This window comes from Alosa sapidissima, chromosome 15 (genome assembly GCF_018492685.1).
Source record: "Alosa sapidissima isolate fAloSap1 chromosome 15, fAloSap1.pri, whole genome shotgun sequence".
NCBI lineage: Eukaryota > Metazoa > Chordata > Actinopteri > Clupeiformes > Clupeidae > Alosa > Alosa sapidissima.
In genome coordinates, this window is record NC_055971.1 from 6,029,922 (window position 1) to 6,173,292 (window position 143,371).

Genomic DNA, 143,371 nt, shown 5'->3' on the forward strand with positions numbered 1-143,371 from the left:
TACGGATTGCAGGCTGATCAGGATGTAGTCGGTGGAAGTCAGTGATGAGGGTCCGGTCCACTATCCTCCTGGCCGGGATCCAGGTCCTCTCCTCCGGACCATATCCCTCCCAGTCAACGAGGTACTGGAGACCCCTACCCCGTCGCCTAGAGCGGAGCAGCCGCCGGACGGTGAAGACAGGACCGCCATCTAAGAGGCGCGGAGGAGGCGGCGGCGGAGCCGCAGGGACCAGGGGACTTTCATGGACCGGCTTGACCTTGGAGACGTGGAAGGTGGGATGGACCCGCATGGAAGTGGGCAACTGAAGCCGAACCGCCGTTGGACTGATGACTTTCTGCACAGGAAAAGGACCAATGAAGCGAGGGGCCAGCTTTCGTGATTCAACCCGCAGCGGCAGATCCCGGGCAGACAGCCAGACCTTCTGACCAACCCAGTAAGTAGGTGCTGGGGCCCTCCGTCGGTTGGCACCGACGGCGTAGCTGGTTCCTGACTTCAGGAGCATAGTGCGAGCCTGGGCCCAAGTGCGGCGGCAGCGGCGGGCATACGCAAGGGCAGACGGACAGGTGGCATCCGCTTCCTGGCTGGCAAACAGTGGGGGTTGATACCCGTAGACACACTGAAAGGGGGAGAGCCCGGTGGCGGAACTGGTGAGTGAATTATGGGCATATTCCACCCAGAGCAGGTGTTGAGCCCAGGCCCGGGGATTTTGGGAGGCCACGCACCTCAGTGCCTTCTCCAGCTCCTGGTTCATGCGTTCAGTTTGGCCGTTAGACTGCGGGTGGAATCCAGATGATAGGCTGGCGGTGGCCCCAAGGAGATGACAGAACTCCTTCCAAAAGGTTGCTGAGAATTGCGGCCCCCGGTCTGACACTATATCCTGGGGTAGGCCATGGATACGAAACACATGTTCCAGGACCACCTGGGCGGTCTCCTTAGCAGAGGGTAGTTTAGGAAGAGGCACGAAGTGGGTCATCTTACTAAAGCAGTCAACAATGGTAAGGATGACTGTGTCCGTCAGAGGGCGGAAGACCCGTAACAAAGTCCAGTGAAACGTGGGACCAGGGCCGCTTGGGTACGAGTAGGGGTTGCAGCAACCCAGCAGGAGGCTGGTTGGGGGTCTTGTTTCGGTTACAAGTGGGACAAGCTCGGATGAATTCTTGGACATCCCGTCTCATCCGCCGCCGCCAGAACCGCTGGCGGACCAGATGAAGGGTGCGAGTGATGCCGGGATGACAGGCCAGATGGGATTCGTGCCCCCACTGGATCACAGGTGACCTGAGATTTGCTGGAACAAACAGACGGTTGGGGGCGCTGGTGCTTGGGCCGGGCTGGTTCCGAAGAGCCTCCATGACCTGCTTCTCGATCTCCCAGGTGAGGGCCGCTACGACAAAGTGGCTGGGAAGAATGGGAGCTGGCATGGCGGTGATCTCGTCCTTCTGAAACATCCGGGAAAGGGCATCAGGTTTGATGTTGCGAGATCCCGGGCGGTAGGAGAGCGTGAAATTGAAGCGGGTAAAGAACAGAGACCACCGCTGTTGACGGGAGTTCAGCCTCCTGGCTGTTTGGATATACTCCAGGTTTTTGTGGTCTGTCCAGTGCCGCCATTCTTCAAGGGCGAGCTTGACGGCCAGCAGCTCGCGGTTCCCAATGTCGTAGTTGCATTCGGCTGGGGTTAGCCGACGGGAGTAGAAGGCACAGGGGTGCATCTTGCCATCCTCGGCTGCTCTCTGAGAAAGCACTGCACCCACTCCCACGTCCGAAGCATCTACCACAAACTGCCTTGCTGCATCTGGCATCTGGAGGATGGGAGCGGAAGTGAAACGTGTCTTGAGGCTATTGAAGGCCTTATCAGCAGCTGCTGTCCATTGGTACGGCTGTTTAGTGCTGGTTAGCGCCGTGAGTGGTGCAGCCACTGTGCTATAGTTCCGGATGAACCTCCTATAAAAGTTTGCAAAGCCCAGGAACTGTTGCAACTTTTTCCGAGACTCAGGGACTGGCCAGGACGTGACAGCCGACACCTTCATGAGATCCATCTGAATGCTGCCCTCGTTGATCACATACCCCAGGAATGAAACGGTCTTGGCATGGAACTCGCACTTCTCTGCCTTCACGAAAAGAGAGTTCTTTGAGAATATTAAAATATCGTCAAGGTACACAAAAACGAATGTATTTAGCATGTCCCTGAGGATATCATTCACTAGGGCTTGAAAAACTGCTGGGGCATTGGTGAGGCCGATTGGCATGACGAGGTATTCATAGTGGCCGGTTGGTGTGTTGAACGCAGTCTTCCACTCGTCTCCCTCTCTCACCCGCACCAGATGGTAGGCATTGCGAAGGTCCAGCTTTGTGAATACGGTGGCTCCCTGCAGCAGTTCGAAGGCAGACGAAAGTAAGGGCAGTGGGTAGCGATTCTTAACAGTGATGTCGTTCAGACCCCGGTAATCTATGCATGGACGAAGAGAACCGTCCTTCTTACCGACGAAGAAGAATCCCGCTCCGGCGGGGGAAGAAGACGGTCTGATTATCCCGGCGGCAAGAGAGTCATTAATGTAGTCTTCCATGGCCTTTCTTTCCGGGGCTGACAGTGAATACAGACGACCCTTGGGAGGTGCTGTGCCAGGCAGGAGATCAATCGCGCAGTCATAGGGTCTGTGTGGGGGTAGAGATGTCGCCTTGGATTTGTTGAACACCTCTTTCAGGCTGTGGTAACAGGTCGGAACACTGGTGACAACTCCTTCCCCACGAACGGACTGTCCCTGTCTCCCAGTCGATGTGGGGGTTGTGCTGACGGAGCCACGGGTATCCGAGAATGAGTGGTTGGCCAGGTGAGTGTAGAAGGTGAAACTGGATGGACTCTTGGTGGTTTCCTGACAGCAGAATTGTCACAGGGGCTGAGATGTGAGTGACCTTGCCCAGATGATGTCCATCCAGGGCTCGTGCAGGAATGGGTTGTGCCAGTTGATGATGGTTCACGTCCAGTTGCCGTGCAAGCTCAGGGTCCATGATGTTTGCTTCGGCTCCAGAATCCACAAGGGCGGCCAACGTATGAGTCGTGTCGGAAAGCTGAAGGCGGAGATGAAGCAGGGGTTTTCGGATGGAGGGAGACTGAAGACTTGTTGAGCTCACCCGGATCTCCCCTACACCTGGTAAGCTGCGGCCTTTGCCGGACAGGTGGCGACCACGGTGATTTTCACCACCACAGTAGAGGCAAAGGTTGGAGGTTAGACGGCGCCGACGCTCCTCGTCCTGGACAGAGGAGGTATCGACCCGAGTGCGGATGGCAGGTTGACTGAGACGCCCCTTCTCCCTCCTCCGGGTCTGTATACGGCGGTCAATGCGGACGGCAAGGTCAATGGCGGCATCAAGCGTTGAGGGCGGGTCATGAGAAACCAGCTCGTCTTTGATATAGTCCGCCAAGCTGTGGAGGAAGGCTTGCACCAGTGCCTCTGAGTTAAACGAGCTTTGACTGGCCAGGGTACGAAAGTCAATGGAGAAGTCTGCCACTGTCCGATTGCCCTGACGGATGGTGAGCAGAGCTTGTGACGCTTCGGCTGTTGGCGAGCCTAGATCAAAGACCTTTAACATCTCCTCCTCAAAGGCACTGAAGGAGGCACAGGAATCCAGAGAATGCTCATGACAGTGTGATGCTATATGAATAGCCCAGGCTACTTTGGACTGTCTTTAGACTTTGAATAAGCAAACAACAGTTCCAACTGCAAGGTCCTAAATTGAAACGAGCGATAATGGTCCCGAATTAAAGAACGTCTCAGAATGCCACACATGCAAAGCATAACCAGCGACAAGCAACGAGTGGCAGACAGAGTGTGATGTCACTTATAGGCCACCAGAGACTGTTTTTGAGTCACACCGTTGCACATTTCATATGATGCATCATTCCACAAAATGGTTTGTTTTCTCTATCATCAAGTTATTCAATATAGGCTAAGCATATAGCCTTGACTCAAAACAGCTGTTAGGATTATGTAATTTTGATTTGTAAAAAATGTCACATGTAGCCATGCTTAAATTCTGCTCACTTCACATTTATTATATTATTATATTATCTGTAGGCCTATTCATTATTGAATGCTTACCTGGAATTATGTTTTTCCATATTCTATTTTCAAAGCAGGCCTGCAGGCATGTAATTGTGCTACAGGAATAGCATGTTTGAACGGGCACTGCACCAGTTTCTTTTAATAATCAACGAACACCACCACTAACCATTCGGTGAGTTGCACAGTTTTGAAAATGGACAATGGACACCTTAAGACGCAATTTTTCGGGGGAGAGGGGGCTGAATTGAATAGTCTTGTATAGTTTGTATGGTGTTTGTTAAAAGTGTAAAAGTTCAGTGTAAGGGTAGGGCTATTTCTGAGCGTTCAACAGAGTGACTGCTTGGGGGAAGAAGCTGTTGTAGTTTGGGCCTGAGCACGACGGCCGGGACGGCCTTGCACACCAAGAGGTGCGAAGCCCTATTGTTTTTGTAAGGATTATTATTATTATTATTATTTTCTTTTTTTGGGACTTTACTTTGCCTTTTTTCAGGTGGTTCCCATGGTCCCAACTCATGAAATTTGGTACACACAGGGATAAAGGCTTGACTTTGGGCGTCCCTTATGTCACTGTGACTTGTGGTTGATTGAGATTTTGTGCTTTTTGGACATGATAATTTTTTACGCACTTCTCATTAATAGATATTATGATTATGATGATATCCAGACCCCCAATGGGCCTGCAAGGTGCCACCACCTTGCCAAGCAGGAAATGTGCCAGAAATGTTCTATGCTTTGAATGAATGGTCTGAAACTTCACAGGTTAATAGATATTATGATTATGATGATATCCAGACACTCAATGGGCCTGCCTGGCATAGTGCCACCACATGGCCAAGCAGGAAATGTGCCAGAAATTGGTAATGCCTTAAAGTGTAATTCCAACGAAAATTGACCCAAGGGTGTTTTTCTGCATTAAAACACATCAAATAAGCCTTGGAGACAGTAATTTTCGTTGATCAACCACTACAGAGCTTGGCCTGGTATATGCTATAATCGCAAATAGTGGATTAGCTAAGGGCAGGTAACTAAACGCTTCCCAAATAGCATTTTTTACAGAAGACTAAAGAACACTTACTAACTGTCCCCTACCAGCACCGCAGTCACGTTATCCAGAGAAATTCTTTGGTCACCTCTATTAATGATTTACGGCTCCCACTGACTTCCATTCAACACATGTAAACAATTAGGGAGCCATAATTCGTTAAAAGAGATGACCAAAGAATTTCTCCGGATGGCGTGACTGCGGTAAGTGTTCTTAACACTGCGTTCGCTATAGGTTGTTGTTGCTTCGTTTTATGTGTAGAGACCCCAAGCAAGCTACTGACGAGGTTTGGTGCTGTTTGGAACAACATTACTGGTTAAAAAAAATTATATTTGGGAAGCATAGGCGGAGTTTGACATTCGAGCCAGGGGGGGCAGACAAAAAAAAAAAATTGTAGCTGGGCAGTTCCAGCGTTATGGATGTGACAATTGGACTCATATTAACAAAATGCCTTAGAGTGGGGGCAAAATCAGTGAATTAATTTGCATAACTTTTAATGCAACCTCTGTCCTCTGAATACTGAGAAATCCTCAAATTTCATATAATCAATTTCATCCTAAGAATACAAGGCATTTTATCAGCGTTATGGATGTGACATGAAATGGACACTTTTGTGAGAGATTACAGGTTTTCTACAAACTCTGTGAATTTTAAAGGAAACTGCCGAAACTATGATATATGTACCATGAAGGAGACTTGAATGAACACAAAAACTGTGTTTTTGAAACTATGCGTCATTTTCGTAATGCATTATGTAGGAAAAACTGGCGTTATGGATGTGACAGTTTCACGTTATGGATGTGACGTGTCTGAACCAGTCCTCGACAAACTACATAAAACACATAATTAAGTAGTGAATTTTGATATGAAACAATTGAAATGGTAATCATGAAAAACTAGCGATGAAATTAATGCTTCCTCAGTGCCCACTAAGATCCACAGGAAGAATCAGGACAACAAGTCATTTAAAATATAAAAAATAAATTTATTTTTTTCTTTTACCGTCATCAATTTTGGTCAGTGATTCCCGGCAGTGTTGCGCGATTTTAAAAAATATTGTAATGATATTCGGGTCATTTGCGGGCGGGTCAGTTAAAATTAATTAAATATATATTTTCTACAAATAGGCCTACTTAAAATATCACGAGAAGGCTAGCTAGCATCAATACAGTAAAGCATCAATACAGTAAAGTCAACAGTGAAGAAGCTGAAGACGCGAGGTAAAATAATAAAGACACCCCTTCAGGAAAAGCGATATAGGCTATGGGAAATATTTGGGAAAAGTTCTTAAAGAAGATGACAGTAGTACAAGTTTCTTGTACTATGGTATATGGTAGGCCTACTTCTTGCGAAGCCATTTAAGTATGACAGCCAAAACGGGCAGCCTACAGAAATAAATGTTATGGCACAGACTACACAGCCATATCTACCGGTATAGGTTTGCGCATGCATAAAAGTTACCTTAGTTCGTTGTGTTTGTGACTTTAAACAGTGTATGTGCTTTAGTAAAGCTTTGTGCTTCATTATAAACCAGTTCTTACGCTAACGTTTTGACCAGCAATGTATCTCTCTTGCCTACCTTGCCTCACCATTTCTGTTTTCGAAAGAAAGATGTATGTCCATGGCTTCAAATCTTATCCTAGTGTTCTAATCCTTGGTGGTTGCGTGCGTGCTTGCGCTCTTATTCTCATTCTCTGTCCTGCGCAAACATATGTCCTGCATGCCTACTGCGTGTAGTTCTACTGCATAAAGTTTCGCAAATAAATTAGTTTGTTTTACAGAAATGGCCTACTGTCACACTGTATGCAGACTATAACCAAAAGCACACATTTTGTAAATAATAAGTGGGTCGGATCGCGGGTCGGGTATAATTTTGTCCTAATTAATATTCGCGGTCCGAGTTGCGGTCGGGTTGATTAAAATATTGATTGATTGATATAAAACATGCGCACACACACACACACACGCACGCACGCACAGTCGCACACATAGAGACAGGCAAGCTCACACACACATAAACACATACAGACAGGCAAGCCAGCACACACACACACACACATACACACGCACAAACACCCACCCACATGAATGCAGACACATAAACACACACACACAGGCACGCATACGCATGTGGGCATGCAAACACATACGCACACACACACACACACACATACACACACAAACACAGGCACGCATACGCACATGCACACACACAGACACACACACACAGACACACACACACTCTTATAAACAAAAGCAAACTCACATATGCACACACTCATTTACATGCACATGAGTTGCAGGAGTAGGAGATGGAGACAAATTGACAAGCGTGATTTATTTTTGCGAAGAGAATATGCAGGACTGAGAGGCGGTCATATTTTGTACCGCTATGCGGTACATCTAGTTTATTGCTGCCCTTACTCATGTTACTCTGTGGGTATTAGCTACAGAGGACCTGACACTTCAAATGCTGTCATATCGCGTCACATTTAAAATTAAACTGTGTTAAGCAGACGTGACCGGCAGGCTGAACAGATCTGCAACAGAAGGAGGTTGCTATGTTAACTCCAGCTGCAAAGTCAGCCATCTTCACCAGCTAACACGATAATCCAGTTACTGTACAACATCAGTATGACAGTTACAGGAAGATAATCGCTCAGATTTTCGTTATTAGGCCACTTGAAAATAGGCTATGGCTAGGCTAATCACTGGAGGTATTTTAATATTATGTTTGTTTTGCTAATGGTTAGGCAAGGCCTCCCTGTGGTTTTGATCAACCTAATAATCTTTGAAATGTCAGTTGTAAACACTAAGTTGAAATGCGTTGAAACTGACATGCCACCAGAACAGACGTTTTATCGGCTTTGAGGTATAATAAAGTCCCCAGTCTTGTAAATTCACATTATGTAACATCCATAACGTCACATCCATAATGCACCATTAAAGGTTTTAAAAGTAAGAAAGGGGCACAATTTGGTCATCACACTTTACATTGATATAAATAAGCTTTGCACAGACACTATGGACATTCTCGCATCAACACTGTATATGTAGCATAAACTTTTCCTATAAAACGTTATGGATGTGACATGGCCATGAACTTGCTGACTTAAAAACAAAAGCCTTACAAATGTAAGGAGTTGTGCTCTTAAAGGCAATCAGATCAGTTACAAACAATAAAATATAGACCTAAATGAAGATTTTAACAACAGTTCTATTTGCGTATGCACAACTTTTCCATGGTAAGGATGACCTTTGCATGGAATTGCCCAGCTGCTGAGACCTGGCCTACCACTTGAGGAACACAGTATGAGCACATATGGAGAAAACAAACATGCTAAATAAAGATATATATAATTACATTGTAACAATTTAACAATTTGTCCTTATGAAATCCAATGCAGCACGGTTGTCTTCAAAACGCAATAGACAGTGTCGCCTAGCAGTTGAAAACATTCGGGGCTTAGCCCATAGAGTATGCTTGCTGCTCACTTTTGATAAATTAATCCACCGCCTCTAGCCTCATTTGCGCCACATTGATTGAATATTTTGTACAATAATATTTTGTCAATTAAAGAATGTAATGACATTTCTGTTTGCTATTAAAAACGAACTATAGCCTAGTGCTGTGCTTGTGGAACGTTAAACCTCAAGAGTGCTGGCATGCGAGCCACCTAGCAGAGTGGAGTTTTAAACTAGATGTACCGCAGAGCGGTACAAAATATGACCGTCGCCCAGTCCAGCACATTTTTTCCACAAAAAGAAATCACGCTGAAAGGCCTATATGATTCTAACTGTCTCACTAAATTGCATTATCCACACTCAATTCTCACTGGTATCTGCTAGACAACAAGTACCAAAACATGATTAGTTCATAGATTTCACATGTAAAATTGATTTTATACAACCCCACCTCCATCTTGCCTGTTCATAATTCTGAGAAATTCTTGATTGTTTGTGTTATGTTTATGTTATGTGTGTGGGTGTGTGTGTGAGTGTGTGTGTGCGTGCTTGTGTGTGTGCCTGCGTATGTGCCTGTGCATGCAAGCGTACATATGTCTACTGTGTGAGTATGTGTCATACGTATGATTACTGTGAATGTATGTGTGTGTGTGTGTGTATCTGTGTGTGCACATGAAATGGGTTAACATGACCCCTGGAGGCAAACATACGGAAAAAAATGGTCATCCTAGGCCCTACAGTTCTCAAGATATTCACAGAGAACTGTGTCTGCCCTACCCTCCTTTCGGGGGGTCCAGTCCAGCGGGGGGGGGGGCTACAGATCAAAACGAAAAATGACGGTTCCATGCTATCCATGTGGGGGTACATGCCCACTAAGTTTTGTGTACCCCGGTCTTTCAGCGTCCCGGGAATCCTTGTTGGTGTACGTCACTAAATGTACACATAAATTATTTTATTGTAAGGCCCCCCATGAACGAAAGTACACAAAACTTGGCATGCATTCGGAGGGTGTCATAATGATCCTACACTTTTAATTTCGTGCAGTTTTGACCTTGTCAGCCAGAGATATTGTGATGAAAACACCTACATTTTTGCTTTTTAATTTTTAACTAGGTGGCGCTATACATGAAATAAGTGGTAATGGGATGGGTTGACATGCCCCCTTAAGACCAACATACATAAAAAAGGTGGACCTCCTAGGCCCTACGGTTCTCGAGATATTCACAGAAAACTGTCTCCGGCCACCTACAGGCCAGTTGGTGTATAGTAACATAAATTAATTTATTGTGTGGCCCCCCATAAACGGAATTCCACAAAACTTGGCGTGCATACAGAGGGTGTCATAATGATCTGAAATTTCACAAAATATTGGATATCATTATTGTGATGATATAGCCTAGAAATCTAGACGCACCCTAGCTAATCTAGCAACTCTTCGTTGGCTTGTGAGCTGGAAAAATTAAACTTCGATAGGGCCAGTCACATCGTGTATAGAGACGTTAGGCGGGCTTAACATAATGATTGATGGCAGAGTTGCAACGGTTTGGCTTGAATTCCCTGCTAGAACTACTTGAAAACAAAGAAGATGGATGTTGCTGTTGGCAAACAGCGTGACACGAGTTAAGCTTTTTTTAAGTTGGCAAAAGTTTGAACTAGCCAACTAGCTCCGCTGGTGGGAATACGCATGGGACTCATGAGTTGTAGCGCTGTCCTATTGCGTGCAGAGGGAATTTGAAAGACAACCGATTATCCCGCCCCTCGGACTGAACACCAACGGTGAGTGCCCAGACCCTACATTTTAATGTGGGTCTGGCTCGTCAGGCTAGTGATGATATTCACATGTGTAATTCACATGCCTAGCATAGTGCCACCATCTGGCCAAGCAGGAAATGTGCCAAAAATGTTGCTTTGACAATGCTTTGACTGATTCATCTGAAATTTTACCAAATATTAGATATCATAATGATGATATTCATATGTCCTATAAAAATGTCTGGCATACAGCCACCAACTGGCAAGAGAAGGAATATGTTCTTTTCATTTCTTTTGGATATCACAATCAGATTAATCAGATTAGTTGTATGTGACATCCAAACACCCAATATGCCTGTCTGCCGTAGCGCCACCAGCTGGCCAAAGTCAGAATAGTTTTTGGAATGTATTAATACAATATCAGTTGATATAAATCGGATGATCCACATGCCCAAACTGCCAACCTGGTCTAGCGCCACCAGCTGACCAAACAGGAAATGTGCTAGATATTGACTACACATTGGCTAACTGACCTGTGCAAAAACCACTGACATTAATGCTAGATAGCTAGCTAGTGGAAGATTGATACTAAGATATGTTAGGTTACGTCAGTGCTCCCCAAACTACGGCCCGCTGCCTCATTTTGGGTGGCCCCCCAAAACATGTCCGCACGGGAGTACGACATCGTCAAACTATAACCTCCGTAATTTCCCCCATTCATTTTCTATGGCGAGTCTTAACAGTACACATGTAATACTCTTTTTGTCCACTGGTGGTTGTTTTGGCACTGTTTCGCGTTTGCCATCGAAAACGGAATGAAATGTAGGCCTATGTGCAAACAATGTAAGAGGCCTATGCTGACTGCATCAGTGCTCAACGTATTCTAAAAGTTTATCAATTAATTGTTAACTAGATGTACTGCAGAGCGGTACAAAATATGACCGCCGCCCAGTCCAGCACATTTTTTCCACAAAAATAAGTCACGCTGAAAGGCATATATAATTCTGTCTCCCTGAATTGCATTATGCACACTCAATTCTCACTGGTATCTGCTAGACAACAAGTACCAAAACATAATTAGTTCATAGATTTCACATGTAAAATACATTTTATACAACCCCACCCCATCTTGCCTGTTCATAATTCTTGAATTCTTGAATTGTGTGCATGTGTGCGTGTACATGTTTATGTTTATGTGTGTGTGTGTGGGTGGGTGTGTGTGTGTGTGTGTGTGTGCGTGTATGCATGTGCTTGTGTGTGTGCCTGTGTGTGTGCATGTGCATGTATGCGTACATATGTTTACTGTGTGAGTATGTGTCATACGTATGATTACTGTGAATGTATGTGTGTGCGTGTGTATCTGTTTATGCACATGTGTGCATATGGAATGGATTAACATGAACCCTGGAGGCAAATATACGCAAAAATTTGGTCATCCTAGGCCCTACGGTTCTCAAGATATTCATAGAAAACTCTGTTGGTGTACGGTCACTAAATTATTTTATTGTATGGCCCCCCATGAACGAAAGTCCACGAAACTTGGCATGCATTCGGAGGGTGTCATAATGATCCTACACTTTCAATTTTGTGCAGTTTTGACCATGTCAGCCAGAGATATTGTGATTAAAACACCTAATTTTTTGCTTTTTAATTTTTAACTAGGTGGCGCTATACATGAAATAAGTGGTAATGGGATGGGTTGACGTGGCCCCTTAAGACCAACATACAAAAAAAGGTGGTCCTCCTAGGCCCTACGGTTCTCAAGATATTCACAGAAAACTGTGTCCGGCCACCTACAGGCCAGTTGGTGTACAGTTACATAAATTAATTTATTGTGTGGCCCCCCATGAACGGAATTCCACGTAATGTAGGCTACTGTGCCCACGTTGTTGGCTTAGTAGCCTACATTACGTCGAGCTGTTGCAAACGCGAAAGATGTCCTGTAGGCTACTGTTGATGAAAATATACCCCGTTTTCTAGCCTCTCTGGGTACCGGCTATCAGTATTACACGTCCCCCATGCAAAACGTTTGACCATGGTTATCCGTCGGGGTTTTTTGAGTTAATAAACTCCATAAATAAACATTAATTTTTCATTTTATGCCTGCTCCCTGTTGTTTCCTATGGAGTTGTCCGAGCTGATGTCCGAGTCCCGTTGAGGCTGGACTGTCATTGGCTCATCAGCGTTCTAAGGGTGGCGCTTAGCGACAGGTCAATTGGTTGGAAACTTTCAAAAATATTGGATATTATTATTATGATATTCACATGCCTAATTAATGTGTTTGTATAAATACTTTAATATTTGTATTAATGTATTTTGGCAAGTAAATTTAAACTGCTACAACAAAATTCCCTGATATTCCATGACTTTGACCCAAACATGATAAAATTCCCTGACTCTCCATGTCTGGAATAGACTTTCCAAAAATCCATGATATTCCAGAAATTCCATGACCCGTGGGAACCCTGCATAGTCTACTGGTTAGACTGTTCAGTTTCCCCACGTGTGTTTAAGTTTCATATGAATACTTTTTCTCCTTGGGACAGGCCCGTTTGAGATTGAGATGATTAGAATTTAGCAGTCAATTTTAATGCAACAGTTTTGAACAAATTCGTGCAGTGTGCTAATGATGCTAACCGGATTTAATAGCAATTTAACCAGTCTTCTTGCACGATTGTGAATGTTTGGATTACATGTGCATGTTGAGGAGGGAGAGAGTGCACGGGGCAAGGACTCATTGAGAGTCTGTGTGTGTTTTATTGATATTGATTACATGTCTATTGCGATACATATTGCTATCATTTTATCGCCCAGCCCTAACACACACACACACACATCTTTTATTTATATTTCCCCAGTGAAGCTGCAATGACCCAAACAACCACCAGGTGGCACTTGTGAGCAGGGTTAGGAACATCGGCTTTTGCCACTTTGAGTCTATGCGCGCCAGTATGCTACAGTATGGACCATATGAGGCGTGCCTTGACGAAATGAGTCTTGTGACGCAGAAATCCATTTTGAGATATAGCGATTTGAATGCAGCAAGGGGTTGAAAATGACAAAATGCCCTCGAGTCGTTCTGGGATGGTGTTTTTGACTCTCTTTCGGCCATTGCTTCTGCCAACATTCGCCCCTCACCTTTAGTTGCCCTGTTTGGTGTCTTACCAATAGGTCAATCGCTACCGTCTCACTTCTGCGAGCTTGTGGCCTCTCACACTGTTAGCAAGACGCATTATATTGTTACACTGGAAGAACCCCAGCGCTCTCTCACTCCCAGTGGATAAGAGATGCACTCTATTTTATGAAGCTGGAAAAAATCAAATACTCCCTACATGGTTCTATTGCAAAATTTTCCAAAATCTGGGAGCCCTTTCTAGATCACATCAGGTCTCTCCAACTAGATGGTTTTCCTTTAGATTAAGCAGCCGCGCCAATGTCCTGCACCCCTTGCCTAAGTCTACTTTACTCATGTTGGTAGCATGTAGCACAGCAGCTCTTTGATTTGAATTCATTTTTTGTTGTTGTTGTTGTTGTTTTGTTTGTCTTATTTAGTTTTTGTTGTAGGTCTCTTTTTCTTTTTTGTTTTTTTGTCTGTTTGTTTCTTTGAAAGGGGCGGGTGGGGTGGGTACATTTTATATTCTCATCTTTGTTAGCAGTGCCTCACTCAGCAAAATTAATTCCTGTATCTCTTTCTCTTCATATGAGAGGACTGTTTTCATGTTTGTATATTGAAAATGACACAAACAAATCATATTATACAAAATTATGCATTTTCTAGAGACGTACAACGTATTATTTGCTTGAAACTAGGCTATACGCATCCAAAACGACTGCTGTTCGGGTGCGCGTCTGCAATATATTGGGTAGCCTACTCTGTTCACTGAATGCTTAGACAGTGCTGTGCAAAGAATTACACAAATAGGCCTGCATAAATTGGCTTTATTACTGCTTCTTCAGTTATGCTTCTCTGTTCAGGATCTAGACTGAACAGAGTGGCAAATATTAAATAGGCTAAAACTTGGCTGTTTGTAAAATAATGTCCACAAACATCACTCAGTAACACGTACGAAACCAAGGCGAGAGATAGAAGGTAAGAGTTTGAAGAAGGCACCATGCTCATTAGGCTATATTACTTTGTGTGCAACTGACGCTATAGCTAATGCATGGGCATAACGATTTGGGATTAATTAGAAAGCTTGCTGATCACCACAGCTTGCATCTAAATCTGTAGGCATTTTGGTAGGCCTATTGAGTTGGCTTGACAAATTAAGCGCTCAATCTCCCCAAAAAAAACACAGGCAGGAGGACATGAACGGACCAAGATACGGGAGCGAGATAAACAGATGTGCACTACACCTGCTTATCATCCTCACAGCAGAACCGTTGCCTTGAATGGAAAAGATTGACTCTATATCCGGCCTGTTAATCGTTTTTTTCCGCCATGATTTTCTGACCAATCGCACCCTGCTTGCATTTGGATAAAGGATGTGAATGATTCATGACGTTTTTAAATCCTAGCATATTAGAGGTGCCTTTAACTGTGCTCATATGTTTAGCCTGCACTTCAGCCCTGCACTTTGTTCACGTGAGTAGTCTGAGATGGTAAGATTGCTGCTTTTTCCTTCTCACGATTGCGTATTCAACAGGTCATTTTTTTAGATATCCCGGGGGAGAAACCCTCGATTAATAGACCTAGGACTTGATAGCCTGGCTCCGCTGTCTACGTACTTCCGCTCGATTTCTTTTCCCTACAGTACTCAGAGAGTCTGGTATCCAGGCTAATGACTTGACACTTCTGGCCTAAAAAAATGTGTGCGTGTGAGCGGATTGAAATGCGTGTGTCTCACGCATTGGGCGCACTGTTTATCTTCATATAGCCAATCTATACAAAATATCAGAAAATGGTTCTGCATTAGGCTTATAGCCTAGCCGATAATAGACTACCAAATTAATTAAACAAGAAAACTGTATGTCTTTCTTTCCTCCGATTGGAATTAATGAAATTACTGGAAAGGGAAAAAGATGCAAGATTTTGCCAAATTTGGTTTTACTCATTTTGGGTAGGCCTAAACTGTTTGCCAAAGACCATCATCTCTGGCCCCAGCTTGATAAAAAAGTAGGCTCTGATATAGCCTAGTCTACTGTATAACTTCAACGAGGTGATCTTTAGTATCGTTCTTTGGGGTTCCCAACGTTTTTCATTACACGGACCGGACAACAGTTGTCATATTTCTGACAGACCAGTAGCAGGGACGTTGATAGTATTTTGTGAGAGGTGGTGCTGATCATATTACCGGGAGTTCAGGGGTGTCTCCCCCGGGAAATTTTTGAAATTCTGGCTATTCAATACAACATTTTAACACAGTTTGGAAGGGGCAGAAATACTTTAAAGGAGAATTCCGGTGTGATATTGACCTAAAGTGTATTGAAACATGATACCGAGTGTGAACGTATGTCTCATAGCCCATCTCGACTTGTCCCCTGCACTCCAAAATCTGGCGCTAGTTAGCAGATGCTACCAACAACTTTTTCAGTAGTGGTGCTTCGGCATCGGGCTAGCCATGCAAATAAATCACTGTTTTACACCCATTTACGAGGCTCAATGTATCTCCACACTTCATTGGTAGACTTCCTAGGGCCCTGACATTTAAAACGAGACATTGAGAACTTTGAAAAAGCACTGGTAGTTTACTTACAAGACGATTTATACAGACAGTATCTTCACGAAGTTTAACGTTTGCAGCCATCTTGAATTTAGTCACGATAAGTCGAGCAACGAGTAAGAATGAACAGGTATGATAAGGGATCAGATTCCAAAAATAATTCAGTGGAAATGCATGGATTCCAGTTTCTTCCAGTAGCAGCAACTTTATTTTTTATCAACACCATCAGGCCGTTTTTAAAAGTAAATGTTCCAATCAATGATCCAGGCAGAACGTTTTCTTCTCTCTCCTTCATATTACAGTCTAAATTTTACTGACTAGAACGGCTCGGGGTCAAAGGTCATACGGCATCGATTAATCTGCACTAATTTTTTTAATCAGTTATTTTTTCTCAAATTAATTAATCGAAATTAATCAGTTATTTTGACAGCCCAAATTGTTTACAAGCTAGCGAACGGTTAGCATAAGTCTGGCAGAACTATGTGGATGTTACAAGGTAAGAAACACGATTTAAAACGAGTTTTTTGTTTCTTCTTTCCGGGACGGTAGTCTCAATGTTGCAAGGTTGGTTTTCCGCCTGGGTACGCTAGGCACAGCGGGGAAAGTCACCATTTTCACCGGGACAGGTCATTTAACCATCCAAATGATTTCTAAACGGGTTTATTACATTGAAATAGTTGCCAAGTCCCCCTTTAAATATGTCATCGCCATAGGCTATTTGCTACGATATAAGCTACTGTTAGGCCTAAAACAAGTTGTGATTTATTAGGCTATCCAATCGCTATGCTGTTTTCATGAACATTACAGGAATCCACTTCATTCATTGTTTTAAATATCGTTGCTTCCAGCCTACCCACGAGTTTGTCAGTTTCACTTGCGCAGACGCGCATAGGCCTACACATTGAATGAGAACTCACAGCCTACCAGTACCACTACCACCTAATGTTATGCCTCTATATTTTATGAATTAAGAAGTGTGTATTGACCAGGGAAACATTTAGTTTATTTTTCTTTCAGTCCGCGGTTCCATAACACCATTCAGTTGTGCCGCAAAAAGACAGAAGCACAGGGCTTAATAGCCTAAATTCGTGGCTCAGTGGACCAGCAATCTACTCGAGGAGTCTCATAGTTTGAAGATCATAGACCATAGATCATAGACAGAGAGCCTATGCAGTTGCTTTGTATAGCACGTGTTTTTTTTGTTTTGTTTTTTTCGCGGACCAGCTATGTCCAGCCCATGGCCCGGCACCGGTCCCCAGATTATCAATCACACTGCTGTTGCAACGCCTCTGAATGCAGTCCGCTGTCCTGTTTACCGGCAATGCTACAGCGGACTTAAGCTGCCACCTCGTGGTGAAAATACATTTCACGCAGCTGTGTGAATCACAGGAAGCGCGAATGAAGTGGCCACTTCTAAATAGGACCCATTGTACACACACACTTACAGAATCTGACACACAAAAAAGACATTGTTATAAACATGATCAGTCACAAAACTAGTCTCATACACACCACACACACACATGTCGTGGGTGGCTATGGACAATGGTGTATTGGGCTTGAGTACTGGGTACTGATGTTATATGGTGTATATCCTGTTTAATGTTTACTGGCTGATTGTTGATATAATGACCATTTTGTGTATGATGGACTGTATGGTGACTCGCGATGGGACTGTTGCTTTTGTGTTGATGAACTAAACTGCGATTGTGTGGGACACCTGACTAATTGCCAATGATGTACGATTGCTTGATGGGTCTGAAATGAGCTCTGGAAAGGGATAGGTTCTCCCTCTCCATAAAAAGGGCATTTTGAAATGATGGGGCAGAGGGATCGCCGGCTGACTGGGGACGTGCGACGCCGCTGGCTGTGTGGACCTACTGGCAGACGGCCAAAGGAGCAATGCCGTGGTGACTCAATGATTCAACGCGAGCTAAGTATTCTAAAAAGGGATGTGATTGTTGCAATATTGTGCATTTGTAGCTGTGTGAAGAGCCGCGGTGCACAGCGGCTTGTGTCTGATTACAGCTGTTTTGCAGCGGGGAAGTGTTGCTGGAGGAGGCCAACAGCTGACGAGGGGCTACACATTGGGAGAGGTGTGTGGACAGCGACGGGTGATCCGATCAACATCTTGGACCTGCGACGAACAGCACGTGATCTAAAAAGCTTTTTCAGTGCTCTCTATTCCGAGGAAAAGGGAAGTCCTTCTTCTTAATCGCTTGATATTTAGCTCGTAACCTCTGCCTATTGCTCGGTGAAGGCGACGACTAAGCCACTGTTTGTTTGTTCCGCTTTAGCCGTGGGGGCGGAGCCTGAACCACTACGCCTGCAGCCGTCGACAAGGGAGCGTTCGCTGAGGCCGGAACTGCACAACGCGGCCCATTGTCCTCACTGGAGGCTGGACTGTGAACTTGGGTTGGTGGCCTAAATTGTGGGGTTGACTAAACATTGTATTTGGCAGCCCCGAGCTTGGACTGTTTCTTTTATACTGGTCGGTGGGGACAGCCGACCAGTACGGACAATTTTTACTAAGGGACTGTGGGGAGGGGACTTGTGGGCTACTGGGGGTGTTTCAGAACCAGCTGCTGCCTAGGTTGGGGGCTCCCCCCCCCCCCCCCCCTTTGTGTGGATTGTGTCACTAGTGTGCATTGCTATTTGAACTAAGTTGGCTGAATTTGAACTGATTGCGTGATTATTGCTGTGATCTCCTGAAGTGTCTCCTGTGGGTGAATGCACTGTGTGTGGGGGGGTGTTCAACCTGCCTAGCCTAGTGACTGTTAGCCGGGTGTGTGACTGCCCCTAGTGGTGCCATTTTCTGTCAGTCTGCTGACCTCCAGTCCTGTGTGCCTTTGTATAAATAAATAAAATAACAATCTAAATTAAACTTTGTTGCATGTGTCTTGGGTGGATCTGAGGCCTGTGTTCTGGGGAAGTTGTAGCCCCTCGTTCACAACATTATTTTGGCGTAGTCGGGCAGGATCCACCTTTGACACAGACAACATGGATGGAGAGGCACCACCGAGAGAGGCTAGTAATGTGGCTATGATGCCATGGTTCTTGGGTGGGCCCTGGGTGCCTAAATTTGGAGACAAAGATAAACAGACAGGTTTAGCAGATTGGCGCTTCCAAATTGAGACATTCATTCGAGCCCAAAACCTAAGTCAGGCCCAGCAAGTTGACTTTGTGTTGAGTGCTCTACAAGGGGAGGCGAGAAGAGAAATCCTGCTACTCACCCCTGACAACCGTGACAGCCCAACAAAGATCTTTAAAGCCCTGGAAGAGGTGTATGGGGAGCAAGTCACTGTAGTTCAGCTGCGGGCCCGTTTTTTCACCTGCAGGCAACAGGCTGGGGAGGAGGTGGGGGCATTTATCCTACGTCTTCGTGAATGTCTTGCCAGGTGGTGGAGTAAGGAGGAGAGGCCGGTGGGTGACGCGAACGACGATAAGATGATGCGGTCCCAGTTGGTGACGGGTCTTCGCTCCGGTCCACTACAGGCAGAGCTGCAGAAGCTGTTAAGGAGGAACCCCACCATGACGTTCTCAGAGGTGAGCAGAGAAGCCAAGGTCGTGGAGCAGGAGCAGAACCACAGCATTGAAGAGGCCAGCACTAGACGGACCTACATGCCCTCACCAGCCCCCGCGCCAGCCAAGACTACAGAGGATTGGCAGCAGATCCAAGAGACTCTGAAGGCGGAGGTGTTGTCAGAGGTGAAGGAGCAGATCGACACACTCAAGGAGAGCATCTTAGGTGAAATACGGCAACAGTTTCAAGCAAGTCAACCCCCCAAGCACAGTCTGACGCACGTGGTGCTAGGAATCGTGGCCGGTGGGAGACCATGGATCCGCCCCCACGACGACGTCGAGAGAGAGCACTGAGGTGGGACGACCAAGGGCGGCCAATATGCCTGCACTGCGACCGGCCTGGACATGCAGAGGAAGTGCCCACAACGATCAGCCCCGTCCCAGGATTTTTGACCACCTCGGCCACTGTCGGGCAGGTGGCCGAGGAGGGAACCCAGACTGAAACCCCCCTTAAGCCCGCTTTTATTGGACAGTGTCTAGAAGTGGAGATTACAGTGCAGGGGAGAAATATCCCCTGCATTCTTGACACAGGCTCGCAGGTGACATTGTTTAGCCAGTCATTGTTCCAGCATTATGTGCAAGAGCAGGTCCATGATGCTAAAGAGATTCCTTGGTTGACTTTAAAAGCGGCCAATGGACTTAACCTACCCTATATTGGATACGCCATTCTAGATTTCCAGATTGGGGGAGTAGTGGTGCCTGCAAAGGGGGTTGTGATAGTGAAAGATGACTGCCTTCAATCGGACTATGGCATTTTAGGAATGAATGTGATTACTTACTGCTGGGAGGCCCTTCTCAAAGACACTCACCCTGGTCTGACTGCTTTTAAATCCACTCTCCCACGTAGAGCAGGTCAAGCATGGGAGAAGGCCTTTCACTTCTGCCAGCGTGTACAAGCAACCAGCCCGAGTACTGAGTTCCAGGGAACAGCACGGCTGCAGCCAGCAGACGCCATCCTGCTCCCCCCCCAGACAGAAATGGTAGTATGGGCTTTTGTGCCTCAGGCCAAAGGGCTCCCCAATTGCTGTGTAGTGGTAGAAGATCTGGGGGGAGAGGAGAGGGAGTGGAGAATAGGCCGGTCAGTTGTGCAATTAAAGGCAGGCAAACTACCCCTCCGGGTATGCAATCCACACCCCTACCCTGTGGAGCTACCCCCCCGCAAGCCGTTGGCCCAGGTCATGCAGATAGACCCCGCTGATGTTCAAGGCCAGAAACAGCTGGTATTGCGGCCTGTGGGGGGAGTTGAAGTCGAGGTCGACGTACGTCCAGTGAGAGCTGAGGGCGACCATAACCATCCCGCCATGTCCCTCCAGGGAGAGGGGTTGACGGAGGACCAACAAGCGCAACTGACCAACCTGCTGCGGAGATGGACATGTGTGTTCGCCGCCCATGAGGAGGACTATGGGCGGACCAGTGCAGTGCTGCACCCAATCTCCACCGGTGAGGCCCCCCCAGTACGGGAGCGCTACAGGCCAGTTCCACCCAGTCTGTATTCAGAGCTGCGCACCCTGCTGCAGGGGATGTTGGCTAGTGGGATTGTGACCGAGAGTTCCAGCCCCTGGGCCGCTCCAGTGGTACTAGTGAAAAAGAAAGATGGTACCTGGCGGTTCTGCGTTGACTATCGGAAACTTAATGCCGTGACCCACAAAGACGCATTTCCCCTCCCTCGCATTGAGGAATCTTTGACAGGCTTGAAGAAGGCATTGTGGTATTCGACCCTTGACCTTGCCAGCGGCTACTGGCAGGTTGAGGTGGACCCCCGAGATAAAGAAAAGACTGCTTTTGTAACACCGACGGGGCTTTTCCAGTGGGAGCGGATGCCGTTTGGACTTTGTAATGCGCCCGCTACCTTCCAGCGCCTCATGCAGCGGTGTCTGGGGGAGCGGGTCCACGATTACCTGTTGATTTATCTTGATGATGTAATTATTTACTCTTCTGATTTTGACAGTCATTTAACCCACCTCGAGCAAGTGTTTGATCGGCTCCATCATCACGGACTTAAGTTGCAGCCCCAGAAGTGTCGGCTCTTTAGACGGGAGGTGAAGTATCTGGGCCATGTAGTGAGCCAGAAGGGAGTGTCCGTAGACCCAGAGAAGACTGCGGTGGTACGGGAGTGGCCTATCCCCACCACGGTGAAAGAAGTCCGCTCCTTCTTGGGTTTTGCCGGATACTACCGACGTTTCGTCCCAGGGTTCTCGAAGGTGACGCTGCCGCTGAACAAACTGCTCCAGGGAACAGGGGGCAAGAAGACTGCCGCCATAACCTGGACACCAGTCTGCCAAACTGCCTTTGAGACATTGAAAGGGGCCCTCCTCCAGGCTCCGGTTCTGGCCTATGCAGACTTTAAGGCTCCCTTTCGGCTTTACACTGACACTAGCTTCCAGGGCCTAGGGGCAGTGCTAGCTCAGGTGCAAGAGGGGAAAGAGCGGGTAATCGCGTACGCCAGTCGCAGCCTTCACCCAGCCGAGAGGAACGACAAGAATTACAGCTCCTTTAAGCTGGAATTTCTTGCATTAAAGTGGGCAGTAACTGAAAAGTTTAAGGATTACCTCTGGGGGGCGTCCTTCAAGGTCTTCACGGATAATCGGCCCTTGACCCATCTCCAAACAGTAAATCTGGGGGCGACAGAACAGCGTTGGATGGCGCAGTTGGCCAATTACACCTTTGAGCTCTGCTATAGACCTGGGTCTTCACACCAGAATGCAGACGCCTTGTCCCGGGTGCCGGTAGAAGTCAACAGCCACCTAGTTGAGGCCCAAGTCCTTCCCCGACCCCCAGATGGACAAGACACCAGGGGGTCCCCTGAGGTGGACGTTCCTCAGGGGAAGTGGACTGCTCTTCAAGAAGCCGACCGAGACCTTAAGTTGATACGCCAGTGGAAAGCTGAAAGTAAGTCACGTCAAGAGCTGGACCCACAACCCCTCACATCCAGTGGACGGAGGTTGCTAAGAGAATGGGAGCGCCTACAGCTGTGTGACGGGGTGTTAGTCCGGGCCAGTTGGGACCCGATGACAGGACAGCCTCTGACTCCAGCAATTGTGCCAGCCAAAGTTCAGCGGGAGTTGTGGACATCATACCACCAGGCTTTTGGCCATGCCCGGGGTCAGCGAATGGTGCAAGCCCTCCGAAGTCGGGTTTACTGGGATGGCATGGCTCGAGATTCTGGGCAATGGGTGGCTGAGTGCCGGCAGTGTGTGCTTGGACATGCAGGACCAGAGGTGAGGGCTCCCCTCCATCCAGTGGTGAGTCAGTACCCGTTTGAGATCCTGGCCTTGGACTATCTCTCTTTGGGGCGGGCCAATGATGCATATCCTTACATACTTGTAATTACTGACCTGTTTTCCAGGTATGCAGTGGCCATCCCCACAAAAGATCAGACGGCCCAGACAACCGTGAAGGCTCTGTGGAGGTATGTCATCCAAGTGTTTGGTTGCCCTGAACGTATCTTAACAGACAGAGGGGGGGCTTTTGAATCTGAGCTCCTGAAGGAGCTGTGCCATGTGTATGGATGCACAAAGAGCCGCACAACCCCATATCATCCACAGGGCAATGGGGCTTGTGAGCGGTTTAATCAGACCCTCTTGGGGCTATTGAACACGTTAGACCAGGAGGGCCAGACGTGGTGGGTGGAACAGTTGCCATATTTGCTACAGGCTTACAACAACACCCCCCATAGTTCCACAGGCCTTGCTCCCTTTTATGTCTTGTATGGGAGACATGCTCGGCCAGTGGACATGGCCATGGGGATCTCCCCACCTCAGATACGGGGCTCCATCGATGGGTGGGTGGAACGCCACCAGAGACAACTAGTTACGGCCTATAGGCAGGTGCAGGGGCATAGCAAACGCCGGCAAGAGTTGGATCAACAGCGTTACAACCGACGGGCCAAAGCTCATCCCCTGGTGCCAGGGGAAAGGGTCCTGTGTAAGAACTTTAGGAGGAGGGCTAGGGGGAAGTTGGGGCCGTACTGGGTACCGAAGCCTTTTGTTGTTGTCTCTCAGCTCAACCCAGAACAGCCTGTGTACGTGATACGTCCTGAAGGCAAGGAAGGCCCCACACGTACAATCCACCGAAACAATCTGCGCTCTTGTCCTGGGGGTTGGCCATTGAGCAGTGAAGTGGGAAAGCCAGGAAGGGTGGCTTCGCAGGAGGGGGTAGGGTTCTGGCCTGTGAATCTTCAGTATATGAGGCACCCAGTCCCTTCCCAGAACCAACTAGGGGTAAGCAAACCTGGCCCAAGTTCAGTGCAACAGGGTGGGGCGAGGCCATTGCTTACCTCAGTGGGAAGTGCAGAGAGTGGGGATACTGGGAATACTGTGCTCGAACCTAGGCGTTCCAACAGAGGTAACTTTGGGGTGCCCCCTGCACGGTTCGGACATTAGCTTAGTGGTCGGGACGACCACTGGTAAAGGGGGGAGGAAAATGTCGTGGGTGGCTATGGACAATGGTGTATTGGGCTTGAGTACTGGGTACTGATGTTATATGGTGTATATCCTGTTTAATGTTTACTGGCTGATTGTTGATATAATGACCATTTTGTGTATGATGGACTGTATGGTGACTCGCGATGGGACTGTTGCTTTTGTGTTGATGAACTAAACTGCGATCGTGTGGGACACCTGACTAATTGCCAATGATGTACGATTGCTTGATGGGTCTGAAATGAGCTCTGGAAAGGGATAGGTTCTCCCTCTCCATAAAAAGGGCATTTTGAAATGATGGGGCAGAGGGATCGCCGGCTGACTGGGGACGTGCGACGCCGCTGGCTGTGTGGACCTACTGGCAGACGGCCAAAGGAGCAACGCCGTGGTGACTCAATGATTCAACGCGAGCTAAGTATTCTAAAAAGGGATGTGATTGTTGCAATATTGTGCATTTGTAGCTGTGTGAAGAGCCGCGGTGCACAGCGGCTTGTGTCTGATTACAGCTGTTTTGCAGCGGGGAAGTGTTGCTGGAGGAGGCCAACAGCTGACGAGGGGCTACACATTGGGAGAGGTGTGTGGACAGCGACGGGTGATCCGATCAACATCTTGGACCTGCGACGAACAGCACGTGATCTAAAAAGCTTTTTCAGTGCTCTCTATTCCGAGGAAAAGGGAAGTCCTTCTTCTTAATCGCTTGATATTTAGCTCGTAACCTCTGCCTATTGCTCGGTGAAGGCGACAACTAAGCCACTGTTTGTTTGTTCCGCTTTAGCCGTGGGGGCGGAGCCTGAACCACTACGCCTGCAGCCGTCGACAAGGGAGCGTTCGCTGAGGCCGGAACTGCACAACGCGGCCCATTGTCCTCACTGGAGGCTGGACTGTGAACTTGGGTTGGTGGCCTAAATTGTGGGGTTGACTAAACATTGTATTTGGCCGCCCCGAGCTTGGACTGTTTCTTTTATACTGGTCGGTGGGGACAGCCGACCAGTACGGACAATTTTTACTAAGGGACTGTGGGGAGGGGACTTGTGGGCTACTGGGGGTGTTTCAGAACCAGCTGCTGCCTAGGTTGGGGGCTTCCCCATCCCCCCCCCTTTGTGTGGATTGTGTCACTAGTGTGCATTGCTATTTGAACTAAGTTGGCTGAATTTGAACTGATTGCATGATTATTGCTGTGATCTCCTGAAGTGTCTCCTGTGGGTGAATGCACTGTGTGTGGGGGGGTGTTCAACCTGCCTAGCCTAGTGACTGTTAGCCGGGTGTGTGACTGCCCCTAGTGGTGCCATTTTCTATCAGTCTGCTGATCTCCAGTCCTGTGTGCCTTTGTATAAATAAATAAAATAACAATCTAAATTAAACTTTGTTGCATGTGTCTTGGGTGGATCTGAGGCCTGTGTTCTGGGGAAGTTGTAGCCCCTCGTTCACGACACACACTCTCTCTCTCTTTGTCTCACACACACCCACCCACCCACACACACACACAGACAGACACACACACACAATAACACCAGAGCCGGACAGTACATTTCCTTGAGTACAGTACTTGAGTACAATTTTGAGGGATCTGTACTTTACTCGAGTATAATTTTTGGGGAGTACTCATGACTTTACTCAAGTACATTTGAGAGGCAAATATTGTACTCTTTACTCCACTACATTTCTATCCATAAAGTCAACTCCGTGGTCAGATTTAGATAAGAGACGAAACCATGGACGAAACAATGGATGAAGACACAGCAGGTCAATCCCAGGAATGTGCCAACCCGTGGCCCCACCTCGCCAGACTATTTCAATTTTCTGAACAAGTTAATGATAACAAGTTAATGAAGTGAATGATGGGCAGCCGTGGCCCACTGGTTAGCACTCTGGACTTGTAACCGGAGGGTTGCCGGTTCGAGCCCCGACCAGTGGGCCGCGGCTGAAGTGCCCTTGAGCAAGGCACCTAACCCCTCACTACTCCCCGAGCGCCGCCATTGAAGCAGGCAGCTCACTGCGCCGGGATTAGTGTGTGCTTCACCTCACTGTGTGTTCACTGTGTGCTGAGTGTGTTTCACTAATTCACCGATTGGGTTAAATGCTGAGACCAAATTTCCCTCACGGGATCAAAAAAGTATATATACTTATACTGATAGTAATAATAATAATAATAATAAAGCTTTATTTGTATAGCACCTTTCATACACAGAATGCAGCTCAAAGTGCTTTACATTTGAAGCATGTAACACAATAATAGTCAGTCAGTCATTATCAATCACTTTTCTTTGCTGTTTATGTTATACTCAGCAACATATCAAAAATATAGAAAATGACGTCATAAGACTGGCAGCCTTAACCCTCTTACCCCCCACAAGCACGCCATATGGCAACTGTGGCAAGGAAAAACTCCCATATTCCAGGAAGAAACCTTGAGCAGAACCTGACTTAATAGGGGGAGCCCATCTGCTTCTGGCTGGCTGCGCCCTCCAATAGTAGCAGATGTAGAATAATCTGAAAATGTAGTCTACAGGATAAGATGAGTTAACTAAAAGCTTTCCTGTACAGGTATGTTTTCAGATCTTTTTTAAAAATATTTACTGAACTCGCCTGCTTGATGTACAGAGGCAGGGTGTTCCATAGTTTGGGGGCATAATAGATAAACGCAGCTTCTCCACTTTGTTTGTGGAGCACTTTGGGTACGATTAAAAGATTAGAATTGGATGATCTAAGTTTCCTTTGTGGTTGATAAGATATTAAAAGCTCAGAGATATATGAAGGTGCTATGCCATTCAGAGCTTTGTAAGTAATTAACATAACCTTAAAATCAATTCTATAGGAAATAGGGAGCCAGTGCAGTTCAGCCAACACAGGGGTGATGTGTTCTCTCTTCTTAGTCTTAGTTAAAAGTCTAGCCGCAGAGTTCTGTATGAGTGCCAATTTCTTTAGATGTTTTTTGGGAAGACCAGTGAAAAGTGCATTGCAGTAGTCTAACCTGCTAGTGATAAAGGCGTGAATTAGTTTTTCTGCATCTTGTTGAGTTAAAAAGGGCCGCACTTTGGCAATGTTTCTCAAGTGGAAATAGGCTGTCTGAGTAACTTTACTGATATGGGGCTTAAAACTTAACTCTGCATCTAAGATGACACCGAGGCTTGTTACTTTTGGTTTGACCTGGTGTGCCAAGTTCCCCAGATTACTAAGAATAATATCTCGCTTTAGTTTTGGTCCAACCAGAAGTACCTCTGTTTTGTCATCATTTAGTTTCAAAAAGTTTTTGCTCATCCACTGATTAATGGAGGTTAGGCATGCAGTGAGGGAGCAAAGGCCATCTGGGTTAGTTGGCTCCACAGAAAGATACAATTGGGTATCATCTGCGTAGCTGTGGAAGTTTACATTATGCTGACTTATGACGTTTCCCAATGGAAGCATATATAGAGAAAATAGCAGGGGACCAAGGCAGCTCCCCTGGGCCACACCAAAAGGCAAGTCATGTTTTTCAGATACATGATCTCCTAGACTGATATAAAAATCTCTGCCAGTAATGTAGGTTTGAAACCAGTTTAGAGCATTATCAGAGAGACCCACCCACTTCGCAAGGCGGTGAATTAGGATACTATGATCAATGGTGTCAAATGCCGCACTCAAATCCAGAAGAATAAGGATTGAGACTTTGTTTGAGTCGGTAGCTAGTCTGAGATCATTGACTATCTTTACTAGAGCCGTTTCTGTGCTGTGATTTGATCTAAAACCTGATTGGAATTTTTCAAGGATACTGTTTTCGTTGAGGAAGGTATTTAACTGATTACAAACAACTTTTTCAAGTACTTTGCTCAAAAACGATAGATTTGATATAGGCCTGTAGTTGCTCAGATTGGTATGGTCAAGATTTGACTTTTTAAGTAAAGGTTTCACAACAGCGGTTTTAAAAGCAGTTGGAAATATACCTGTTTCTAATGAGGTATTTATTACCTTGAGAAAAAAGGGAGCTAAGCCATCATATACTTTTTTGAGGAATGTAGTAGGGATTGGATCTAAAACACATGTTGAGGAGCCGGTTTGAGTTATAATTTTACCAAGCTCAGATTGAGTAATAGTGCTAAAGGACCTTAATTTTGGGGGGCTGTTTTTGGGTGTACTATCAAACATATTACTTATGTTACCAATAGCCTCCCTTATAGAAATGACTTTGTTTTTGAAGAAGTCTGCAAATTCTTCGCATCTTAGAGAGGATGCCTGACTGAGTGTATCAAAAGGTGTTTGATGCAATAGCCTATCAATGGTAGAGAACAACACCCTAGAGTTTCCACTGTTTTCAGCAATTACCTTAGAGAAGTGGTTCCTCCTCTCATTCCGAATAGCTCTATTATAATTTGCAATTTTTTCTTTTAGAATGGCACGGTGAACCTGTAACTTAGTTTTTCTCCATGTTCTCTCAGCTTTCCTACATGATCTTTTTAGATCATGGATATTTTCGTTCATCCAAGGTGTCAGTTTGCTACAGGGCCTTTTTTTAGTCTTTAAGGGTGCCACTCTGTCAAGCAGAGCGCCTAATTCACGATTAAGAGCCTCTACCATTTGATCAATGGGATGATGTAAAATATCTAAATTTATGGAGTCTATAAGAGCTATGAACTGCTGTTCTGCTCTAATGTCCAAGAGTCGCGATTTGATTGCAATTTCGGGATGAATTTTTGGAGTATGTAGTACAATATTAAAAGATACACAATGATGATCAGACATATTTATATCATTTACTGATAAGTCTGTGACTTCTATCCCTCTGGAAATGACTAGATCGAGGGTGTTGCCAAGGTTGTGGGTGGGTCCTGTAACATGCTGCTTTAGCTCTAAACTGTCCAACACATTAAGGAACTTACTGGCTTTAGCATCAGTTGTCTTATTGACATGAATATTGAAGTCGCCATTTACAATTATCCGATCATAGCTAGTGATGATGAGCGACATAAGTTCAGAAAACTGGTCGAGAAAGCCAGTCCATAGTTTAGGAGGGCGGTATAAGGTTAATAGAAGTACAGCTGGGTCAGCCTTCAGAGTGAGGGCAATATACTCAAAGGAAGCGAATTCGCCAAAGTTGACTCGTGTGCAACTATATTTGTTTGAGAGAATGGAGGCAATTCCACCACCTCGTTTGCCTTGTCTAATTGAGTGGAAGAAATTATAATTTGGGGGACAAGTCTCAACGAGAACAGCTTCGCTGTCTGAAGTCAGCCAGGTTTCAACAAGAAACAGAAAATCCAATTTTTTTTCACTAATAAAATCATTGATTGCAAAGGTTTTGGTAGTAAGTGCACCTATATTTAGTAAACCCATGTTAGCTGAAAATGCCTCTGGCTTTTGAGGAATATGCTGAGGTATGGAAAGAATATTTGTTAGGTTTCTGGTTTTAAATTTGTCTTTTCTTTTTACTATACGTTGGGTAGAAATCAACGTTGGAATAGAACTATAAGCATAAGTCATGCTATTGCATGACACAGCTTGATCTATGGTAGTAGTATTGTATGTTACCCTGCAGAAAACATTCTCAGACTCATCCACATGTATAATGCCATTCGAATCAATACCTGGGGGGCGTGAATCTGTAATATTTTCTACAGAATGTCAATGTCTCAGTGTGGACGCTATGTTGTCAGAGAGTAGCCTGGCTCCATGTTGGTTTGGGTGGAGACCATCACGCTTCAGCATACTGGGCCTCTCCCAGAACAAGCCCCAGTTGTTGACATAGGGGATGCTTAGGGAAGCGCAGTAGCGTTTGAGCCAGGTGTGGAGATCGAACAGTCTGGACCATCTCTCAGCACCTTTTCTGTAGGTAGGGAGAGGCCCAGAGATGACAAAGCGTTTTTCTGTGCCCATCAGAGTGGTGATGAGAGTTTTGTAGTTTTCCTGCAGTGCTACTGACTGCTTATCTCTGATGTCGTTCGTGCCCACGTGTACGATGATGTTGTTGACCTTGGTGTGGCGGGCCAGGATGCTTGGGAGTTTCTGCTGGATGTCAAGGACCTTGGCACCAGGGAAGCAGTAGACCTTGGAGGGACCGCTACATGATGGGGGAATGCAGAGGTCTCTAACCATGGAACTGCCGATGACCAGGGTGGAGGTTGATGAGGTCCGGGGAGGAGGGGGTCGGGGGGGCGCCGACTTTGAGGAGGGACCAGGATGGTTGTCTCGGGGCTGGAGGGGCTCCTCATCCTCGGTCAGAGTGGCATAGCGATTTTCCAGTCGTATAGGTTGGGCTGGGCCTGAGTGCCGTCCGGACCGTCTGCCGTGCTTGTGATGCTTGCTTCTACGCCATGGCTCAGGCTGGTGTGGAGTGGAGCTGGCCAGCAGAGCAGGGTTGGTTCTCAGCAGAGGCCGGGGAGAGGCAACAGGGACAGAAGTTGCATTAGTGCATGGCATGGTTAAAGTATTGGAGGACAGAGTGAAATCAGGGCATCTGGCATTTGTGTGTGTAAGAGAGGTAACGTTACTTACGGAGAGAATGGTGTCGAGGAACTGTTCATCCTTCTCAATCTGATGGAGGGTCGCTATTCTGGCTTCGAGTTCCACTATCTTTTCGCTGAGAAGGACGCATGAGTCGCAGCCTGGTGCACAGCTGAGGGGAGGCATCGTGTCGCGGCGAGGGCTCGCCGGTGTCAACTGTTTTTTAAACGTTTGTTTGCTAGTTGGCTAGCAACAGCGATATCGTGCAGTTCCTTGATAACTCGAACACAGGTAGCGGGTAAGTAATCTGAGAAGATCTCACTTTTATATTGAGTCACTAGTTTTGAGAGACGTTAGAAGGAATTTGATGCTTTCTTCTTCCAGATATCGTTTCCTTGGCCCGGTATTATTTGCAGCCCTTGATACTGGCTTAACGTTTAACGTTAACGTTTGACAGAAAAGTTTGGCGATCAAGGTTATAGAGTCCGATAATCCAAAGCCTCGAGCAACAACAGTTTATGCAAGAGTTTGTTCACGAGATATAATCGGTAGCCAGTAAATCCGTAGAAAGTAGATGGTAACAAGGAGATTTAAGATAGTGATAGATTAAGATAGTGTTCGCTTCAAGTAGAAAATAGTATTTTGTATTTTAAATACATGTATTAGAAATACTGCCCATCCCTGGCAACATGGTAAGAAGATGAAAATGACTTGATTTTACTTTCAATTCCTTTTACATTCTCCAAGGTATTAACATTAACATTTTTCATAACTCCATGTAGGACGTTTCTGTATATAAATGTAAGCACTGTGGCAGTAGTAATGCAATATTTATAAAATGTACTCTTGATACTCAAGTACTTTTAAAAACAAGTACTTCAGTACTTTTACTTAAATAGACATCTGACTGTTGTACTTTTACTTGTACTTGAGTAAAATTTAGCAAAGGGTATCTGTACTTTTACTCAAGCTGTGTACTCTGTCCGCCTCTGAATAACACTGACCAGCCTGTACATTGGAGGCATAGGAAAGATCTGCACATACAATAACACTGACCAGCCTGTATATTGGAGGCATAGGAAAGATCTGCACACACACACATGCACGCGCACGCGCACACACACACACACACACACACAGGCTGACACAAAAAACGTTCTAATTGATTACACTAGTCAAAACACACAGAGACAGAAAGAAGCACATCATTGCAACCTAAGTGTCACCAAGTGAGTATCGTCACAGTGTAAAACCCGAAAGGAAGTGAGTGTTTCCAATTAGAGGGTGACATGGGAATCAATTTTCACTCCCGTCCCATCCCGAGCCCACACAAATACTGCCGTCATATCCCGATCACGTGACTGCCCCCCCAGAAAAATCCTGTTCTGCAAAATCCCGAGAGAAAGGCTCCCGAATCCCGTCCCACTCCCGTTTCGTTCCCTATGTTGTCTAAAGCATTGGTTCCCATAGGGTGGGTCGTAGGAGATTTTATTTGGGTCACCAGCATAGTGACAATTTATGTTGTGTAATAGGCCTAGCTTATACCTTATATAGGTAGGAACTCCTTCTGTGCACATTTAGAACACCGCCAGAGCGTGGATATCACTCGCAAAATGAAACAATATTTCTGTCGGGCGCCTACCATGGACAGTTGCAAAATGCAAGGGACATGAATCAGTTTAGATTTGCACTAACAATAATGGACATCAGCTCTTCAACATGGCCCATTAAAATCTAGAAAGTATCATTTTAAATCGTAAAAAAACCCTGCTGTCGACAATAGGCTAAAGCAGACATCCATAGACGGGACATGAGGCTTATTTGCATCATAGGCTACAGATAGTTTCAATTGTAGATAGGCCTCTTTAAAGTTAATAGCAGTCTCACTCACATTCCTCACATTCCATGTTATTTCGGATTTTAAAAGCACAAAAGTGCATTAGAAAGGCTATAATTTAAATGGACATGTAAACGCTATTTCCTCTTTCCAATCTTGCGAACTTCACTACAGTAAAGCTGCATTGCCATTTATTAGCTAGTTTCCTATAACAACCACCACATAGTCGAGGTGACGAGGGTTATTAAGATCGACTTTGAACACAGTAAGCCATACAACTTGACAATTACACTGTATCATAGTGTTAATGTGTTGAGTAAAGCTACATGTTTAGATTGATTTTGTTACCATGTGTGTTTCTTCCTGCCGTTACAAAAACTAGCATCTCTGATAACGTTAGCGATTAGCTCACGTTGATATGGCAATAGAAAACACCTTCAGTTTTCGGTGTAGTCGCTGACGCTGATTGATTGGCTTGTGAACAGGGCAGCTGCTTTGTATTGCTCTGATAGGCTACTCTGCGGCTAGCAGTAGCCACAAACAACAAACGTATTGTGAGTTGTAAGTGGTTCTCTTTTCTAGAAATGCCTTGCAATCTTTGGGTGCACTCATCGCATGTTTTAATTTAATCTCCGGCTTCGTTCACCTCCCGCCCGCTCCCGTTGATTTCTGCTCGTCCCGTCCCTATCACGTTACCAACAGTGAAATTGACTCCCGTACCGCAGGACTCCCGCAGGAATACCGTGACCCGCGGGAGTCCCGAAAAATTGTCACCCTCTATTTCCAATGTATAAAACTTGCACACACATCATATATGTGCATTAACACTTGCACCACATGTGAGTGCATTGTTGGTTTCCGAAATGGCATGGGTCGCGGAGCCACACATGCTCGGGCCCGTCATGTCGGCTTGCGGCTATATTTGTTGTTGTTGTTAGGGGAAGAAGCTGAAGTAGTTGTAGCAATGTCCCTGATCCTGATTGTCACTTAGCCCTTGGGATTCCTTCTTGATCTAGATTGGACAGAGAAGTGCTTATAACTGAGGGATGAACATCTTAGAGAATTCATATTGTTAGCAGACTGGTGTATTGAACTGTTTCTGCAATGAATGTAATAACACTCATTATTTTTGCTATTCTCAAAAACATTACAGCATACAGCCCTGTATGCAGAATTATATTAAGTACTGACTATACAGAGCTATCTAAGGATGGAGACTTTATCATTGGGGGTCTATTTTCATTAAATAACTCAGGTCTAACTTCTGAGCACGATTTTAGAACACCACCAACTAATACAATCTGTCATGGGTAAGTAGAAATGAGCATGAAATAAAATGACCTGTACATTTAGCTATTTGTATTGCAGCTACATATTCTGAATTAATGTGTTTATTTTATATATATATGACATAAATATTTATATATGAAGATGTCTTAAGTGTTTATATTGCACTGGCTTTTCTGCAGGAAAAATTACAGGGAACTGAAATTTGCACGTACATTAATATACACTCTGGAGAAGATCAATAATGACAAAAAACTTCTTCCTGGAATCCTTCTGGGCTACAAAATTCTTAATGCCTGTGGATCCCTAAACCTTATGAGGGCTGTTCTCAAAGCTGTGAGTCAAGAAGATGTAAAAGAGGGATGTGCCAAAGTCCATGCATTCATAGGGCACTCTTCTTCTGGACCAACACAGAAAATAAACAACTTAATAAGCCCTTTTGGGATACCACAGGTTAATAATATACCAATTTTCTTACATAACAAAGAAATCAATAAGGTTCTCACAATTTTATTGTGCAATCATTTATTTGCCACTGTATGCAAGGATCCTTAGGTCTATTCACACTAATATATTTTCTGTACTGTCTCATTTGAACAGATCAGTCACCTTTCCACCTGTGCATGTTTAAGCAATAGAGATATCTATCCCACATTTTTTAGAACTGTTCCGAGTGATCACTTTCAGGTCATTGCACTTGTCCAGCTTATGAAACAATTTGGCTGGAATTGGATTGGACTGATTTACAGTTATGGATCATATGGAGAAAATGGGGCACATGCATTTATGGAACTGGCCAAAAAGGAAGGAATCTGTGTAGAATATCAAGAAATGTACCTTCAAAAATATTCAGACATGGAATTGAACAGTATTGTCAACGTCATAAAGAATTCCACTTCTAAGGTCATTCTGGCTTTCATGTCCTCGTCTTATATCAGAAGCTTTCTGTCTAGAATTGATTCAATGAATATTACTGGGAAACACTGGATGGGCTCTGAGGCCTGGGTGACAGCACCTGATCTGGCTTCTATCAAGAACATGCACATTTTACAGGGCACTATGGGCTTTGCCATTCCAGAGGCTAAAATACCTGGTCTTACTGAGTTCTTACTGAAGTTGAAACCTTCAGATGCACCAGACAGTGCTTTCATCAGGGATTTCTGGGAAACAACGTTTCAGTGCAGCCTGTCAGCTTCAAATCAGACTCAGCACAAAAGGCTGTGCAATGGGTCAGAGGATCTACGGACAATTGACAATGACTACACAGACACGTCAGAGAGTAGGACTGTAAATAATGTATATAATGCAGTGTATGCAGTAGCACATGCCCTTCACAACCTCTTGCAATGCAACAATGGAACAAATCCAGTAACAGGGTATGGCTGCTACAACAAGACTGATATTCAGCCCTTGCAGGTAATATTGCTAACATGTCCTTATTACACTGTACCTTGATTGTTTCCCTTTTTGTAAGTCACTTTGGCTTTACATCAGCTACATGACTAAATATAAATGTAAATGACCCTCAGAACAATCTCAGGCATTTACAAGTTTTAGAAATGTGTCTGCTACTATATATTGGAACAAAGTAGCCTGATATATTCCAAATTACTTTTTTACTGTAGCTAAACCTCAGGGAGGACAGACTAGATCCCTCCAAATACACAAGACAAATGAGACAAATGGTTATATTATAGAATAGAGTATGGCTTTCAGAAGTGATATAAGCAATGCAAGGCATTGTAATTGTAATGGTTTAGAAATGCTTCTTTGGAAGAACGCCGATTTATATGTCTACATATCTTCAGTTCACTAAATTACTTTTGTAGCTGAACATTTGTGACCTGTCTTATATGCCCAGTTTGTGACTGATCACACTAGATTTATTATTAGATTCATGCATTTTTTGCTATTGTTCAGTTATCCAGTAATATCTTAGGTTTAATCTTTATACATGTGTCAGAATGCATAAAAGCTAAACTTCTTTCAGGTGGTGCATAGCTTGAGAAAAGTCAACTTTTCCCTATTGTCTGGGGGAAGGATGTTTTTTGATGAAAATGGTGACTCAGTAGCACTATATGATTTAGTAAACTGGCAAATGAACAGAGATGGATCTGTTAACATTGTTAACATTGGTCGATATGATGGATCTTTACCGAATGGAAAGAGATTCCAAATGAAGGAAAACATCACAGTCATATGGGGAGGAAATCACTCTCAGGTACCCAGCATCATAATGACAAGGGGAAAATAGTTGGACTAGGAAGTGTAGAAATAAAACTACTCGGAGCAAATAAAACATACTGATGATGCCAGGATTAACTTCATGTTAAGCCAGATATAATAACATTAAATTAAAAGTATTTATTAAGTATTTTTCCTCCTTGATTTTCTCAAACATGGCTATAATATGCACATCATCTAGTTACCTCATTTTCAAGACAAATAGGTAAGCCTATTTCATCTATTTTATGAATGATCAGTACATGCCCCTTTTACTTTCAAAAGGTGCCAAGATCTGTTTGCACAGAAAGTTGCCCGCCTGGTAATCGCAAGGTTATGAACAAAACAAGGCAAATATGCTGTTTTGACTGCTTGCCATGTGCTGATGGGGAAATTGCTAATAAAACAGGTAGCCCAGACTGACATTTCCATCACTTACTTTTCTTTTGATCAGTCAAATACAGATTTTTAAAACATTCACTTACAAAAATACACAACAGAAAACAATTATAGTCTTACATTTCTAATATTTCTCTTCACAGATTCTTCAGACTGCATGAAGTGTCCACCAGCATATTGGTCTAACAAAAGAAAGGATGAATGTGTATTAAAATTAATAGAGTTCCTGTCTTATGGAGAAACAATGGGAATGGTGCTGGTCATATTTTCTTGTTTTGGTTTCTTTTTCACACTCTTTACAACAGTCATCTTCTTTGCTTTTCGTAAAACTGCAATAGTTAGAGCTAATAACGCAGAGCTGAGTTTCCTGCTGCTCTTCTCATTAAAATTGTGTTTCCTTTGTTCTCTTACTTTCATTGGTCGGCCCTCTGAGTGGTCCTGTATGTTGCGTCACACAGCGTTTGGGATCACCTTTGTTCTCTGCATCTCCTGTGTTCTGGGGAAAACAATAGTGGTGTTAATGGCCTTCAGAGCCACTCTTCCAGGCAGTAATGTCATGAAGTGGTTTGGGCCTCTGCAACAGAGACTCAGTGTTTTTGGCTTCACTCTCATACAAGTCCTTATATGTGTCCTTTGGTTAACTATATCCCCTCCCTTTCCTTACAAAAACATGAACCTTTACCAGGAAAAGATTATTCTAGAGTGTGAGCTTGGGTCAGCTGTAGGTTTCTGGGCTGTTTTGGGTTACATAGGAATCCTTGCTGTATTGTGTTTCATACTGGCCTTTCTAGCTCGCAAACTTCCTGATAACTTTAATGAGGCCAAATATATCACATTCAGTATGCTGATATTCTGTGCAGTCTGGATCACTTTTATTCCAGCTTATGTCAGCTCTCCTGGGAAATTTACTGTGGCTGTGGAGATATTTGCCATCTTAGCTTCTAGTTTTGGATTGCTTTCATGTATCTTCTTTCCCAAGTGTTATGTTATTGTTTTTAAACCTCAACTAAATTCAAAGAAACATGTAATAGGTAAAATCACATCTAAATCATTATAAACGATTTTACCTTTAAACCATAATTAGATTTTTTACATTTTATTTGATTTACTATCATGTTTTTAACAGAATTTTGATCTAAAGGTACTGAATGCCTTGCAAACACAACACACCAACAATAGCATCAGTGTTTCCCATACATTGACTAATCTGTGGCGGGGCGCCACGAAATAAAAATCGGCCGCCATAGATGAATATATTATGTGTAAAATTTAATTTAATTTAAATTAAATATAAGGTCAAATCCTTGCATTGCCATTGAGCTGCGCTTTTTACTCACGCAGCCTTTCCTTGCCCCGCCCCGCTCTCTCTACGTAGCCCGCTGCCACTCCTCTGCATGTGCATTTAACAAAATATTCACGATTGTTGAGGGATTGTTGTTGCCACATAGAAGCATTGCATAGAAGACGTCTGGCTAAATTGCTATTAAATCCGCTTAGCATCGTGACCATGCTGCGCAAATTTGTTCAAGACTGCTGCATTGAAGTGAACTCTGCTAAGGTCTTATCACAACATAGTAGGCTACATTGAAGAGACTAAACTAAGTGAAGTTATTAAATAATACAGTATCTCAAAGCTAACGTTAGAATACTGTTTGGATGTCGAATTTAGCATGCTTAGTCTACAGCTGCTTGTCAATTTCGTTGAAGGGCTCATTTTATTGACTCTGACACTTAATGTTTCCCGATGTAAATGGAAAAGTGTTCCAAAATTCAAAAGTTCTTGTCTCAAGGAGACCCCCGTTGTCAAAGTCAGCTACCGCTACAAATTGAATCCAATTCCGTGGGAAACACTGAGCATAGTTGATAAAAACTTGCTTGCACGCTAATGACCAATGTCATGCTGTGAAAGCATTTTTTTACATTTGTCAGAGGGTGGTCTGTGCTGCATCACAGAACTCATTCATAGCCTGGGCTGCAACAGAGGCAGTTGTGTTCATCTGTAGGCCACTGCTCAATGCAAACTACAATGAATATGACGATGACATCAAAACAAGTTGCACATAAAAACACACCTGCTTTAGCTTCCAGCCAACACAAAAAGACAGTCTGCAATACCATCCAAATTTTCATATATCCACCCTAGTAAATTCTAGGAATTGACATGCTTCTCCTACTTTAAAACTCTATTCTAGCCACTAAAAGCACTTTACTGTGGTACTGTATGCGACAGGCTACACAGTAAACGGTGGGAGTGGGAAAGTCCCATCAGGAGATAAACCCAGAGGAGAGCTAGAGTAGAAGATGATATTAGGTTTAAATGTTTTGAAGTGCCCTTGAGCAAGGCACCTAAGCCAGGGCTCGAAATTAACGATGTCCCGACGTCCCGGGACCATAAAAAATGCTTCCGGGACACAATAGAATGATGTCTGGGACAACTCTGCGACAGTAGAAAAAATGGCAAAGCAAATTTCTAAATAGGTACTTTTTTCCTAAACTGTTCACATGGGAATCTAAACGTATCTTTCTCATCTGAATAAAATTATACAAAATTTGACCTGGCGTAACGTGCAGCTGGCAGAATCAGCATTAGCCAGCTGATCTGTAAAGAAGCGGTTTTGTACACGCAGCCTTACAACACTGGCTTTAGGCTACTGCTCTTCAAATCACTGTAGGCTACAATGTTATTTTTGGCACAAATATAGTAAGATACCCAAATGGGCTGGGTGCTTGCGTTTCCTTAGGAATCCACGGTATTGGTTAAATTAATATTAAGTGACTCATAGGCCGACACAAAAATAGGGCACGGGCGGTATAGGCCTAATGGGTCACTTTCCGATATAGAGGTTAAAAAACTCATTATCCATCATGTCAGTTCTGAACAATTTATTAAACACCATTTTTATTAACATTAATCATCTGCTGTTTCACACAACACTCATTTTCAGAGAATGCGCTTTTGGCTCTTTTTTGAGGTTGCACTAGACGTTCTCATTGTCTATCGTTTTGACAGACAGGGTTGTAAATCATTCCGTCAATAATCTATTTTCATGTGTCTTTAATTTCAATGTCAGTTTGGTGTGATGTCATGGCCACAGATCTCAGTGAAAACAATAAGTAGCGTGGAAAATTACCACAAAGCTGTCAGATAGGCTACTCTCCTGCCGCGCTCTCACCCTCTTGAGCACACTCAAATGCGTTCCCAATTAAATGAAGTAGCAAAACGTAGTTAGATCTGCTGCAACTATGTATCTCGATGTAACAAGCTGTTTTGACATTGTAAACGTTCTCTAAGAAGAGTGTAAAGCAGTTTGCAGTAGCCTAAAGTTAACCACAACGTTGTCTATTGCTGGAAAAAATAGCGAGGCCTATGATAACCTAATTAAATGCTCGGCAGTCCGGATTAAAGTGTGTGGCGGGCCAGATCTATGATAAACTAATAAATGCTCGGCAGGGCGGATTAAAGTGGCGGGCCGCAGTTTGGACACCCCTAGCCTTAGAACTGCCACAGCAAAATGTCAAATGCTAACTTATAGGCTACCTTGCAACACTATCGTTTTGTCAATTGACAGTTGCAGTAGGCTATTAGCTCAGCATGATATTGGTGACGTTAGTCTGTCACTGACAGAAAACACGCAGCGTTTAGTCAGAGAGGACTGTCATCTTGTTTTTTTAGAACACCAGTGTAACCTTAGGCCTATACACTATCGGCCATTTACCTGCATGCCTGCTAGTTAGGTAAGTTAATTAAATGATGCAAGTTACTGATAATTATGTTGTTTATTATGTAGAATGGGAGAAAAACAAGAACTTGAATTTGGGAAAACTGGTGTTTAAGTCCGGGACAGTGCCAAGTAGAATTCGGGACAGCTGCGGGACACTGAGAAAAAAAGTTAATTTCGAGCCCTGACCTAAGCCCTCACTGCTCCCCGAGCGCCGCTGTAGCAGGCAGCTCACTGCTCCTGGTTAGTGTGTGCTTCACCTCACTGTGTGTTCGCTGTGTGCTATGTGTATTTCACTAATTGCACAGCTGTATAGAGCCATTTTGACCCAAAACAAAATAGTCTGGTGTCAGGTTCACCAGACACACCCTCTGTAATACTCACATGCCTGTGACCTATCAAATCCTACTTTCAGAGAGTGGTCTCAAAATGAGGACTTTTTTACCTGCTTGGTGACTGCTGTCTGGTTTGGCAGGTGCAACAATCTATCATCATCCAGCTGTGCACACGCAGGCCACACAGGGACCTGGAGTTCATGAGCAGGGCAACCATTGAGAGTATAGTTCCATGTCAAAGGGCAACCATTGAGAGTATAGTTCCATGTCAAATCAGCCTAGAAAATCGCTACATTTGATTTTCCAGTGGTCTTATTACACTTTCTAACTTGAGAGGAGACAAGTTTTAAATAGGAAAATTACCGGAAATCTTAGTAACTTTTAAACGTGATGCTAGCAGGCGAGATGCTAATGGACTAATTCGATTCAATTATCTATGTTAGGCTCAGGGGTGTAGTGGGCGTTGGACGCGGGGGAACGCCGTCCCCCCACTTCTTGGAGCACTGTTTTGAGCATTTTAATAAGCATTTATTAATATAACAAGTGTTGTTACCAGTGGTAACAACGCATCACGCAAACGTCTCCAATTTAGGCCTCTTTGTCCTAAAATTCGTTACAAGAATGATCGTCATGCTGTAGCACTCCACCATGCGAAAAGACATTAAAAACGACACAGCTCGTCGTTCCACGTTACCCGAAAGTAGCTAGAAAGTGGCTAGAAAACCATAGATTATGCAACTGCCTGTATCCGAATCTAGCAATCTTCATGGCCCTTAGTTTGTGTTTTGCAGAAAGCAGGTAGGCTAATCCAGTGGTCAAAATGACAAGATAAGCATGTGTGAGTAATACGAGTGCTTTTTATCGAGGGAGCTCCAATATAAGTGATAAGGCTATTTAACCATGACCCAACAGTGAAGCTGAACAACTTTAGGAAAAACTTACGATTGGTGCGGCTACTTTCATCCAAACAAAATTTTTTCAAATGACTGCTTGCCTGCCCAGTGTTCTTTCTTTTATTTTTTTGTTTTGTTTTATGTGCACCTCTGCATTTTAATCATTTGCAATAACATTCATATGACGCCCCCTCAAACTGAGTTCCACTGCCCACTAGGGGTGTAACGGTACACAGAAGTCACGGTTCGGTTCATACCTCAGTTCGGACATCACGGTTCGGTACGAGTTCGGTACAATGGAGGGAAAAGCAAAACAAAAATGCAGAAAGCATTTTTTTTTGTACATGTCTCAGGCTGTACCACCTAGTGTCATACAGTCTCTTCCCTGAGCTATCTGCAACAGCCTGAAGTGTGTAAGATGTAGGCTAAACAGTACAATAAGTACCCAGACTCCATCTGTAACTTGTAAACAAAATAAGATAATCAGCTATAAAACTGAAAATAGGCCTACAGCATCTCTTATTTCTGAAAGTGCAAATTACATAGAAAAATGATTTTTAAAAATCCACTTAAGCAAGACCTTCAACATCTGCATGTGTTTAGTTGTATATGGAAGGGTCTACAATTTGCCTCAATATTTTTTTTATTGTGTGTAAAGTAATAATCTAGCCTACTAACTGTGAAAATATCACACTATTTTGCCTTTTTTTAAAAAACGAAATTGCTCCTTTCATTTCATAAACAGACTACAACTAGAAGTCACGTGACTTTGCCCTTTGACGTTAACTCACCGTAGCATGGTTTGTTTATTAGCCTGGTTAGCGTTGTCACTTTATTTTACTGTCTATGCACTTAACACTACCAGCTCCTCATGTGAGAAGTTACAAGTTAACCCAACATAAAGGTAATTACCACGCGATTTACATAGCTTTCTGTCATTACGAAATCATTTAATTTAAGCCATAGGTTTTGGCCCTATTTGTATGTGTATCCAAAGGCTGCTGAAGCGCAGGGGAAGTTTTTTCCCCTCGTTTCAGTGATTGGTAGCCTACATCATCTGGGTGATGGCTTCGAATATGTGTAGCATTTTTTCCACTCACATACCTAACCACGCCGACACACAGTTTCATCTTATCCACCACTCTTTCGCCTGTACTAACGTTACTGTAACTGAAGTTCTCAAACTTGCGATATTAAAGAGACCAGCGCATCCTCTAACTCTTGTGGGTCTAACCTTAGTGCTGCTAATGACTGACGGACTCGACCGACGACCTGACAAAAAAAACATAGGCGCCAATCAGAGCTTCAGAGCTAAGGCGAGGCTACAGATTAGCGTTAGGTGTCGCTAAAGAACTCCCGTAACTCTCGCTACTTAACAGTAATTGCGCATGACATTAATTAATGCGCACACGAGTTTTATGTATTTTTATACCGTGTATTCTCTGTGTAAATTCATGCACCGAACCGTGACGCCCGTACCATTTCGGTTCAATACGAATACATGAACCGTTACACCCCTAGTATACTGCAGTGTAAAGTTATACTGGTGAAGTCTCTCATACCAGCGATGGATGCGCAGGGGCCTGTGTCCTGATCTGGATGTAGCGAGCAGAGCTGTGAGCGCTTGGTGGTCTGTACGGAGGGTGAATTAACGGCCATACAAGTATATGGGCCAGCGCTCGCATGCCCTCTCTCCCCCACTGAGTACTTCTGCTCAGCTGAATTAAGGGCCCGTGAGGCAAACACCACCAGCCGCTCTATGCCGTCATGGAGCTGAGACAGCACAGCCCCAGCTGCAAAGTTTGAGGCATCGCAGGTGAGAAGAGTTGGGCTGGACGGGTCAAAGTGGGTGAGCGCAGGTGGTGAGATAAGTTGAGACTTCAGCTGTGTGATGGCGTCTGCACAGGCCGGGGTCCATGTCCATGGGGCGTCCTTCTTGAGGAGTAGACAGAGCGGAGCAGTAGTGGCAGAATACTGGGGTAGGAAGCGCAGATAATATGCCATGGATAGCAGGTGTTGGTCCATGCACCACTATGTCTTTGAGAAAAACGACCACTCTAGGGATGCCAGCAAAGAGAGTAGACATTATCTTTTGAAAACAGCTAGGGGTGGAGAAAAGGTCAAAAGGCATCCTGGTGTAGCGGAAGACACCTGTATGCGTGACAAATGCAGGGTTACAACGATCTGGGTGCAGGGGAACCTGCAGGTAGCCCTGGCGGAGATCAAGCTTGGAAAATGTCTTGGAGCCATAAAACTGTGAGGTCAGTTCTTCTGCAGTGGGCAGCGGGTATTTATCTGGTACCACAGCCTTGTTTGCCGCCCTCAGGTCCACACACACTCGCAAGCCGCCTGTTTTCTTTTTGGCAATCACCAGATTCGAGATCCATGGTGAGGTGTCGACTGGTTCGATGATGCCTGCTTTCAACAACTTTGTCAGCTCTACTTTGACATCGTCGCGCAATAACAGGGGAATGCCTCGAAGGGGCTGTATGACCGGGTGCGTGTCTGTGTGCAGGACAGGTTGATGTGTGAAGGCTGAGAGGCAGCCCAGGCCTGAAAAGAGCTGCGGCCATTGCTGTCCCCATGCTGAGCTGACCTGCAGGATCGGCGCCCCGCCGCTGTCCAGGAATGTGAAACCCAGGCTGGTGATGAGGTCCAGCCCCATGAGGTTAGCACCACCTGGAAGGTGAAGGTCGGGATGCATTTACTCCCATGGCGCACTGCACAGTTCAGGGCACCAACTAAGGAGATCTTTGATAGATAGATAGATAGAAAGATACTTTATTGATCCCCAAGGGGAAATTCAAGAAAATCATTACCGTACCCGTGTAGCACTGCAGATGGCGTCTGTAAAGTTATGTGGGGCAGGAAACACTTGTCTCTGGGCCAGTTGAGAAGTGATATGGCCGCCCCAGTATCCAACAGCAGCGGTACACAGACTCCATCCAACTCCACAGTGCAGGTCTTGAATGGTACACGGGCAGAGCTGACTGAATGTATGGGAGTGGGACTTGTAGTGGTACCTTTCCCGTGTCGTGGACCAGCCTGCGGTCCCGCTGTGGCTGCTGCAGAGTGGCAAACCCTGGCAAAATGGTTGCTTCTCCGACAGTGTTGACACACCTGTCCTCTGGCGGGGCACTCGTGGGCTTTGGTGGAGTGCGAGGAGGAACCACAATCACCACAGCTGCGGCGCCGCTGGCCACGTGTGCAGTCCGTGTAGTGTATCCCTGCGTCTCCCTCAGACGATGCTGGGCTAGGCGGGCGCTCAGGTTCCTCCACCTGTTGAGTTAAGGTGGGCTGCGCGGAAGCGCAGGAAGATAGTTTTGTGGATAACTCAGTGGATGTTTCAATCTGAAGCGCTATCTTTAAAGCCTCGCTTAGTGTCAGATTGTCCGGCGACATAACCAACTTCTCCCGTGTCTTAGGGTGGATTGCATGTTCAGTGAGCTGATCTCTTATCATTTCCTCCTCCATTGTCCTGAATTTACAGAGGGAGGCTAAGCCACGGAGGTCGGCTACATAGTGCTGGATCGACTCACCCGCGGTCTGTTTGCGCTGCCGGAAAACAATTCTGCGAAGTATTACTGTCTGTGGTGCAGCGAAGTGTGCCCTAAGCAATGTAGTAGCGTCCTTGTACTTCTTCGCTTGACCAAATGTCCTGAATATGCGTTGTCCTTCGGCGCCTAGGCAGTGGATGAGGAGCTCTCCGTCGCCCATCGTTAGCTTCCTCTTCTCCAAGAGCTGCGAGGTACGTCTCAAATGACACCAGCCAATGAACCACGGTATCGGAGGCTAGTCTGGTAGTCTGGCAAGGAACTGTGTAGGTGGTGGGATTGAAAGCTCCATCCCCGTCGCCAATGTTATGCGTGTTTTCACAGGATCAGAGAGGCACATGTCCATCATATCCATTAATTTATTTCGCTAACGTAAAATACATACCAAACCGGATGTACGTCATTCGACAGTCCGAAAGCCGGCTGTCGTAAAACTGTTAGACATAACACAAGGCTCAACTAGCTAGCTTAGAAGCTAATGTGTCTAGCACTCTCTAAAACGAGACTAATAAAAACATTCAATGTTTATTGGTTTCAATATACTAAATGTTCTGAATATAAATCCTTAAAAGCAGTGGTGACAGTTTGGTAGGGCACTCAACATAGGCTTCAAGTTTACAAAGAGCCTCCACAAAGGCCAACCAGGACGGGGTCCTGACACACACAGAAAACAAAAGAAAGGGAAATAGTGTGATTTACAGCACAGCAAAAAAGGCCAAAGCCAAGGTAAGGTGCACTACAAGCTGAGCAAGCAAAGATGACCACAGCAAATACTTAATGTAAGTATTCATACCCCTATGTCAAACTCCCATAGAAGCAGACAGATTTTTATTTTTAAAGGCCAGTTATTTCATGGATCCAGAGTACTATACATCCTGATAAAGTTTCCTTGGCCATTGGAATTAAAACCCCACATCATCACATACCCTTTGCCATATCTCACTATTGGCGTGGGGTACTTTCTATAAGATAATCTCTCAATACAAATCAACCAGCTATTAGGCTAACTGAAATAAAACCATCCCAATCTCTAGGTATGTTGAAGGGTATGTGATGATGTGGGGGTTATTTTAATTCCAAAGGCCAAGAATTCCTATAGTTAATCACGATTAATCACATATTTTATCATATGATTAAAATTCTATTATTTTGCATTTCTGAACTTTCCAGGAGTCCATATTAACAATAAAGTAATTATTGTGTATCTTGATTGGGATTCAAATGAAAGCAAAGCAAGTTACTTTATTAACTGAACTTTAAGACGTAGATCTATTTGATTATTTCAAATCAAATTTCAAAAGATGTGCAGCAGACCTGAGGCAACACAATATATTCTTCAGAAATAGCTGATATAAAATGAAATAAATGCTACCGCAGAAGTGCATGCACAAAATGTAGGCCTACACACATTATAAAGGGCATAACAAACAGAAAATATTATATTCATACTATATTCATTATCTTTGAGTTCAGTTGAAAATAAGGAACTGTTCAACATGAGTGCATTGCCATTTTATAGGCGTACAGTCTATGGTGCACTGTCACTTGCCACACGCATCAACGACAAAGTTTTTAACAGGCAAACACTGGATGAACAATGGATTTTATGGAGCAGCGTCGACCAAATATAACTGAACCGTGATTTACACGGCGGCAAAGTGTGATGCTGGTGTGCGGAGTTGTATTGAACAGAATGGAATCTAATGTAAATGAATGTCGAAATAGACTAGGCAGGATTTTGGAAAATGTGCTTATTTAAAGTCCCGAAGGCAAATCATGTTAATTTTTGGCATACAACATTTTTAGGGGTTTTGAAGGGTGCTGAATTCAAATCTTCTGTATGCCAGGCTCCAAAATGTCCCATAATGCCTCAAAATTGAGAAATCCAATATGGCCGCCGCCGCCAGGTCAAAATATAATTAATCACTTATCTTTTGGACTGTACAAGGTAAAAACCTGAATGTAATGTGCTTTTATAGGTTTTCACATATAGGGAATTCAATGCCATGCTCAGATTTAAGATCAAAACTAGAGAAAATGCTTGAAATTAATGTAAATGGTTAAAATTGTTGTCTCGGATAATGAATAATTCATGAAAAAAGAGGACCATGAAACAGGTTGATGGCTTTCTGAAGAATTTACTTGAAACATGTTTAGAAGCCAGGTTGATTACCATATTTTAATTATCTTTATATTATTTATCTGTATTTTAACTATTTATTTAGTATTTGAATAAAATGTTTGAAACTCTTAAGCTAAATGCCGAACTGTTACTTCTAGATTTGCCTACTAATGAAATATTGTACCTGAGGCTATTGTTTTGATGTCCAGTGTGCTGTGATGACATGTTTGCCCATCCCACCCCTACCCTTACCCCTACACACACAAATACCCATATGTAACCTTGAATGAGGCCACATCCTCTACCTATACACTGAGGAGGCGCTTGTGAATTATGTCACTCCCCTCACATGATGCTCAGCAGTAACAGGTAAACTATAACATAATATCATAACAATTTGTTTAGGACCATGTAATACGTCTGTAATAGCATGTGAAGATTGTTATGTGAGGATTATGTATAGGCTAACTGAATAATTAATATATAAGAAACTAAAAACACGTTAGCTAGTTAGCCTTTGTGAATAGGAAGAAGCTAACTAGAGCCTCCACTCTCCAGGATGTGGGCCCCCTCTTGACAAGATGTCGCCCACAGCATTCAAGGCCCCCGGCACATGAACTACTCTGAAAGAGCTGCACTGCAAAAAAAAGAATTCTAACCAAGTGTTATTGATCTTATATTAAGATTAAAAAATCAATTTGTATTGTTTTTAGTATGAAAAGACTTACCTAGCGCCCTCTCAAAAGATCATTTTGACTTAACTTAAGAAGACTTATTTTAAGGAGGCAAGACAAATTTGCTTGTTTTTAGGACAAATTTGCTTAACACACTGGCAGACAAATTTGCTTGTTTTCAAGATGAGATGTCTTAAAATAAGTCATTTTTTTTTTTAAAAATGTAGTCAAATGATTTCACAAGAAAGCGCTAGGTAAGTCTCTTTATACTGAAAACAATACCAACTAGTTTTTTTTATCTTGATATAAGATTAATGACACTTGGTTAGATTTTGCTAGATAAGCAGTTTGATGTAGGCCGCAGTCACCGTGCTGTCGGTCCTCACCATCACATGTTGGCCTCTTAGCCACGGTAGAAAGTGCCGGAGGGTGAGGAGAGCGGCCCTCAGCTCCAGGATATTGATGTGGGATAGCCAAGCAAGTCCAGAGACCATTGATGCCCTGACCATCGAGAACGGTGCCCCAGCCTACTGGGGATTCGTCTGTAAATACGACCCGGCGACGAATTACCGGTCCCATGGCACTCCCCCTCTCGGTGTTGGCGGGATCTCTCCACCAGTGTAGGGCCCTGTGAAGCCTGCGGGACACAGTCACCTTGGCCTGGGAGGGCCTTGGGGCACAGGCCTAGGCTCACCAGGCACCTCTGGACTGGGCACATGTGAAGGAGGGCAAGGGGGACTACCTGCACCATTGCCACCATAAGGCCCAAGAGGCGAAGGCAGAGTTTCCACTCCACCTGGGCGTGCAACGTGAAGCGACTGAGACATGCGGCGAAAGACTGCTGTCTCGCCGGTGAGAGAGTCACGGATGCCCTCCTGGAGTCCAGGACCATGCCCAGGAAGGTGGTGACCTGGGAAGGCTGGAGCCTGCTTTTCTTGGGATTGAGGCGCAAGCCCAAGTCCTGAGTGTGCTTCAACAGCAAGGCCACGTGTAGGCGGCATTGCACTTTTGAGGTTGCACAGAGGAGCCAGTTGTCTAGATAGTTTAATATCCTGAGCCCCCGCTGCCTCATGGGTGCAAGAACTGCATCCATGCACCTGGTGAAGGTTCGGGGGGCCAGAGAGATTCCAAATGGGAGGACTTGGAACTTGAAGACCCGACCCTCAAACGCAAACCTCAGGAACCGCCAATGCCCCGGCCAGATCGGTATCTGAAAATAAGCATCCTGCAGGTCGATGGTAGCAAACCAGTCCCCTGCATTGATGGCCTGCCGCACCCTCGGAACTGTGATGAATCTGCACCTCAGGGACCGGTCTGAGGTCTGAGCGTGCATGGCACTGCTCACCAAGGTAACTGTAGGTGCCCTCGTCACACAGAGTTTGGTCCTGAACTGCAGGGGATGCCCATGGGTCATGGTGGAGAGCACCCATGGATCCGCTCCTAAGGCCAGCCAAGCCTTCCTGCATCGAGCTCAGAGGCGAGGCTGGCTGGCCCGCAGATTGTCAGGAACGATGAGGGCGCCTGGAGGGGCCACGGCCACTAGCACGCTGGCCCCCCCGGGGATGCCTGAAGCCGCTGCCTGAAATCAGTCGGCCCCCAAGACGGATGCCCCAAGGTAGGTGTTGGCTGAGGCGTGAATGCTCTAGGGCGCCTAGCACCCCTGGTACGCCTGCCAAGAGACCCTGACACCTCTTCTGCACAGCGGCGGCTGTCCCGCGCCTGCTGCAACAGGGTGGTTGCCTGTGGGCCGAACATGGACCCAGGCTCCACCGGCACTCTCAAAAGACGCCCTCTGACTGCCTGCTGGAACTGAGATTGAGACAGCCAGAGATGGTGTCTAGCTAGCCAGAACTGAACCAAGGAGCGGCCCGATGCCACTACCTGCTCCTTAGACACTGCAGCGAGGCACACAGAGGCTGACTTGAGCTCTCTCAAAAGAGCGGGATCACTGGCACTGCTTTGCAAGAGACCAGAGAGGTGTCGAACATACAGGGACAGAATGGCCGCTGTGTTAGCCAGGTGGACTTGCATCGCTTTGGGCCTATGCAGCTTACCCAGCAGAGCCTCCATAGTCCTGCCATTGGCACTGAGGCAGGAGGGACCACCAAAGAGGGAGTTGGGGGAGGAGAAGAGGGGTTCCAAAGCTTGATCCACTGGGAAAAGCGAGCCACAACCAATCAGCCCTTCACCGTACATGTTGGAAAGCACCTTAGCCTGGCCAGACCACCTACAAAAAGTAGTTGGGGAGGAAATCGGGCGACAGACCAAGTCACTAAAGTCTGGTAGGAGAGGAATGAGCGCCGCCACTGGGCGCTCAGTCATGTCTGTGTGGAACCTAGACGCAGAGGCAAGGGGCTTCTCTGGAAGGGGAATATCAAAAGCCCTGGATGCCCTGCCAACGACCTCCTCAAATAGACGGGCCAGCTCGCCTCCCACGGCTTGTGTGTATAGGCATAATAAAACAATTCATGCACGACTGGGGGGCGTCCCTTGCCTAGAAAGCATGTTGGTGGCCCAAACACAACACACACTTATCATGGCCATCCAAATGTGGATGATCAGTTAGTGCCACAGCTACTATCTCTCACCAATTCCAAAAGCTTGTAAGGAGATCACCTCCTGTGGTTGCTTCAAGGGATGTCTAAGCCTGCGCTGCAGTTGCAGGAAAAGTGGCATGTTATGCATGGAGTCATGCAGTTGCAGCAGCACATTTCAGAACACTGCTGGAGAGGAGGAGGATGAGGATGATTAGGATAGCCTAAGTGTGTAGCCTACCTCTTCATACCAAGAAGTTTCAAGAATTGAATAGAATAGAATGGATTAATTACTAAATAAATAGGAAAATATGCATTATTAAATAAATAGTTAAAATACAGATAAATAGATAAAAACAGATAAATAATATAAATAGATAGTTAACCCTCTAGGCGCCACAGGCGACTATAGTCGACAAGATGCGGCACTGAGTAAAACGGCCGATTTAGTCAAATAGGGTGTCATATTTCGTTCGACTTCCACTCCACTAGATGGCAGACATGTCATACGTCATCCCCGAGTCGAAAAAAGGACACGCTTTAAACAAAACTTTCTAGCTACAGCTCATTGAATCAGTGCATGAAATACCGGAGCTAGTGTGCGTGTGAGCCACTTTGTCAGAGCGATATTGTCAACGTCAGCGAGTATTTGCATTAGATTATCGTCTAATGGCATCAAAAAAGTTTACCTGAAATGAAGTGTTGGGTCTTCTATTCGCGGACCCTGATTCTGAAGGGGAATATCTGCCTTCAGAAAATGACGGTGATTCGTTTAGTGAGGCTTCAGATGCGTTCCTGCCTTGCAATGATGCAGCTGGACAAAGTGAGAGTTTACTCCATAGTTTAGGTTACACCAAGCACAAACGTTGAATCGTTTGCCCAATGTCACTGGTGGGAATAATGTTTCACGGGTTCGGAGTGTTCATCGGGAAGTTAGCAGGGTGTTAGTGGTGTGGCGAACAAGGCTGGAGGTAGCCTAATATCCATAGCGCTAGCTTCTGTCTTCTGAACGTGTGCCTCTCCACAATCGCGGCGACAGTAACGTGGTGGAGCCTTTGTCTAATGCCACTGGGTATGTTAGACGAGGTCGAAGTGCTCATAGGACAGTTAGGGGGGAACGTAGTGGCAGTGTGGGGAGTCGCAATGAGAATGACAGTAGGCCTAGTCCGAGCTGCGCAAATTCTCTCCACTCGGCGCGCGCGAGGCAGATCTGGCCATGCTGCTCGCATGGTGGAGGTGGTGACACGCTCTCTCCCTCTCCCACACACACACACACACACACACATTAGGTCATGCATAGTCTATCACAAGATGATGGGAATGCCGGCCCTGTATGGATAGGGATAGGGAGTCATTATCTCTACAGCAAAAGGCCTGCTACATAAAAAAAAAAATGTCAGCCATTTAGTAATGATTTACACTGTTGATTTGCTATCTACTTCCCTGATCATTTAGGACATACAGTACACTATGTGTTCCTTTTTGTGTGTTCATGTCCTTGTGATGTGTGTGTCTTTGTCGGCTAAGAAAAAAAAAACAAAAAAACATCAACAAAAAGAAAAAAAATACTAACATTGTCTCTTGTCTTGTCTCGTCATCTCACTCCTGATCTGTGCCTTGCCGTGGCAAATGAGCTTTTGAACTAAACAGGTCTTGTCTACTTGTGTTTGTGTGTCATCTGAATAATATATATGTGGCCCATACATGGAATCAGAGTGCCTACTGTATGTAGTAAATGGAAAATCTCTACAGCAAAAGGCCAGTCTACCGCTACATGCATTTGGTTTGTTTCTGCCATTTATTAGTAATGATTTACACAGTTTGTTCACTACTTCCTATTTACCTGAGCATTCAGTATTGTGCAATATAGCATACAGAAGGTGAGGGACATTTTGGGGGGAAAGAAGTGGTGCATTTTATCATTCAAACATGCGACTTTTCATGAAAATTCTATAATCCAAGATGGCCGCCACCATATGACGTCATAATATGCAAATTAGATATAAACATTTAATCTCTACATAAACTTTGGGTCATCCTTAATATTTCTCTAATTTACAGAAAGTCTCTATCTCTTATCACTTTTAAGATATAGCCTTTTGAAATGAAGATGTCAAAATTGATCGTTTCGGAAAAAAACCTCTGGCGCCTAAAGGGTTAAAATATGGTAATCAACTTTGTTTCTAAACATGTTTCAAGTAAATACTTCAGAAAGCCATCGACCTGTTTTATGGTCCTCTTTTTTCATGAATTATTCATTATCCGAGACAACAATTTTTAACCATGTACATTAATTTCAAGCATTTTCTTTAGTCTTGATCTTAAATCTGAGCATGGCATTGAATTCCCTATATGTGAAAACCTATAAAAGCACATTACATTCAGGTTTTTACCTTGTACAGTCCAAAAGATAAGTGATTAATTATATTTTGACCTGGCGGCGGCGGCCATATTGGATTTCTCCATTTTGAGGCATTATGGGACATTTTTGAGCCTGGCATACAGAAGATTTGAATTCAGCACCCTTCAAAACCCCTAAAAATGTTGTATGCCAAAAATTAACATGATTTGCCTTCAGGGTTAATTTCTTTTAAAAATTGACCTACACTAAAAGCAGAGTGCATCGCAAATAGTAGCAGCCAAAGAGGAATGTTGATAACAGAACAAGTGACGGTGAAAAAATCTTTGGCGGCACACAACTAATGCGTCAGCCTAGGCTACAACTCTTTGGCCAGCTCGTAAGCCCAACCAAGTGTGTGCAGCATGCCTTTAGCCTACTAATGGCACATCATCATAAAGATACATTTAATCTGCATCAAGCCCCATTTCAGCGGAAAACATGTTAACATTATATCATGGGAAAGATAGCTAGTAATCACACGTTGACGTTACATTAATTCATTCAATCATTTTACACGGCAGTTATGAAGAATTATGTTTATGGTACTTACTCATGTCGAAACGATGTACATTACCAACCTAATTCGTTTGCAATACCCCATGTATTGTATAAATTTAGCATGTCGCTACACTTCATAATATGCCATGCAAAACGGTTTAGCTTGCTAGCTAGATAACTGTGGAACTTCAGTATAACCAAAGTCCTTTTAGGCAAGTCCCTCCACTCAGCGGCCATTTGACAGCGCTTTTTGGGCACTCGTCGGGCATCCAATTCGGCAGAAATGCGCGTGCGCAAGGCTTCACAACACCAATCTTGCTCCAGTGGCGAGATCACAACACATAATTGGCACGATGTCTTCACAACACACCATATGATTGGCTCAATGTATTCACATGTCAACGTTTTTCCTTTATATCAGTCATCTTTCACCTAAAAGCGGGCGTGTACGTGCAGCACATACAACGTTCCATTCCATTCGTCAGTGCATATTGTTTAGTTTCCGGTCTAGCTAGATCCGGTGTGGTGTTGTAGTTGTTCTAACGTTACTAGTTGTTGCAACAGCATGTGAAAAAAATACAAAGTTTGTTACACCAAAAAGAACGTTAATCTCGCGATAAAAAAATTGACACCGTTAAAATAGGTTTACGTTAACGCCGTTAATAACGCGTTAAACTGACAGCACTAATATAGGGGTATGAATACTTATGCACCCTGTATTTTAATGAAGAACATTTATTTATTTACGATACATTATTCATTCACAAAGAAAATTGGTGTCCTTAAAGACTGGGTTTTTCCTGATTTTTTTAAAATTCAGGCATTAAGATCCATTTCCAAAAGATGATTTTTTTTATTCCTCTTTTTAGTCAACTTTAGCATGGGGCTGAAGACTTTTTATAGGCACTGTAATTGGTTGACCCACAATGCAAAAGGCAAAAGTTTACGTGCATCATTACTCATTGCCAGAGTCTCTCGTTGTGCAAATGCTTCAGCGAGAACTCTTTATTCCCAGGGTAGTGCGTTCCCATAAATAATGGAAAATATGATGTTGCAAAAACTACTGTAATGACTATGATACTGTATTACACCTGGTGCCTCTAGGGACTATGTCATCCTCTGCATCCAATTAAAACACTTCCTGTGAAGGTTATCTCGGCGAATAAAAGTATAACTGAAATTAAACTTACGACATATGACTGTGATGAATGATCATGTCTGGACATGGAACTCAAATATGCCTCCTTCTTTGGCTGCAGTCAGGCTTTGCATGTAAGTTACTGGGTGAATTTGCCATGCCTAGTTTAGCAAAGGATGGTGATATAGTGATTGGAGGTATTTTCCCTGTGTTTAACAAACAAAATCACGTAAATGCTTCATTTGAAAAACAGCCTCCAATGGTGACGTGTGACAGGTAAGACAAGAATTCTTTTGCTAAATATTTTATAATGATGTTGAATTCAAATGCATTTACACTATATACTGTTTCCTCAGATTTGACAGCCGTGCGTTTCGTTGGACCCAGGTGATGATCTTTGCGATTAATGAAATCAACAATGACGACACTTTACTGCCAAATATCTCTCTAGGCTACAAGATCTTTGACTCATGCTCTTCCCCGACTAACACATTACGTGCCGCTCTTTCACTATTGAGTGAGACAGATGGAATTAAGTCTCGGCCTACAGCTCAATGTCAGCCTCCTATTAGAGCATTAATAGCAGATGCAGGGTCATCTCAGTCTGTAGCTCTTGCTGGAACATTTGGACCTTTTAACCTGCCGATGGTAATAGACCTACTTAATAAATAATGTAATGTTCTGTTGTAGACATTTAGTACCATATTTCAGTATGCTGTTTTGTGTGGTTTAAAGTTCTCTGGCACAGGGCTGGGGCTGTGTCAGATTTGAGAACTAATGTATAATTACAGGCTATGTCTGTAGGGGGAAATATTCTTGTTTGTATTTATTAACTGTTGCATGCAAGAAAATTGCTATATTAAGGAACTCTACATTTTGTATTAATCAAGAACTACTCTATTAATGATACTCTTTGTTTGACACTGGCTCCGTGAAGTGACAGCTCTGTAATGCACACATGTATTTAATACAGTGATCTAGATTTCGGCAACTTCAATTTAGGGTCCAGGATTACATTTTCAATCCCAAACAAATCAGGAAACAGTGACAATGCGCCTTTTTATTCTTTTGTTAGCTTCGCTTATTGTAGTCCGGTATTTATTGTGTAAGTTCTGGTAAAAAAACATGTTCATTTGTTGTTTATTTTGGGAAACTCCTTCTCCCCAGTCTTTCTCATGACCTTATTTTATTTTAAGTCTTTAATCACAGTTACTGAACAAGTATGTTGTATCAAAGTATGCATGATATAAAACAAATGCATGCTCTGAAATGTTCTTCAATTTGTGAAACATTTACTTTACACATCATAGTTTTACAACATATGCATGGCATGAAACTAATATTTTCTGTGTTTTATTTTTTGCAGGTAAGCTACTTCTCAACTTGTGCCTGCCTGAGTGACAAAAGTAAATACCCAACATTTTTCAGAACAATACCGAGTGACTATCACCAAGCAAAGGTTTTGGCTTTTCTGGTGAAAAAATTTGGATGGGAATGGATAGGAACCTTACAATCTGATAATGACTATGGTAGAAATGGACTGTCAGCATTTATTACTGAAGTGAAGACGCTTGGAGTTTGCATTGCATTTACTGGCACTGTTGGTCGAACTTACCCTCAGAGTAAAATACTTAAGGTTGTTCATATGATCAAAATGTCAAATGTACGAGTTATTCTTGCCTTCACCCCTGAGGGGGATCTTTATCCAGTAATGAAGGAGATGGTGAGACAAAACATAACTGGAATACAGTGGATTGCAAGTGAAGCCTGGATAACAGCATCTCAGCCATCCATTCCTGAATATTTTAAATCATTTGGAGGCACGATTGGTGTTTCAGTGCGCAAGATGGCGATTCCAAAACTACGAAACTTCCTTACTAACATCAGTCCCTATTCTACTCCAGGAGCTGCTTTTATTGGTAGTTTTTGGGAAAATCTTGTGGGTTGTAGGCCATTTCACCATCTCAGTACAGCATCTAGTAGCCCTGTCTGCAGAGGAGATGAGGTTCCTGATTTTACAAGTGTTTTCTTCAATGTCACACAACTGAGAGTGTCCTACAATGTTTACAAGGCGGTGTATGCTATTGCACATGGCATACATGAGTTGATATTTTGCAATCAAAGTTCTCCTCCAGAGAAGTGTTTGAACGTGTCACAGATCAGTCCAAAGCTGGTGAGCTTATTTAATATCATATCATCAGGAAAATTACACAACATTACATTGTTCAGACATTACATTGGCAATTGTTTTTCTTTCGCAGGTCACCGCTCAACTTAGAAAAGTAAAGTTTGTAGATGAATTTGGAGAGACTGTGTTTTTTGATAACAACGGTGATTTTCCTCCTTCTTACGACATAATCAACTGGCAGCTGAAACACGGAGAGGTCAAGCATGTGACCCTGGGATATTTCAGCACGTCTGCTAATGCAGCTTATGAGCTTTTCATACAGGAGGAGAACATAATATGGAGTACAGGGAATGTGGTGTGGAAAATGCATCCATTCAAAAAAACAATGTTATATAATACTATGATTTCTGTAAAAAATAATCACTTTTATGATCTTTTTTGTCCAGGTTCCAAAAGCTGTGTGCTCAGAGGTATGTCCTGTTGGCACAAGAAGAGCACCCATTAAAGGAAGGCCCAGCTGCTGTTTTGACTGTGTTCCATGTGCTGATGGCACCATCACTAATCATTCAGGTACAGTATGCTGCATTCACATTAGAACCTGCTGATTATTAGGTTACTGTGTGTATAACCTATGTAGTAACTTGTGTACCAGTTCATATTTCTAAGATCATCAGGGCCACTTTTTTCAAATAAAGCCAATAATTGATTAAAATACAACAGCAGCACAAAACAGAAAGTTAGTATGACTGTGTGGAGACAAAATATATATTTATTTTTCTAAAAATGACAATATTATTGCTTGTTGTTCAGGAGCATTGGACTGCACCCCCTGTCCTGAGGAGTACTGGTCCAATGAGGAGAGGAGTAGCTGTTTATTAAAATATATTGAGGTCTTGTCCTTTAAGGACACACTGGGAATCATTCTGACAGCCGTGTCTTTATTTGGGGCCTCCCTTACTTTAGCAACCACAGTCATTTTCCTTGTGTTCAGGCACACACCCTTAGTGAGGGCAAATAATGCAGAACTGAGTGCCCTGCTGCTGCTCTCCCTCCTCCTCTGCTTCCTCTGCCCTCTCACCTTTATAGCTGAGCCCACTGCCTGGTCCTGCATGCTGCGCCACACAGCATTTGGCGTGACCTTTGCCCTCTGTATCTCCTGTGTTTTAGGGAAAACATTGGTTGTGATCACAGCTTTCCGTGCCACTTTGCCAGGTGCAACTAAATTTGGGCCTGTGCAACAGAGGATCATTGTATATTCTTGCACTGGGATTCAGGTTCTTATTTGTATACTCTGGCTAAGTATTGCACCACCATATCCCCAAATAAGGCACAACAATAGAAAGATTATTGTGGAATGCAACACAGGGTCAGACACAGCATTTTATGCTGTGTTGGGGTACATAGGCTTTTTAGCAGGTATATGCCTAGTTGTGGCTTTCTTGGCAAGGACATTACCAGATAATTTCAATGAGGCCAAATTCATTACTTTCAGTATGCTTGTATTCTGTGCTGTGTGGATCACATTCATTCCAGCATATGTCAGCTCACCGGGAAAATATACTGTGGCAGTGGAAATATTTGCTATTTTGTCCTCTGCATTTGGTTTACTTGTTTGCATTTTTGCCCCAAAATGTTATATTATAATATTTCAACCTGAGAAAAACACTAAAAAACATATAATGGGGAAAGTACCTAAGAGTGAACATTGATAAGTGCACTGTAATTGGGCTGTGCTGGGTATAACACATTGTAAATACATTAATGTAATCACATTACACATTACTGTTCCTAAATTCTAGCATGAACACGCCTACTTAGATCTCCTGCTAGTCAGTGCTAGCAGGAGATGCTAGTCTGGAACACCATAATTCACTAACATCGGTTGGCAGAAGACTGGGGCCAATGAGCGACGAGAGGGGATGACGCTATAGTTGTGAAATCGATAATGGCTGTGGTAAAAGGTAGTATCAAAGCCTGTAAATATAAAAATAATTGCAGTCGGAAGAATGTGCACATTTATTTACAGCAAAGAGAGACCTACATACCCTGTGTCCTGACTGCCAATGTTGTTTATTGTCAGTTTGTAAAGTTTAGGTGAAGTAGGAAGTAACATTAAGAGTCCCTGGTCAATGTGATTGGTTAGGCTAGACCAATGATTTCAAAGTTAACCCTATGTCTACACTGTCACTGTGTTGGAGAAGTTTTGCAATCATGAGTCCCCAGAAGTGAATGAGTCTGGTTTTAACGAGGCTAGCTAGATTCATCAATCACATTAAAGTGACTGTTACAGTCACTGAACATGTTATAGTTAAAAGGATGAACTTTAGTAATACTTTATTAAAGATTTTGCTAAATTTCTAAACTGTTGCTTAAAGGTTCTCTAAGTCTTGTTACGCGTTGTCTAAACTAGAATTTTTTTGACATACAGCAAACATCTCCCCAACAATCTACCTGTCCCCTGAATACGCTGTATAAAATCCGGCCCCTGTAGACAGCCCAGGCTGGACCATGAAACATAACAAACTGTTCCAGCCAATCACCAACGATCTTTGGCGGCACACAACTAATGCGTCAGCCTAGGCTACTACTCTTTGGCCAGCTCGTAAGCCCAACCAAGTGTGTGCAGCATGCCTTTAGCCTACTAATGGCGCATCATCATAAAGATACATTTAATCTGCATCAAGCCCCATTTCAGCGGAAAACATGTTAACATTATATCATGGGAAAGATAGCTAGTAATCACACGTTGACGTTACATTAATTCATTCAATCATTTTACTAACACGGCAGTTATGAAGAATTATGTTTATGGTACTTACTCATGTCGAAACGATGTACATTACCAACCTAATTCGTTTGCAATACCCCATGTATTGTACAAATTTAGCATGTCGCTACACTTACAATAATATGCCATGCAAAACGGTTTAGCTTGCTAGCTAGATAACTGTGGAACTTCAGTATAACCAAAGTCCTTTTAGGCCCTCCACTCAGCGGCCATTTGACAGCGCTTTTTGGGCACTCGTCGGGCATCCAATTCGGCAGAAATGCGCGTGCGCAAGGCTTCACAACACCAATCTTGCTCCAGTGGCGAGATCACAACACATAATTGGCACGATGTCTTCACAACACACCATATGATTGGCTCAATGTATTCACATGTCGACGTTTTGCCGAGGAAGGGGTGGGATATGTGTAGACAACGGCCATATTGGCGTGACAAACTAGCCCCATGCATTTCTATGGATTATTTTTTGAGTGCTGTGTCTCTACATTAGAAAGTCTCTGGTATAACATAGCCAATTATCTCACCTAGTTGTAGGAAATAGGCTACGTTCATATTAGTGATAGAATGAATGTGTGACTTATGTTTGATGTTATGACATGTAAAGTTAAGCTTGCTGAACTTAATTATAGTCAGCCACGGGCAGTTTGACTGTGCCTATCAATACATTCATGACACTCCTGTTAGAAAACTGGAAAGAGCAAAACATAGGAACATGGTCACATTAATCCCATAAACACACAGATAACTCTTACACCAACCTTATTTTGTGCCTTTTATTCATGTTTGTTTCAAGATTTAGTACGTTTACTATAAGCCCTTTTCGCTCCCCTATGCGGCAGCATAGATTTCCTTTATATCAGTCATCTTTCACCTAAAAGCGGGCGTGTACGTGCAGCACATACAACGTTCCATTCCATTCGTCAGTGCATATTGTTTAGTTTCCGGTCTAGCTAGATCCGGTGTGGTGTTGTAGTTGTTCTAACGTTACTAGTTGTTGCAACAGCATGTGAAAAAAATACAAAGTTTGTTACACCAAAAAGAACGTTAATCTCGCGATAAAAAAATTGACACCGTTAAAATAGGTTTACGTTAACGCCGTTAATAACGCGTTAAACTGACAGCACTAATATAGGGGTATGAATACTTATGCACCCTGTATTTTAATGAAGAACATTTATTTATTTACGATACATTATTCATTCACAAAGAAAATTGGTGTCCTTAAAGACTGGGTTTTTCCTGATTTTTTTTTTTTATTCAGGCATTAAGATCCATTTCCAAAAGATGATTTTTTTTATTCCTCTTTTTAGTCAACTTTAGCATGGGGCTGAAGACTTTTTATAGGCACTGTAATTGGTTGACCCACAATGCAAAAGGCAAAAGTTTACGTGCATCATTACTCATTGCCAGAGTCTCTCGTTGTGCAAATGCTTCAGCGAGAACTCTTTATTCCCAGGGTAGTGCGTTCCCATAAATAATGGAAAATATGATGTTGCAAAAACTACTGTAATGACTATGATACTGTATTACACCTGGTGCCTCTAGTGACTATGTCATCCTCTGCATCCAATTAAAACACTTCCTGTGAAGGTTATCTCGGCGAATAAAAGTATAACTGAAATTAAACTTACGACATATGACTGTGATGAATGATCATGTCTGGACATGGAACTCAAATATGCCTCCTTCTTTGGCTGCAGTCAGGCTTTGCATGTAAGTTACTGGGTGAATTTGCCATGCCTAGTTTAGCAAAGGATGGTGATATAGTGATTGGAGGTATTTTCCCTGTGTTTAACAAACAAAATCACGTAAATGCTTCATTTGAAAAACAGCCTCCAATGGTGACGTGTGACAGGTAAGACAAGAATTCTTTTGGTAAATATTTTATAATGATGTTGAATTCAAATGCATTTACACTATATACTGTTTCCTCAGATTTGACAGCCGTGCGTTTCGTTGGACCCAGGTGATGATCTTTGCCATTAATGAAATCAACAATGATGACACTTTACTGCCAAATATCTCTCTAGGCTACAAGATCTTTGACTCATGCTCTTCCCCGACTAACACATTACGTGCCGCTCTTTCACTATTGAGTGAGACAGATGGAATTAAGTCTCGGCCTACAGCTCAATGTCAGCCTCCTATTAGAGCATTAATAGCAGAATCAGGGTCATCTCAGTCTGTAGCTCTTGCTGGAACATTTGGACCTTTTAACCTGCCGATGGTAATAGACCTACTTAATAAATAATGTAATGTTCTGTTGTAGACATTTAGTACCATATTTCAGTATGCTGTTTTGTGTGGTTTAAAGTTCCCTGGCACAGGGCTGGGGCTGTGTCAGATTTGAGAACTAATGTATAATTACAGGCTATGTCTGTAGGGGAAAATATTCTTGTTTGTATTTATTAACTGTTGCATGCAAGAAAATTGCTATATTAAGGAACTCTACATTTTGTATTAATCAAGAACTACTCTATTAATGATACTCTTTGTTTGACACTGGCTCCGTGAAGTGACAGCTCTGTAATGCACACATGTATTTAATACAGTGATCTAGATTTCGGCAACTTCAATTTAGGGTCCAGGATTACATTTTCAATCCCAAACAAATCAGGAAACAGTGACAATGCGCCTTTTTATTCTTTTGTTAGCTTCGCTTATTGTAGTCCAGTATTTATTGTGTAAGTTCTGGTAAAAAGACATGTTCATTTGTTGTTTATTTTGGGAAACTCCTTCTCCCCAGTCTTTCTCATGACCTTATTTTATTTTAAGTCTTTAATTACAGTTACTGAACAAGTATGTTGTATCAAAGTATGCATGATATAAAACAAATGCATGCTCTGAAATGTTCTTCAATTTGTGAAACATTTACTTTACACATCATAGTTTTACAACATATGCATGGCATGAAACTAATATTTTCTGTGTTTTATTTTTTGCAGGTAAGCTACTTCTCAACTTGTGCCTGCCTGAGTGACAAAAGTAAATACCCAACATTTTTCAGAACAATACCGAGTGACTATCACCAAGCAAAAGCTTTGGCTTTTCTGGTGAAAAAATTTGGATGGGAATGGATAGGAACCTTACAATCTGATAATGACTATGGTAGAAATGGAGTGTCAGCATTTATTACTGAAGTGAAGACGCTTGGAGTTTGCATTGCATTTACTGGCACTGTTGGTCGAACTTACCCTCAGAGTAAAATACTTAAGGTTGTTCATATGATCAAAATGTCAAATGTACGAGTTATTCTTGCCTTCAGCGCTGAGGGGGATCTTTATCCAGTAATGAAGGAGATGGTGAGACAAAACATAACTGGAATACAGTGGATTGCAAGTGAAGCCTGGATAACAGCATCTCAGCCATCCATTCCTGAATATTTTAAATCATTTGGAGGCACGATTGGTGTTTCAGTGCGCAAGATGGCGATTCCAAAACTACGAAACTTCCTTACTAACATCAGTCCCTATTCTACTCCGGGAGCTGCTTTTATTGGTAGTTTTTGGGAAAATCTTGTGGGTTGTAGGCCATTTCACCATCTCAGTACAGCATCTAGTAGCCCTGTCTGCAGAGGAGATGAGGTTCCTGATTTTACAAGTGTTTTCTTCAATGTCACACAACTGAGAGTGTCCTACAATGTTTACAAGGCGGTGTATGCTATTGCACATGGCATACATGAGTTGATATTTTGCAATCAAAGTTCTCCTCCAGAGAAGTGTTTGAACGTGTCACAGATCAGTCCAAAGCTGGTGAGCTTATTTAATATCATATCATCAGGAAAATTACACAACATTACATTGTTCAGACATTACATTGGCAATTGTTTTTCTTTCGCAGGTCACCGCTCAACTTAGAAAAGTAAAGTTTGTAGATGAATTTGGAGAGACTGTGTTTTTTGATAACAACGGTGATTTTCCTCCTTCTTACGACATAATCAACTGGCAGCTGAAACACGGAGAGGTCAAGCATGTGACCCTGGGATATTTCAGCACGTCTGCTAATGCAGCTTATGAGCTTTTCATACAGGAGGAGAACATAATATGGAGTACAGGGAATGTGGTGTGGAAAATGCATCCATTCAAAAAAACAATGTTATATAATACTATGATTTCTGTAAAAAATAATCACTTTTATGATCTTTTTTGTCCAGGTTCCAAAAGCTGTGTGCTCAGAGGTATGTCCTGTTGGCACAAGAAGAGCACCCATTAAAGGAAGGCCCAGCTGCTGTTTTGACTGTGTTCCATGTGCTGATGGCACCATCACTAATCATTCAGGTACAGTATGCTGCATTCACATTAGAACCTGCTGATTATTAGGTTACTGTGTGTATAACCTATGTAGTAACTTGTGTACCAGTTCATATTTCTAAGATCATCAGGGCCACTTTTTTCAAATAAAGCCAATAATTGATTAAAATACAACAGCAGCACAAAACAGAAAGTTAGTATGACTGTGTGGAGACAAAATATATATTTATTTTTCTAAAAATGACAATATTATTGCTTGTTGTTCAGGAGCATTGGACTGCACCCCCTGTCCTGAGGAGTACTGGTCCAATGAGGAGAGGAGTAGCTGTTTATTAAAATATATTGAGGTCTTGTCCTTTAAGGACACACTGGGAATCATTCTGACAGCCGTGTCTTTATTTGGGGCCTCCCTTACTTTAGCAACCACAGTCATTTTCCTTGTGTTCAGGCACACACCCTTAGTGAGGGCAAATAATGCAGAACTGAGTGCCCTGCTGCTGCTCTCCCTCCTCCTCTGCTTCCTCTGCCCTCTCACCTTTATAGCTGAGCCCACTGCCTGGTCCTGCATGCTGCGCCACACAGCATTTGGCGTGACCTTTGCCCTCTGTATCTCCTGTGTTTTAGGGAAAACATTGGTTGTGATCACAGCTTTCCGTGCCACTTTGCCAGGTGCAACTAAATTTGGGCCTGTGCAACAGAGGATCATTGTATATTCTTGCACTGGGATTCAGGTTCTTATTTGTATACTCTGGCTAAGTATTGCACCACCATATCCCCAAATAAGGCACAACAATAGAAAGATTATTGTGGAATGCAACACAGGGTCAGACACAGCATTTTATGCTGTGTTGGGGTACATAGGCTTTTTAGCAGGTATATGCCTAGTTGTGGCTTTCTTGGCAAGGAAATTACCAGATAATTTCAATGAGGCCAAATTCATTACTTTCAGTATGTTTGTATTCTGTGCTGTGTGGATCACATTCATTCCAGCATATGTCAGCTCACCGGGAAAATATACTGTGGCAGTGGAAATATTTGCTATTTTGTCCTCTGCATTTGGTTTACTTGTTTGCATTTTTTCCCCAAAATGTTATATTATAATATTTCAACCTGAGACAAACACTAAAAAACATATAATGGGGAAAGTACCCAAGAGTGAACATTGATAAGTACACTGTAATTGGGCTGTGCTGGGTATAACACATTGTAAATACATTAATGTAATCACATTACACATTACTGTTCCTAAATTCTAGCATGAACACGCCTACTTAGATCTCCTGCTAGTCAGTGCTAGCAGGAGATGCTAGTCTGGAACACCATAATTCACTAACATCGGTTGGCAGAAGACTGGGGCCAATGAGCGACGAGAGGGGATGACGCTATAGTTGTGAAATCGTTAATGGCTGTGGTAAAAGGTAGTATCAAAGCCTGTAAATATAAAAATAATTGCAGTCGGAAGAATGTGCACATTTATTTACAGTAAAGAGAGACCTACATACACTGTGTCCTGACTGCCAATGTTGTTTATTGTCAGTTTGTAAAGTTTAGGTGAAGTAGGAAGTAACATTAAGAGTCCCTGATCAATGTGATTGGTTAGGCTAGACCAATGATTTCAAAGTTAACCCTATGTCTACACTGTCACTGTGTTGGAGAAGTTTTGCAATCATGAGTCCCCAGAAGTGAATGAGTCTGGTTTTAACGAGGCTAGCTAAATTCATCAATCACATTAAAGTGACTGTTACAGTCACTGAACATGTTATAGTTAAAAGGATGAACTTTAGTAATACTTTATTAAAGATTTTGCTAAATTTCTAAACTGTTGCTTAAAGGTTCTCTAAGTCTTGTTACACGTTGTCTAAACTAGAATTTTTTTGTGAACGTGTTTTGACATACAGCAAACATCTCCCCAACAATCTGCCTGTCCCCTGAATATGCTGTATATAATCCGGCCCCTGTAGACAGCCCAGGCTGGACCATGAAACATAACAAACTGTTCCAGCCAATCACCAACGACATGTAATGTGCACTTCAGGAAGATTAACAGCTTCGGGAAGAACGGAAGAGAGGGGCGAGCTAGCTCTCTGTTTTGTTTGATAATACTTCAAACGTCAATAGAAGTGACATCACCCAACAGTGCTTAGAGAACCTTTAAGCAGTTCTTGAGATATAGAAATGTGTAAAATTATAGCACTCCCTCCAGAGAATGCCGTAGTTATTTTATGTGTCAAATTTTAAGAGGTTTGAACTTGAGGCACTACATCACAAATGAGTTATAATAGTCTGTGTTGATGTGCCTCCTTCAGACCAACATACCACAGAAATGTTGTAAACTTTAAGGGTAGACATCATATCAGCCTAGTGGGGCTACAAGCACAGCAAGTTTCATGTACGCTGGTGTTCAGATCGGCAATGTCTCCAGAAACAACCAACAACCAAAAATCTGCAAAAAGCTTTGGCTAAGCTGACTTTGCTGCACTAGTGCTAGGCTACCCTCATTAGAAATAAGATAGTCTAGTCAAATGTATGTGGTAGGGCATTTTAAAACAGGTCTGAAAAGCTACAATGACTGTCAATTTAATTGTTTGGAACAACAGAGAAAGCACTATGGTTTATTCTTTGTTAAAGTGTCCAGAACTCACAGTGTTATTCTTTTCATCTTTCTGGCAAGATCATTACATCTGATGCATTCATCTTTATTTCAGGGGATTGCACAATGCTATGTTCAACAAAGCAGTGGTATTACTTGGTAATGCAGTTTTAATCAAAACTTCAGTCTGACTCTGGCCTTGAGTTGTCTCTGAGGTAATGTTGTCAAGGCCAAGGTCAGTTCTTAGCCTTTGGGTGTTAAAACGAATGGTCAAAAGTGTGATTGGACACCAATCGTCAATTAACAGGGATAAGAGATATACGGTAATTACTTGTTTCGTCATTGTCATCTCTCTCTGAGTTTTTTATGCATACAGCTCAATGGAAGTAGCCTGGCGAAATTAATTTGCTGCCGCTAGGGGCGCGTCTAGATTTCTAGGCTACAATGGAAGCTCAATATCTTATAAAAATATTAACTTAAAATTCCACTGAAAGGTTGCCAATACCGATAAAGCTTTTCATTTTTTGCCACCTTTTGAAATGTTCTTTTCACAAGACACAAGGCATTCACAAGATGAAAGAGCTTACTGTATAAGGCTCAGTCAGTCACATGCCTTTCACATAATAGCTCTCAATTGTTCAGTCCATAACTGTGGTAAGCACAGAATCCTCACTACTCATTGATTTCACTCCTTGTAACACTGTAATAATGCCACTAAAAGGTGAAGCTAGCTTTGGCCACGCAGAATTTAAATAAACGTGTCTTCCTGTCCTAGATGTTAGTATGTTAGTGTCTCTACTGCCTACTACTACTATTTTATAACAATCAGTTGTAAACTTTAAAAATGTATCAAGAGTACCAAGATGAGTATATTTTTAGTCCAGGCTGCATGTTCCCATGAATGAATAAAATAAATTATGTAAACACAACTGTCGTGTGCTGTAATGATTATGCTGCCACACATGGTGCCTTACGGGACTATGCCATCCTCAGCATCCAATAGAAACGCTTCAGTTCAGGATTATCTCAGGGAATAAAAGTATATGAGAAGTACAGTTTATCACATATGACTGTGATAAATGATCATGTCTGGGCATGGAACTCAAATATGCCTCCTTCTTTGGCTGCAGTCAGGTTTTGCATGTAAGTTACTTGGTGAATTTGGCATGACTAGTTTAGCAAAGGATGGTGATATTATGGTTGGAGGTATTTTCCCTGTATTTAACAAACAAAATCACGTAAATGCTTCATTTGAGAAAGAACCTCCAGAGGTGACATGTAAGGGGTAAGGGGACATGAGAATTTAACATTTTTCATTTTGAATTTTTAAATATTTTATATTGATTGTGAAATATGCACTTACACAATATTATGTTTCCCCAGATTTGACATGCGTGCTTTCCGTTGGACCCAGGTGATGATCTTTGCAATTAATGAAATAAACAGTGATGGCACTTTACTTCCAAATATCACCTTAGGGTACAGGATTTTTGATTCATGCGCTTCTCCAACTAACACATTACGTGCTGCTCTCACGCTGTTGAGTGAGGAAAATGGGGACAAGTACACAGCTCAATGCCAGCCTCCTATTTCAGCATTAATAGCCGAATCAGGTTCATCACAGTCATTAGCTCTTGCTGGAACATTTGGACCTTTTAACCTGCCAATGGTAATATTTGGTTATAATTATAACTATTTTCTTTTGAGACATCAATTATTATATTTCATTATACTGTTTTGTTTACACCTACTGTTACACATCCTAGTTTGACACATAATATGAAACTAATATTTGTTCTATTTCATTTTTTTTAAATGCGCAGGTTAGCTACTTCTCAACTTGTGCCTGCCTGAGTGACAAAAGTAAATACCCAACATTTTTCAGAACAATACCGAGTGACTACCACCAAGCAAAGGCTTTGGCTTTTCTGGTGAAAAGATTTGGATGGGAATGGATAGGAACCTTACAATCTGATAATGACTATGGTAGAAATGGACTGTCAGCATTCATTACTGAAGTGAAGAAGCTTGGAGTTTGTATTGCATTTACTGGGACTGTTTTGCGAACGTACCCCCAGAGTAAAATACTTGAGGTTGTTGAAATGATCAAAATGTCAACTGTACGAGTTATTCTTGCCTTTGTGCCCGAGGGGGATCTTTATCCAGTAATGAAGGAGATAGTGAGACAAAACATAACTGGAATACAGTGGATTGCAAGTGAGGCCTGGATAACAGCAGCTCGCCCATCCACTCCTGAAATGTTTACGTCTTTTGCAGGCACAATTGGTTTTTCAGTGCGCAAGATGGCAATTCCGAAACTACAAAACTTTCTCACTAACATCAGTCTCTATTCTAATCCAGGAGCTGCTTTTTTTGGTAGTTTTTGGGAAACTCTTGTGGGTTGTACGCCATTTCACCATCTCGGTACATCATCTAGTAGCCCTGTCTGCAGAGGAGATGAGGTTCCTGATTTGACAAATTTTTTCTTCAATGTCACACAACTGAGAGTGTCCTACAATGTTTACAAGGCGGTGTATGCTATTGCACATGCCATACATGAGTTGATATTTTGCAATAAAAATTTTCCTCGAGAGAATTGTTTAAATGCATCACAAATCAGTCCAAAGCTGGTAAGCTTATTTGAGATCATATTTCGTTTAAAAATTATGTGAGCATTATTCAATATATGCTGATTTACTAACAATTTGTTTCAGGTCACTGCTACGCTAAGAAAAGTAAAGTTTGTAGATGAATTTGGAGAGACTGTGTTTTTTGATAGCAATGGTGATCTTCCTCCTTCCTACGATATCATCAACTGGCAGCTAAGGCACGGAGAGGTCCAGCATGTCACTGTGGGATATTTCAGCACGTCTGCTAATGCAGCCTATAAGCTTTTCATACAGGAGGAGAACATTATATGGAGTATGGGGAAAATGGTATGGAAAATGCATTCTTCTGAAACCCACTCTCATGTCACTGAAACAATACCTCTCATCCAAGGTTTCATGTCTCTAAAAACATCCCTTGGTCTATTTTTTGGCCAGGTTCCAAAAGCTGTGTGCTCAGAGGTATGTCCTGTTGGCACAAGAAGAGCACCCATTAAAGGAAGGCCCAGCTGCTGTTTTGACTGTGTTCCATGCGCTGATGGCACTATCACTAATCATTCAGGTACACAAGGTTTTGATTATTAAGTTGCAACTCCAGCATAATGAAGTAGAACTATTAACAAAGTTGTGTTAAAAATGGTTGGTATCAAAAATAAACAATCAGTAACCTTTAGAGTAATTTTTAAATGTGTGCCCTTGAGTTTAGTTTGTGTTGACAGCATTTCATTAACAGAGAGTATTTATGAATACGATAATTTATCATTCTGTATTTAGAAGGACTGTTCTGGTGACATATTTCTTGTGGTATATTTGTAATACTGTGCAAACATTGACAATATTATTGCTTGTTGTTCAGGAGCATTGGACTGCACCCCCTGTCCTGAGGAGTACTGGTCCAATGAGGAGAGGAGTAGCTGTTTATTAAAATATATTGAGGTCTTGTCCTTTAAGGACACACTGGGAATCATTCTGACAGCCGTGTCTTTATTTGGGGCCTCCCTTACTTTAGCAACCACAGTCATTTTCCTTGTGTTCAGGCACACACCCTTAGTGAGGGCAAATAATGCAGAACTGAGTGCCCTGCTGCTGCTCTCCCTCCTCCTCTGCTTCCTCTGCCCTCTCACCTTTATAGCTGAGCCCACTGCCTGGTCCTGCATGCTGCGCCACACAGCATTTGGCGTGACCTTTGCCCTCTGTATCTCCTGTGTTTTAGGGAAAACATTGGTTGTGATCACAGCTTTCCGTGCCACTTTGCCAGGTGCAACTAAATTTGGGCCTGTGCAACAGAGGATCATTGTATATTCTTGCACTGGGATTCAGGTTCTTATTTGTATACTCTGGCTAAGTATTGCACCACCATATCCCCAAATAAGGCACAACAATAGAAAGATTATTGTGGAATGCAACACAGGGTCAGACACAGCATTTTATGCTGTGTTGGGGTACATAGGCTTTTTAGCAGGTATATGCCTAGTTGTGGCTTTCTTAGCAAGGAAATTACCAGATAATTTCAATGAGGCCAAATTCATTACTTTCAGTATGCTTGTATTCTGTGCTGTGTGGATCACATTCATCCCAGCATATGTCAGCTCACCGGGAAAATATACTGTGGCAGTGGAAATATTTGCTATTTTGTCCTCTGCATTTGGTTTACTTGTTTGCATTTTTGCCCCTAAATGTTATATTATTATTTTTCATCCTGAGAAAAACACTAGAAAACATATAATGGGGAAGGTGCCTAGGAGCATTTGATAAGATTATATGTTGTGAGTTGGGTCACTGTGCATTTAACGAAAAGAACCTGATCAATAAATGGTGACTGAATTTGGACTTAATGAATTAAGTGTAATAATAGAGCTTTAGCTTTTGACTTTTAACATTGAACTGGTTATTCACACAATTTTCCAACATCATATCTCATCTCAGTTTCTGCACAGATATAGTCAGGAAGCCTTCACAATGCTAATGCTATAATGCAATAGTGGCCAGTGAGTAAGTAAATTAGGTTGGTTAAACAAATGAAATATGTTTTTTCAAAAGAGGTCACAGGTTGATACAGTCCCTTCAACTTTCAGTTGGCAGTATGGCAGCTCATTGAGTCCACTCTGTTTGTAGGGGTTATTGTTGTAACTCAACAATATTGTCCTAAATGTACAGTATGATCACAAAACACCTGTTCAGTCTCCAAGATACAGGTGGTGGACCAACTTACCCACTGGCTCCTTCTACCCCTACACTTCTCCACATGTATATTGTCATTGTTTCTCAACTGACACAAAGCTTCTTGTGTTTTTGGTAAATATTGAAGATGTTTAAAAGAAGTAAAACATTTTAAGGCATTTCTGCCTAAATATTATATTTTATTTGAATTTGTAAATGAAGTACAGTCCACTTGCTCAGATCTGTAAACTTAACAGCCGTGTAAGTATACAGTAACTGTTAAAATAAAATAACAAACCTCAAGATGAAATATACTTGCATACTGTTGTTAATGTCTAGCCTGGCTAGCACCACCACTTCTCAATGAGACGTGGTCTGGGAACCAAACGTTCAATTTCTCGTATTTGAAAAAAATGCCCGGATCCGTTTATTGGGTGCCACGGATGTCTATCAAATGCGTCTGTGCATAGCTCATCATCGTCTTGCTTTCCCCCCTGTTCTGTGGTTGGTTCCCTATCTCAGGCGAAAATTTGCTCCATGGTCTCCAGGCTGCCTTAGCAGCATGAATCAAATCGCGCGCAAGGCAGCATGGGAACACCCAGGCTAGTTAATGTCAGTAAGAAGTAATCATGTGCCTATTGTTATTAGGGAATAAATTACACATTCCCCATTTTTTACCTTGCCTTACTTTCCAGGCTGTTTTTGAAATCGTATACTACATGAGTAGACGTAACTGATCTGCCCTTTTCATATTAGCCCTTATATGGAAAATTGCCATGTAATATTCCATTAGACCCTCACTATGTTAAGAGTGTAGTATGCATCAAAGCACCAAACAAAATGGGATGAACATGTACATCAGGCATATATCCTTATAGAATAAACATCACAGACTGAGGACTATGGTATGGGCTGAGGGAAGACATGATATAGTATGTCTCTAATGTCATTGTGGTATATTGTTACTGATGCATCTGCTTACAAAGCCTATATGATATATGATATATGTATGATAAGTAACAAATTATTTTTTTTTACTTAAATTCGGGGGTGTCATGATCTCTATGTGAATTTGTATAGTTTGTAGTTTATAGTACCACTGTTTTGGGCTTGCTGAGGTGCTACATTTTCGAAATAGCTTCTAAGGAAACAGTTACCACACAGGTGATTGTCGTTTGCACAAACATTGGCAAATCATGATACATTTTTAAACATATGATACATCTGGTCTGCATACATTTAAGTCATTCCTTTATTTTCGCATCATATGCTGTCTGCTGTTTTTCTCAGGCTTAAGCAATATGATGTAGCATTTTGGGATAAAAATACAAAATAGAAGGCCAAAAGCTGACGCTAAAATGGCAAAGACATGAACAGCCACCGTGTACTTTCCTGACGTGCTGACATACACAGGAATAAAGGTAATCCAGACCGCAAAAAAAATAAGCATACTGAAAGTGATGAACTTGGCTTCGTTGAAATTGTCGGGGAGTTTCCTAGCCAAAAAAGCCATTAAAAAGCACATGCAGGCCAAAAGTCCGATGTAGCCCAGCACACACCAGAAGCCCACTTCTGACCCTACGACACACTCCAGGATGATCGTAGCACTCAGGAACCTAGTATTATGTGCTGCATAAGGGGGGCGAGTGGTGAGCCAAATAATGCATATGAGGACCTGTATGGAAGTGCATATTATAACACTAGCTCTCTGTTTGGCTGGCCCAAACCACTTCATGACATTACTTCCCGGAAGGGTGGCCCTGAACGCCATCATTACTACAACTGTTTTAGCAAGAATGCAGGAGATACAGAGAGTAAAGCTGATGCCAAATGCGGTGTATCGGATCTGACAGAACCAATCAGTGGGCTCCCCAATGAAAGTCAGGCCAATCAGAAAGCAAGCACAGAGAAAGAGAAGCAATAAGAAGCTGAGTTCCATGTTGTTTGCTCTAACCATGGGTGTTTTTCTGTAAATAACAAACACTCCCAAAACAGCTACTGTAGCGAAGGCTCCAAAAGCAGAGACTACCCAGAGGACTATCCCCATGGTTTCATGATAAGATAAAAATTCTATTGTTTTTGGAATACAGTGATTTTGAGCTTGGTTTGGCCATGTGTCCTCCGAACATGTCAAACAATTCACTGAATCTAAAAGAAAGGGTGAAGGGAAGTACAATATTTAGAAATATTTTACAAATATAAATATATGTATATTACTTTGGTTGAAGATCAAGAAATATTGAATTTGGAATTTTCAGCATTCAAACATACCTGTTTCATTGCTAATCTCCCCCTCAGCGCAGGGAATGCAGTCAAAACAGCAAATGGGCTGTCCTTTCCTGATTGCTTTCCTAAAACCTGGCTGACAGCCTTTACTACATATTGACACTGGTGTCTATCGGTGAGAGTGAAGTAGTGGAAGATAGAGAAGCTAGTCAGACAAATGCAAGCATATGTGTAGTTTAACAGATAAATATATACTGGTTTAGCTACTCAGTGAAGAACACAGTAATGAGCATGAATAGCATGAATCACATTCAAGTAAATTAAACCCTGCTAGATTTAATGACAGTAGAGTTATTTTTTCGGACGAAACTATTATTACAGTACTATACTTCAATAAGCAATATACTCTCATATCATTATTGCACCACTAACAATACTGTTAATAACAATACTAATGACGGCCTGCATTTTCAGAATGAGACACGTGCAAGTTTGAGCACTAGATAACAGTACATGATCATTATTTGCCATGTTAAACATTTTGATACTGGTGATAGCCTACAAACCTGAAAGCCTTTGTGCCATCGCACTGCAGACTCGTTTATGATAAGGCCCTTTTCACCAGCTAAAGAGTCATCATAATATCCTACTTTCACCAGGCGCAATAAACCATCCTGCCCCTTTTGCCAGTTCATAAGATCATATGTAGCAATTGGATCTCCATTTTCATCAAATCTCACTTCCTCACCCAGTGTTGTGAATGTTGTTTGTTTCATGTAGTGAAGGAGCTTGAGTGGGAGATACAGAAGAGACAGGAATGATAAAGTGATATGATGATAAATATGAACCATTATATGTCAGTCAAACGTAAAAATAGGTGCTTAGATTTATTTATTTATTTATCCAGGTCCACATTTATTAATGTAGTCCAATCAATGCAAGTTATGTTCATTTGTTTACCTAAAAATATGCCCTGCTCACCTGCCATGGCACAACAGGTGACAGACTTCCACAAGTCCCATTGGAAAAGGGGCCTTTCCCAGGAACACAGAGGCTCATATTATGCAGTGCATGGGCTATGAGATACACAGCCTTATAGACATTATAGGAGACCCTGAGCTGGGACACATCTGTATAGGCAGAGTACACTTCATTCAGTTCCTCATGTCCACTGCAAAGCTCTCTGTTGTTAGCCCCTTCCCCATGTGTGTGAGTATTTACTGAGCTGTTGAGCCTGCAGTTGAAGGTCTCCTCCCAGAATTCTGCCATAAAATGTAAAGTCAGTGCTTGGGAGGTTTGCAGGCTGATGAGATACATGCCTAGACCTGGAATGTCACCTCTGCGTATTGCAAACCCCAAAGTCCCCACCAACAGATCCTCAAAATCAGTCCACAGTGACTGTGATGTGGACCAGGCCTCGCTGGCAATCCAAAGCAGATCTGTGACATTCTGTCGCCTACACTCTGTCAGAATCGTACGCATCTCTGAGTCCCCAGCTACACTCAGCACAACTTTAGCAGAGGACGTCTTCATAATCCTTACCAGATCCACAACAGCGTCTTTGATTGGTGGCAGAGACAGAAAATGAACATAGGCCGCACAAACATGATATCTTGCTGCTTCTTGGAGAAAGAGCTGTATGGCAAAGCGGGCGTAGTCTGACTCCACGCCAATCACTCCCACCCAGGTCCAGTGGAAATGGCTGACAAGTTTGGCCAGAGCCTTTGTCTGGAATGCATCACTTGGCATTGTCCGCATGAAAGCAGGAAACTCTTTTTGGTCACTCAGGCAACTGCATGATGCAAAGTAGCTCACCTGACATAAAAAAGACCAAGTAAAATGTTTCCAAAGAAATACAAAAAATAAGATAAGAGAAACATAGTTACATAATTGAACATGCCATAGCCTTGTTGAAAAAATTAACAGGTTACGTAACAATTTCATGAAAACATCTCACCAAGGGAACGTGAAAAGAGCCTAAAGTTCGTAGTACAGCCATTGACACTCCAGAGCCTGCATCTCCAACAATTGCAGGAGAAACCTTTTTGTGAAGGTCCGTGCATGTAGAGCCACTGCCCTTGTCGGGTTGCCCATTCACAAGGAGAAGTGCATTTGTCATGGAAACTGGGATATCATCACAGCTGTCTCTTATGTGATAGCCCAGTTTTAGGTGAGGTAGGAGGTCCTGTTTCTGGTTGATCTCCTCCACAGCAAAGGTCATTGTACGCATCCAGCGCAAAGCTCTGGAGCTAAAGCTAGAACAAACAAACATTTTTTTTTTTTCAGTTTTAGTCATTTAGGACTATAACACAATTCACTACGTAGAGGCAGGTGAAAAAAATCAGCAGTAACTCACAACTTATATCCAGATGGTATAGGTTTTTTGACAAATGACTGCACAAAAGACTCAGCGTGGTAATGCAATGGGAACAATCCCCCAAGAACAACATCCCCATCCAGGTAAAAACTGTTGGTGTCCTCTGAACCTATAAAGGTGCACTTCTTACTCATTACAAGTTGAAAATGCATACACATAAGAACAAGCCAGATTGCCAGATGTTTATTGGAAATATATGCCATTGCTCACACATTTCACAGACATGTGAGGGACTTTATATAGAGCTCTAGAATTAGGGGGCTGGCATAAAGCTTAGTTACCCCATTCTCAAAAAAAAAAAACGCCAATGGCAGAACATCTTTCAATCCATACAAAAGACATCAACCAAACTGAACATGACAAGCCAGGCAAGATAAAATAATATGTATTTCATCAAATAAAATAATGTATATTTCTTCAAATCATAAATAAAACATATGTCAAAAACATATTGTTCATGTAATGAGATGTGCACATTTCCCACCAGCTGTTGACAAGGAAATATTCTGGACATGCCATGCGCATTCATCAACTGTAGGTGGCAGTGAACTCCCAGGTTGAGAGCTCTATTTACTGTAAAGTCCAGTTATCAGTGATGACAAGGGACAGACACCCTCTTTCCTTTTTCTCTCTCTCTCTCTCACTCACTTTTACTCACAACCACACACAAACACATATTTACACAACTTTGTCTTTTTCTGTGTTTGCAACAAACATGCATCAGGATATTTAATCAAATGTCACTCAAATAAATGACCTTTTTCTTATATAAAATATAACCAATTAAATCTTCTGTGACACACATTTTTGTTCTTATGAACAGCAGATTATAAAAATGAAATTATAGATCATAGATGCATTACACAAATATTTGGCATGTATGAAACATTTATTAATACAGTATGGTGGTGTGATATGGTGTGTAGGACATAAGCCCTATCACTGGAGTAAACTTAGCAGAGCCTGGTAAACTTATTGAAATCAATGTTAGGGAGAAACTATGCTCTATAACTAAAATAATAAACCTATTGTGCAATCCACTGAGAAATAAAACAATGATGCAGAGGAGGCTGGCCAATAAAAGCCAAACCACTTCCTTAATCCTGCCAATCTGGGAAAGGAGTGTGGACATGACATCTCTCTTTCTGTATGTCCTGTTGTTCCAGGGAGCCCTCTCGACAGCAACCACATGCACTCTTCAAGGAGGGTTTGAGCTGCCTGGATTCATGTCCGATGGAACCTTCACTATTGGAGGCATTTTCCCCATGCATTACCGAGTGGAGCTTCCACACACTGACTTCAAAATGCCACCTGTTTCTGCCCAGTGCAGAGGGTGAGCTTAGTGTTGAATGAAACCACTTTTATGCTCTTTTTATGTCAAATGTGATTGTGTTGTGTTTATTGTTGTCTAGAATTGTATAAACCTTAATTATTTAGTTTAGTTCATTTAGTTTAGTTTATATAGGTTGATTATTGTTACCACAGTTATGTTCTATTCTCTGTAATATTCTCTGCCATGTAGAAATAGTGAATGTTTATTTTTCATTTCTCTTTGTATGCAGGTTTGACCCACGTGCCTTCCGCTGGGCCTTAACCATGAGGCTGGCTGTGGAGGAGATCAACAACAGCAAAGATTTACTACCTAACCACACACTGGGCTATAAGATTTTTGACTCCTGTGCCACGCCAGTGACAGCACAGAGAGCTGTTCTTGCAGTACTGAATGGAGAAGACAGTAGAGAGAATACAATGTGTTCTGGTACCAGTCCTCTTCTGGCTATAATTGGGGAATCTGGGTCATCACAGTCCATTGTAGTGTCCAGAACACTTCAACCTTTCAGAATCCCAATGGTAAAATATGCAATGCACACACTGCATATTTCTAAGAGTCACATGAGTGTAATTTAATGATATAATGAAATTGTTAGAAAAGGAACTTTGCTCTCACTGTATTCCTGATGTTTTTTTTTTTTTTAGATCAGTTATTTTTCGACTTGCTCTTGTCTGAGTGATAGGACACAGTTCCCCACATTTTTTAGAGTTGTGCCAAGTGATGATTACCAGGTAAAAGCCGTTGCTCAGCTTCTGAAACACTTTGGTTGGACATGGATCGGTGTGGTAACAGAGGATCATGATTATGGCAGATTTGCATTGCAGGGCTTAAAAAAGGAAATAGAAAATACTGACATCTGTCTGGCCTACCATGAAATGATCCCCAAAGACTACAACACAGAGAGAGTTCTTGAAATACTCGAGGTGATGAGAAGTTCCACTGCCCGAGTGGTGGTGGTGTTCTCAGGCGAGGGGGAGTTTTTTCCTTTCCTGAAAGAGTTCAGGAAACAGAACATCACAGGGATCCAGTGGATTGCAAGTGAGGCGTGGGTCTCTGCCTCTGTGCTGGCTGAGACTTATCCTTTCTTGGATGGCACTATTGGTTTTGCTGTCCGTAAGGGTCATGTCCCAGGTCTTAGAGATTACCTGATGACAGTGGACCCATGGCATTACCCCTCTAATGCCCTTGTACAGGAGCTATGGGAGACTCTCTATGGCTGTTCTCCCAATAACACAACTGGAAATATCCAGTTGCCACCCTGCACAGGGCATGAGATTTTGCTAGAGCAGCACTCTGCCTATATGAACACCACAAGCCCTCGTGTTGCATATAATGTGTACAAAGGTGTATACGCTATTGCTCATTCCCTGCACAACCTCATACAATGCACCCCTGGCCATGGCCCATTCTTCAATGCTTCATGTGCTGATATTAATAACATCCATCCATGGCAGGTATAAAGAAAATAGTGGGAAAATAAAATTATTTTGTTTCTTTGGTTCAGAGTGTAGTGGGATTTATGGTTTGAAAATGCAGTTAATAGTGTTAATTCATACTTGTATGTAATTATAGCTTCAGCACTATCTTCAAGATGTCTCCTTCTTCATCTCAGACGAAAAAGTAAACTTTGATATGAAAGGGGATTCTATTCCATCATATGATCTCATAAACTGGCAGAGGGATGCGAATAGACAGATTCAGTTTGTGTCAGTCGGTCTGTATGATGAAGCAAAGGGTGCTGGGAATGAGCTCATTATTGATAAGGAGACAATCAAGTGGACAGGACAACGGAAAGAGGCAAGATGCATCTTTTTGGAATTAAAATGTCATCTTTTGAAGTACTGTAGACAGCAATTGCAGTAAGTGAACCCCTAGTTGTACTTTAATTTAATCGCAAACAAAAGGATTTAATGTATATTAACCTTACAATATCTTATTTTTTGTATGTATTATGATAGTGTCAGATCCTCATAAAACAAATTAAGAAAAAGTAAGTGCTGTAAAATACTGTAATGACATTAGAAACAACAAACACAGGATACAGATACTGTATGTGCATTGTTGCGGTGGCATAGGTGTGATTCCCTGTGCTCTGTGATAAACAGGTGCTGGTGTCTGTGTGTAGTGACAGCTGCCCTCCAGGATCCCGGAAGGCTGTCCGTCCTGGGGAGCCTCTGTGCTGCTTTGACTGTGTACCATGTGACAGTGGCAAGATTAGCAATGCGACAGGTGAGGCCCCATCATGAAATATTCTCCTGAACAACCATTTTTAACGTTTTAATGTTTTAAAATAATATTCTTCTCTCCCTACAGATTCAATAGACTGCATGTCCTGTCCTGAAGACTTTTGGTCAGATGCTGAGGGAACTCACTGCATACCCAAGGTTGTTGAATTTCTTTCCCACGATGCAATGGGAGTGACTTTGACAGTGATAGCAATTGTAGGTGCCTGTCTCACAATTTCTGTTCTAGCAGTATTCCTCTATTACAGAAACACTCCCATTGTCCGTGTGAACAACTCAGAACTGAGTTTCTTCATCCTATTGTCTCTCACTCTATGTTTCCTGTGTGCACTGGTGTTTATCGGAGAACCTACAGACTGGTCCTGCATGCTGCGCCACACTGCCTTCAGTATCACATTCTCCCTATGCATCTCATGCATCCTGGGCAAGACCTTAGTGGTCCTTGCTGCTTTCACAGCCACTCGGCCTGGAAACAACATAATGAAGTGGCTGGGGCCGAAGCAACAGAGGGTCATCATCTTCTCCTGTACTCTGGTTCAGGTGATAATCTGTGCTGCCTGGCTCATTGCTGCTCCCCCTTTTCCCTCGAGAAATACGCAGTACCAGCGCTCCAAAATTATTCTGGAGTGTAGCGTGGGCTCTGATTTGGCTTTCTGGTGTGTTCTGGGGTATATTGGACTTCTGGCCTGTCTGTGTTTTGTGCTGGCCTTCTTGGCCCGGAAGCTCCCTGGAAACTTCAATGAGGCAAAGTTCATCACATTTAGCATGCTGATCTTCTGTGCTGTTTGGTTAGCCTTTATCCCAGCCTATGTTAGCTCGCCTGGAAAGTTCACCGTAGCTGTGGAGATTTTTGCCATTTTGGCATCCAGTTTTGGCCTATTACTGTGCTTATTTGCTCCAAAGTGTTACATCATCTTGGTACAACCGGAGAAGAACACTAAGCATCACTTAATGGGGAGAGAAAAATAACAAAAGAAGCTAGTAAATAATATGTAACTATGAGTAACTGAAGAAATCAAGTAAGAAATGCTAGAGGAAATGTTTAATAAAATGTTTGAAATCTTGTGATGTGAATTTTCTTTTAACTTGCTCTTGACTTTATGCTTAGCCAATTGTCAAGATCAAAAGACAGATATAGTGATAGAAATCGTCAAACATTTCCGAATAAGATTAACTAATTTTAAATAAATTGTAAATAAATTGATAGGATAAGGTTTGATGTAGGGCAATTCCATGCAAAACTGTCACATCCATAATGGCATTGTGTTGGCGTTATGGATGTGACAGTTTTGCGCGGAATTGCCCTGTATCAAATAACCTCTTAAATACATTTCAGCAAAGTTACTGATACAAAACATGGTAAGTTAATAAATATGATATGCCATCTTATCACAGGATTATAGTAATAAGATATCAACCGTTGAATGACAATATGACTTTATTTTTATAAAATAAGAAAGACTAATTTGTTATGGGTTTTATTACAGCAAATGCAAATGAGTGGCATAGTTGATCTTTCAATGACATACATGATAACGATCCTAAAAATCCTCCATAGAAATGCATGGGGCTAGTTTGTAACGTTACTACACATATCACACCCCTTCCTCGGCAAAACGTCGACATGTGAATACATTGAGCCAATCATGTGGTGTGATGTGAATACATTGAGCCAATCATATGGTGTGTTGTGAAGACATCGTGCCAATCATGTGTTGTGATCTCGCAGCTGGAGCAAGATTGGTGTCGTGAAGCCTTGTGCACGTGCATTTCTGCCGAAATGGATGCCCGAAGAGTGCCCAAAAAGCGTTGCCATATGGCTGCCGAGTGGAGGGACTTGCCAAAAAGGACTTTGGTATAGGTAGCACGGCCTTTCCATGCGCGTTGTCCTAAGCGTAGGTCGTGCTGCTGTCTTGTCTTGTCTTAGTTTTGTTTTGTTACTGTTTAGCTTTGCTTGCACTTGGCAACTGCCTGCATTGTACTTGTACCCTCTTGTTTTACTTTACTTTATTATCTTAGTTATCCAGTGTCTGTCTATTCCATAGAGTCTGGGGGCAACAACCTTTAACTGTTTGTTAATTTGGCAGGCAGGGTTCCGGCTGGCGGGAGGCTAGTCAGTCACCTAGTGGTGGTGCAGTAAAGATGCACATTTTGGTGTGAATTATCAGAATGTTTGCTGTGGTCTGCGGTGTCATGATTTGATTTTTCTTGCTGTGCGTGTGCATGTGTGTGGGCTCTAGGGCACATTATCAGTAGTCTGCCTCCCCCAGGTAAGCCCCTGCCTTGCTCATTCTGCTCCATCGTGCATCCCATATGGAACCTGTCTGTTAGTTGTGATCATTTTAAATAAACAAAAGTGCAACAAGAAAACATAATACATATTTTTGTACTTTCCTAACCCAGACTAGTCTTCATGTCTTTTTGCAGCTATCCCCCCTTCCTTTTCCCTGGCTTCAATTAAATAAACTTGGTCATGTTTTCACTGGAATTCACGTCTCTGCCTCGTGTATACGAACCTGTGTGCAATGGTGCAATTATGTGTTCTCTTAACTCATTTCCTGGGTGCTAGACCCAGGGTGGCGTAGTCTGGCTACAGTGATAGTACTGTCCTGCAAAAAACTCGCCCTGCTATACAAAGTAAAGGCAAAAAAGGTGTTTCTTTATCGAACAAATTGGGATGCACTTGAATGCATGTGAGCCTTGAATTGGATGCCATGCAGGAATTTGGTAGGATCTCAAAACATGCACATTAAGAACATGCTTTGCCATAGAGAAAAACATGATAGCGTTGGATTATAAACATGCTCTGCCACGAAAACGTGGGGTAAGTTATTATGAAGTTATTATTTTTTGGTGTCACGTCGTCTGTTTTATAACCCAGAAGGATGTACTTGGTATCGAATGATAGCTCTGTGTATAAGTATAAGTATATGTATATATACTCTTTTGATCCCGTGAGGGAAATCTGGTCTCTGCATTTATCCCAATCCGTGAATTAGTGAAACACACTCAGCACACAGTGAACACACAGTGAGGTGAAGCACACACTAATCCCGGCGCAGTGAGCTGCCTGCAACAATAGCGGCACTCGGGGAGCAGTGAGGGGTTAGGTGCCTTGCTCAAGGGCACTTCAGCTGTGCCTACTGGTCGGAGTTCGAACCAGCAACCCTCCGGTTACAAGTCCGAAGCGCTAACCAGTAGGCACAGCTGCCCCTCTTGGTGTCTCCTCTTTCATCTGAAATGTGTGGCATATCTATGCGATCACGGGTTCGCGAGTAATTCAAACGAAAGTAATGGGTGCGATAGGCCGTGCTCTGGGCTCCCTGGTAGTCATTTTGCGCCATCTGTGACTGAATCTCTCTCAGCTCCTGGACAAAGAGAAGAGGGTGCTCCTCAATGCGCCTATCATAACAGAGCGCTTTTTCACAGATACTTATTCTTGCCCAGGAAAGACAGGGTCTATGTGCTGAACCTATGTGCTGTGAACAAGCATCTGACAATCTGCCTTCCATTTTGAATGCTTAAGATGCATACAACTGCCCACAGCACTACAAAGGGACTTCATGGCTATAGTTGATTTGAAAGATGCATATTTTCACCTGGCAGTCACAGAGGGGCACAGACGGTTTCTCCACTTTGACTTTGAAGGGGTCACCTACGAGTATATACACGGCCCTCCCATTTGGTTTGTCAATGGCCCCCTGGACATTCAGAAAGTGAATAGACGCTGCACTCCACCCTCTATGTCAATGCAGTGTTCAAGTCCTGAACTACTTGGACGACAGACTGTTGCTGAGTGATTCACTCCACACTGCAATGGTGCTGAACCACCTTGTAGGAAGATGCTGCGACTTGCTCAGGAAGTTCCTGGTCCTTCTCCTGAACACGTGCAGCATGAGAGCCACATTCTCTCACAGGCGCCAGGACGACATCCGCACCTGTCTGGCCCAATTTTGTCCGGGTGCCCGGGTGACTGTGTATCTGTGCCTCCAGCTGGCCGGCCTGCTGTGCACTGGCAGCAACACCACACCCCAGGGCCTGTTGCATCCCCATCATTTCCAGCTTTACATGGCAAGACTGTGTGCGACTATCACTGTGTCACTGTGTGGTTGCTCAACGTTCACTCTCAAAGTCCACCATGCAGCTATGTCAGCCTGCTAAATAGGTTGGGCCGGTGTGTCCCCTGGGGCCAACCCCTAGCCTCTAGACTTCATGAGAGACCTCAGATTCCCAGCGACCATTTCAGTTCCACATTGGAACCTTATGCTTGTTTTAAAGGCACGCTCCAGTGACCCCTGCTGTCTCTCAAGACTGCCCTTCTGGTGGTGTTGACCAGTGCATGCATGCATGCAATTTGCAGTGAGGGATTCCAACGTCATCCTACACCCAAATTCGTTCTTCCAGCCTAAGGTCTTCACTTCAAAACACAGGTCTAGGGTCATTGAGCTTACCCAAGAAACAGCTGACAAGGTCTGTCATCCGAAGCTGTGCCTTGTGAGGGCCTGGTGCACTTATATGCTTTGAGACAGACAGAACAGCTTTTCATGTGTTATGGTGCGCAGGCGGTTGGCACCCTCTACTCAGAGATGATCACACTGGCTGGTATATGCTATTGGCCTGGCTTTTGAGGCAGCAGACGAGCCGCCCTTCTCTAAGTCCACTCCACATGTGGAATGGCAACCTCCTGGTCTTTTTGGAAGGGAGTTCCTGTGTACGAGATTTGTCAGAGTACCTCATGGGCATCTGATAACACCTTTGCCAGATTCTATGCCTTGGATGCGACGGTTCTGATATGGCTTTGAGTGTGTTCTTGGCCTCTCATGCCTAATTCGGCACCTGCCACCACCAACCCCATGTCATGCTCTTTGAAGCGATATGGTATATGTCTCTCTAAGTGTTGACATCGAGCCAAAAGAGACCATCATGGTTGATAATTTTAGGTCTCGGGGGGAGAATGCAAGATGTCAACACTGGTTACCCTTACTGGGCTCATGGCAAAAGAGGTAGTTATGAGCATGTAATGGCATTTTATAGTCTCTAGGTAATTGTTCTGGCATGTCGGGGCAAATCGATGTACCATGACTTCGCCAAAATGCAGTAATCTGACGCAAACTAACAATGGCGGTGCCCATGGAAACACACCTTGTGAATGGTAAAACAAGCTAAAACTCTACATAACACCTCATGTCATTTTCAAAGTTCTTTGTTTATATCTGATTTTTGAGGTCAGACCGTGTGAGCTCAGACCCCATCTACATGAGAAGGAATGGTTTTGATAAAAAAAAATTTTTTTTCTGTTTTCAAAAAGTTTTGCGTCCACATGGTATCCTTTTCAGAAAATACCTCATCCACAAGGAAACTACAGTAAGTGAAAACACTGTAGTACATATGCCTGGCCAGTAGGTGGCGATGTAGATGTTTCACACAAATTCATGAAGAAGAGACAATAACATCCGGAGCACTCGTGTCAAACAAGTATTAGCAATAGAGTGTCCCAGTGACTTCTGTTTTACTTCCGCTACAAGGGACCTATCTTTCAAAAAAATATGAACGGGAGTTAATGGAGACATAACAATTATTTTTTGGTCCAGTTTGAATTGTGCCACGAATTTCACATATGATGTGTGTGAATTTAAAAGATAATTTTTCACGTCAAGAAAGTACTGTTGTTTGATAGACTTCAAAAGTTATGTTGGTTTTATGCAAATCCGCTCAGTGGACTACATCTCTCGTCTCGAACGATGTACGTCACCAACGTAATGAAACGATAAGATTAGCTGTTATGCTAGTTAACGGTTGCATCTTGCTGCCTGCTATGTCACTTAACAGTATCTAATGTACAGTCTATGGACGAATACAACTTACCTGATGTGTTTAATCCTCTGACTCATGGTATTTTCATCGGCAAGGAAAGCCCAATTAAGACCTGTTGCTGGTATGCTTGTAGTGTGGCTGTGAATGAGCTAACGCCACTAGCGCGACTGATGGGTTTGTAGTCGTTGGAATTACGATCTTTCACAATGTTGTAATTCAATAGTTACGAAACAAACTGCAAATGTCTTTACATGAAAAATTGTATTTAAAATTGACAAACATCATATGGGTAATTCAAGGCACAAGTCAACCGGGACCAGAAAATAATTTCTTTTTCGCTATAGACTGGCGTTCAACATTTTTTGAAAGATAGGTCCCATGGAGGCTAACGGAAGTGGTGTCACTGGGACACTCTATGTGAAAATGCTTTTACGTTTTGATCAGAGATTTCCATAGTTACTTCCTTCGCCTAAACTGACAATAAACAGCTCCACAGTCAGGAAACAATGGCCCTCATTTATGAAACGTGCATACGACATAAAACAGGCGTAGGACAGGCACATGCTCATTTCCTGAGCATGGCATTTATCAACTTGAACGTGAGCGGTGGCTATGCTCAAATCTCACTTCAAGTCTTAACTCGTGAACGCAAGTTTTTGTGGCGGCATAACAGCAGTAAATTGTCTCATTGGAAAGTTGAAGAGTTGAATTCATGGAATATCTTGGACCTACGACTTTTCCTTCACATTTGTAGCCTACTTGCCATAATGTAGCCTAGCCTGTTAGTGATACAAACGTTTCATGAATCACACACAAGCCCAATCGTAAGATGAATTCTGCACTCTGCTGGTTTCTGCACTCAGTTGATAAATGAGGATCAATGTATGTAGGTCTACCCTTGCCTGTAAAAAATGTACACATTATTCCGATTGTAATTTTTGATGTTTGCAGGCGTTTGCAAGCGGAGAGCGGAGCGGATGGAATTTTGTTGAGCGCGGAGCGCTTTTAAATGTAGAGGCCGGAGCAGCCGTTCTGATCCGCTCCAATTTCGCTCCGATACCGTTCACACCAAAAGCCTGAGGCATGACCAAATCCATTGTAAGTTTGTTGATGGGAATGGAGTTTGTTGAGTTGTCCTGAGCTTTTTGAGGTCTGATGGAAACATTAGTGAATTCTGGTGTTCCAGACATATATTTCCCTGAAAGGAGATAGTTGGGCGTAGCAGGCTACCTCAAAGTGGGATACATCCGACCTCCCAGTTTTCTGTGGCATTATACTTTGAAAACACTTTGGTATGACATTGATCTGCCCCAGTCTAATAAGGCTATCCTGCATGAGTAAAATAAATAAGAAAGGTCATTATTGTATTAAAGACGTGGCAGAACATCGAAATGTTAGTCCCTTATGTTGCCACTTTTAAATAAAATCTGAAGTTTATACATCTGTGTGGCTCCGGTAAAACTCCTGTCTGTCATTATTGTGGATCACTTTCAAACTAAAATTCAAGACTAACTCTCTTCAGACACTCAAATCTTTGAAGGGGTTTGCTTTCCTGCTTCCTTGCATGTAAAAGCCATGTTTATCTTCCAGTAAATGGAGTGTAATTTCCCCCAAATAGATACATCAGCATTGAGCAGTGATGTGTTCCCCTGTGTGTGCTATTGTTCATCAGAGGGCCCAAAGCTTGGTCCTGACAGCTTCTGCCTTCAGTATCACATTCACCCTCCTTCTGATGTGCTTATTTAGACCAAAATGTCACATTATCCTAGTAACTTTGGAGGAAAACTGTCATTGGATGGTTAGAGGGAGATTAGGTAATGACCACAGAATATACAGTATTTGGACTATTATGTGGTTGGGATGAGCATTTAGACATATATGCTTCTGGTCTGTGCAGCTGGGCATTCAAAACAGGATTTTAGCAAATGTGTTGTAAGACTGTCCTCTGCTGGTCATTCTAGCTTAGTTCCATAATTTCTCTACCTGATCAGGTATGCATATTATGAACATGTTCACTCAAATGTATTAAAAGAGGGAAACACTACGACTTCTACATTTACTTAAGTTATTGCTATTGAAATACTTCTATCCATATATCTATACCAAATGGCACTGACTCTAAACAGATGCATGGTATAGGTTGGTGCATGGAGGATGTTGTTTTGTCATTGTTGTTGTTTGTTAATGCAAGAATGAACCAAAATATGGGCAATGTGTAATCAATTCTCAACCCGGAAATGTATGTAGACTACTATACTGTAAGAAATAATGTGCAGTGTGCACACAAATGTATTAAACTAAAAAATGGGGAAGGAAATTGTAGATGTATAACTGACACTGAATTTATTGCTATGAAAATATTATATATCAATCTATATAATGATGAACCCATCAAAAGGAAATGCAGCTATGACAGGTCCAAGGACAGGACATGACATTTCAGAATTCAACAATGCACTGTCAAATACACATATCTGATGGTGTGTGCTATTTGTTTTTGCAAGTTCTATCCATTGGAAACACTCATGTCCTTAATGACTTCCGTCCAATGGAATAAGGTGAGGCGTGGAACGCTTTTTAATTTAGAGGCCGCTCTGTTCCGCTCCGATTTCGGTCCGATACCGCTCACACCATGAGTCACAAGTCTGTCACGAGCATGTCCAAATCCACTCAGAATTAATTTCTTCCTAATAAAACCAAGACTGTTAAAATACAAAAATTGGGCATTGTAAGCTCATTGATGATAGGGATGGAGTTCGCTAAATATTTTGGAAACTACAAGTCATACAAGTGTACTACAAAACAACTACCATAAATTCTCAAATTATGGCCGGGATTCTATTTATAGCCGGGGCCGTGGTCGTTTCAGACAAATAAAGGCCGGCCCCCAAACATAAGCCAGAGTAATAATTGCCTAGGCTACCAGTAGGGCTATCAGTCCATTAGCACTAGAAGACATTCAGCACGTTTTCCTGCTGGGAATAAGCCGTTTTGAATCAGTTTATTGCCCAAATTCCATTTATGTCAATATTCCGTTTAACCTGTTTATAAGGAAGTAGAATCTCACATTTTGAGCATATTCCTGATTAGCAATCAACATTATTCCGAATAAGTCAGCGATGCAGCCTACAAATCTCCCAACGTCATGACGTAAATCTCCGCTGGTGGAATTCCCTCTTTTGGCTGAATACAACGTCTTCAGGGTCTTCCACCTGTATTTCACTTGTTCAGGCGTAGGCCTACGTCGATAGCCAGCCTCATTAAGTTTTTTACAAATCTTTTTAAAAACATCGCTATTATGTAATTTTCTCCCGTCGATGAACTCCATGACATTTGCATGATTGCAAGACATAAGTTTGTCTCCTGGTCTTTCCAAAAGTGTGTGCGTTGTTTCGCCATGATTAAGTATAACTATAAGTATATATACTCTTTTGATTCCGTGAGGACAATTTGGTCTCTGCATTTATCCCAATCAGTGAACTGGCAACCCTCCGGTTAAAAGTCCGAAGCGCTAACCAGTAGGCCACGGCTGCCCTTAAGGGAAAGTGCGTGAGAGACTATTGGTTTATTTTATTCTAATTCTGTGCAAATTGAGCATGAGCAGGCCTACAACACTCTTCCTCCTGGGAGCATATTCCGTTTAAGGTGTTTTCATGACCCGATATTCCGTTTAAAACAGGCATTTGCTAGGGTGTGCAAACAGTTTATTTGTAAGCCGAATATGGCCTTTTTCGGTTTATTTCAATAGATTGAAAAGATTTAGGCTACAAGACACGGGCATATTCGGTTTATTCCCAATAAACTGATTCGAAACCGTTTATTGACTGCAAGGAACCGTGTTGATTATTTGATTTGTTGATTTAACTCAATATAAATATATATAAAAATATTTTATACTGTTGCCAATGAAAAGTCGTTGTCCTACATCAACACTTCGCTCTCAAGCTCAGTCACTTGCCGCCCCCTTCTGAGCTTGCCAGAGGCTGAAGCACCTACTACATTTAAACACAATTTACATTTAAACACAATCGGCTTAAAGATTATTTCTCCCTCTTTTAAATTGGAGCGAGCGTGGAACCATTTTACTGGAATGGGAGGATTTTTAAGTGGAGCGTTGAGCCAAATTGAGCAGAGCGACCTAAAGTGAATTTAAGCGGAGGAGCGGCCGATTGAACAGCCAGTTCTGACACCTGTACATGGCTCTAACACTACGGTGATTGGTCTCATCTATCTTAATCAGCAACAATGATGAGACGGCCTACAGGGAGCTAGCACACACACCTCCATTCTCATCAATGGGACTGAGGTGGAGCATGTCACCAGCTTCAAGTTTCTGGGTATCCACATCTCTGAGGACCTCTCTTGATCCCTCAACACCTCTACCTGATCAAGAAGGCTCACCAGCGTCTCTTCTTCTAGAGGACACTAAAGACAGTCCACCTGTCTCCACAGATCCTGGTGAACTTCTACTGCTGCATCATCGAGAGCATCCTCACGGTTGTGTATTTGGTTTTATGGTATTTTATGCTGGTATGGTTGCTGCGCATTGGTGGCGTTGATGTGATTGAGACATGCGCATTGAGAATGTAGCAGTGTGACTGATTGCAGTTAGTAAAAAGAAAGCTTACGTTAAACCATTCGCCTGGTCTTCATTACCGAATGTGGTATAAAGGTTGAATGTGTGTATAATAGTGTCATACACAAGACTCAACTGTGTCACAGTCTGGTATGGCAACTGCTCTGCCTCGGACCAGAAAGCACTGCAGAGGGTGGTGAAAAGTGCCCAAAGTGCATCAACTGTTCCTCACTCCCCTCCGGGCCATCCAGGGCAAGCGTTGCTTGCATAAGCTGCATAGCATCATCAAAGACTGTTACAGGTCTCTCCACACCCTTACCAGCAAGTTAAGAGGAAGCTTCTTCCCTGTGGCTGTCACCCTACTGAACTCTAGCTCTGCATCCCGGTGACAACCAACCAACAAAGCCCCCTACACACAAGCAAATGGCTATGGAACAACACCAACAGTCTAGTTCACTCAAAAACCTTGGTAATTCGCTAACTGGCCTAATCTATTTAAAATGTTATCAGCAAAGTCGTAATGTGAAAACTTTGTTTTACAGTAAGTTCTGATAACGTCTGAACTAGGCCTACATAATTACATTAATCTTTCGTGCTAAATAATGATTGCATTTTAACGAGCATTTAGAAACACATTGAACTTGAACGCAGACTCCGTAGATTAAGCTACTTGCAATTGCCGTTGTCCATGATCTGACAGTTCCATGGCAAGTCGTTTTTTTAAAGATATGGCAAGTCATCTGCACTGGATAAACTTGAAAGCAGAGGGGCGATTGATTAGGCTACTTGCCATTGTGTGTGCATCCATGGTAAGCTGTTTTAACGTTTAAACTTATGACAAGCCACACTCTAAAAAATACTGGGTTATTTTCTCAACCCAAACGCTGGGTTGAAACTGTTGGGTCATTGTGTGGGGTCGTTTTTACTCATGTTGGGTTATTTTCTGTAACCCAGCTTGTTGGGTTGATAGTTTAGGACAGCGCCCCTCCTCTCCCCCACCTGATGTGAGTACACTACCCAGCACCAGGGTAACTTTAACACAGCTGCATAGTTATTTGAGAGTTCGGGGAAATCGTTATTCTTTCAACCGTCCATGCAGTCCAGCAGCTGTCAACATGCAATGGAAATCAGGCTATTTTGGAAGGTATGTGTCTGCTTTTTTTTAAATTATTATTCAGACGGATTTTAAAAGTCCACCCAGAGATAACCTTCGTGATATGGATTTGCCTGCCAATTTCGTTCAGCCTCAAGCTGGTTAAGAATTGTGTCATTCAAGCCAGCTAACGTTAGCTAACATTAACTTACAGTTACTGCTCATGTTATTGTTAAATCTACACAAAGACAGACTCTTAAAAACATAGTTCTGTGTTCACTGGGTATGAACTGCTGAACAGAAACAAAACAAACTTTTACAACGAACTAAAATTTCCATACCAACAGCTGGCTAGGTTAACGTTAGCAGACGGTTGGTATGCTAACGTTAACTAGATGTACCGCATAGCGGTACAAAATATGACCGCCGCTCACTCCTGTACATCCGTTCCGCGAAAATAAATCACACTAATCAATTTGTCTCCATCCCCCACTCTTGAAACTTTTGTGTATGCTTGTTTGGCATGCCTGTGTGTGTGCGGCTGCACAGAAAGTAGCCTACTGGCGCTGAAAAGGTGAATAGATTGTAGAATAGCCAAAGAAGTTGTAGCATTGTTATAAAACCTTTAAAATCTGGATTGCAACTGGATTGATGAAAGGTCACTTACACCTGTAGGCTACATTGTATTTGGGAAAAGCAAAAGGTATCAGCATAATGTTATATTTTTATTTATTTATTTATTTATTAATAAACAAAAACATCTCTGTCAGTTCCATGTCGTTTTCAACAGCTATCAAAAACAAAGGTCATTTGTTTTTGAAAAAATGCATCAGGGAGTTATGACAAAACTGTAACTAACAAACTAGATCCTAATAGAAAGCTGTTAGCTTCCCTAAGCTACAGGTAGGCCTATAAGGTAGGCCTATTTACAACATAAATTGTCAATAGGCTATGCTGGCGACACAAATAAAATCTCCTTGGGAAACCTTGGCTTACGCCTTACAGTATCAAGCGGACTTAAACTGCCATACCGTGGTGAAAAGTTGTAATAAAATTCACGCAACTCCATGAGTCAAGGAAAGCGCGAATGAAGTAGCCACTTCTAAATGGGACCCACTACACAGTAGCTTAAGGTGTGTTGCTAAAGCAGCCATAATGAAATGAAGGTGTCATTGTTTGGATACTTCACACAGACGTGCTTTTTAATCTCACAGACTACAACTACCAAGCTGGAATCAAAGCACATCGATTCCCCTCTCACACCCTGCACGCACTTAAAACAAATAAACAGGCGTCTCAGTCTCACGCATGTATAGGCAAAACTGTATCAGACCGGTGTAACGTTGGTAAATCTTCCATTGCACAGAATGATTTTTGTAGCACGTGCAACAAATGACAGTCGAAAGATACAATTACAGTGCTGCTATCAATTTGCTTGGTATAACCGCATTTATAGTTTTCTACAAATGCAATCAAATTGGCCTCCATTACTCAACCAACGCTAATGGTAACATTATTGTGCCTAGGTCCTTATTGATATTATAAGATTAACGTACCTGCAGTAAAAACCAAGCATGTCCGATAAACATTCTCAGATTTATTTCGGCTTCAAGAAGAAATGGAAATTACATTTAATGTGAACATCGTCCTATCCTTATTAGACGTTCTCTGCGGTAAACTACAGTCCTTGTAGGAAGCGTCCATTGTTTTTCCAACCCACTTTTAACTTCCCAACAAAATTACATTTCACTGCAACGATGCGCCATCTAGTGGACAAACGACTACCTATCGCCAATACTGGAAATGCAGCCATGATGATGATGATGAATATTTGGCTTTCTTTTAATCGTACTGAATTTGTAATTATGTATCGGCCGTTCTAATACCGATAGTATGTGCGTGCCTGTGTGTGTGTGCATGTGTATATGTGTGCACCACCATCTACAGACCAATGAGTGTACAGTCACTAAATGTACACATAACCTAAATTTTTTTAGACCCCCCCATGGATGAAATTCTACGAAACGTGGCATACCCCCAGAGAATGCCAGGTCAATCATACACATAACATTTGGTGCAGTTCTGAACATCTTAACTGAAGATAGGAGTGATTAAAGCAGAATGATATTGCATTTTCATTTTTTACCGGGGGGTGCAAATCACAAATGAGTGATTATGGGCCAGGTTGATGTGGGCCCTTGAGACCAACATACCATAAAAGATTCTTAATCCTCAGTGCCATGGTTCAGGTAGTTATTTAGGAAAAACTGCTTTTTTTGCGGTTCTGGGGGCCACCACGGGGGGGAGTGGCCCCCGTGGTGACGAAATTTTTGCGTAAAAGTCTAGTGGGGCCACATACCCACCAAATTTCATGTGTTTCGGTGTCCCGGGTATCATCAAAAATTCAGGAAGTAGATGACGTGAATTGTACACTGTGTGAATTGTACTCAACATTTATATAGTTATAACCCAGCACATTGGTTACCTTTACCCAGTCTATTGTGCCAATTTAACTAACGTTGTGTTGATATAACCCAGTGTTTTGGGTTAGAATCATACCCAATCTAATAACCAGCGCCTGGGTTATATTTGGGTTATTTTTAACCATTTTTTAGAGTGCACCTGCAATTAGAATTGTGCCTAGAAGCAATGAAACTACCGATAATAAATTGAATATATAGTGATAATAAATTGTATATATAGTTCAATTTCATGTTCATATTTGTTTTATCATTAAAAATAAATCAATTCATGCTTTCGACAATTGGTTTGGCCATTTCATTATAAAAACAAAATACCGGTTCAGGCACCGTTTTGGCACTGGCACCGTTTTAAAAGTATTAATTTAGCACCGGTATCAAATAAAACCCAAACTATACCCAGCTATAGACTTTTTAATACACCAAAAGTGACACGAGTCTGATAAAACATCTAGGAATGGTAAGACCAGTGAAATAGCTATTCTATCTGTTGCCAGATTGTGGCCCTGTCACGGTTCGGACAGACGACCACAATTGCGTCACACCAGAAAGTTTATTAAACTTAAGGGAAAAGTGAAGTAGGGAGTGAGTGAAGGCTCCAGGGGTTCCCGGGAATAACAGGGGTTCCAGGGGTTCCGTCCAATGTGCTGTGTCTGTGTCCCCCCCCAGTGGCAGCGATGCGTCCTATGACGCCGGTGGTGGGTGGTCCGGAAGTCCTGGGGGGGGGGGGGGGGAACACAGACACAACAGGCAGATGAAACGAGGCAGAAGTACCGTTTAAGGGAAATCCGAATTCGTAGTAGCAAGGCAGAAGGCTGGTCAGAGTTACCGGGATCGAAGAGTAGTCAGGGGTCGTTACGGCAGAAAGCAGGTCTGGTTTTCTGGGGCAGAAGAGTAGCCAAGATTCAGGCAGGTCCGGGGTTACAAAACAAGAGTCAGCCAAAAGCGCGAGCAAACAGGTTCCGGGTGTGAGCTTTGCAGGCGATCTGACAAAGGAGAGCTGAAAGACAGGGCTTTAAATACTGGGAGAGGTTAGTGGGTAATGCAGCGCAGCTGGCAGAGTAATTAGAGCAGAGCAGAGCAGGGACAGGTGGAGCTAGTTAGGCTGAGTAGAGAGAGTGGTGAGCAGAGTGGAAGATAATGGAAACCAATTAAGGTGGTAACCCGGTGGAGTGAGAGGGCTCATGACAGGCCCTATGCCAGACATGCATTGTGGGCATGTGAATATCATTACCTCAGGTTTCAATAAACTGATATTTCAGTTATGTCAAGCAATGTATGGCGAATTTGTGACACAATGTGTTTGTGTTTATGTGGTGAAATATTAAAATTCATTGTATCGCCACTTCAACATAAGATATCATATCATATCATAACATCTTGACATCATGTATACCAACTTTGATATGAATCTGATAAATTGTATTGAAGAAGTGCTTCAAAATTGATCATGTCACAATGTACAAAATCCCAATTACCTTACTTCCTATTGGGTGTGGCTAATGCAGTGTACATGGGAAAGTTGTCCGTCTTGAGGAGTTACACACACCTCCCAAATTTTGTGCGTGTAGCTAAAGCTACTATATATGGTAGGCACAAGACTCAGTGACACAAGGGGGCGCTGTGGAGTTCCTGAGCCACACCCAGGGCCAAGGTTTTGTCACTGACTGTTATCTATGACAATTGATTTAAATTCATCTCATCTCCATTTCAGCATATTACAACATATCAAAAATATTGGCACAATATAATATCAGTAACATCTTGACATGTATACCACATTTGACATGAATCAGATGAACAGCCTATGAGAGGTGCATCCAAATTGATCATGTGACATCAGTGCAATACCCATTCTTTCTGTTGCCAGTTGGTGGCACTATGCCAAATCTTAGGAGCCACCGCAAAAAAAGCGAAGGGGAAGGAAAAGCGAAGCACGGCAGGAGACCGGCAACTATAATAATCCTTACAGTAACAATAGGGCTTTGCATCTCCTGTGCTCAGGCCCTAAATATGGAATATAAATTCCAGAGCAGAAAGAATTGATACCGTGTGCTCAACACTGAAAGAAATTCTTAATATCAACATCAGTTCAAGAAGAGTATTTTTGGTGGTTTGTGTCATATCAAAATGTCCTTATCTAAAATATACCTAGAATTTCACTTTGGAATAAATAAAGTTTCTATCTATCTATCAACATTTTAAAACAACAAATATATTTATTTTATTTCATAACATTTACTCATTTTAAGTGACAAATCACAGGTACACAGGAGGATTAATGAACCCCTTTTGGTACACGTAAATTATCAGATGTATGTGGAGCTTGGATATCGAATGTCATACGTCCTTGGTGATTGTTTTTATGATGTCATTTTGGTCAAAGCAACGTTATTCCAGGTGAACTGAAAGGTGGACAACTGTGTTGAGTACTGCGGTTATAAAACAGCTCGTGTGTCTCCCTTCCCACTCCACGAGAGACACCAGTGTTGTCAGAGGATGACTCCCCGTCTCCTATGCTCCTTGGTCCACCATCTCTCTGTTCTTCTTATTCCTGCCTTGGCACTGGAAACACCATGTGCTCTGCAGGCACATTTTGAGGCTGGCTTTAGAGCTGATGGAGATTATATTATTGGAGGCATATTTCCTTTGCATTACAATATGGAGATGCCAGACCTCAACTCTACCTACAAACCGCCACCGATACAATGTAATGGGTGAGTGAGAGTCAAATATTCTAATTTATAAAACATAAAACATGCAAGTTTGTTTGTAAATAGTCATACTGTAATATATTTTGTTAGTCCTAGTCCACTACTACCATACATATGTTTTGTTTTTTTTTGTTTGCTGCAATAGAGATCAATTCATACTCGGTGACATATTTTTCTTTGTATGCAGGTTTGACCCACGTGCCTTCCGCTGGGCCTTAACCATGAGGCTGGCTGTGGAGGAGATCAACAACAGCAAAGATTTACTACCTAACCACACACTGGGCTATAAGATTTTTGACTCCTGTGCATACCCTTTAACTGGTCAGCGGGCAGCTTTGGCTGTACTAAATGGACCCAGTGAAGTCAGTAGCCCACTGTGCTCTGGTTCTGGTCCATTAATAGCTGTTATTGGAGAGTCAGGGTCTGCTCAGTCAATAGTGGTGTCCAGGATTCTTCAACCTTTTAGGATACCAATGGTATTTTTACTCTGTGAAGATTTGACAAAAATGTTTACTTTGTGAAAACAATGTGTTGGTTGTAGCTATATTATAAAAATAATACTAACACTGATTTGTTTCATATTCTTAAAGCATTGGGAAGTTTCTAGTGTGTAATGTACATTGTGTAATGACTGAAAAGAATTAACAGCAAAATAAGGAAAACATGTCAAATTATCTGTCTTTTAGATCAGCTACTTTTCCTCTTGTGCCTGTCTCAGTGACAGAAGGGAGTTCCCCACCTTTTTCAGAGTAATTCCCAGTGATGACTACCAGGTTAAAGCCATCGCCCAGCTCCTGCAGCACTTCAACTGGACGTGGGTAGGTGTGGTGCGAGGGGACCATGAGTATGGCCGCTTTGCCCTGCAGGGCCTCCTGAGAGAGCTGATGGGCACAGGTGTCTGTGTTGCCTACCAGGAGATGATTCCTCTGTTGTATGACCGGCAGAGAGCCCTCAAAATCATTAATGTCATGCAGACCTCAAGCGCTCGGGTAGTGGTGGTCTTTTCTGCTGAGGGTGAGCTCACCCCTTTCCTGAGAGACTACATGGAGCAGAATGTCACAGGGATCCAGTGGATTGCCAGTGAGGCGTGGGTGACTTCCTCTGTTTTCACTGGGAGTGAATACTACCCTTTCCTGGGGGGCACGATTGGCTTTGGGATACGAAAAGGCCAAATCCCAGATCTCAGAGATTACCTGATGACAGTGGACCCATGGCATTACCCCTCTAATGCCCTTGTACAGGAGCTATGGGAGACTCTCTATGGCTGTTCTCCCAATAACACAACTGGAAAAACCCAGTTGCCACCCTGTACAGGGCATGAGACTCTGCTAGAGCAGCATTCTGCCTATATGAATACTTCAAGCCCTCGCATTTCCTACAATGTGTACAAAGGTGTATATGCTATTGCTCATTCCATGCACAACCTCATGCACTGTAAATCTGGACAGGGGCCATTCAAAAATTCTTCATGTGCAGACATCAACAACATCTATCCATGGCAGGTATTACTGACCCAATTGATTTATTAATTAGAAATCCCTGTGCACAGCCAATAAACAGGTATTGGTTGGTAGCAGAAACATATGAAGGAAAATCAAAATCTTTATTTTCTTCAACATTGGTACATATTGTGTGATTTTATGTTTTTTTTTTTTAAATAATGTAAAGCTTCAGCACTATCTTCAAGACGTATCCTTCACCATATCAGGAGAAGAAGTAAACTTTGATGAAAAGGGGGATTCAATTCCATCATATGACCTTATTAACTGGCAGAGAGGCCATGAAGGGAACATTGAATTCATTAATGTCGGACTGTTTGACGGTGCAAAGGAAGCTGGGAGAGAGCTGCTCATACAGGACAAAATGATCATGTGGACAGGCCATCAGAGCAAGGCAAGCTGCTCACAGTGTGTTTTTGAATACATGAGATGCCATCTTTTCAAGTTCTTTAGGGTAGAGAGGAGGTGAGTGTAACAAAAAATGGCTGTAATGGGTGTAAATGGCTGCACAAACTTAGGCTAAGAAATCTCTTTGAAGATTGTGCAACTGTAATAAACGACAGGATATCATACCCTCCATATCATTTAGAATATCACTGCACTAGATGTCTGAAATAAGAGTGATTCCCTGTGCTCTGTGATAAACAGGTGCTGGTGTCTGTGTGTAGCGACAGCTGCCCTCCAGGATCCCGGAAGGCTGTCCGTTCTGGGGAGCCTCTGTGCTGCTTTGACTGTGTACCATGTGACAGTGGCAAGATTAGCAATGAGACAGGTGAGGCCCCATCATGAAATATTCTCCTGAACAACCATTTTTAACGTTTTAATGTTTTAAATTAATATTCTTCTCTCCCTACAGATTCAATAGACTGCATGTCCTGTCCTGAAGACTTTTGGTCAAATGCTAAGGGAACTCACTGCATACCCAAGGTTGTTGAATTTCTTTCCCACGATGCAATGGGAGTGACTTTGACAGTGATAGCAATTGTAGGTGCCTGTCTCACAATTTCTGTTCTAGCAGTATTCCTCTATTACAGAAACACTCCCATTGTCCGTGTGAACAACTCAGAACTGAGTTTTTTCATCCTATTGTCTCTCACTCTATGTTTCCTGTGTGCACTGGTGTTTATCGGAGAACCTACAGACTGGTCCTGCATGCTGCGCCACACTGCCTTCAGTATCACATTCTCCCTATGCATCTCATGCATCCTGGGCAAGACCTTAGTGGTCCTTGCTGCTTTCACAGCCACTCGGCCTGGAAACAACATAATGAAGTGGCTGGGGCCAAAGCAACAGAGGGTCATCATCTTCTCCTGTACTCTGGTTCAGGTGATAATCTGTGCTGCCTGGCTCATTGCTGCTCCCCCTTTTCCCTCGAGAAATACGCAGTACCAGCGCTCCAAAATTATTCTGGAGTGTAGCGTGGGCTCTGATTTGGCTTTCTGGTGTGTTCTGGGGTATATTGGACTTCTGGCCTGTCTGTGTTTTGTGCTGGCCTTCTTGGCCCGGAAGCTCCCTGGAAACTTCAATGAGGCAAAGTTCATCACATTTAGCATGCTGATCTTCTGTGCTGTTTGGTTAGCCTTTATTCCAGCCTATGTTAGCTCGCCTGGAAAGTTCACCGTAGCTGTGGAGATTTTCGCCATTTTGGCATCCAGTTTTGGTCTATTATTGTGCTTATTTGCTCCAAAGTGTTACATCATCTTGGTAAAACCAGAGAAGAACACTAAGCATCACTTAATGGGGAAAGAAAAGTAACCAAAATAACATGTAATATTCAGGAACTGGTAAAATCAAGTACATGTATGCAATGTTAGAATAAAATCTCATTGAAATCTTGTGGTGTGAATTTCCTTTTATCTTGATGGTAAACTGATTGTCCTAACAGTCCATTGGATAGATAGACATGTACAAAATATGACCGCCGCCCAGTCCAGCACATTTTTTCCACAAAAATAAGTCATGCTGAAAGGCATATATGATTTCTCACTGATTTGCATTATTCACACTCAATTCTCATGGTATCTGCTAGACAACAAGTACCAAAACATGATTAGTTCATAGATTTCACATGTAAAATACATTTTATACAACCCCACCCCCATCTTGCCTGTTCATAATTCTGAGAAATTCTTGAATTGTGTGCATGTGGGCGTGTACATGTTTATGTGTGTGTGTGTGTGGGTGCTTTTGTGTGTGCCTGTGTGTGTGTGCATGTGTATGCATGCATACATATGTCTACTGTGTGAGTATGTGTCATATGTATGATTAAGTCAAGTCAAGTCAGTTTTATTTGTATAGCACAGAGTACAACCCAAAGCACTCCACATATAAGACATTGTCATTGACACATAGACTAACAAAGACAATAGCTAGCGGACGGAGCAGCGTAGTCGCCAGCGTACCCGTGACACCAAGACATAGAACTATATTTAAGAAATAACAAACGCAAAAGTTGCCGGACGGAGCGGCGTAGTCGCCAGCGTACCCGTGACACCAAGACACACAAGACAGACAACAAACAAATTAATAGATAAAATAAATAAAAATTAAAAATAAAATTAGTCCAATTTCCAACCGGCTGAAAATGTCCAAGGGCAATGATGACTCGCGTGAAACTGCGCACAGCTTTGTCTCCACAACCGATGCAACGCCCGCAAAGTTACACTCACTGGCAGTCTGGAGATAACGTTAACTTCTTAGTCTGGAGATCACTAGAAGCATAACAGTCCGAAGTCGTGGGCGATCTTGTAGATCAGCAACTCGGTGGACTTTTTACAGCGACAGTTTGTTGGTCCGTAATGCAGAGTTCTTCAACGTTAACGTTAGTCTGCTCAATCCAGACTCCAGGCAGTTGGCATGGCAGCTCACAGGTCAGAAACAGCTCGGCGGCCTCGGCAGATCTTTCGCAGAGTAGCTCCAGGTGCTGTCCCGAGAAATCCCCTCGACCAGACAGTGAAGTGCAGCACCGGCTCACAGATGGATGGAAAGGATTTCAGAGGCCCAGAGCAAAAGCTAACGTTAGCCATAGCAAGCTCCCAATGGACAAACGTTAACAACATCAGCCGACTTCAAAGCAGTAAAAAGGACTAAGAGAATAACATGAAAACTATAAAAAAAAATAACGTAAATAAAGAGAGAAAACATTTCACTAGACAAATCAATACAAAAAATAAACATGACATTATGTACACATGATTACTGTGTATGTGTGTGCGTGTGTATCTGTTTATGCACATGTGTGCATATGGAATGGGTTAAAACATAGACTGTATAAATAGAACTGGACAGTGTGCCGTCTGTTAAGAGTGATGCGAGCGCTAGTCCAGAGCCCCCTGGTGGCTGGTTGCAGTACAATGCGTAACTCCGCCCATCTCCATGTATTTCAATGGGCAAGTAGCCAACTTTCCGTGTCACTTTTCTCACCTAAAACTATTTTTGCATCTACAACATTTTATTCGAAAAAATTGTTTTCAAGATGCTTCAATACACACTATTTTTCTTTTCTCGCTGAAATTATTTTTTTTGTGTTATTTTAACAAATCTAAAAAGGGCGTGTTTACACCTATGATTGACAGCTGGCTGGCAGCAGACACAACGCTTTGTCGCTACCTTATTTTAACGACACCTAATATCGACACGTAATCTAACCTAAATAAGTGTTGCTGTTATTATCATTAGGCTATATCTTATCACAGTCTGATTAAATACATATTGATAGTCATACATTGTGTAATTGTTTGTAAGAGACATCGTTGTTAGTTGTGACAGATTCTTAGTGAAAAAATATATGTGCTATTCTTTCGTAGATGCTAAGTATATTAGCTTATAGCATGCTAAATCATGCTAGCATTAGCCAGTTGATGGGTAAAGTAAAAGGGCTCTGCTATATTGATCCGAAGTAACGCTAGCCATAGTCACGATCATTTACAGTCCTACTTGTTTCAAATGGTTTAATGTAACCAGTGATTGCCGCCACCACCATTGCAACTTCTTTTGAATACACTTAAGTCACTGGGAGAAGGCGATGTTAAGTTTCATTAACGTTAACTCTTGCTTAGTTTTGCACGAATGGCAATAAACGTCACCTAGCCTGCTAGGTCGACAACCTCGGTATGCCCTTTTATTAATTAGCCAGACAAATAACGTTACTTGTTTTTTAGTGAACACATATTGGACCGTAGCTTAACGTGAGGTAGTATTCAAAGTTACAAATGGACAATTTGCTTAGTATGCTCATAACAGCGGTATCTGAAAATGCTGAGTTAAGGTATCGTTGCCCTGCTGGAGAAGCATTTTGCATTGGTATGATTTGATCAGGTCTTGCCAGTGATGTGTAAATCCTCCCGTAGACGTACCCCATTTCAAAATAATACATCTAAATTGAAAACTGTGACAACTCACTGATAGGCTCTCTCAATATGTCTGTAATCGTATGCCTCTACCACAGGCTTGCTAGTCTTTCACCAGAGACGGGTGCTCCATTATAAATCAAAATTGTAATATTGCAGCCTTCATGTCAGCTGTAAAAATATGAGAACATGGACCTACTACATCAGGATACTCTGTAAACATTTTACACATAATCAGGAAGCTACTTTGCTGTTCAGTGTGTGATGTGTTAAAGTTGTACTACATGTAAAGAAACTTATTTTTATTCTTTGTTTCAAGTGCACAAGAAAATACCACATTATGATGATGATGGTTATGGTTACGCTTTTGTCCAAAGCGACATACAAATACAAAACAATATAATACTTAAAACAGGGATCAATCAAAAGCCTAATGAAATAAACAATGATAATGAGGAGGGGGAAGCAATAATAAGTAATAATGTCCATCCAATCAGTAATATAATAACATGGTAAGACTACATCAAGGAGAATATCAATAATACACAATGTCAAATTAATCAACAGGCTAATGAAAATAAAACAGTACTACTGCATACAAACTACACATAAGTGTTATAAGACCAAAAACTATCACAAGAACGAAGAGCACTGGGCAACTCATTCTACCAACATTGAACCACTGAGGAAAAGAGTCTTGAATTTGACCTAGCGTTTAAGACTGGTCGACACAACAGAGGCTCATCAGAAGAACGCAGTGGGCGGTTGGGGATTTACATCTTGATCATTGAATTAATAACCAATAATTATTCTGATATTAATATTCTTCTAACTTCTACATCTTTGTGAAGGCTACTGTTAAATACTAAGCAATGGCCTTTGACTTAAATACCAAAGCAGTTAAATGCAGTGGTATAGTCTACGTGATACACAGGACTACACAGTAAACCCATTTAAAAAGCATCATCATCTCAGTGTACCAATTTAAAATAGGCAAGGATACATATTAAATAACATTTGGGGTTGCTCACAGTATACCCACCACTACAGCTAACTAGACTACACCACTGGTTAAATGGCGCATTGCAATTTACAATTTGTGTGAGTTCAGGGGCATACAGAAAGTTGAAGTTTGGGTGACATCAATAAAGAAAATAGAAACAAAGTGATGTGTACAGCCTCAAGTATGAATAATGTCACATTAACAGAAGGTTCAGAGCAGCGGCAGACCTTTCTTGGTGCCACATAAGTTATTGAAAGCCATGTGTTTTCAGAACGTAGTGGTGCTGTGCCATGTCCCATGTATAAGGGGCTGATGATGTCAGGGAGATGGATGTCAGGGGACTTGGAGAAAGGGGGAGGACATGCCACCTCAGACCACCCCAGCCAAACCACTTCATGTAGGCATACCGATGTAGACCATGGAGACCACCTTGCCGCCACCTCCAGTACATTCAGCCATCACCCATACCTCATCTGCAAAAAAGGAAAGTTACAATAAAGTTAGTCAGACAATATTACATTACAAAGCATCTAATCAAACACTCAACACCACTAGTAATACCAATTAATTAAATATATATGTGCAATAAACTTCACAGCCCACCTAATGTTAACTACACATTTAAATATGTAGTGTGAATGTTATTTTTCAAGCTGACGCAAGTTAATAACGTTATCAGTATGACTGATCATGGACGTTAGATGACAAACTAAGGTGTTTCTTTCTCAAATGTTCACCGATATCGCTGGGAAGTGACTGGTTCTTGGCGTAGTGTTAAATGCAGGCGTTTCATTTATCGATCATTAACTTATGCGGTCTACAACTACCGTCCTACCGATGTATTTTTTACAGTCTATGCTACCGACCTACCATCACAGAAGTAGCTCTAACGGAGGTGTCTTTATCGTTAACATTAGAAAAAATGCAACGCTGGCACATTAACATGACAGGTTGATACATTGCTTTATCACATCATAACTGTACTGACTGTCTAGTGTTAGTAATCCCCATGTACAGTCAATGGTTACTCCATGTTGAGATGGCATACATTAAGATTGAGATATTTGAAAACAGCAAAAACCAATAAAACCGAGTAAATCAATCAACAATAGACAAAAAAACGTTTCAGTTGATACGCAACACTTACCAGACAAGAACAAACCGAAGATTGTTGTTTGTACTGTTTAGCTAACTCACAGCCGCTAAATTCATCCAGCCAGCTAGCCTTCGGCGCCGAGTCGACCTCATTATCGACCTGCATTGTGGAAAGGAGAAGGGGGCGGGTTTCACTCGACAAGGGGCGTGTTTAAGTTAGTTAGTTTCTTGGTTGTCCCCTTGTGGAAATTCTTTTTCACATTTTCCATACAGCTTTTCATCCTTCATGGTCACAGGCACAGAGATGCACATACATGAACACATACATGGGAATGACATACTGACATATACCTTACATACATCACAGGCAATTGACACAGACCTTTACATAAAATATTGGGGTTTTCATGGGAAAAACATAAAAAAAATTTGCACTGCATATATTTATCTATGGGTCTTTGTGTTGTTGAGTGTTTGGATTCCTAGGGGGATTAGGCTTCTGCTGAAGCGGGCTTTATTGCACCTTATGCTACTAAACCTCCTGCCAGAGGGTAGGGGTGAGAAGTAGCGGTTGAGTGGGTGGGTAATGTCCAGGGCTATTGAATGAGCAATACGTGCGATGGCCTTAGTGTTTAGTTCTTGTAGGTTTGGGGTATGTAGACCTATTATTTTGGTGGCAGTATTGGTTAGTTGGGTGAGTTTGTTACGTTTTTTTACAGTAAGGATGTTGAAGAAGCAGGTGGAACAGTATAAAAGGATGGGTTGGACAATGCTGGTATACAGTAGTAGGAGTAGATGAGGGGCAACATGAAGTCCTTTTAGTTTGTGCACTGCCGACAGTCTTTGGTTTCCTTTTTTCTGTATGTCTGTTGTGTGATGTTCAAAGGTGAGGTTATTGTCAATTGTGAGTCCAAGGTATTTGAAATGGTCTACTGTCTCCACTGTTTCATTGGAAATGATGATGGGGTGGTGGGTTTGTGTGGATCCAAAAGCCATTTCTTTTGTTTTGCTGATGTTGAGTTTGAGGTAGCTATTTCTACACCACTGAGTGAAGTGAGAGACTGTGTTGAGATATTTTTGGGTTGAATGAGTGTCTGTGAGGAGGCCAAGGATCGCGGTGTCATCGGCGTACTTGAGGAGTATGGTGTTGGATGAGGGGCTGGTACAGTCGTTTGTGTAGAGGGTGTATAGGAAGGGGCTTAGTACACAACCCTGCGGGGCTCCTGTGTTGGAGGTCAGTGCAGGTGTGGTTGTTGTGCTTACCCGGACGGACTGTTGTCTGTTGGTGAGGAAGTTGTGGAGGAGATGGATCAGGCGGGAGGGGACGTTGAGGTGGCGCAGTTTCTGGATCAGTAGGTGTCTTTGAATGGTGTTAAATGCAGAGCTGAAATCTGCAAACAGAATCCTGGCAGTTGTGCCTGGGGAATCCAGGTGTTGTAGGAGGAGGTGCAGCAGGCATGCCACAGCATCCTCAGTGCCTCTCTTGGTCCTGTAGGCGAATTGAAGAGGATCCAGATGTGGGCGGACATGTGGCAGGATGTTTTGTAGCAGCAGGTACTCCAGGCACTTCATCAGGATGGGTGTGAGGGCGATGGGGTGGAAGTCATTCAGGTCTTTGGGACGTGGTGTTTTGGGTACTGGGATTATTGTAGCGGTTTTCCAGAGGGTGGGGATTCTGCATTGATGGTAGACTTCACAGAAGAGTGGGTGGATTATTGCAGAGAGTTCAGTGGCACAGGTCTTAATCACCCTTGCTGGGATCCCATCGGGCCCTGGGGCCTTGCCTGGCTTGCATCTCCTCAGTTGCCGTCTGACATCCTCCTCTGAGAAGGGGGCTGGGTCGTTTGGGTCCAGCAGGGGGAGTGCATCCAGCTGACTGCAGCACTCCTCTGAGTAGTCGACTGAGTCTAACCGGTTAAAAAACATGTTTAATTGATGTCCTTTAACTCGCCGAGTGGGCGTGCCTGACCGCGACTCCTCTTCACTGCGCATGCTTCAACTTCTGCTGCGCAGCCGCACTTCAAATTGGTTGCAAATTTTCCAAGATGGCGTCGCCTCGGCGGCTTCAATTCCATAGAACACTGCTGAATGCAACCACACTGTCCTGTTCTATATATACAATCTATGGGTTAACATGACCCCTGGAGGCAAACATACGCAAATAGGTCATCCTAGGCCCTACGGTTCTCAAGATATTCACAGAAAACTCTGTTGCTGTACGGTCACTAAATGTACACATAAATTAATTTATTGTATGGCCCCCCCATGAATGAAAGTCCACGAAACTTGGCATGTATTCGGAGGGTGTCATAATGATCCTACACTTTCAATTTCGTGCAGTTTTGGCCATGTCAGCCAGAGATATTGTGATTAAAACACCTAATTTTTTGCTTTTTAATTTTTAACTAGGTGGCGCTATACATGAAATAAGTGGTAATGGGATGGGTTGACATGGCCCCTTAAGACCAACATTCAAAAAAAGGTGGTCCTCCTAGGCCCTGCGGTTCTCGAGATATTCACAGAAAACTGTGTCTGGCCACCTACAGGCTAGTTGGTGTACAGTAACATAAATTCATTTATTGTGTGGCCCCCCATGAATGAAATTCCACGAAACTTGGCGTGCATTTAGAGGGTGTCATAATGATCCTACACTTCCAATTTCATGCAGTTTTGACCATGTTAGGTCACAGATACCTGTGATTACAACACTTCATTTTTACTTTTTTGTTTTTAACTAGGTGGCGCTATACATGAATTGAGTGGTTATGGAATGGGTTGACATGGCCCCTTAAGATCAACATACAAAAAAAAGGTGGTCCTCCTAAACCCTACGGTTCTCGGGATATTCACAGAAAACTGTGTCTGGCTCCTTTCGGGGGGGGGGGGGGGGGTTGCACGATGGTTCCATGCTATCCATGTGGGGCTACATGCCCACCAAGTTTCATGTACCCCGGTCTTTCAGTGTCCCGGGAATCCTTGACGGAAAATTTGGCAGCTTCGCTGCGCGGCGGTCATAATAAGTGGAAATATTTCAATCAAATAAATAAAGGGTCATTCCACGTCAATTCAACTAATACAGCCAGTTTTACGGGGGAAGGGGGGGGGTCGATTTTGTTCGGCCTCTTTTTTTTGTCAAAGTTCACAAGTCCATAGCGGAAGAACTAAACCATGTACGAGGCTCAAATTTTGCATGCTGGTACATAAATAGGAATAGTGTGTAGCAAAATCGTCACGTTTGGTCTGGATGATCCTGCATGGTCATAGCTGTCCCTCAAAGTTTATCAAAATTTTATTGTTTTGGTTTTGGCTGGGCTCTGTTTATAGGCCTTCAGAAGACATATTTGTACTCAACATAGGCTCTTGATTTATTTTCCTTATTGAGGTAAGTAGAAACACTCTCACAAAAAGCAATGAACAGAAAATAAATTCCTTCAAGGTCTGAACAGCAGACCTCACAAGTCTAAAAAATCATTTTGGTTCTCATTTTCAGAGCACCCTAACACCTTGTACAAACAGTAGTTCTCTAGCAGGGTTCTGATTGGCTAGCATGAGCGTCGTGTTTATGCAGAGTCGTCAAAAGGCAATTATTTTTGTAAACGTTTTTATGTAAACACGTATATTTCTACAAACGGAGAGGGACAAAATTTGTCATACATACATTTTTGGGAATCGCTGGTCTAATTAAAATTTCGCTCACAAATTTTTCGAATTTTCGCACTGTTATTTCATATGGTATCTGGTGTGTATGGGCCTGTAGCAAGCTAACTACCTATTTAATATCCATTTGTAGAAATATCCGGGTATGTGTAAATGAGGCATCAGGCAACATATCAAGTGTATTACAGCACTCACTCCACAAACTATAGCCAGTGCAGCTCACAAAGAGGCAGAACAGGCAGGCACATCTCAGAGATATGTGTCATCTGTGGTTCTAAATCACACTGGCACAGCATTGCCCTACCAGAGGACAAAAATGCAGAAAAAACTAGACCATTCCCAGTTTACATTGCTAGGAGGAGGCTACCTTTTTGGCCTAGACCTGTTTACAGGCTTGAGACACAGGCTCATGGACAATGCTGACTCAGACATTTACCATGTCACCTCCATCTGGAAGCAAACATGGCCAATACTAATCTATTTGCTCTCTCCTCGGCCCTTGGTCCTCTAGCTCAGTGGTTCTCAAATGGGGGTACGCGTCAGGGTTGTGCACAATTCAAATTGCAATTCTGCTTCCTGTTTGCTACCTCAATTGAAATGCAAGTGAAATTCAAGAATTGAATTGGAATTTAAGAGCCAGTTTCAATTCAGTTCTGGAATTTTGCACAAGCCTGGTACGCGTACCCCTGGGGGTACGTGAAGGCAGGGGGTACGTGAGATTTTAACCCTTAGAAGCCGATTGAGACAAAGTGCGTCAAAAAACACATCCTTTCTTCTCTGTTGCATTGCTCCGCTGTTCATAGCAGCGAGATGAAGCCTTGATTGCGTGACAGAGCAGAAGAGGGGCTTTCCAACGAGACCACGCACTTGTCTGTACGTTAAAGTATGAAGATAAAAAAAAATCATGAAATTAAATCAAATTGCATCATATTTACAGTATACTTCTCTGCGTTCACCTGCGCACCAATACTCTCGTTTGAATTACTCGCGAACCCGTGAACGCATAGATATGGCAAGCATATCAGATGAAAGAGGAGACACAGGGCTATCCATTGGTACCAAATATGTCGTCATATATAACGTCATGTACAAAATGTAACGTCATGTACAAAAACCAACTACACACCCATTAGGCTACTCTCGTTTGAATTACTCGCGGACCTGTGATCGGATAGATATGCCACGCATGTCAGATGAAAGAGGAGGCACAGAGCTATCATTTCTGGGTTATAAAACAGACGAAATTACAAAAAATTATAACTTCATATATAGCTCGACTTACCTCACGTTTTTGTCTGTTTTTGTGGCAAAGCATGTTTATAATCCAACGCTATTGTGTGTTTCTTTATGGCAAAGAATAATCCGGTTTTGAGATCCTAGTAAATTCCTGCATGGCATCCAGTTCAAGGCTCACATTGAATCCCAATTTGTTCGACAAAGAAACACCTTTTTTGCCTTTACTTTGTTCATGGCAATGCAGTAAAAAGTTGTAGAGAATCATGAGTGCAGACAGGCACACGCTAACACGTGTTACAGATATGGAGCGCAGAAAGGTCATTTTTAATCACTAAATAAAAAAATGGCATTTATTTCTGTAAGGCGCACACCACATCTAAATTGCTCATCCCCAGAGAATCCCTCCACCATGGCAATGATATTGCCAGATTCAGGACAGTATGCCCTACACACACATTAAATGCATGTAGAGCTATGAGCTTGCTGTGGTGAGATACATGTCAAAATATAAGATTTTTTATAATACGCTTTTATATTTTAATTCTTTAAAAATCAAAATAAAAGCGATGCTAGTACTAATACATGAAATGATAGCAGATCTGTATAGCCTAGACTAAAAAAAACAACAACAATATATATAATATGTGTGTGTGTGGCACTTACAATGACCAGAATAAATCCTTATGAATAAATGTAGTGAAAATGCCCTAAAAACAGCTTAGGGTACTAAGAGTTAAAATATATTTAAAAAGTAAATAAAAAATAAATAAATAAATAAATAAATTAGACATTGATGGCACAGTGCTCTGTTTTAAGTCTTTTTTCTCAACTAAAAATGCTTTACGCTGGTTAGGGGGTACTTGGCTGAAAAAAATATTTCACAGGGGGTACATCACTGAAAAAAGGTTGAGAACCACTGCTCTAGCTCGTGCTCATCTAAATCACTCAAAGCTCAACGTCATCGAGGATTAGAGTATTGGTCTAATTGCAAACAGAGGAGGTGAGAATGAAGAGAGAGGAGAAATGGCCGATACGCAAGGAAACACAATAGCATGCTATGCGGAAATGTTTTCAGTCGAAATTGTGCGATCATTGGTCCAAGCTGCCAAGATGAAAAGTTCCCTCCCACATATGTCAACTTTCGGTTTCAAACAAGTTCGTAACGATTTATTAGTGACAATAAATTACTAAATAGACCAAGAAAATATCTTTATATCCTAGAACTACCATGCAAACTTAAAGGGACACCAGGCAACGTTTTCGTGTTAATTAATCATCTTCGTAAGTCGGTATATGGTTAAATGACTCATTACGGGGCAAATGAAGGTTCTCTCGCCCGCCCCTACTGCCTGTAGGAAGAATATCCCACTTGCAAGTTCGGTGTATCCTACCCACCGACCGAAGCAGGATCAGTTTACAGCACAGAGGCAGGCTAATGAAACGCTAGAGATTGTTGCAAACGTGTGTATAATGGCAGAGCCGGCGAAGAAGCAGCAAAAACCCTTGACGGAAGACGCAAAGAAAAGGAAAACAGCTTCAGACCGAGCGAGGGGGAGTTTCGTAGAGAAAAAGCATCAGGCTTGCCTGGTGTCCCTTTAAAAAAAGTGGAAGCCTATTTTGTTCACGTGTTGTATTTTAATAAGTATTCATTCATGACTACTTATTATGAACTACTACATGACAAGAACTATCAAACATTACCTCATTATAGATAGATAGATAGATAGATAGATAGATATTTTGTTCAAATTTTAGAAATTATCAGGGTCAATAAGTGGGAATACTCCATGTTCATAGGATATTTTTAGGCTTTGGTATACGTTCATATTCTCTGCAATTTGTGTGTAACAATGATCTGTTTATTCTAGCCTAAGGTGATGCTTTCTCCGCATCATGAGTAATTAACGTCTCTTAAAAGAGATGCGTGAGTGAACAGGTTGTTTCAGTTCTCATATCTTTCTCTCCTTGAATACTCCATTGTACTCCATACATTCCTTCCTCATTTCCTTCACAAAATGAATTAGAAGAAGGGGTTAGGACAGGAAGAAGGAAGCAAGGAAGGAAGGAAGGGAGGATGGACGAATAGAGAAATGAGATGCACCCCTTGAGAGATGAGGTCAACTGCGAGCTTCGAGAATTATCTAGCCAGTCAATGCTGCCCCCTGGACTTCAAACTTAGTCATTGCCAAGAGAAAATGTGGGGGAATATGCCAGCACATATAGAGCCAAAGGGGGCCCTAATACTCCACAACCACCAACACCTCAGCAACCTCAACCACAACCAACACCTGACCTGCAGCCACGTCAGTCTCCTAGTGGCCCCCAGTTAGACGTCACATGCCCTGACCTGCTGGCCCTGTGAGCAAAGGCAAGGCTGCTCCACTGTAAAAATTGTTTCTGTGTCTAACAATTTCAGTTAATCTGTCTGTGTTTGCTAACTTTGAAAACTTAGTTTACCCTTATCCTAGATCAGGATATATGTATTTGTTTCATTTTCACCGTTTAAAATATATAATACACTACTAGATTAAATCATTAAATTCAGATGGAGAGGGAAATGCCTTTGGTTACATTGGGACCACAGTATCCTAATCCTAATCTTTCAAGTCCTTCACTTCCATTTTAAGAACATAAATCTATAATATCTTTGTTTTCTTCCACATTAAATAATTGTATCTACTATGTGGTGGTAACAATACTCTCTCTCTCTCTTCATTAAATTTATACATTACTTGCATTACTTTCATTTAACTGACATGCCATGTCTAAAGTCTAGTATAGTGTATCAAATGCATAGATCAAACATTATTCTCATTGCTGGGAAAATATAAATATATCTCAGTTTTATATATATAAAAACATTCATGTTATTTAATTACAATACAATTGCAATTGTTTTGATTGAGTAAAGATAAATCAAATAACAATAACCCAATTATAGAGTTCCATTGAAATTACATGGAAAATTCATTAAAATTGCGTTTTAGAACAAAACTCTTCATTTGTTTGACACATCAATAAAAATGAGGCCCCTCGATCACTTTTAGTAGGTAACAATTGGCAAATGTCATTGCTGGATGGCAACTTGAATATGGCTTTCAAGGGCAATAAATCAAATGTTATATGAGTAAGGGTATGATATAAACCAGTATGGGTTTTACAGTATGATAATAAGTGGAAAGGGCTGGCAATACATTCAATGTGTAGTACAGAAACCTTTGTCAATCATAAATATAAATGTTATAGAATAATCATAAAGGATTATTATCATTCATTTCAAAGACAAGATTTGCACAAAACAACTGCCATCACCAACAATAGAACCAGTGAACCCAGGTAAAACTAGCCCGACCCCCAATTTGTGATTCATCTTTAGGACACATGGGGGAGGAAGCATATAAGACAAAGTTATTTAAACCTGAAACAGATAGCTCTCATCTGTGAGTATTTGTAAGTCTTGTGATGTGGATCACTCAGGCTCTGACTCTCACCCTCCTTGTTGCCCTGTGGGGAGCGGGGCTTACTGTGGAGTCTGACATGAGTTCTTTACATTGTAGGTTGCAAGGAGCTACCAAGCCCCCTGCATTTTTCAAGGATGGAGATTTTGTGATTGGGGGGATTTTCTCAATCCATTATTACCTGCATACATTACAGCACAACTATTCCAGTATGCCAGAGCCTCTAAAATGCACTGGGAGGTACATTACAAAGGGGAGAGTTCAGTTAAAGCAGATAAAAAAAATTATATAATAAAGAAAAGGCCTCTTTGTGTATTAACCTCATTAACCTCTTCTGTTATATATTTTTGCAGCATGGACACTCGGGAACTTCGATTTGCTCGCACGATGGAATTTGCCATACAAGAAATTAATAATAGAACAGATATCCTACCAAATATTACCCTGGGGTACGAAATACATGACTCTTGTGCAGCTGTGTCTGTCGCTGTGAAAGTTGCTTTTCAGTTTGCTAATGGGATGACCCCTAATATTTCAATGGATACCTCTTGTCCCAAGAAAGCCAACGTTGTAGCTGTTGTAGGGGAGTCTGGCTCAACACCGTCCATTGGATTATCCAGAATTCTAGGTCTTTTCGGAATTCCACAGGTGATTCCAACTTAATTGAGTAAACCGTGTGAATATGAATGTATGTCTCTCAAAAATGGCCTAAATGCTTTCTTTACATTACAAACCGACAGGAATCGACAGACGTCTAATTTCACTGTTTTACACGAACTCTTACAGGTTAGTCACTTTGCCACATGTGCCTGTCTGAGCGACAAGACACAGCACCCTGCGTTCTTCAGGACTATACCAAGCGACCACTACCAAGCAGCCGCACTGGCACGACTGATTAAACATTTCGGCTGGACATGGATTGGGGCAGTTCGTAGTGATTCTGACTATGGTAACAATGGGATGGCATCATTCCTGACTGCTGCAAAAAGTGAAGGGATCTGTGTAGAATATTCTGTGGCTTACTACAGGACAAATCCTCGTAGTAAATTAGAAAGAGTAGCAGAGGTAATACGCCGCTCTACTGCACGAGTTGTGGTGGCTTTTCTTGCCTCAGGTGACATGCGCAATTTGTTAGAAGAGTTATCGCGACATAACCCTCCATCCTTACAGTGGATTGGCAGTGAGTCGTGGGTAACAGATACAGATATGTTACGGTTTGGACTGTGTTCCGGAGCCATTGGTTTTGGAATTGAGCGTTCGGTCATTCCTGGTTTGCGAAACTTCCTTCTGGACCTCTCCCCTGCTCAAGCGTCCAAATCCACACTTCTCACTGAGTTCTGGGAAGGCGTTTTTGACTGCACCCTTCTCTCGGCACAAGCAGGCCATGAGAGTGGAGCAGCTGAGCCATGTAGCGGCAATGAAAACCTGGATGGCATTCAGATTCCTTACACGGACACTTCGCAGCTGCGCATCACCAACATGGTTTACAAAGCTGCTTATGCTATAGCTCATGCTATCCATGGCCTTGTATGCAAAGATAGGCCAGAGTCTTTATCTCAGTGCAACAGAAGCTTAGTCCTGGAGTCAGATCAGGTAAAATGGACACTGGAGTCAATTTAATAATAATGAAAATAAATATAATGTGACAAAGTTATAACAGGGTTATAAATGAATGTAGCCTATATGTCAGCTTTCAAATCCATGAGTTCATTGGGGATATGTCATTGATTAAATAATGTATTGTGTTAATAACATCAAAAGTAGTCTATTATAAGAAAGAATTTAAACTGAAACTAAATATGAATTTACATTGTTATTTGTGAAGAAATATGAAATGTCTCTGCTCTAAAGGTTTTCCAGCAACTTAAAAAGGTCAATTTCACCATAAATGGAAATCATGTTTCTTTTGATGCTAACGGGGACCCTGTTGCCACATATGAGCTTGTTAACTGGCAAGTCACTGAAAATGGAGTTATGGAATTTGTGACAGTGGGCCGTTATGATGCATCACAACCCAAAGGTCATGAGTTTAGTATGCACAAAAACATCACTTGGATGGAAGGACAAATACAGGTAGAGGCCTCACATTTTCTCTAGGCTATACTATATTTATCGCAAAAAGTTCTATCATCTGTCTTCCTATATATATGTCTTTGGAAGGTGCCTGTGTCTGTGTGCAGTGAGAGCTGTCCTCCAGGCACCAGGAAGGCTGTACAGAAAGGCAGGCCTGTCTGCTGTTATGACTGTATACCATGTGGAGAGGGAGAGATCAGCAATGAAACAGGTACAGTACTTGCAGTACATGTATACAAACCAGGTGTACATTTCATTTTGCTAATTTTGTCATGTTTTCTTGTGCTACTTGGACATCCGAAATATTGCATTGATAAATTTGACTGTGCCTGCTGTAAGCACACACTATTGTCTTCTGTACAGATGCGGTTGACTGTGTCTCCTGTCCTGATGAGTACTGGCCCAATGCCCAGAGGGATGAATGCCTGCCTAAACCAGTTGAGTTTCTGTCCTGGGATGAGGTTCTTGGCATTGTATTAGCTGTTTTCTCTATCGCAGGAGCCTGTATTGCTGTCATTGTGGCTACTGTGTTCTACAGACACCGGATGTCTCCTATTGTTAGAGCCAACAACTCTGAGCTGAGTTTTCTGCTGCTCTTCTCACTGACTCTGTGTTTCCTTTGTTCTCTTACTTTCATTGGTCGGCCCTCTGAGTGGTCCTGTATGTTGCGTCACACAGCGTTTGGGATCACCTTTGTTCTCTGCATCTCCTGTGTTCTGGGGAAAACAATAGTGGTGTTAATGGCCTTCAGAGCCACTCTTCCAGGCAGTAATGTCATGAAGTGGTTTGGGCCTGCACAGCAAAGAATGGCAGTTGTCGCTTTTACTTTTGTACAAATTATAATATGCATTTTGTGGTTGACACTGTCACCCCCATTCCCCATAAGGAATATGTCCCTTTACAAGGAAAGAATCATTCTTGAATGTGATCTGGGTTCAGTGGGTGCTTTTTGGGCTGTATTAGGCTATATTGGTCTCCTTGCTCTCTTGTGTTTTTTCCTGGCTTTTCTGGCCCGTAAGCTACCTGATAACTTTAATGAGGCCAAATTCATCACATTCAGTATGCTGATATTCTGTGCAGTCTGGATCAGTTTTATTCCAGCTTATGTCAGCTCTCCTGGAAAATTTACTGTAGCTGTGGAAATATTTGCCATCTTAGCTTCTAGTTTTGGCCTAATTGCATGTATTTTTGCCCCAAAGTGTTTTATAATTATGTTTAGACCAGAGCAAAATACAAAGAAGCATGTAATGGGCAAAGGACAGTTAAAGGCCCTCTGATACCTTGTATGAAATCTGATTCCTATTTATTTAAAAATAAACAAGAGGCAAACTGCATATGTTTTCATATCCATAAAATGACACATCCACTGTATGGAGAGTATGTACACTGACTCACTTTATGCGGCATTAATGGGGCATAACAGTGATCATATATTTGTTTGGGTGTTAGTATTAGTAATTGTTTCATATTTTCAACTCAAAGTTAGATGACAGAATTAATGATTTGTTTGATGTATCATTGATGCCTTCAATGAAATATGAAAAATATGTATTTGCTATAAACCATGGGTCCGTGTAACCCTTTGCAGTGCTTTGTTCTATTTGCTCCATCCATCTGATCCAAATAAAAAATGTGTTCAATAATCCAATTGTCAATTTTTTTAACTGGTCAGCAAATAGATAATTGCTGCTATTTTCTAAATGTGTCATTAGTCATGCAAGATAAAGAAAAAAACAGAAACAAAAGCAAAATTCAGTTAATATTGGATTTTTGTTGATTTTACTGTTTTTGTTGGGCTGAACCACAAGCGTGGGAGGGGGGTGACCTGATACATATTGGTGCGTGGTGTTGGTGATCACATTTTATCATGTAGGCCATTTGCTGTTGAAATTAATAAATGGATAAACTGATAAATTAGGCCTACTCACTGTTGTCTCTTCGTTTAGCCTAATGAAACCTAGTCTAGCGTAAAGTGTTAAATAAGCAAAAATTTCCCATATCAAACAGTGCCTGTATAGACTGACGTCGATGGCAAAGCTTTCTGCTTTGGGGGATTATTTGCTATGGTTTGGGATGGCCATGGTATTCAAATATACTGCATATATGTTCAACATAGGCTGAAAGTTATGTTTAATGTGCCATCTCCCAAAAATCGGCGAAGTTTTAGTTATTAATCTCTAAAGTAATGAGTTAAAATCACGAACAACTTCAGGTGGCGCTCTCTTCCACCATCTAGCCTGGCCCAGCTAGATGGTGTTCTCCGCCCGGTGCTCGTGGTTCAGTCCAACCACAAGCGCAAAAAAGGAAAATTAGAAAATTGACGCATCATTTCAATTTTTAACTTCTGAACAGAAAACCGTAACTGTGCTCAATTGAAAATCAAAATAAGCAACAATAACCCATTTACTGTCCCGTCCTAAAGAATGGATAATGGATTTTTAAGCCTATTTTTATATTTTTTCATGTGAATTTTGCAAATAGAACATAGCACTGCAAAGCGTTACACGGACCACCATGGAACATTTCATATCAATTTGCTACAAAGTGTTTATTTGGTCAAGTGTGCTGTATGGTACAACAACTTAGTAAACACTGTCCAAACCCAAGTGGAACATTATTTACAATTAAAAGTTTGTTTTGAGGTGTTTCTTAAAGTTTAATACTGTGGTAATTTCTTTAGAATTCCAAAAGAATATATGTTATTTTATGTTATGATAAAAATACAAATATACTAAACTACTGTATGTCACACTATTGTACAGTATTTCCCCAAAGGTGAGAAATGATTTATAAATAACTTCAACAATCAAATCAGGATGACCAGTGAAGCATGTTTAATGTGAAACATAAGACTTGAAAGACATACTGTACACAAAAACACAAAGCATTATTTTCAGTATTTCCTTGTCATTCCTCTTTTGGTGTTTTGCTCAGGTTTAAAAATAATAATATAACATTTTGGTGCAAAGATGCAAAACAGTAGTCCAAAGCTAGAAGCCAGGATGGCAAAAATCTCCACGGCCACTGTGTATTTCCCTGGGGAGCTGTTGTATGCAGGTATGAAGGAAATCCACACAGCAAAGAAAATGAGCATGCTGAAGGTGATCAACTTGGCTTCATTAAAAGTGTCTGGAAGTTTACGTCCCATGAATGCAAGTACAAAGCACACGCAAGATAACAGGCCAATGTACCCAAGCACCAGGTAGAACCCCAGTGGCCACACACCTTTACACTCCAGCAGTATCCTGCCACCCTGGTAGGATGTGTTCTTGAAGGGCACAGGGGGTGCCACGGCCAGCCAGCCAGCACACAGGACCACCTGCACCGCAGAGCAGCAGAAGATGAAGGCCCTTTGCTGAGGAGGCCCAAACAGGTGGACCGCATGGGAACCAGGTAAGGAGGAGCGGAAGGCAAGCAGCACAACAATGGTCTTGACCAGGATGCAGGAGATCGAGAGCACAAAGCTGATCCCGAACAATGCCTGTCGGGCCAAGCAAGACCAGGGCGAGGGGCGGCCCATGAACACCAGGGAGCAGAGGAAGCAGAGCTTCAGTGACAGCAGCAGCAAAAAGCTGATCTCTGAGTTGTTGGCTTTAACAATGGGTGTGGTCTTGTAACAGAAGAAGATGGCAGTAATGACTGCAGCAACAGCAACCCCCAGCATAGATAAAACTACGAGGATGATACCCAGAGTCTCTTGGAAAGAGAGAAATTCCTCCACGCCAGCCACACAAGCCACTCTGTCTCTGTCAGACCAGTAGTACAGAGGACATGTAATACACTCTGTAGCTCCTAGACATAAAACACAAAGCCCTCATTCATTTCTGTTAATGCTGGAAATTGTGCGGCCTTTATACATAATGACCAAACTAATTAAAGAGAGAGAAAAAAAACTGCCCCTCAAACGCTTTCAGTCAAGGTGTGTCCCGTGTTGGCTCACTCACCTGTAGTATTGCTGATCTGTCCCTCAGCACAGGGCAGACAATCGAAGCAGCAAACAGCCTCCCCTGGACGCGAGGCCTTTCGACTTCCAGGAGGACAGGCTACACTGCAGACAGACACAGGAGCCTGCAGACACACAATGCAGCCTATATGTTACTGGACGTGACAGACACTGCAGACAGACACAGGAGCCTGTAGACACACAATGCAGCCTATATGTTACTGGACGTGACAGACACAGGAGCCTGTAGACACACAATGCAGCCTATATGTTACTGGACGTGACAGACACAGGAGCCTGTAGACACACAATGCAGCCTATATGTTACTGTTTCTGCCACCCTTTCCATTTCCACTTAATTGATAATTCAGTATGTTCACCTGAAACTGTCCCTCTGCCCACTCTATGGACTTTTCATCCATCTGCAGCTTTAAGCCTTGAGGGGCTGACCCATCGTAGCTTCCCACTTTCTTGAACCTGACGCCATCCTGGTGGTCTCTCTGCCAGTTGATGATATCGTAGAGGGGCACCGGCTCCCCATTAGAGTCAAAGGACACTTTCTCTCCAAACTGATTGGTGAAGTTCACCTCCTTTAAGTGGTGTAGGAGCTGACAGCAGAGGTTGGTTTGTACAATAATGTATGGTGAAATAAATGTATTAAAATTATAAATAATGTAATTATTTGTATTGAAACTTCAACTAAGTGATGACAATGTTGTCAGTGTTTCAGAGAGTAATACTCTGTTTTACCTGCCTTGGTGTAAATGTTGTGGTTCTTTTACAGCCGGTTTGTGTGGCATTTCTCCACAAAGAACCACACTGCAACAGCTTGTGCAAAGCATGGGCAATTGCATACACAGCTTTGTATACGTTGTAAGCGATTCTGACCGGTGACTCACTGTAGCTGGTTTTGTGTGAACTCAAATCTTCATTTCCACTACACAGTGGTATTTCAGACACACTGTGAGACCCGAACTCTAACCTGCATCCAAACAGCTCCTCCCAGAACATGTTAGTGAGAGTTGACTCTGGCCGTGGTGATGGGCGCACATTCAGGAGAAAGTCAGACAGCCCTGGGATCACTGTGCCTCTAAAGGAAAAGCCCAGCGTGCCCACCAGCACAGGCTGAAACGTGGGGGCAGTGAGCAGACGGGCCGTCACCCACGCCTCGCTGGCCACCCACTGCAACCTGGTCAGGTTGCGTCGAGCAACTTCAGTCAGCAGGCTCAGCAGCTGTCCTTCTGTGGCAAAGGCGATGACCACACTGGCAGTGGTCGTCTCTAGAACGTCAGCAATGGCATTGATCTTAGCCACTGATGGCGCTTTGGGAATGGTTTGGTGGAAGGCTAGGCAGCCACCCCATTCATGCAGCTGCTCAGAGAATGCTTGGATCCCATAGCGACTGTAGTCATCCTCTGTGCCTATTGTGCCAACCCACTGCCAGCCGAAGTGGGCAACGAGCTGAACCAGTCCCTGCACTTGAAACATGTCACTGGGCACAGTGCGCAGGAAGGAAGGATACACCTGCTTGTTTGTAAGACATGTGCAGGTTGCAAAATAGCTAACCTACAAACAAAGAAGAGTAAAGAAAAAAGAGGACTGATTGTGTAACACATGCATGTCAACATAAAATCTACCAAATAGTTAAAATGGCCAAACACATATACATTATTTATCACATGAGTAACTGCATACAGCAGGTCACAATTGCATTACAATTGTCAGTACAATTAAAAATGAAAAAAGTGTCAAATATTCTCATTTTACATTCAAGTAGATTGTTTGCAGTTTGAAGTGCTGTTACCACTTGAGCTAGTGGAACAGAATCAAATAATATATAACTGATTTCAAATGTTGATCTGTTTTCATACCACTGGTATCCCAAAAGGTCCCAAAGTGTGTGCCAGCGCACGGGTGGGAGTGGAGGATGCTAAACCAATTACAGCAGATACCGGGCCGCTAGCAATGCATTGGGAGCCTTCTGTTTGATTCTGATGATGAGCCAGGGATCCACTAACCAATGACAACCCCCCTGTCAAGCCAAAGTGAACATGGTCACAACTGTCCATTATTCTGTAGCCCAGAGTAACCCCAGGCAAAAGGCTTGCATTTTCATTTATCTCTTTGATGGCAAATATCATAGTCTGGATCCAGCGAAATGCTCGAAGATCAAGGCTGAAATAATCAAAAGAAGTTGTGAATTTAACAGCATAAAATATCTACCTGACTAAGAACTCTCTTTTACATAAAGCACTGCAGGTAATACAATGGTACACAATTGTATATAAATTGAAATGTATTTCTAAGTCTTGTTCTAAAGCCTGCAAAAAATGTGCATTTCATAATTGTATTTTACATACACACACACACACACACACACACCAAAAAACATGTGTACAATTAAAAAAAATGGACGGTCACAAAAAGAAATGTACATGACAGTGATAAACAAGGACACCCATGGTGAGCTTTACAAGCATAATACCATTTTAGCTTTTCAGGTCACTGACTTAATTGGTTTGTTGTCCTTTTCCACAAGGTTACTGGGAAAATGTGGCTTTCCTCCACAGGACCTGTCTGACAATGAGGTAATTTCCACTCACCCACTGCACTGGCTGGGCTGCGGTCTGGAGGTGTAGCTATGATCTGGCTTTGAGGCCATATAGTGAAGGGGAAATAGCCCCCCAATCAAGATATCCCCATCTGCCTTCAAGACTGGCAAATCAAAGTTTCCAATCATATTGCAAAATCTTTCTGCCATGCAGCTCTCTAACAAGAAGTGAAGGAAAAACAGTACTCTAGGTGTAATTCGCTTACTCTGGCCTGCTGGCATCTCTACAGGTATGATGTAATGTCAAACAAATGCAGAACATGTGTCATTATTGCAACCAAGTGCAGCATAGACAGGATTGGCCACCCTATAAAAGCCATCTGATCTGCTTTAACTGTCATGTCAAGTGACATAAACTAAGATAGACCAATGAAAGCTGTTGCGGGGGAGGGGACTTAATGTTGTACAGCACAATGCATCTCATAATAGTGTTTCTCAGCTGCTTTTTCAACAGCATATGCATTTTCCTTAAGCAGTTCTATAGTTCAGTGCAACATTACTTGACTGAACTCTTCAATCATATTTCTGTAGTTGTTATGGCAATAAAAAAGTGTCCCCAGAATGAAGATCCTTTCAAAACTGTTTAGAATCAAGAAACTAAAAATGTGCAGACACATTATCAACATTACAGAAGTGTGTCTCCTCATTTCAAAATGTGTGTTTTTTTAACAGATACAGACCTCACTGTAAAGCAAGGTAGGCAAGGCATGATTATTATTGTATAAAGCATTTTGTGCACCCTCAGGCAATTCAATGTGCTTTACAGTGGACACATACAAAAGAACAGTCAAACAAAGATGAATAAAAAGTGAAATAGAATAAAAGGTCAAATACAGTAAAAGAGTAACAAACTAAAAATATCATAAAAAGTCATAGGACTAATAAACAAATCATACAAATCTTAAGAACATACAATGCAGACAGGTAAAAAGATAAAATAAATAAAAATAATAATATAAAATAAAAAATAAAATTACTTAAAATAAATAAATAGATAAATAAATACTCTAAGATCAGTTTAAGAGAAGACAATAGTGAATAATTTAGTCTTGAGGCATGACATAAAAATGATTTTTGGGCCATATTTACTTTCAGTAGGCAGTTCATTCCAGAGTAGGACTGCCCTGTGGCTAAAAGCTGCTTCACCATGCTTCTCCTGTGATCTAAGAGGTCTCGGTAGTACATAGAGTTGTAGCATATCCAGTAGGTAATTTGGTCACAAACTATTCAAAGTCTTACTGTATAAACAAGTAGCAGAACTTTAAAATCGATTCTATACATGACTGGGAGCTAGTGCAGGGATTAAAGTATGGGGTAATGTGATCTGTTTTTTTCTGGTTTTGGTCAGAATCCTTGCAGCAGCACTTTGTACTACCTGGAGCTGTTGGGAAGGCTAGTGAGCAGGCCATTCCAATAGTCGACTCTACTGGGCTCCATTTTTCAACTGGATATAATTACTGTCTGGGCAAAGATTTTGGTCTCCATCATAAACTCAGTGTTGGAGAAAAACATTACATTACACAATTGTTTATTATTCCACTATATAATTTCCTAAAAAGCAGTTATCAATCTCACCACAGAACTACATACTTTTGTCAATGACATGATTATTTATACACACTGATATTAGACTGGAAAGATAGGGATTTCAGCTAAGGTCAACTGTGTGAGCTGAATACAAGTGTATGACTGCCACCCTCAGGTTGGTCAAAGAGAGCACAGTGCACCCATTCCAGTTGGTTGCTGTGCGTATAGCAATGTAGAAAACGTCAGACTAGAGAGTGCATTTCAAAAATGAAATACTTCATAAACAATAAACTATTTAAACATGAAACCTTAAATAAATAAACAAACAAACAAACAATCAAAAATAACTGTGGTAGTTACAGTATATGGGGCTACCATTACTTGACAGCACTCTGGCTTTCCACCTACACAAAGCATGCCACCCCCTCCATATGTTAAAATATTTGTATGACAGCCACCATTCACCCCAGAAAAAGTCATCAAAGTCAAAGTCAAAGTCAAAGTCAGCTTTATTGTCAATTTCTTCACGTTCCAGACATACAAAGAGATCGAAATTACGTTTCTCACTATCCCACGGTGAAGACAAGACATATTTTACCAATTTAAGTCCACAGACAAAACATAACATTCAAGTAAACAAAAAAGTAAGTAAATAAGTAAATAAGAGGGCACATATAATAATGAAAAAATAAGAGCAGCAGAATTTGGTTGAAATTGTGCATAGGCAGTCAATAAAATACTAGTGCAAAGTCAGGCCAATAAAAGGCTTGGGTAGTTCTGTTTTGACCTAAGTAAGAAAGAAAGTGGCATAGTGGTGCAAGTTATGTAAGAGCAGCAGAAGTGTTGTGTTTTCAGGACAACAACAACAAGTTGTAAAGTGTACAAGTGTGCAAGTGGAGTAGTGCAGGCGGCCATTGTGGGTCCAATGTCCAGGATGTTATGTAGCTGAGGGTGGAGGGGGGAGAGGAGGGAGAGAGTTCAGCATCCTTACAGCTTGGTGTATGAAGCTGTTGGTGAGTCTGGTAGTGCGGGAGCGCAGGCTTCTGTAACTCTTCCCAGAGGGCAGTAGATCAAACAGATTGTGAGCGGGGTGACTTGCATCACTCACAATTTTGGTCGCCTTGCGGGTGAGGTGGGTGGTGTAAATGTCCTTCAGGGAGGGGAGTGAAGCACCAATAATCCTTCCAGCTGTGTTCACTATGCGCTGCAGGGCTTTCCTGTTGTATTCAGTGCAGCTTCCGCCCCACACAGCGATACAGCTGGAGATGATGCTCTCAATGGTGCCTCGGTAGAATGTGGTCATGATGGCTGGTGGAGCACTTGCTCGCCTGAGTTTCCGCAGGAAGTACAGGTGGCGCTGAGCTCTCTTCGCCAGTGATGCAGTGTTGGTGGTCCAGGAGAGGTCTTCACTGATGTGCACCCCCAGGAATTTGGTGCTGCTCGCTCTCTCCACCACAGCACCGTCGATGGTCAGTGGCAGGTGTTGGGTGTGACCTCTCCGGAAGTCAACAACAATCTCTTTGGTCTTGCTGACGTTCAGCAGGAGGTTGTTGTCCCTGCACCACGTGGTCAGATGGTCGACCTCCAACCTGTATTGAGTCTCGTCGCCCTTGGTGATGAGACCCACCAGAGTTGTGTCGTCAGCAAATTTCACTATGTGATTGTTGCTGTAGGTTGCAGTGCAGTCATGCGTCATGAGCAGCGGACTGAGCACGCAGCCTTGGGGGGCCCCTGTGCTCAGTGTGATGCTGCTTGAGGTATTGTTGCCAACACGTACTACTTGAGGCCACTGACAGAGGAAGTCCAGTAGCCAGTTGCAGAGGTAGGTACTGAGTCCCAGTTTGTCAAGTTTGCAGATGAGTTGTTGTGGTATTATGGTGTTGAATGGAGAACTCATATAACCATTCCGACGCTGTTAAGATAAACTAAGCTAAAAAAAACCCTGCATAGCTCCCCTTTAATGTAACAGATATTAAGCATTCATGTGAATTCAAGTATTCATGATTAACATCAAATATGTCAAAAGGCACAACCCTCTCTATAAAATAACTGAGAATGAAAAAAGGGAGGGAGACAGAGAGCAGACATGCAGGTCTCTCTGGGTCTCCTTCTGCTCGCCTGGACAGTGGCAGCAGCCACTCTGCTCTCTCCCACCCTCACCTCCAGCTCTGATACATCTAGTCAAGTCAAGTCACTTTTAATAGGGTTTTATATGCACAGAGTGCAACCCAAAGCGCACCACACACAAGACAAAAGATGCCGGACAGAGCGGTGTACAGTAGTCGCCAGCGTACCCGTGACACCAAGGCATAAACAATTTCACAAACAATAAAATAAATAAACAAAATATAATAAAATTGTCATTGCGCATTGGTGACTCTCCTGGTATTGAACATCCTAAGCAACATTGTGCTCTTGAACAGTCCATCGCAGGTCAGGTGCTCTTGAACGTCTAAAGGCCCAGACACACCAAGCCGATTATCGGCCGTCGGACGTCATCGAACAGTCGGGCGAGGTCAGTGACTCGAGGATCCTGCCTGGATGGAGTGACTTTGTGCCACCCTGGTGGCCATTTTGTGTAGTGTTCGTGTTGTGTGTGCTGTGTTTGCCTGATTCCCCATGTGCTTTGTGTTTACCTGTCTGTCACGTGTCACCTGTCTTTGTCTCTGCCCCATCTGTGTTGTTAGTTTTCCCTCTGTTTCTGCATCCACACCTGTTCCCCGTTATTGTCTCGTTGGTCTCGTCCAGTCCTCTGTCTTTCTGTTAATTGGTCTGTGTATTTCTACCCCCCTGTTTCTCTGTCTGTCTGTCTGTGAGACTGTGACTGACTGTCTGACTGTCTGAAGTAAGTTTGTAACTGTAAGTTTGTAGTAATAAAACGTATTTGCTTGAACCTTGGTCTGAAGGAGTTTTGCGCTTGGGTCCTCCTGCATATCCGTGACAACATCGTTGTTTTAGAATTTTCGAACAAAATGGTTGGTAATTAGCACGTTTACGATACCTAAAGACTACCACGGCTTTGATTTCCCCACGGCTGATGTCCCTTCTCCTGGCCTGGCCTGAAGAAGTAACCACTGGTCTGGCACTAGATGACCCAACGCTCATCATTCCTCCAAGCAAAGGGAAGTGATCGTTTCAAGGTCCCCTCTTCTAGAAGGAATAGACCTCTCCAGAATAAGTCCTGCCTCTGAAACATCCGGATCCACCCAACTTCCGGTTGTCGAATGTCTATGGGAAATAACATGGCGTTTCGAAAAATCGTACCTGTCAAACTCTGTAGGTGGCAAAGTAGAAAAAGCTGGTGGGCCGATTGGCCTACATACTTCTGCCATCTGGTTTCCACTGGATTTTTTGATTGTCGGTGCCGTTAAAGTAGTAAACGATTATTAATGCTAACCGGGAACTAGTTCCGATGTACGCGGGCGGAGGAGGGCGTTAGATCTCGCTCACAACCAGTCACAACCTAATGTGATGGTCATTTTCACGTTTGATCCACGTGTGATTTCAGTGGTCTAAAAGTAAATCGTTTGCAAGGTTCAGCCTCTTTTCAACACGACTTAACTTTGGTTTGACTGTGCTGAGAGTTTGTTGGCTGTTATTGAGATATTTGAAAAAGAAAGAAATCGCCAACAAAGACACTAAAGACATGACGAGACGTATTGAGTCGATGGCTTTATTTTGCATGACATGATTAGCACGATGTCTTCACAACACACCATATGATTGGCTCAATGTATTCACATCACACCACATGATTGGCTCAATGTATTCACATGCCGACGTTTTGCCGAGGAAGGGGTGGGATATGTGTAGACAACGGCCATATTGGCGTGACAAACTAGCCCCATGCTTTTTTTATGGAGTATTTTTTGAGTGCTGTGTCTCCATTAGAAAGTCTCTGTTCTTACTGATATATTTCTACTTTAACGGCACCGACAATCAAAAAATCCAGTGGAAACTAGATGGCAGAAGTGTGTAGACCAATCGGCCAACCATTTTATCAGGTATGATATTTCGAAACGCCATGTTATTTCCCATAGACATTCAACGCCCGGAAGTTGGGTGGATCTGGATGTTTCGGAGGTGGGACTTATTCCGGAGAGGTCTATGACCGAGCACCGATGATCGCGGATGCGTTGTTTATGAACCACATTCTTACATTCAAGTAAATTGAAGTAGCCTAATCAAACAGTAGGGTAGCCTTTCTGTTTGAATTTGCCGCCAGTGCTGGGCAAGCCCACACTGACTGTTTAGTTTACCCTATCAGCTGGTCTACTGGCGGAAGTGACGGGCGGGTCTTCCACTGCTCAGAGAAATTGTCTCCCCTGCTGGTGTGGGGGGCGTAATGGTTGGACTCTCTGCTGTGGCATATGGACTGAGACTGTGTTGGACTGTGTAAGTAGCCTACTAACTGGGAAAATATCTATTTTTATACATATTTATTTAACTGCATATTTTTATTGAATGAAAGTACTCAAAGACAATCATTTATATGTTTGCCTCTGAAATTCTCATTGTGTTGGTGTGAAGGGGAAATCCGAATATAAACTTGAGTCTATGGACTGTTTTAAGTCGGGTTACTTTATTGGAGCTTGCAGGAAACAGGCATGTCATACCCAGCATAATTTCTGCCTGTTAAGACTTTGGTGTTTGCGTGGTATGCACCTTTTACCTTTGTGGCAAAGCCTGATTAAAACTAATTGTTGAAATAAACAGTTTTGTGTATCTTTTTTTTACATTGGCCATTCCTACTGACACAGTAATTAATCTAACCTACTTTCATTAAATAAATCAATTCAAGCTAAAATTTAAGAGTCTATAATTAGGCTACACTGCCTATTTACCAGAGCGTTTCTTAAAATGAATTTAATACCTTTTAGAAAAATGTCACCTGGGGTAAAACTCCCCCTGCTACCCTGATTTGCATTTGTATAGCTCACAGCATTTTCATTTACGTGTTAAAGCCTCCCCTAGAATTAGGAGGAGGGGGGTCATGGGGGGACGACTGCCAAGCAAGGCACACGTCAATTTCTGACAATTCACGGCAGTGTTCGGTGTTGCCTGCAAATTGCCGTGTACAGTTGTATACCTGAACTTTCACAACAATCTACAGTGCCGCATACAGACGAAAATCCCACTCTTCATGCAGTGATTCACTATACAACAAAGGATTTTACCCTTACGTATTAACTGAGGAGATGGTGACAACAATTTTGCGAGTTCAAATCAACGTGACTGACATGGCATGTTTATGTGACTAGTTTATTTGAGACAGCCATGGAGTGTAGCACTGTGCTAGACTTTTTGGCCTAGACCTGTTTACAGGTTTGAGGCTCACGCTAAGGGACAATGCTGGCTCAGACATTCACCCCATCACCTCACTCTGGAAGCAAATGTGGCCAGTTCTGCTTGATGGCCTTGGCTGTCTTACTGCGTTCACCAACAGGCCTCTGGTGAATACTGATGTATCAGGGTTCTTCACATCTTGAGGTATCCGGTCTGTGAGCTTTGACTCTTGGGGCTGTATTTTGCAGCCTGGCGCATGGCGTAAAACTCGTTTTCCACTCGGCACAAAGTTTAATTCCTTATTTTGCACATTTATTTTTTAAAAATGCGCCCATGGATGTGGCAATTAACAACCTAGGGAGTGGCCTGGTGCATTGTCTAAAAATCGCTATTGTACACCTGGGGCCTATTGCACAAAACTAGGATAAGGGATTAAAGGAGAATTCCAGTGTGATATTGACCTAAAGTGTATACCGAGTGTGAACGTATGTCTCATAGCCCATCTCGGCTTGTCCCCTGCACTCCAAAATCTGGCGCTAGTTAGCCGATCCTACCAACAGCTTTTTCAATAGTGGTGCTTCGGCATCGGGCTAGCCATGCAAATAAATCACTGTTTTACACCCATTTACGAGGCTCAATGTATCTCCACACTCCATTGGTAGACTTCCGAGGGCCCTGACATTTAAAACCAGACATTGAGAACTTTGAAAAAGCACTGGTAGTTTACTTACAAGACGATTTATACAGACAGTATCTTCACGAAGTTTAGCGTTTGCAGCCATCTTGAATTTAGTCACGATAAGTCGAGCAACGAGTAAGAATGAACAGGTATGATAAGGGATCAGATTCCAAAAATAATTCAGTGGAAATGCATGGATTCTAGTTTCTTCCAGTAGCAGCAACTGGAATCCATGCATTTCCACTGAATTATTTTTGGAATCTGATCCCTTATCATACCTGTTCATTCTTACTCGTTGCTCGACTTATCGTTACTAAATTCATGACATGACAAATTGCATGATTACAATGGGAAACATAATTAGAATAAAGATATTACGAAATACTGTACATCTCATGATTTCCAGATACCTGTGGTTTTGGTAACAGGGACGACCACATACCTGTTAAGACAAGTGGAGTGAACCAAGGGAAGTCCGCAGTTGATAAAGCAGTGGTTCCAGATACAGGAAGTGGATGGGACCTTGTACCGAGGTGGGTCGAAACGTTGCGTTATGTTTTTAACTCAATAAATTTAGTTCTTCTGGGAGATTGCAATGTGCGGTCCTGACACTGTACCCATATTACCACCTGGCACTAGTCTTTTTCTAGTGGGCAGTGGTAGTGTAGTGGTTAAGGAGCTGGGCTAGGGTGCAGTAGCCTGAAAGTTGTCGGTTCAATTCCCGGCTTTCACTGTTATGCCCTTGAGCAAGGCACTTAACCCCAAGTTGCTCCGGGGACAATGTGATCCCTTGCAATATAGCTGACATACAGTATGTAAGTGACTTTGGTCAACAAGTGTCTGCTAAATATAATGTACATGCAAACTCTTTTGCAAGAACCATTTCCACGGTCGCCACAAAATCCAGGATACATGGGTGTCTACCAAGTATGAAATTGTGGAGTGTCTTGATGGAATTGGCACACACTATAAGATAGGGCTGTATGGGGAAGAGGGCTCCCTTAAGACGTTCCACTCATAATACTGCCGGACAGCATTCAAACCCCTTCCATCTCCCACAGTCTGTTTCACATGAGTTCTCTGAGATGTAGCAGAAGTAAATATTCTCCCCGTCCCCTTCAGGCCTTGGCAGCAGATAGGTATGCTACCAGGACAGTGAACTTTAAAGCCTTTACTTTAAATATGATCATACACCCACGGGTGGGCGTGTGCGCCAGTGCTGCAGGTCAGCCTTGCCACATACACACCTGTATGTGGCAAGGCTGACCTGCAGCACTGGCGCACACGCCCACCCGTGGGTGTATGATCATATACGTAGCTTCCTCTCTGGGAGAACAATGCCGGTCATTTTAAATTTTTGGCGCATGGGTGTTTGTGGTTGTTGTTGTTGGAAGAACATGGCTTTATTCTTAATTCTAAGACTTCATTGCTTCTCTCAAATGCCCGGCCTGTTGGCTGTGGATAACTCGTTGATTTTAAAGAGAGCAAATGCGCATGGTTTAGTGTCTGAGCAATGTTTTCCCTTGAGTTATTTGTTTTTGTATTAGTTCAGGCTGTGAGAGGGCCATCCGTGGTTTGTCTGTTTGCCTTATATTCTTTTGTTTGTTAATTTTGCCTACTGTTACTCAACTACCCATGCCTATGACATCTATGGTGTACTGTGTTGCCTGTACTATTATAGATTATTTACAAGACAAATTTATCTTAAGGTAGACAATAGAATGACATGGCAGGTCAAGGAAAGCATCAACGATTAAAAAATCGTTTTTGACATGGGCAACAAGAGTAGAGGTGTTTTTACACTTTTCAGACACTCAAAGTTTGAAAACTATGGATATTATTTTAGAACCAACAACCTTTCTACATTATCTGTGGGTTTTGTGTGCAAAAAGTGGAATTAATTGTCAAAAAATTAGAAGAAAATGTGAAAATCACTTTTCAGACTAGATATAATCGCTTATTTTAAAACATTCAGATAAAACACTAAAGATGGATTGTGAAAATTTGAAGACAAAAAAATATTGTTCCTTAGACTCTATATTAGCAAAATATGCAAAAAAAATAAATTTGTACATGAAAATCCAGCGGGACCCTATTTTCCAAACACAGCGTACTGTACTACTTAGTCATTGTCAAGATAAAATGTGGGGGAATATGCCAGCACATATAGAGCCAAAGGGGGCCCTAATAGGCCTGGTATAGTCCTGCATCTCTGCACACACGCGGCGCGTGACGAGAACCTCCTTAATACTCCACAACCACCAACACCTCAGCAACCTCAACCACAACCAATACCTGACCTGCAGATCTGTTTTCTTCCACATTAAATCATCTACTCTACTATGTGGTGGTAAAAATCTACTCTCTCTCTCTTCATTGAATATTAACATTACATACATTACCTTAATTTAATTGACATGCCATGTCTAAAGTCTAGTGCAGGGGTGTCAAACTCATTTTTCATTGCTGAGAAAATAAATGTATTTGTTAGACACCTCAATTGAATTAGGCCCCTTAATCACTTTTAGTAGGCCTCAAGGTCACAGAGTTTGTTTCATTGATAGAATATACTGCAAACAGAGGTTTGTCACAGACTAACAAAAGGCAAATGTCATAGTTGGATGGCAAGTCGAATATGGCTTTCGAGAGCAGTAAATCACAATGTTATACGAGTAAGGGTATGATATAAACCTGGTGGAATGTGTTGTGTATAACAGAAAATGTTGCTTATCATAAATATAAATGTTGCAAAATAATCATAAAGGAATTATCACTAATTTCAAAGACAATTTGCACAAAACAACTGCCATGATCAAACAATAAAGAACTAATGAACCCAGGTAAAACTAGCCCGACCCCCAATTTGTGATTCATCTTTAGGACACATGGGGGAGGAAGCATATAAGACAAAGTTATTTAAACCTGAAACAGATAGCTCTCATCTGTGAGTATTTGTAAGTCTTGTGATGTGGATCACTCAGGCTCTGACTCTCACCCTCCTTGTTGCCCTGTGGGGAGCGGAGCTTACTGTGGAGTCTGACATGAGTTCTTTACATTGTAGGTTGCAAGGAGCTACCAAGCCCCCTGGATTTTTCAAGGATGGAGATTTTGTGATTGGGGGGATTTTTTCATTCCACTATTATCTGCATTTAATACAGCACAACTATTCCAGTATGCCAGAGCCTCTAAAATGCGCTGGGAGGTACATTACAATGGGAAGAAAATTCTAATAGCATTTAAAGGTCTCTTTGTTTATTAACCTCATTAACCTTTTCTATCATAACTTTTTGCAGTGTGGACACTCGAGAACTTCGATATGCTCGCACGATGGAATTTGCCATAGAAGAAATTAATAACAGAACAGATATCCTACCAAATATTACCCTGGGGTATGAAATACATGACTCTTGTTCAGCTGTGCCTGTCGCTGTGAGAGTTGCTTTTCAGTTTGCTAATGGGATGACCCCTAATATTTCAATGGATACCTCTTGTCCCAAGAAAGCCAACGTTGTAGCTGTTGTAGGGGAGTCTGGCTCAACACCGTCCATTGGCTTGTCCAGAATTCTAGGTCTTTTCGGAATTCCACAGGTGCTTCCAAATTCATTGAGTAAACCGTGTGAATATGAATGTATCTATCAAAAACATGGCCTAAATGCTTTCTTTACATTACAAACCGACAGGAATCGACAGACGTCTAATTTCACTGTTTTACACGAACTCTTACAGGTTAGTCACTTTGCCACGTGTGCCTGTCTGAGCGACAAGACACAGCACCCTGCGTTCTTCAGGACTATACCAAGCGACCACTACCAAGCAGCCGCACTGGCACGACTGATTAAACATTTCGGCTGGACATGGATTGGGGCAGTTCGTAGTGATTCTGACTATGGTAACAATGGGATGGCATCATTCCTGACTGCTGCAAAAAGTGAAGGAATCTGTGTAGAATATTCTGTGGCTTACTACAGGACAAATCCTCGTAGTAAATTAGAAAGAGTGGCAGAGGTAATACGCCGCTCTACTGCACGAGTTGTGGTGGCTTTTCTTGCCATGGGTGACATGCGCAATTTGTTAGAAGAGTTATCGCGACATAACCCTCCATCCTTACAGTGGATTGGCAGTGAGTCGTGGGTAACAGATCGAGATATGTTACGGTTTGGACTGTGTTCCGGAGCCATTGGTTTCGGAATTGAGCGTTCGGTCATCCCTGGTTTGCGAAACTTCCTTCTGGACCTCTCTCCTGCTCGAGTGTCCAAATCCACACTTCTCACTGAGCTCTGGGAAGACGCATTTGACTGCACCCTGCTCTCGGCACAAGCAGGCCATAAAAGTGGAGAACCTGAGCCATGTAGCGGCAATGAAAACCTAGATGGCATTCAGATTCCTTACACGGACACTTCGCAGCTGCGCATCACCAACATGGTTTACAAAGCCACTTACGCTATAGCTCATGCTATCCATGGCCTTGTATGCAAAGATAGGCCAGAGTCTTTATCTCAGTGCAACAGAACAGTTGTCCTGGAGCCAGATCAGGTAAAATGTATATTGGAGTCAATTTAATAATAATGAAAATAAATATAATGTGACAAAGTTATAAAAGGGTTATAAATGAATGTAGCCTATATGTCAGCTTTCAAATCCATGAGTTCATTGGGGATATGTCATTGATTAAATAATGTATTGTGTTAATAACATCAAAAGTAGTCAATAATACTAATAAGACAACGTGACAAAGTATAGGGTACAAATGAATGTAGGCTAGCTTTCAAATCCATGTAAATATTGTATTCTGTTAATATCATCAAAAGTACTCTATAATAAAATAGAATTTAAACTGAAACTAAATATGAATTTACATTGTTATGTGTGAAGAAATATGAATGTCTCTGCTCTAAAGGTTCTTGAGCAACTTAAAAAGGTCAATTTCACCATAAATGGAAATCATGTTTCTTTTGATGCTAACGGGGACCCTGTTGCCACATATGAGCTTGTTAACTGGCAAGTCACTGAAAATGGAGTTATGGAATTTGTGACAGTGGGCCGTTATGATGCATCACAACCCAAAGGTCATGAGTTTAGTATGCACAAAAACATCACTTGGATGGAAGGACAAACACAGGTAGAGGCCTCAAATGATGTGTCACACTTTCTGTATACTAGATTTATTGCCAGAAGTTCATAATCTGTCTTCCTATATGTCTTTGGAAGGTGCCTGTCTCTGTGTGCAGTGAGAGCTGTCCCCCAGGCACCAGGAAGGCTGTACAGGAAGGCAGACCTGTCTGCTGCTATGACTGTATACCATGTGGAGAGGGAGAGATCAGCAATGAAACAGGTACAGTACTTACAGTGTATGTATACAAACCAGGTGTACTTCTTTTAGCTAATTTTGTCATGTTTTCTTGTGCTACTTGGACATCCAAAATATTGCAGTGATAAATTTGACTGTGCCTGCTGTAAGCACACACTATTGTCTTCTGTACAGATGCGGTTGACTGTGTCTCCTGTCCTGATGAGTACTGGCCCAATGTCCAGAGGGATGAATGCCTGCCTAAACCAGTTGAGTTTCTGTCCTGGGATGAGGTTCTTGGCATTGTATTAGCTGTTTTCTCTATCGCAGGAGCCTGTATTGCTGTCATTGTGGCTACTGTGTTCTACAGACACCGGATGTCTCCTATTGTTAGAGCCAACAACTCTGAGCTGAGTTTTCTGCTGCTCTTCTCACTGACTCTGTGTTTCCTTTGTTCTCTTACTTTCATTGGTCGGCCCTCTGAGTGGTCCTGTATGTTGCGTCACACAGCGTTTGGGATCACCTTTGTTCTCTGCATCTCCTGTGTTCTGGGGAAAACAATAGTGGTGTTAATGGCCTTCAGAGCCACTCTTCCAGGCAGTAATGTCATGAAGTGGTTTGGGCCTGCACAGCAAAGAATGGCAGTTGTCGCTTTTACTTTTGTACAAATTATAATATGCATTTTGTGGTTGACACTGTCACCCCCATTCCCCATAAGGAATATGTCCCTTTACAAGGAAAGAATCATTCTTGAATGTGATCTGGGTTCAGTGGGTGCTTTTTGGGCTGTATTAGGCTATATTGGTCTCCTTGCTCTCTTGTGTTTTTTCCTGGCTTTTCTGGCCCGTAAGCTACCTGATAACTTTAATGAGGCCAAATTCATCACATTCAGTATGCTGATATTCTGTGCAGTCTGGATCAGTTTTATTCCAGCTTATGTCAGCTCTCCTGGAAAATTTACTGTAGCTGTGGAGATATTTGCCATCTTAGCTTCTAGTTTTGGCTTAATTGCATGTATTTTTGCCCCAAAGTGTTTTATAATTGTGTTTAGGCCAGAGAAAAATACTAAGAAGCAGTTAATGGGCAAAGGACAGTGAAAGGCCCTCTGATACCTTGTATGAAATCTGATTTCTCTATTTATCTCCAAATAAACAACAGGCAACATCATTTGTTTGGGTGTTAGTATTAGTAATTGTTTCATCTTTTCAACTCACAGTTATATGACAGAATGAATGAGTTATTTGATGTATGATTGATGTGTGTCTTCAATGAAATATAAAAAAGGTATTTGCTATAAACCATGAAACATTTCATATTAATATGCTACAAAATCTTTTTTAGGCCCCAAGCACCACAGGGTGCAGGCTCGAAGGTTGTTTCGACTATTGTTTTTGTAAGAGTTGTTATTGTAGTTTGTCTCCATTCTGCCGTACTTTGCTGTTTTTGAAGTGGTTCTCTTGGGCAAAAACTCATGAAATTTGACATGCCCAACAGGTGTCACATTGTTCACTCGCGAACAAAGGCTTGGCCCCAGGCGTGGAACAGGGACTCCCTTGCACCCCCTTATATCTTTGAGGCTTGTGGTTGGAATATAGTTTCAGCTACACAAACCAAATTTGGTAGGTGTGTGTAACTCCTCAATACAAACAACTTCCATATGTACATTCCATTAGCCACACCCAACAGGAAGTGAGGTAATTGGGATTTTGTGCACTTCTCCACTTCACACTTCTCCAAGGCAGTGGTGTAGTCTACGTAGAATGCAGGTATACGCTGTATACCCACCTCAAATTTTTGGTTATTTCAGTATACCCACCTAAAATGTTCAGTATACCCACTTAAAATTCATTTTTCAATATTTAGGAAAACATGCCAGTGAATTTCGCTAGGTAGCCTTCCCCCCGACCCCGAGCTGCCAGGTTAAAGCAGCAGCACAGCAGCGTTCCAGGTTTTTAGTTGGGGACGACGAGGATGGCCAGGCGCAAAGGACAGCAAGACCTTCGGAACTTTTTTAATAAGGTTGCCCTACCTGACGTTTCCGAAGGTAAGTTAAGAGTCAAAAACATCATTCACGCTTTTTATGAGACTTGTATTGCTACCAAGTTACCCTTCTAGGTTGTTTAATTTGTGGACATAACACGGTAATGACACAGGCAAGTCATGCTGTAGTCTAGCTTTCGTTCTTCTCTCAATACTAGCAAGCTAACGTACTCTGATCCACGTTACCCTACTTAGTTTTAATTTCTGGACGTTTGTTTATCTCGGATTCTTTTTTGGGATTCTTCTTTGGGAATAACTCCTAATCGCCATGTCTGTCTGTAAACGGTCTACATGATGTGTACTGTGGCTGTCTGGATTAAGTATCTATCATGAACTTTATTTACTAGCCAGAACCATGCTATCTCCATGGTATGCATGGATGGAGAGATATATTATCTGTACTTATGGGTAATAACATTATCTACCACACTGTTACTGCGATATAATGCCAGATGCAAAAACCTTTAGTGCATGTGATGAGTTTACAAAACAGGCTATATTTCTATTGACCAACATTTAAAAATCAGCTAATCTAATTTTGTTTGGGCTTGACTTGCTGTAGGCCTACTTGATAGTAACATTTTTGATTGTCATAGATGAAAATGCTTAAAGATGAAACTTAAAATTGGCCTATTTTTGTCATAGCTTTTAGAGGGCTTTGCATCTGAACTCAAATGAAACAGAGTTGTTCACTGTTTTCTCTAGATGGCAGTGGCAGTCAGCAACAAGGTGCAAGGGGAGCTGGAGGGGACCTTGACACTGAGATGGTGGACCAGCAGGAGCAAGCAGGAACTTCAAGAGCTGGAGAGGGTATTTGATAATTATTTACTATTGGTTTTATTTTTCATTTATGAAATAAATTGACATGTCGAAGACACACAACCTGTCTCAAGATGTGATGGTGTTCTGCTGCTTTAAAACAATCACTCTGTTAGGCCTTGCTCTATGAGAGATGAGTACAAAGATTAAGTGCCACATGGAGTTCCATTGCCTTTGAGATACAAAGCACACAGTCCACACAATGAAAGTGAATTTATGCTGTCCCTCACGCATGCAAGGGGCAGGTAAGTGCAAATCTGCGACCCCCACAAACATTTTTGTCCCTTAATATTGGTCCCGAGGGGTTGATACCCGACCCCTAGTTTGGTAACCACTGAGCCCATGACTGGCCAAATATACAGTATGCCCACCTCAAAAAAGTAGACTACACCACTGCTCCAAGGCGATTTAGCCGATTCATGTCAAAGTTTGTATACATGATCAAGGTGAAAATGTTGCCAATTCTGATTTTTTTTGTGTGTGTCAGTGGTGCGCGGGTTAAGTCACAAGCGGCCCGCGCTCGTCTGATATTTAAATCAACGCAACTTAACTGAACTCAAACCGTGGATATTAATTAAGACAAAATTATACCCGACCCGCGATCCGACCCGCTTACAGTAAAAATTCAAGTAAAAGCTTGTCTAGATGCCTGTCTCTTTTACACTCCTGGTGTGGACTAGCCTGGCCTTGGCCTGTCTACGTACTTCCGGTAGATTTCTTTTCCCTACAGTACTCCGTCTGGAATAGGTTGATTCACGCTCGTTTACTTCGGCAGTTGGGCAGCCGACCAACCAGCGAACAGAGGGCGTCCCTGAGAGCGATTACGTACTCAGGCATGGTGTTTAGCTACGTCCCCGCCCCTGAAGCAGATTGCTTGGAATACATCAACGTAGGGAGCGAAAAGGGCTTATATTTATGAAATCTTTGAGCAAATGTGAATAATAGTTTAGCCTATTAACAGGAGTGTCACGAACGAAGTGGAGTAGGATGTTATATTGTCAAGCTAAACTTTAGTCATAGATTTTGTCACTTGAAATAGGCTACGAACGTACCCGAGTCAAACTCTAGTTTAGTAGGCTACATGGTCGCGTCAAAATCACTATTTTTCAAACACTAAGAAGGCTCGACATAACTTGAAACTTTGATCGAAGCATCATCAGTGTCTCTACATATGAACTCGAGCATTAAGAACATTATTCGTGTACACATAGTTTACTAAAAAGAAAGATTTTGGACAACTCACTCCTTGCAAGATGGCAGCAAGCAGAAAAAACAAGTGAGTTGTTCAAAACCTCTCTTTTAGTAAACTCTGTGTACACCAACAAAGTTCTCAATGCTCGAGTTCATGTGTAGAGACACTGATGATATTTCGATCAAAGTTTCATGTTGTGTCGAGCCTTCATAGTATTTGAAAAGTAGCGATTTTGACACTTTACATTAATACACAGGATTAGATGTTAAAATCCCATGTCAGCCTCCTCCTGTCTATGCATTTCCTCCACTACCATTTTCCTCTTTTCTCCTGCAAGGGTTTACTTGCACCCACCCCTAGACCCTCCCGCCCGTGCTGCACATGGCCCATTATATCCCTATGCTTCAATGTTGATTGAGCTTGCTTAACTGCCTGCTCTGGGTTCCACTTCCTCCCTGCATTAACTCTGGGTGCAACTTTCCTCACCACTGGGTCCTTGGACTGAGTAAGAGTCAATTCCAATCTAGCCTTAGCACACTTAAATTCCTCTGTCAGACTTGATATTGGCAACTCTACAATACCCTTCCCATACAAGGCTACACTGCTTAAGCAGCGTGGGACTCCGAGCCATTTTCTGACAAAGGAGTTGATCATTTTTTCCAACCTCTCTACCTTTGACAGAGGAACTTCATAAACTGTCAATGGCCACATTAGCCGAGGCAACAAACCAAACTGCAAACACCACAGCTTGAGCTTACCTGGCAGCCCCGACTTGTCAATTTTTGTAATACCTTGCCTAGTGACCTGTCTCAAGTCTTCAACCTGTGATTTATCACTAAGGCTTGCATCATACCACCTTCCCAGACTCTTCACTGGTTTCTCCAGAACTGTGGGAATCACCTCCTCATTTATAGCAAACTTCTTATCTGTTACCTTCCCTTTAACAATTGAGAGACTCCTAGACTTACTTGGTTTCACCTTCATTCTGGCCCATTGCAGATTACTATTTAACTTACCCAGCAACCTGTTGGTGCATGGAACGGTTGTCGTCAAGGTTGTCATGTCGTCCATAAAAGCCCGAATCGGGGGGAGGCGTGGCCCTCCCTGCAACTTCTCCCCACCCACTACCCATTTTGAGGCCCTAATGATGACCTCCATTGCCATTGTAAAAGCAAGTGGGGAGATGGTACATCCGGCCATGATTCCTATCTCAAGTTGTTGCCACCCTGTGGTGTAATCAGCTGTAGTAAAACATAATTGAATATCCAGAAAGTATGCTTTTACTAGGCTTTTAATGCTACCTGGGATTCTGAAATAATCAAAGGCCTCCCACAACAGACTATGCGGCACAGACCCAAAAGCATTAGCCAAATCCAAGAACACAACGTGCAGGTCTCTCTTCTCACGCTTTGCTAATTGAATTTGGTGCCAAATCATGCTGGTATGCTCTAAGCACCCGGAGAAGCCAGGAATTCCAGATTTTTGCACCGTGGTATCAATTAGTTTATTCCTTTCAAGGTAATTTGTCAGTCTCCGTGCCACCACACTGAAGAAAACCTTCCCTTCAACATTCAGTAGACTAATTGGCCTAAATTGATTAATCTCCACTGCGTCCTTTTCTTTGGGAATAAATATTCCCCCAGCCCTCCGCCAAGCCTTGGGAATACTCAATGCTTTTTCCAAACTATCTTCATTAATTGCCATAAAAATCTTAAAACATCTGGTGCATTCTTATACAACCGGTAGGGCACTCCATTAGGTCCCGGGGCTGAAGAGGCCCTTGCACGTTTTATTACTTCTTGCACCTCTTTCCACCTTGGTGGACTATCGTCGCATTGGCTACTTAATTCACCAATAGGTGGGATATCAGCAGGAAGTACCATCTCTCTGAACCTCTCCCTATCTTTGTGCACTCCCTCTAAATACTCCTCAAGCTTCTGCTTAGGTTCCAAAAGACTACCACTCTTCTGCATTACGAATAAAGACTTAACAAACTTAAATCGGTCTTTATAGAATGCTAGTCGAGCTCGTGATTTCTTCTTCCTATTTTTCCTAATATTTTCAGCTCTTCTTAGCACTACCAACCGCTCCCTCACATCTGCCTGTAGACAGTCAATACCTTCCTCCTCATCATCTGTAGCTTTTCTCCACTGCTTCTTAAGCTGCCTCCTCTCCTTGATAAGTTTATCTATCTCCTGCTGGCGCCTAGATTTAACTACCTCATGTTGCCGTTTTGTCCTTCTCTCGCTGAACTTCAACCGACTGACTTGATGCACTTCTTAAGAAATAGCTATCAATGCGGGGACCCTGTGTTCCCTCTACCAAGCACTTCTTTTTTCCTTGATGAATTTTCAGGCCCTTTAGACTTGTAACCTTCTGCCAACCACACACACACATCTGCAGCTTTTTCTCAGTTTTCTTTGAACTAGTGGCTTCCACAAACATGTTTTCCTTACTCGTAATCAAATTCGTTCCAGGGTCAGTAACCATGTCTATCACAAGTGAGTCATCTTCCGCCCCTGCTCTCGCTGACTCTAGGGGTATTTTCTCATTATGTCGTACTGTAGCTTAGTAGGGTGCAGCCCATAGCTTAGTGAAGCCTGGCTACTGCCACAATGAGCTGCTAACCCATTGTAGCCCCGGCGGGGTCTATTCCCTCCTGTCAGCCGTCTTTCCGTGCTGTCACAAGGTCTTTACAGGTCTTTCTCAGCATTACATTAATACACAGGATCAGATGTTAAAATCCCTTGTGCCAAAATCCAAGGTAAAAACACATTCAGAAGCCCCTGCTCAAGTTTAACTTTAAAAAGCACACTACCCACAAATCCGCCAACAAATGGTCACAAGCACAATACAAATGGCCCATCCAACAGCAGTAGCCTATATAGTATGCGGCATGTCATTGGGGTTATCAAGTGGGCACCCTCATTCACCGATGTTTCGTTAAGTTAGGCCCACGACACCTCATGAAGGCTTAACAGTGAAACCAGCGTCCTGGAGACACTCCCCTCCATGCTGCCACCATATCCAATACCCAAAATACTCTTAACCAGCCCAGGCATGGCCAAGGTTGGCTAGGTTGGTCCGTCCCGTTGATGTGGACTGAACCATAACCATAAAAAACCTTGGCTAACCTAGGCACAGCCCATCACAAACACAAAACAAATTAGCCAGTTAGCTTGGCCCGTTAGCTTAGGCCCCATCCCAAACAGAAAACGATTGTATCAAAAAAGTAGTAGCCCTATAGGAATCCCATTCAAAAGGTCATTTCACCCGAAAACGACAACGCATACATTACATTTAGCAGACACTTCTTGACCAAAGTGACTTACATATGTCAGCTATATTACAAGGGATCACATTGTCCCCGGAGCAACTTGGGGTTAAGTGCCTTGCTCAAGGGCACAACGGTGGAAGCCGGGAATTGAACCGACAACTTTCAGGCTACTGCACGCTAGCCCAGTTCCTTAACCACTACACTACCACCGCCCAAGCGTACAAGCTTAAAAGTGGCGCTTTGGACGTACTTATGCATTATGAAAGTTTGACTTGGGTACATTCACAAAACACTATATGATGCATTTTGGCGAGAGTTACGCAGATGAAACGTGGGATTGTTTGCTGATAAGATGCACCCGTGCTTGTTATGGGCGTGCTGCAGAGAAACTTCTCTGTATGTCGAAATGCCGGTTGTTAGTGATTGGTTCAAAGCGGTTCAAAGGAACTCCAATGATTTTAAACCTCAAACTGTGCCTTCCCACCCGGAAATAAACGAACGCCTATGGATCTAGGCCAGACTCTCTGCGAAGTCAGAGAGTCTGGTTTCCAGGCTAGGTGTGGATAAATAAAGGCCGGTCTCAAATAGAGGCCTGTGGCCGGTTGCACAAAGCACCTTAAGTTAAGTTTGTCCCTTAAAATCTGGTTTAAGGGTCCCTTAAAATAAAAACGGTTGCACAAACACCCTTAAGTTTTCTCCTTAAGGTTTCCTTAACATTTTCCCTTAGTATTTAAGGGTTTGTCCTTATCTTGCAAGAAATCCCTTAAACTATTATTAACTGAATTAAAGGGGTGGTTCAGGATTTTGGACATAGGACCTCATTTCCAAGTAAGCAAGTGTGATATTTATCAGTGGAGACCGTTTTCAACACGTTTCATCCAGTCCTTCTAATTGCAGAGTTCGCAGGTGCTAGGCTAGCGCAAGTCAACGGTATGTGCTAGCCTGCCACTAAAAACAGTCTTACCCACTCCAAAGTACACCCAAGGCAAATAAATTATAACGCCAGACTATCGATGTAAATGTCTGTATTGATAGTTTTATTTCTAACATTATTCTATCCTTGCATTTCAACGATTGCATTACATTTTGAGGGACTAGTGTCTTAGCAGCGGCGGAATTATACTTGCTCCAGTTAGTAGTACTGCGCCAAAAAGTAAACAGTAAAGCGCACTCCAATGGGGATACCTAGTAGTAGCCTTGGTAATATCCATAGACTGTATGTATAGAACTGGACAGTGTGCCGTCTGTTAAGAGTGATGCGAGCGTTAGTCCAGAGCCCCCTGGTGGCTGGCTGCAGTACAATGTGTAACTCCGCCCATCCCCATGTATTTCAATGGCCAAGTAGCCAACTTTCCGTGTCACTTTTCTCACCTAAAACTATTTTTGTATCAACAACTTTTTATTCGAAAAAATAGTTTTCAAGATGCTTCAATACACACAATTTTTCTTTTCTCGCTGAATTTTTTTTTTTTAATGTTATATTAACAAATCTAAAAAGGGCGTGTTTACACCTATGATTGACAGCTGGCTGGCTGGCTGCAGACACGACGCTTTGTCCATTATGTTTTACCGTCTAGGCTGCAGACACTACCACGCCATCGCTCACTTATTTTAACGACACCTGATTTCGACACATAATCTAACCTAAATAAGTTTTGCTGTCATTATCATTAGGCTATATCTTATCACAGTCTGACTAAATACATATTGATAGTCATACATTGTGTAGTTGTTTGTAAGAGACATCGTTGTTAGTTGTTACAGATTCTTTGTAAAAAAAGATATGTGATGTTCTTTCATAGATGCTAAGTATATTAGCTCATAGCATGCTACATCATGCTAGCATTAGCCAGTTGATAGGTAAAGTAAAAGGGCTCTGCTATATTGATCCGAAGTGACGTTAGCCATATCCCCATAATTTACAGTCCTACTTGTTTCAAATGGTTTAACGTAACCAGTGATTGCCGCCATCATCGTTGCAACTTCATTTGAATACACTTTGTCACTGGAGAAGGCGATGTTAACCCTCTAGGCGCCACTGTCGAGTTTACTCGACAAGATGCGGTACTGAATAAAACGGCCGATTTAGTCAAATAGGGTGTCATATTTCGTTCGACATCCACTCCACTAGGTGGCAGACATGTCATACGTCATCCCCGAGTCCGAAAAAGGTCATGGTTTAAACAAAAGTTTTGAGCTACAGCGCATTGAATCAGTCCGTGCAATACCGGAGCTAGTGTGCGTGTGAGCCACTTAGTCAGAGCGATATTGTCAACGTTAGCGAGTATTTGCATTAGATTATCGTCTAATGGCATCAAAAAAGTTTACCTGAAATGAAGTGTTGGGTCTTCTATTCGCGGACCCTGATTCTGAAGGGGAATATCTGCCTTCAGGAAATGACGGTGATTCGTTTAGTGAGGCTTCAGATGCGTCCCTGCCTTCAATGATGCAGCTGGACAAAGTGAGAGTTTACTCCATAGTTTAGCTTACACTAAGCACAAACGTTGAATCGTTTGCCCAATGTCACTGGTGGGAATAATGTTTCACGGGTTCGGAGTGTTCATCGGGAAGTTAGCAGGGTGTTAGTGGTGTGGCGAACAAGGCTGGAGGTAGCCTAATAGCGCTAGCTTCTGTCTTTTGCCTCTCCACAATCGCGGCGACAGTAACGTGGTGGAGCCTTTGTCTAATGCGACTGGGTATGTTAGACGAGGTCGAAGTGCTCATAGGAGAGTTAGGGGGAAACGTAGTGGCAGTGTGGGGAGTCGCAATGAGAATGACAGTAGGCCTAGTCCGAGCTGCGCAAATTCTCTCCACTCGGCGCGCGCGAGGCAGATCTGGCCATGCTGCTCGCATGGTGGAGGTGGTGACACGCTCTCTCCCTCTCCCTCTCCCACACACACACACACACACATTAGGTCATGCATAGTCTATCACAAGATGATGGGAATGCC

At 42.6% G+C, this 143,371-nt stretch overlaps 9 protein-coding genes, 1 long non-coding RNA gene and 1 pseudogene across 12 annotated transcripts; 9 read left to right on the plus strand and 2 right to left on the minus strand.

The window, feature by feature from the left end:
• Nucleotides 1–24,280: 24,280 nt before the first annotated feature.
• Nucleotides 24,281–37,200, plus strand: LOC121684547 (extracellular calcium-sensing receptor-like). Its single transcript, XM_042064605.1, has 7 exons — nt 24,281–24,371; nt 24,759–24,876; nt 33,704–33,974; nt 34,122–34,937; nt 35,512–35,742; nt 36,030–36,153; nt 36,287–37,200. Exons 1-7 carry the CDS (start codon nt 24,281–24,283, stop codon nt 37,198–37,200), a joined length of 2,565 nt encoding a protein of 854 aa, XP_041920539.1.
• A 17,055-nt stretch (nt 37,201–54,255) lies between these two features.
• LOC121684548 (extracellular calcium-sensing receptor-like) lies at nt 54,256–57,848 on the plus strand. The gene is made up of 6 exons (XM_042064606.1): nt 54,256–54,287; nt 54,368–54,659; nt 55,378–56,184; nt 56,273–56,494; nt 56,586–56,709; nt 56,950–57,848. Exons 1-6 carry the CDS (start codon nt 54,271–54,273, stop codon nt 57,846–57,848), a joined length of 2,361 nt encoding a protein of 786 aa, XP_041920540.1. The 5' UTR covers nt 54,256–54,270.
• A 2,902-nt stretch (nt 57,849–60,750) lies between these two features.
• LOC121684549 (extracellular calcium-sensing receptor-like) lies at nt 60,751–64,343 on the plus strand. Its single transcript, XM_042064607.1, has 6 exons — nt 60,751–60,782; nt 60,863–61,154; nt 61,873–62,679; nt 62,768–62,989; nt 63,081–63,204; nt 63,445–64,343. The coding sequence occupies exons 1-6, from the start codon at nt 60,766–60,768 to the stop codon at nt 64,341–64,343; spliced, it is 2,361 nt and encodes a 786-aa protein (XP_041920541.1). The 5' UTR covers nt 60,751–60,765.
• Nucleotides 64,344–67,878: 3,535 nt separating this feature from the next.
• LOC121684550 lies at nt 67,879–70,125 on the plus strand (annotated as a pseudogene).
• Nucleotides 70,126–71,785: 1,660 nt separating this feature from the next.
• Nucleotides 71,786–75,255, minus strand: LOC121683399 (extracellular calcium-sensing receptor-like). Its single transcript, XM_042063017.1, has 6 exons — nt 75,116–75,255; nt 74,717–75,014; nt 73,741–74,574; nt 73,326–73,547; nt 72,805–72,928; nt 71,786–72,681 (listed from the first exon to the last, which is right to left on the minus strand). Exons 2-6 carry the CDS (start codon nt 74,987–74,989, stop codon nt 71,786–71,788), a joined length of 2,349 nt encoding a protein of 782 aa, XP_041918951.1. The 5' UTR covers nt 74,990–75,014; nt 75,116–75,255.
• A 1,011-nt stretch (nt 75,256–76,266) lies between these two features.
• Nucleotides 76,267–79,681, plus strand: LOC121683395 (extracellular calcium-sensing receptor-like). The gene is made up of 6 exons (XM_042063012.1): nt 76,267–76,469; nt 76,699–76,987; nt 77,114–77,923; nt 78,042–78,266; nt 78,575–78,698; nt 78,783–79,681. The coding sequence occupies exons 1-6, from the start codon at nt 76,267–76,269 to the stop codon at nt 79,679–79,681; spliced, it is 2,550 nt and encodes an 849-aa protein (XP_041918946.1).
• A 15,640-nt stretch (nt 79,682–95,321) lies between these two features.
• LOC121683397 (extracellular calcium-sensing receptor) lies at nt 95,322–98,643 on the plus strand. The gene is made up of 6 exons (XM_042063015.1): nt 95,322–95,392; nt 95,577–95,865; nt 96,076–96,891; nt 97,058–97,282; nt 97,537–97,660; nt 97,745–98,643. The coding sequence occupies exons 1-6, from the start codon at nt 95,337–95,339 to the stop codon at nt 98,641–98,643; spliced, it is 2,409 nt and encodes an 802-aa protein (XP_041918949.1). The 5' UTR covers nt 95,322–95,336.
• A 5,369-nt stretch (nt 98,644–104,012) lies between these two features.
• On the plus strand, nt 104,013–118,770 carry LOC121683402. Its single transcript, XR_006022774.1, has 3 exons — nt 104,013–104,096; nt 104,222–104,226; nt 118,759–118,770. It is a non-coding gene; the product is annotated as an uncharacterized LOC121683402 (long non-coding RNA).
• LOC121683398 (extracellular calcium-sensing receptor-like) lies at nt 111,883–115,036 on the plus strand. The gene is made up of 6 exons (XM_042063016.1): nt 111,883–111,926; nt 112,040–112,334; nt 112,473–113,279; nt 113,538–113,759; nt 113,847–113,970; nt 114,123–115,036. Exons 1-6 carry the CDS (start codon nt 111,898–111,900, stop codon nt 115,034–115,036), a joined length of 2,391 nt encoding a protein of 796 aa, XP_041918950.1. The 5' UTR covers nt 111,883–111,897.
• LOC121683396 (extracellular calcium-sensing receptor) lies at nt 114,115–120,451 on the minus strand. Of its 2 annotated transcripts, none has more exons than XM_042063013.1 (6): nt 119,574–119,843; nt 118,453–119,268; nt 118,083–118,310; nt 117,704–117,827; nt 116,985–117,551; nt 114,115–114,475 (listed from the first exon to the last, which is right to left on the minus strand). In XM_042063013.1, exons 1-6 carry the CDS (start codon nt 119,841–119,843, stop codon nt 114,447–114,449), a joined length of 2,034 nt encoding a protein of 677 aa, XP_041918947.1. In that variant the 3' UTR covers nt 114,115–114,446. The 2 variants fall into 2 exon arrangements, with proteins under 2 accessions (XP_041918947.1, XP_041918948.1); XM_042063014.1 differs by lacking the exon at nt 114,115–114,475 and adding an exon at nt 120,306–120,451 and having other exon boundaries at nt 116,653–117,551; nt 119,574–119,877.
• A 10,407-nt stretch (nt 120,452–130,858) lies between these two features.
• On the plus strand, nt 130,859–134,189 carry LOC121683400 (extracellular calcium-sensing receptor-like). 2 transcript variants are annotated; one of them, XM_042063018.1, is made up of 6 exons: nt 130,859–131,007; nt 131,099–131,393; nt 131,532–132,338; nt 132,703–132,924; nt 133,014–133,137; nt 133,288–134,189. In XM_042063018.1, exons 1-6 carry the CDS (start codon nt 130,979–130,981, stop codon nt 134,187–134,189), a joined length of 2,379 nt encoding a protein of 792 aa, XP_041918952.1. In that variant the 5' UTR covers nt 130,859–130,978. The 2 variants fall into 2 exon arrangements, with proteins under 2 accessions (XP_041918952.1, XP_041918953.1); XM_042063019.1 differs by having other exon boundaries at nt 130,868–130,991; nt 131,089–131,393.
• Nucleotides 134,190–143,371: the final 9,182 nt, after the last annotated feature.

Excerpts from the sequence above, each read along its gene's own strand:
- LOC121683398 (XM_042063016.1), top strand. The coding sequence starts at position 111,898 with ATGCCAGAGCCTCTAAAATGCACTGGGAG. Across the intron at positions 111,927-112,039 it reads CCTCTAAAATGCACTGGGAG|CATGGACACTCGGGAACTTC; the intron begins GTACATTACAAA and ends ATATTTTTGCAG. Across the intron at positions 112,335-112,472 it reads GTCTTTTCGGAATTCCACAG|GTTAGTCACTTTGCCACATG; the intron begins GTGATTCCAACT and ends GAACTCTTACAG.
- LOC121684548 (XM_042064606.1), top strand. Across the intron at positions 54,660-55,377 it reads GACCTTTTAACCTGCCGATG|GTAAGCTACTTCTCAACTTG; the intron begins GTAATAGACCTA and ends TATTTTTTGCAG. Across the intron at positions 56,495-56,585 it reads TATGGAGTACAGGGAATGTG|GTTCCAAAAGCTGTGTGCTC; the intron begins GTGTGGAAAATG and ends TTTTTTGTCCAG.
- LOC121683395 (XM_042063012.1), top strand. The coding sequence starts at position 76,267 with ATGACATCTCTCTTTCTGTATGTCCTGTTGTTCCAGGGAGCCCTCTCG. Across the intron at positions 76,470-76,698 it reads GTTTCTGCCCAGTGCAGAGG|GTTTGACCCACGTGCCTTCC; the intron begins GTGAGCTTAGTG and ends CTTTGTATGCAG. Across the intron at positions 76,988-77,113 it reads AACCTTTCAGAATCCCAATG|ATCAGTTATTTTTCGACTTG; the intron begins GTAAAATATGCA and ends TTTTTTTTTTAG.
- LOC121684547 (XM_042064605.1), top strand. The coding sequence starts at position 24,281 with ATGGGGCAGAGGGATCGCCGGCTGACTGGGGACGTGCGACGCCGCTGG. Across the intron at positions 34,938-35,511 it reads CTGATATTCAGCCCTTGCAG|GTGGTGCATAGCTTGAGAAA; the intron begins GTAATATTGCTA and ends AACTTCTTTCAG. Across the intron at positions 35,743-36,029 it reads GGGGAGGAAATCACTCTCAG|GTGCCAAGATCTGTTTGCAC; the intron begins GTACCCAGCATC and ends TACTTTCAAAAG.
- LOC121683397 (XM_042063015.1), top strand. The coding sequence starts at position 95,337 with ATGGAGATGCCAGACCTCAACTCTACCTACAAACCGCCACCGATACAA. Across the intron at positions 95,393-95,576 it reads CCACCGATACAATGTAATGG|GTTTGACCCACGTGCCTTCC; the intron begins GTGAGTGAGAGT and ends CTTTGTATGCAG. Across the intron at positions 97,283-97,536 it reads GGACAGGCCATCAGAGCAAG|GTGCTGGTGTCTGTGTGTAG; the intron begins GCAAGCTGCTCA and ends TGTGATAAACAG.
- LOC121683396 (XM_042063014.1), bottom strand. The coding sequence starts at position 120,442 with ATGATTGGAAACTTTGATTTGCCAGTCTTGAAGGCAGATGGGGATATC. Across the intron at positions 119,878-120,305 it reads CAGCCCAGCCAGTGCAGTGG|CCTTGATCTTCGAGCATTTC; the intron begins GTGAGTGGAAAT and ends TGATTATTTCAG. Across the intron at positions 119,269-119,573 it reads GACCTTTTGGGATACCAGTG|GTTAGCTATTTTGCAACCTG; the intron begins GTATGAAAACAG and ends CTTTGTTTGTAG.
- LOC121684549 (XM_042064607.1), top strand. Across the intron at positions 62,680-62,767 it reads CACAGATCAGTCCAAAGCTG|GTCACCGCTCAACTTAGAAA; the intron begins GTGAGCTTATTT and ends TTTCTTTCGCAG. Across the intron at positions 63,205-63,444 it reads CACCATCACTAATCATTCAG|GAGCATTGGACTGCACCCCC; the intron begins GTACAGTATGCT and ends CTTGTTGTTCAG.
- LOC121683399 (XM_042063017.1), bottom strand. The coding sequence starts at position 74,989 with ATGCGTACAATGACCTTTGCTGTGGAGGAGATCAACCAGAAACAGGAC. Across the intron at positions 73,548-73,740 it reads CACCTGTTGTGCCATGGCAG|CTCCTTCACTACATGAAACA; the intron begins GTGAGCAGGGCA and ends CTCCCACTCAAG. Across the intron at positions 72,929-73,325 it reads GATGGCACAAAGGCTTTCAG|ACACCAGTGTCAATATGTAG; the intron begins GTTTGTAGGCTA and ends TCTCACCGATAG.
- LOC121683400 (XM_042063018.1), top strand. The coding sequence starts at position 130,979 with ATGCCAGAGCCTCTAAAATGCGCTGGGAG. Across the intron at positions 131,008-131,098 it reads CCTCTAAAATGCGCTGGGAG|TGTGGACACTCGAGAACTTC; the intron begins GTACATTACAAT and ends AACTTTTTGCAG. Across the intron at positions 132,339-132,702 it reads TTGTCCTGGAGCCAGATCAG|GTTCTTGAGCAACTTAAAAA; the intron begins GTAAAATGTATA and ends TCTGCTCTAAAG.